The following is a 102,653-nucleotide window of genomic DNA, read 5'->3' on the forward strand; positions in this document are numbered from 1 at the left end:
GAATAAGTTTTTTTTTTTTTTTTTTTTTTTTTTTTTTTTTTTTTTAAAACCTACAAAGCAAAACCCTGGCAGGCCTGGCTGGGAAATGCATTTCAGAGGGAGAAAAAAAAAAAAAAAACACACCAAAAAACCATTTTTAATCCCAGCAAAACAGCCTGAATCGAAATCTGAGAAGGACAAGAAAAAAAATAAATCGGTATTTATAATTAGCCCCGCTACTTAACAGCGACAACTGACACGCTGTAAACAGTAGCCAGAAATATTTTAGCATCAAGAAGGACTAATAGCCTTGAAATAGTCTGATCGATTGCCTGCAGGGCTGCGCTGGCTGCAGGGAGGTGCCTGTCTGGGTTTTAGCAGCGGCGGGGGGGGCATAAATCACGCAGCCCCTCGCAAAGTCCCGGTGGTGTTTGCTGCGTGGGCACGCCACCGGCGGTGGCAAAGCCCTGTGAGGCTGCGTTGGCCCCCAGCTTGGGGCTGAGGGGATGGTGGGGACCAGCTGGGGGGTTTTTGTTTTTTTTTTTTTTTTTTTTTTCTTAATTTATTTTTCTGCACTTGTGTTGGTAACATTGGTGCTGCAGCCCCCAGGTCCCATTAAGCCAGCGGCAGGAGTAGCAGTGATTGAAATACCTGTTATTGCCAGAAAGCAATTCTGAAAGTGAATACAGGAATTATAACTAATCACCTCCTCGCCGCGCCGGGAGCAGGGCACGCTCAGCGTGCTCCACCAGCAGCCCACGCCGGCCGGTGCAGGGGCGGCCGCAGCATCGCTCTGTGCCCGAAAGCTCTGCAGCCCGGCGCTCGCTCTGCCTTCGCCTCCCGTCGCGCTGCTGGGCAAAGCCTGTGGAGAAAAAGCCGCTGCCACCCCTGCCAAAGCCGCCCTCGAAGAGGGGTCTGCAGGGAACCTGCTGGAAGCCGCCCAAGCCGGTGGCCGGGACCTGGCCGCCGCCGAATTTCAGCCCTGTGCCAGCGTCCCACTGTAGGAAAACAGCAGCTGCAGGGTGGGAGCGAGACGAGCACGTCCCCCCCAAACCACCACGCTGCTTGCTCTGTTTCTGCAGACCCCAACTCCTGGTGGGGTTGACCTCTGCTGCCGGCTGCCCCGAGGACCCAGAGCGTGGGGGCTTCCCCCCCCCGCAGCAGAACAGCACCACTGGGGACAGTCCCCACGCAGGGCTCCGGTCACCCCAGCTGTGTCAGCCAAGAGAAGATAAAAGCCTGGTGTGAAAATGTTGTCTGTGTCCCCCGCCACAGCACCAGGAGAGGACAGCATGGTGGAGCTCTTCTCTTCCTCTCCTTCCTCTCCTCTGCTCTCAAATCAGTGGCCACCACTGAGCCTTTAATGCCCACTTCTCCATGATGCCAAAGCCCCAGCGCTGGCCCGGGTGAGCCTGTCCTTGCCGAGGGGACAGCCCCAGCACGGGGCAGCACCGTGGAGCTCGCTGGGCTCACTGCAGCGTCCCACTCGGCATGTTTCTCACAGGGGGACTCGTGGGAAACAGAATTGATTTCTTTATTTAAAAACCCCTCAAATCCTCCCCAAAAAGGGTTCGGAACAAGGAGGGGGTAATTAATGAAACAGGCAAAATAATGAATAAAGTTATTTTTTATAATCTTCTTTGCTGATGGCAGGAGGTGGCAGTCATCTCCAGGCCAGGGGCTGGGTAGCCAGAGCCTTGAGCAAGACTTTGGTTTCTTCCTCACCTGTGGAAGGACGATGTGGGGAGAGAGAATCAGCCCGACAAGGAGAGGGCAGAACATCTTTCCCAACGGACCATCTGGCATGAGGAGGACCTCAGAAGAGGTTCATGGGGGAAGGGGACCTGAGCCTAGAGGAGAGAGAGGAGAAGCTGCAATGGGAAGAGGTGTGTGAAGGGAGAGGCCCCAGCCCAGCTCAGCAAGGAGAACGTGCTGTACATCATGGACAAAAACTCCTTGGCTGGCCAGCCTCACTCCCTGGAGATCATCTTGGAAGCCACCTCCCAAGACAGAAAAGCAGAAAAACTCAATGGTTTGTTGTAGGGCAAAGCGTGCCTTGCTTCACCAGCTGGTTTGCCCCTATGATGGCAGGAGCAGTTCCATGGCTTAGATAGATGTTTTGACACCCAGCCCAGGAGGACGTGGCTGGCCTCCAAGCAGAGAGGGGCTGCAGGAGAGCTGCCACAGTGGAGCTACGTGACCTACACAGAGGGGGTGGTGGAGCTGGGCTTCTTCGAGCTGCTCACGGCCACACTGACTTGACCGAGGGATAGTCCTGCTCCGAGCGAAGGCTGGATTAGAGACCTGCAGGAAGCCCCTCCAACCAACGTTTCAAGGAAATGACGCTCCATCCTCCCATACAAGCGCAAAATAATCCAAAGGCAAACGGTGCTGTCTGAGTGCTGAGATGCATCCTACAGAAGCAAATAAAAGATCACAGACACCGCAGGTCATTGCCAGGCAAGAATAAAGGCAGATCAGAGCTGTGGGAACAAACGCTTCCCTTTGTGCAGCAGAACTGCCTAACAAGGACAGTCCCACATCCCTCAGTCCTGCCCACCCCAAATAAGCCTGCAGACACACTGAGAACACTCATAATGTACCATGGTTGGAGGCAACGTAAGCTGAGAGTCTACCTCATTCCCTCTAAAGTATATACCTCTATTTTTCCAGCAGTACCCCATGCAAAAAAAGCCATGCCCCCAAACACGTATGTTTTAATAATGAAGCTGTTGGCACATTTGCCCAGTGGTGGGATCTCATTTAGTCCAGCAGTTTATTCAAAAGTGCATTTACACTGGTGCCATCAAAATTCACGCTGTTGCCCTGAATTATCTGGAATTGAACTGAATCTACAGCTATTTTCATCTTAATTCCTGAATGATGGTATTTACAGAGCCAAGGAGTTCCTTGAAATAGCCCTCTTTGTCACCTTCCCTCTGCTCCTCTGCTGCCAGCTCCTCGTACTCGCTGCGCAGGAGGCCGAGGGTGGTGCTGAGGGCCTGGTCCCCCCGGTAGCGCTCCTTGCAGAAGGCCATCAGCACGCTGACCATCTTAAGGACCTTCTCCCGTGTGTCGTGCTCCGGCATGGCCAGCAGGTTGGAAACAACCACGCACCAGTCCTGCTCCACCACCGCCGGGACCAGCTTGACTTGCCGGTACTGCTGGATTTTCTCTTCCATTTGATCTCCGTGCTGCGAGTCCTCAAGCAGCATCTGTCGGAAGTGGTGGAACACAGATTAATATCCCTGTCAGAAAGCAACTGCTCCCAGGAGGTGACACATCATGGGAGAGGAGAACGCACACCCCCTACCACCTGCCTTGGAAAATGACTTGCAACAGAAAACCAAGACGAGGTTGTGTCCCGGTTCCCTGTTGCCCATGCATGAAGCTGGTTGCCCACCCTGGAAAACTCTCAGTGACCAGGGGTTTCAGTACCACATGGCCCTGAAAGGGGACTCAAGGGGAAAGACGTTCAGCAGAAGACCTGTAAAGACTCTGGGTCTGCTGCTTTGGGCTGCTGGACAGGCTCCTTCAGCACCTAACAAACCACCGCCTGGCTTCATGCTGCTCTTGCAAAAAAGATGGAGATCTCAGTCTCCTTCAGCCACAGCCAGACCTTCCCCTCCCAGCCTGGTCCAGAAAACCCCAAATACTGAAATTCTGCAGGGATGGTGCCGAGAGCAGAACGGTGCCCGCAGGGACCGGGGCAGGCAGGGCTGCCGGCTCCCTTCCCAGCGACAGACCTGCCCTGAGCAGCACCAGGGCCAGGAGGAGGAAGGAAAACCTCCCACCACCACCCTGACACCCTCTGGGGCTTGGGTGGTGGAGTGGCTATTGATAGCGTGAAATTCCCTAAACAGGCTCCACTCCCCCAGTGGATCCTCCCAGTTTGGTTGGTGGCCCCTGTGATAATTATTCTGTCTGTGCTTCACTAATTAGTTCTGTGTAACACAGAGCTGCTCGCTGCTCGCCCCGGACTGCTGAAGGCAGGTGAGGGCTTCTGCGAGGCTGGTGAGCAGAAATCCTGTCCCCGGGGGCCGCTTGGGTCCCTGAGGGCACCCATAACATTTTCTCTGACATCTTCATCAGCTTGGCAATAGACTGCTGTCGTCCCCTGGGCGGCTGCTGCAGGGAGCTTGGTTGTACTGATTTACAGGACACAGTGTGGACAAGGAGGGACAACACCGAGGAGATGTCCCCACTCCCAGTCCCCTGAGAAGGCTGCCTGCTAAATCCCCACTGGTCAGGCAGGATTTGGGGTGAAAAGGAAAGAAGGCAGCAGAAAAAGCCGTTCAGAGCCCTGGCAATTTGTGCTTCAGCGCAGAGAGCTGCCGATGGCAGTTTACGATTTTCAAACCAATCTGACTGTTGCCCAGCCCACCCCAAATCTGCGACCACCACTCAGACAGCCCTCCTCCCCACCAGGCACCGAGGGCTCTCCCGTCTCCTCCGTGAAGCGGCTGGAATTGATAGACGGCATTCCCAGTCCGAAAGGCAGCAAAAAATCATTGTTTTAACATAAACCTGAGAATTTGCCGAGCCTGCAGACTGCCCCCAGCCACAGCGGAGCTGGGAACAGATGGGGCTGCTGGAGGGGCGGCCGTAAAACGTGCAGCAGGAGTGAACAGGAACGGTTCAGGTAAAATGCCCGCGTACACTCCCTTTCCATGCGAGCAGACAGACAGGACTGCTGCGTGTTAAAGCCAGCACCTGATAAGATTTCAGACCTGCTAAAATAATTTGCACCTTTACAAAGTCTCCTGGAAAACAACTGTTTTAAAACACAGACATTGCTCTGTGGTGCCTGAAACCCAAGTATTACAGCAGTAATAATCTGCAGGGCAAATTGGCTATAAACTGAGTGAAAGTGGATTTAATTTCCATTCTCTGGAGTAAGAGAAACGCACAGACTAAACAACGAGCGATGGCAAGGAAAGACGGGTTTTAAACTGACATTTACAGCAGTAATCCAAGGTATTTGAAAATAAAACACTTAACGTTGCGGGTTTGGCTCCAGCGAGGGACGTGCAGGCAGGCAAGGGCCTCTCCAGCAGGCAGGGGCACAGCAGCGGCGGCTGGTCCCCGGGCACTTGGCTGGCAGCCGGCGGCTGGATGCCGCAGCCAAGCTCACTGCAGTCCGGTGCCTGTTTTCCCTAGTCAGGTCCTTGCCATTTTGTTATTTAAACACCCTCAGGTGGAAACGGCGATGGCGATTTAATGAAAAAATAAAGATTTAAGCATGCTCTGGGCTCTCCCGGGCACTCGTCCCCCACAGCAGTGGCCTGTGGGCTGGAGGGAACTCATTCCAACAGCACGGAGATGCTGGATCAGCCCCTCCTCACCCTCGTCCCGTGAGGATGCTCGACAGCCCCTTTGGCTCGGTGAGGGGGTGAAGGTGGGGAGTGCCTGGCCGGGTCCCATCCCCTCCCTCCTGGATCCTCACCTTCTCCACGATGAGGTCATAGAGGAGCGTGACCACCCGGATGTGGAGGGTCTCCATCCCCTTCTGCCTGAAGAGGCTCCTGAGGACCTGGAGGCCACCCAGCTTGAGGAACTGCTGCTGGGCGTAGGGGAAGTGTCTCAGCATGGAGGACAGCGCGAAGAGAGCCTGGTGGGGAGAGAGGTCCGTCAGCACAGTGGCCACAGTCGCTGCATTTGGTGCAGTCTCTCTTCATGGCATCCCACGGGGATGGGAGAAACGCTCCAAACCATTTTTGCAGAGCTCCCTGGCAGATGCATTCAAACCTCTCCTTGCTGAGGAGCATCTCCAAGAGCCCCCTTTTCTCCTGATCCCAACCCTCCCCGGCGCTGTGAGGCTGCCTGAACTTGGGTGACTTCCACCCAGACTCCAACTCGGACTGTCACCGCATTTGCTAGAACGATAACCCAGAGGGACCTGTGACCAGCACCTGAACAGACCCAATGCCATCGCTTCTCCTCACAGTTTGCCCCCACCGGTCCTCGGCACAGAGCCCAGCTACGGGCTAAGGACAGGGCAAAGGGGGGTCCAGCACCGCTCAGCGGAGCCTGATCCCCTCAAGACGATTAGGACACCTCTGCCTCACACCCACATGGATGGAGGACAAGATCATGATGTTTCCGAGGACACAGTCCCAAAACAGGGTCTGTCACAGTGCAGCATCATGCACCGCCAGTGAAACACCAGCACTCCCGCACTTGCCTTGAGCGGCATGGGGTTAACACCGAGGAGGCAATTAGGGGCCAACCGACTGAATCTTACACTCCTCTGGTTTTGACAACCGCGGTTTGCAGAGGGGATGGGCTGACGCTGCCCGGGGCAGAGCTGCTGCCTGAGCGGGGATGGGGGTGCTCATCTGGGTGCCTGCCAGCGATTAGAGCCGGCTCCTCCGCGCACCGAGGTGGACTGTGCATCCCCGCTCTCCTCGGACAGATCCGAGCTGACAGCCATGTCTTCCCCAGTCCCACTTGTTTCTATTTTCCATCTTCCGAGCTGCCACTGGTGAATTGGAGGATGTTTCCGTCTCCTTTTTTAACCATAGGCCAAAGGACAGGGGAGGGAAGAAATGCACTTTTGGCCTCGCTGCTGCACACTGCAGTGAGTGCCGGGGCAGAAAACCCACTGGAGTGGGAGCTGTGGGCTGCTGCTCAGTGTGGGAAGGGGCTGGGGCACCGACCTGTCCTTGGGATCCTGGCCTGGAGACGGGAGACCATACACAGCATAGGAACTGGAAATTAAAAACCTCTGCCCTCCTGGAAAAGGGGGTTCAACCCTCAGAGACTCTTGTAAGGTCACACGTGAATGTGGATGATACTGAGCTCATCCCTTTCACTCTTCTGCAGGTGCTGTCACTGGGACGCGTTCAGGCTCACTGGAAAGAATCGCCCTGTACCCAACCACCCAGGGGTTGAAATGATGCTGGTCAGGGCCTCTGCATGCCCAGCCATCCCTCCCCACCCCAAAACAAGCTCCGGCTTGAGTCATGGGCACTCCAGCGAGGAGTTTCTGAGCATGGAGCATCCTGTGGTGCACTTCTCTGGCTGGGTCCTCCTTACACGTGTGGCCAAAAGCAAAGGAGTTCCCCAAACTCTCCCGTGCCTTTCACTAGCGGGAGGACCCTTACCATGGACTAAAGGAGAATGTGTTTGTAGGAGCTTATTAAAACACGGGCAGTGTGCCACTGTTTGCATAACAGCAGGTGCATTAAAGATGAATGAAGGAGCTGGTGGTTCCCTTGCCCCACCGAACCCCCTCTCACAGGAGGTCACCGTGTTAAACGATGGGGCTGGGTTTTCAGGAGCAGCCAGATAATTTTATGGCCCGTAAACAGAGGGAGCATCACACGCTAAAGCAAGGGTAATGAGATCTCATGCTCCAGGGATTACAGCGAGGAGGGAGGGAGGGAGGCAGTGAGGAAGCCCCCATCCCGACAGACAGCACTGCACATTTGGCTGGGGGCTCTCGGTGCTGCTCGGCTTGCTCCAAAGCCACCGCCAAAGACAGGACACGGGGCTGGCTCCAGCAATTAGCTCCTTCCAAATGTCAGCTCCCATGTTTGTTAGACTCTGATGGTTATGCCTGCCACGGGGACCCTCGCCTTTCCTCCCAGAGGAGCCGCAGCACTGAGCCCTGTCCCCCACGGGGCTGGAAGAGCTGCTGTTCATGCCGCTGCTGGCAACGGGGGCAAGACCAACAGTGCTGGGAGGCCAGCATGCACCGGCCAGCCGGGGCTGCTGGGGGCGGTCCTGCACCCATGGGGAGCAAAGCCCACCCAGCATGGGGACCAGCGCAGGGTCCCACACTCTCACGATGGCAGTGATGTCCTGAGGAGCACTTGCATTGAGTTCAGCACAAAAGCAGCTTTACCCAGAGGTGCATCCCCACTTGCTCACCTTCTTCTTGACAGCCAGGGGTTGTTCTGTAGCCAGAATAACCAGGAGCTTCTGCAGTGCACCCCCTTCGATTGCTTCTATCTGGACTTTGGGGTTGCTACAGGGAAAAAAGCAAAGGGCAGGTCACCAACAGAGTGGGGCATGGCAGGGTGGGACAGACTCCAGGTCTGTCTAGGGCAGCACCCCGCAGTGGACACGAACAAGTGTCAATCCAGCCCAACCCCAGAGCAAACCCCTCCAGCTGCCACCGACCACAGTTTGCAGTTATGGAGAAGGTGCAAAGCCATGCAGGCCATCTCAAACACAGCACGTGACTGATGCAGCCTGAAGCAATGGCAACACGGATGGGGAAGGGCCCGCTGGGCTGTCCACATCACCCCATCACATGCCCATGTCCTCCCCTGGCAAGGAGCCTTCCCCTGGGTTTCCCTTGCAGCTATTAATCCTCTCGCTTTGCATCCCATTTATTCCTTAACAGCCTTTTATTTCGGCTCTCATTTTTCCCCTCTCTCCCACTCCTCTCTTGCTGTTAACATGCTGATTTATTTAAACGCTTCTGTGCTGCAGGACCAGCCCTCCAGCTCACCTGGAGGAAGGTCCTGCTTGTTCCCAGCACCTCTGAATCACAAATTATGCCTCGTCTCACCACCCACACACCTCTTGCTTGAAGTGCTTTTCTCCAAGGGCTATATAAATGGCTAAATGCATCCTTCTGTCTGCAAGAACCAGGCTAAAATTTCAGGTCTGGATGTGAAGAGCTGGCCCGGGTACAGGCAGACGAAGACAAACCTTGCCTGCTGTCCATGCTGCCCCTGGGTACTGGCTGCCCGGGCAGGGGCAACTCAGCCATGCAGACACTTTGCAAATCCACTTCCAGTACATCTTTGAAGGTGGCGGAGAGGTTAGATGCTACAGGCCCCTTCTTTGGCAGGGCCTTCACAGTCAGAGCATAACGTACTGGCTGTCTACATCCCTGATCCCAGGTCTCGTGCTCCGAGAAAGAGCTCCAGCACTTCAGCCTTTGCTCGACTTTGAAGCAGCAGTTGCACTGAGGCCAGACAAAGGTCACGCATCCCTGCCACAGCAAAACACACAGCTCTTACTGCAGCCAGAAAGCTGCTGGAGCAGCCAGTGCCAAGCATCATCCAAGAAATAAGAGAGACAGAGGCAGACAGGGTCATAAAAAAAACAAAAACAGAAGACAAATGGATGTGGGCAGGGAGCAGCTTTGAATTAAACTCATGGCTCCCAGAAATACAGCAAAACACTAAGCTCATCTATGTCAACCAAGGTGCCGGGCAATGTCTCCAACCCTCCCTGCTCCATCCAGGCTTTGCTTCTCGCACCATTAGGAGTCATCCACAGCTCAGAGGTGGCAGATCTGGTGTGCGGGTTCCCAACTGCAATTACCAGGCTGACATCAAGGCAGGAAAATGGGGGTTCTTGAAAGCCACCTTTGATTTCTCCTTCGTCACCCGCTTGCTGTGGCAGGCACCCTGCTGAGGAGGGGGACATCTGCGACCTGCCCAGAGAGGGCAGGAAGGAGAAAGTACAAACCCAGGAGCTTCAGGATCCTCCTGCAGAAGAGATTTTCACAGCATGGTCCACACGTGCATGCGAAGACCCCCGTGTGCTGGCACTGCGGTAGCCCCAGCACCCCTGGGAGCAAACCAGCTTCTGGTAGTGCCTGGGTCCAGGTGGGACCTGATGCATGTACCAAGATGTGTTTATCCCCCATCCTCACCATGTCAACAGGTGCAGCAGAGTCTCCTCCTGCAGCAACAGGATGTTATTTTCCCCCTCAATATGGTGGGAAATGACCCACCTGGCCAACCCCCTCTTCCTGCAGAGCAGCGATGGCATCTCTGGTGGCCTGGCCTGGGCTTTGATTTTGGAGAGTCAGGAGTCAATGCAGGCAAACAGCATCAGTCCCAAAACCGTCAGCTGCTCCCAGGCAACCCCTGGACCCAAGGTGATTTTCCTCCAGATGACAACCACTGCTCTCATCTCCAGCCATACCTGCACTCACATGGACAGCCATGGCCCCTCCAGCACAGGGACAGCCCAGGGACAGTGCTGCAGCCCCGCAGCATCACAGCACCCCATCCAGCCTCAACAGCTTCTCCCAGGGCAAAGATAGGAAGAGTACAACGGTGGAACTGAGGACAAACAGCTCCCAGAGCACTCGGGAGTTGGCTGAAGACCCGTCTAACATACCCCAGCAGGCGGAAAGGTGCTAAGTGTGACCGTCGCCTCAAAAGAGCCAGAGATAAGGAACAACTACCCTACAGAAGTACACAAATCCTGCACCTCCTTTCGGTCCAGATGGATGTATAAGCCAGATATATCCAGGGCTTGTGATAAGACTCCTTCGGGAGTCCAGAGACGCAACACCCAGAAGGCAGCAAGGAAATGCAGCAGTGAGAAGCAATACATGTCCCAAGGTCACTGAAGGTGCCCTTGGCAGTGAGCTGGGCACAGCTGGTGCTTGAGCTGGGATGGCTGAGCACAGCCGTGCTCACCACAACAGCATGAAACCTTCTCCTGCAGAGGCCAGGCAACACGAGCAGAGCCGCTGGGGCCGTGATAACAGCCCTGCGCATCTCCGAAACCCACCCAGCCGCTACAGGAGATGCACAGACATAGCCCTCCTGCTGTGACAAGCTCTGCTGCAAACCAGGTAGGAGGGGGAAAAGGAGGGTTTTTTCCAGCTTTGTTTTTCCAGCGATGACAGCTTTGGTCTCTGCCTTTGTCTGTGTATGGTAGGGTTGTGCTTGTTTCTGCTTTGAGCTTTTCTAGGGGAAGTCACGGCACAGAGGTTTGGCTTTGCCTGGCACACCATCAGCCATGCTGTCACGCACATTTTCAACGGAGCCGGGGCTCCGTGACCAGTGTGAATGAGAGGGGGAGAAACCCCAGCTGCATTTCCAGATCCCAAGGAGGAGCTGGCAACTCTTGACACTCAGAAAATACAACTTTTGATCCAAAAACCTGACCAAATTTCACATGCAACTCACTCTGGGCAAGGGAGACCAGAGTAAGTACAGAGCAAGCTTGTAGGCAGGCACTTTTCTGAGTATAACTGCACTGAAAGGAGAATCTCCTATGCCAGAAACCTCTTTAGTGCCATTCAAGGAAAACGTTAAGTTTGGGATATCCAAGTTCCTTTGTCACATCTATCTAAAATAAATAATAAAAACTCTACAGCAAGGGAGGCAACTGAAAAATTGGTATGCCTTTTAATGCTTGGTTGGTCACCTGGAGGATTAGATCTAATTAAAATCTCTGAACCATGGAGCTTTTGCCAAGGAGCACCTCTAGAGGTTAGAAAGCCTTCCTGGATGGTAGGCGTGTTGCTCACTTCTCAATGTTTCTGTTGTTTAATGTCTCTACTATCAATAGTTCGGGCTTCACGCTAACAAACAAGCTCATTTGAAGGTTTGGAAAACTCAGCACAGATCTGTACAAATTACACTGTCAAGCCCAGGGAAAAGCAGCCTGAACAAAATAAATACAATGAGACAGACTGTGGAGCACTCACATGGGAAATTCAACCTGTGCTAATCTGCTAATATGTAAGGGGATGGCGGTACCAGCAATGAAATTCACCGAAATGAAACTCTGAGGCTGGGACAGGAGTGCAATACAGCCTACAATGACATCGCGTGAAACTACAGTGATGGCAGAGATTTGGGTGTGCTCAATGGATTAGATAAACCAGCCTCAAACCTGGGTGAGGAACAGCCATAAGGCTACAGGGACTCAACACAAGCATTGTGCTGGGGTTCAAGCAGCTTCCCAAGAGAAACCCCCATGTGCTAAACAGCCCCAGTTTGCCCTGGGAGGACCCACCCCAATTGCAGGGTCATACCACATCCCCTCCAGACGTGGCCCTCACCGCACGTCTGAGGTCCTTGTGCCTCCCAGCCATGTTGCCCACATCCATCACATCCATCTCTCCCTCATTCTGTTCCTGAAGAGTAGAAAACAAGGCTGGGTACAGGCTCATCATGCTTGATCAATGCAAGAAACCACCTGGGCACTAGGACAGGCTAGGGTTAATGGGCACGCTGTCGGTGTTCACGCTGCCCAAGATGCATTGAGCAGGGGTGAAGACCTTGGGGAGACCAGCAGGAATCTCTACTGCCCACAGGTGCCCACACCACAGTGTCTGAGCAGCTCCTGAGAAAGCTCTGTCCCTTGCAAGGTGCACTTTGTTCCTCGGCAGAAGTTCCTGAAGTTCTTGAGACGTGGGCCATCCATCCCAGATTGTGAGAGAACCTCTGAGCAGCTCTGGGCATGGGCCACCAGATCCTATCTATATGGATCCTGCAGATAATACTCTCTTTCCCACAGTGTAGACTACGGTCTACTCTGTGTTTTCAAATCCCAATACAGGCTGGTCCTCCATCCAACTCAAGATGTCCCAGCTGCCTGCAGACCTCCTTGCTTCTCCCCACCTCTCCCAGGGACCTCTGCAGACAGGCTCACCCAGCAGTGATGGGGCTGCCACAAGCAGACTGCAGCACTTAAGACGCACCATTTTGACCACAAGACAAACAACATTTATGTTTCCCACTGCTACATCCTTACGAAGCTCCTGGAGTTGTGACTTTGCCAAGCACAAATCTAATGTGCCATTTCGTCAGCCCAGCACATTTGCCTCTTGGTGGCTGGAGGAGGATGACCGTGCCCTTCAACGGAGAGGGGAAAAAACAAGAGCAGGGGAGGGAAAGCCAACAGAAATCTCCATTTGAGCCTGCCTGCTGCAGCTTGCAACGGCAGAAGGAAACACTCCATTTTCTGCCAGTTTATATTTCACTGCATTGGAGTTACAACCTCCCACGAGAGGCCAGAAATTATTACAGTCAAGGCTTGTTTGCCAGGACACCACAAGCCTCAACAGCTCACGGAGAGGGGAGCAAAAGCAATAAAAACAAGAGCTGATGTGCTGTGATCAGCGCTATCAGAGTAAAATTGAAATGAAGTTGCTGCAATGCCCCAGTGACCAGTGGCAGGTCCTGCCTTGGGTGGGTGGTGAAGGCAGAGATGGCACCCAGCACCTTCCACAAGCTGCCGGGTCAGGATGTTTGCACCCTTCTTCCTTTTTTCTTACAGTAAAGCTCTTTGTGGAAGCAAAGCTAGGACCCGTTAGGATGAGGATGACCAGCCAGAGGACCCACCAGCACGATGGAGGCTTCCTGGAAGAGACATGGTCTCACAAGCTGGGATCAAAGCCCTCCAAAACAGCCTCCCCACACGCTGTAGCTTGCAATTCCCCCCCACCTTGCTGTTGGGCTGTTAGGGACCTGCTTGTGGGATGGCTGCCATGTCTCCCTGGACATTGTTTTGGGCGTGCTAAGGAGCAGCACCAGCACAGGGGACACAGCTGTTGCTCCTGAAAAATCCAGCACAGGCTTCTCCTTTACCATTTTCACTGGCAAACTCATTACATGGAGGCAGCTCCCGTTTTGCTGAAGAAAGGATTTTTTAAGAGTACTATCCGTCGAGAGACACCCTTATCCTATTCCTTGTAGAATGACCCCAAGTACACGTGCACAAATTTAGGAGACTTTTCAAAGTTTTTCCAGGCCACACGTGAGGGGCATGGGAAGACTGAAAAGCAGCAACACAGCCCTGAGGCAACAGTGGCTCTTGAGTTAGGTGGGAACTTGCAATACGGCAGCAAAATTAGATTTAAATTAAAAAAAAAAAAAAAAAAAAAAAGCCAAGCGGTACGGAGGGACCTGGGGACTCAGAAGCACAGATCAGGGCAGGCAGGCAAATGCCCTCGTCTCTAATGCTCCAGCAAGGACATACACAGAATACTTATTTCTTGGCCTGCTGCTTGTGCAAACCTCAGGAGACCCTAGGAAAAAAAGGGTCATCTCCTAACTCTGAGCATCCTGCTGAAGCCAGGTAGAGAAAGACGAAAAAGAGGTGCAAATTGGGGAGTGCAATGGAGGGGATGCTCCTGCTCAGCAGGAGCAGGGTGCTGAGCACAGCACTTCTCCTGCCCTGGCTGGAGCATGTCCTGCTGCGGCAGCAGCTGCACACCCGCTCTCATGGTCACCGGCTGCTGAGCTACACCAGCATCCTCCCCAGGGCACAGGGAGGTAAGTCTGGAGAGGTCGTGCTTTGATGAAAGCCTGACGTGATGGTGAAAAGGCATGATAATCACCGGGCTAGACAGGACTTAATGGGTCTCTTCTCTCATCAGAACCAGCGGTCTGCGATGCCGCGTGGGAAATCAAAGCCAGGGATCAAAGTCTGCAAGTCTGTGAAACAGCCTAAAAAATTTAGTATAGTCTATTTAGCTTGTGCTGTAACCTGAGGATCAGAAACAGGCAGCAAGGCAGCATGGCTTACCTTGCCCGCCCCCTCCTTCCATCCCCCTCCCCACTTTTCAGTCCAAAATCTGTTAACAAAGAAAATGAGAGCACACCAACGCTCTGCTCGCAGGAGGGTGAAGTGGCTCGGACTGAAATGTGCCTACGATGGCATTACAGCTCCAAACCTTGCCTGGCTTCTTGTGCCTCTCAAACTGTCACACCTGGGTAAGAATTTGAAAGGCAATGGAAAAGGTCATTTTTGTGAGTCCTGGAAACCAAAAGCAATACAAGCAGGGTCACACATGAAAAGGCCAACGACTTTTTCAGAGGCCTCTGTATTTGGAGGATTTCTGACAGCTCTTGTAATTATATTCATGCTAAAACTACCTGACAAATAATAGATAGAGAGATAAAACTGATCATTAGGATGTCAACATTTAAATGTTTGACTGGAATTCAGTAATTCCAGCCCAAACTATAGCTGTAAATCTGAGAGTCTGAATAAGGGCAGAAAAAAGAGGCAGGATGATCAGCAGCTCATTAATACTTGCACAACTGAATTTTAGATTGCAGGTTTAAGGAAAAAAAAAGGTGTTAAAATAGTCCAAGTGAGAAGTGACGCATGCGGAGAATATGCTTTCCTATTGCATTGAAAGCCCTGGCTATGGCATGAACTATCCTCATTGGAAATGACTGCGGAGCAGCTGCAGCGAGCCCAGCCAGCTCCAAATCCACGAATTCCCAGCTACGCACCGAGTGGCTACACCTCCTTCCGAACTTTGTTCTTCAGAGGAGGATACCCGGGACAACTCAAGGCGAACAGTTCTGTGGCCCCCTCATCCTTTGAAACAACCACCCTGGCTCTGCCGTGGGATGCCAGCAAACGATGCTGAAGTGCAGGATTGGTGAATCTCTTACAAAAATACATACTTAACACAGAGGCTTTCCATTATTGCAGAGTCCCATCCTATTGAAAAGCACATTTGCACATGCAACATGAGATGTACAGGGTAATAATAAAATAACCCCAACAAGCCTGCCTGCGACTATCCGGAGTTAGAAGGAGGAGGGATGAAGCACAGACACCCCCAAAGCCCCCACCGAGGTCCGCATGCAGCAGAACTGGCCTAGAAAGCCTCTTCTCTGAGCATCAGCTCAAACCTGAGTTTATCACAGACAAAGGCCTTCAGAGCTTTGACTTAAGGAGATTAAAATCCACTCAGAAAAATGGAGCCCTAAGTAGTTGTGCCGATCAAAATACAGCGAAGAAGAAAGTGGGGGCGAGGGGGGAAAACCTGACAAAAGGAAAACTAGGTTTCAATAGGCAACACAATACAACAATTTCATACGAAAGATGTGAAGCATAAAAGAGATGTTAGATGTTCAAAAGCACAGAATATAGGAGAGACATAAAAAAAAACCCCAAGAAGATGAAAATCTCCATTTCAATGCAATGCTGCCTTCTCACTTTCTACCAAGCCAGGCGCTCATCACATTAGTGGGGGAGCAGCAGCATCCCCGTGAGAGCAACACGTCTCAACGTGACATAACGGATTACATAGATGCAAGTATGGTTTTTAATGAGCAATTAGGTTATTGAGTATTTGGTACTAAGAGGAGGAATAGAACCGCAGAGAATAAGTGCGAGCTGAGTATGTGATTCTGTGATTTTGATGGGCTAATATGATACTTAAACTGAGGGAGCATGAGTCACCCCAGAGATGCAGAAATAGCATCGAAGACTGCCTGGGAAAAGCTGGGGGAACCTTGGCTTGCTATTGACCCTCTATCTGCGTCCCAGACACCAGCAAGAGATAGTTGAGCTTCTTATGAGCGCTGCAACGACCCTGCTCAAAGCAGGAGGGCTATAATGTCCCATTATGGAGAAGCCCTGAGCTCCCTAGGGACTCAGTGACATCGGGTTTAAGCAGGGCAAGCTCTGCTCTCAGATACACGATGTAAGTGGGAATCACCTAGTGTGAGTTTCTGGCCCTCTGCAGACACAACAATTTCGAGCTGGAAGCGTAGAGCAGAGCTACTTCGTGCGGTGTGGCCAGTGTCGAGAGCCACAGGGAGCCCCAGAGGGAGGGGACCTGGCTCGCTGAAGCCCAGAGAGGACAAGGCTAAGGAAGCTAATATTTTGGAACAGGAGAAAAATCAGACAAGCTGCAGTGCCATAATGTAGCATAACAGATGGATAATTAAATTTATATGAAGAGCTGTAAAAGTAAGTAATTAAACAAAAATACAGAATAGCGAATCTGCTGCATCGAGACACCTCACAGGGGTGCAGAAAGCCCCCGCAGCCAGGACCCAGCGTCCCAGCTGCAGGGGAGTGGGTGGCCCAGCCAGGGCACTCGTTTGGGTCAACTGAAATGAGTTGTCACCCAAAGCACGACTGCTCTGGAGAGGAGTGATGTGAACAGAGGGCCGAGTCAAGTTGCAGCAAAACCCCTCCTACTCCTCACCTCTCCACGGAGCAGAGTAGAAGAGTGAATACCAGCTCTGGACAATAAAATCTTAGGTGCCATAACAATATCAACCACGCCAGATTGTTCTGCTGAATGCACACAAACAACAAACCGACAGGCTGTATTTATAACCATAGAAAAAAAGGTACCATGAAAACAGGCTGGAGATCACACATGGCAACAAAGCGAGCCCAGGCAGGAATCCCACTGTCCCAGCATGCATGAGGCTCCCAAGGACACCCTCAGACCCCTTCTCATCTCCTGACCCTCAACTTTGCCAGCTCTGAGCTTTATTTTGGTGCCAGCACATACTCCCCAGCTTCGCGAACATCAGTGCTGATGGCCGAATGATTTGCTGGTCTGCTGTGGAGGGGATTGTGCACCTGAAGCTCCCACCGACACCAGGGCAAGTGGAGGGGTGCAGCTTTCAAGAGCCTCAGATGCCAGCTCAGCTTCCACAAGTTTAATCAAAGACCCACCAACTATTTTATGATTAAAAACCAAAGTTTTTTGGATTCTCAGGGCTATTGCCATCACCCTGTCAGCATGGAGCCGGAGGAGCCAGCAGAGGAAAGAGTACGAAACAGCACCGTCAAGGCTAGCCCCTCTTCTCTGTTCTCCTGATGGTGAAGGATGGGCCCATGCAGTCCACTCTGGAGGGTTTGTCAACCTGCTGTGATTTAAGGGCTGGACTGGGTGACTCATACCCCATCTGCAATGATCAAGGGAACTGTGTGAGCTGTCTTCCAGCACAACGTGTTGAATGACTGATCCTTCCAGGTAGGTACAAGCAAGTGCTCCACCATGCATGGAGAAGGACATCACAGGAACTTCCCCTGGTGCTCAATCACCCAAACCAATGCTTTATTTTGAGGCATAAATCAGCCTTAAGGCTGTATGTGCCATGCTTACAAACACTTTCTATGCATTTCTGAAAGCCTGTTATTTTACCATAGGTCAAACGCATATTGGTGCCTAAGGATGGGGTCTGTTTCATCAAAGACTGCATTAATAAAAAGCAAGCGATTCTCTACAAGTGCAAGCAGAACTCATTTATTTCCATGCCATTTTAGCCATAGCCCAAAAACACTGTGTAGATTTCTTTTCAAAAATCACAACACAGCAAGGAACAAGAACAATATTGTAGGATTAATACCATGTCCTTGAGCTCATCCAGTGTTTTTCATCACAGAGACTTCAAAGCAGCCCCTGATTTATAGGTAGGAAACAAGCACTCCCAGGAGCGTCAGCAGTAGCACCAGGGTGCAAACATGAGTGCTGGACTCCTGCCTCCCCGCTCCTCCCCTTCTTCACATGCCTTTTCTCTGCATGTCTCCAGCCTGCTGGCTCCAAAACTCAACTGGCCCAGGATGGTGGCAAACGCAGGAGCACCCAAGGTCCTACCTAGCTCTTTGCTGCTGCTGTGGGACCCCTGAACAAGACCCTTCTGCGACAGTAACTCACAGCGGGGCAGCTTTGCACAGAAGCATCCCTGCAAGATCTACCATATCGCACTAAGCATAACTCAAGGCATGCAACATTACTCAAATATTCCAACAAAACCTATTCACGTGCCTTAGGTAACATGAAAATACTGCAAAAAGCTGTCTGAAAGCACCACAGCAAGAAAGCTTCAGTGCTAACTGCCTGGCTCCTAACACTTTGGCTTATATTCTCCAGCAGCAGCAAGTGCCTATCTAACGCATCCCACTAATAATCTTGAGAGACGTTAAAAGGTGGCCTGAGGCTAAGACCTTCAATTGTTATTTGCCTTATTTGTTTGCTTGCTCATTTGAGCTGATTTTTCTTTAAGACAAGTGCTAATAATATTAAAAAAAAAAAAAAAAAGAAAAAAAAAAGAAAGAAAGCCTTTGCCTGGCATGTCCCTGTTGGGAATGCCAGCAGAGCGCAGGCACTCTCCAGCTCTTCCATGAGACACAAAGCGAAGTGTGAGAACAGGCACTTCACTTCGCTCCCTTCCAGCAGCATCTCTGCGATGCTCTCTCCTATTTTAACCCTGCCATCTGTTTCGCAACTCTCTGCATTCCTCCTTGCAACCAAGGAAGGCAGTGCATTACATCAAGCAAATCTTTCTATCATCTCCCACCCGTTTAGCTTATGGACATGCCCTGGAGCACCCCCAGGCACCACAACAGAAGGTATTGCTCTTAAACAACTGATCCGCTCGCCACTTACGAGCCTTATCTCAATCCACCTCACTTCTCTACAGGCAAGGGAAGATGCTGGATCACAGGGAAAATCACACCCACTGCAATGTCATGTTTTAAACTCTGGCTGTTCCTAGTCCCACCAGGTTTAACAGTGCTATTAGAATCATTTTAGACTAGAAAAGTAGATTTGTTTCACTGAGTCATGATTCAAAAATGAGACTTTGCTCCATTTACAAAAGCAAATCACCATCTTGCAAATGCCAAGCACAGACTTCAGCTCCAAAAGTGAAGCCTGGGGAACAGTTCCAGCCAGAGAGAGAATGGAAAAGCTGCATCTGCAAAAGCTGGGAAACCTTTTTTTATTTATCTGGTTTTGATAAACAGAAAGCATGACCTGGGGAACACCAGCTCCTGGAGAAATCTAATGAACTCATTCTGTATCAAGCAACATAATCACGCATTAATAGAGGAGAGAGTGACAGCAGGAGTGCCACCACAGGACCAGGGACTACGAAGCTGCAATGCAACCCACAGACAATTCAAGCCAGTTCTTGGCTGGGAAGCCCTCGAGGAAAACTTGGGAGTCACAGAAAGCACCAGCAATTCTTTCTGCTTTCTGATTCATCCCTACTCAAACACCCACATGCCACGGCAGAGGAGGCTGGAACTGCTACATTTAGGATGACATTTAAAAATCAAGGTTGTGCTGCTGATGGTCATTAAAAATCCAACAGCATTTTTCAGAAACAAGTGGGTACTCGCATCGGTGTCCTTGCCAAATATCAGCAGAGCAGTAATTTTTCTAGCAGCTTCAGTTAAAAGATAAAGGAAAATCGCACCCACCTATAATTACTGTTATTACTGTTGTTGTTTTTTTAAACGTTCACTATATACCCTTATATTTTCTAAATACAAAATAAGATGGAAACATTTCCCCAAACCTTTCTAAAGTGTCAGATTCAACTCACTTAACATTAGACACCTAAAATTAAGACATCTAGCTCAGATGAGCTGCCTGGGCTCCCTTGGTGAGGTGTTCCAACCTGTGCTCTGCACATCCCTGGAGACCCAACCACTGTTTCTGTATTTGCACGGGACTTGCCCAGGCTAATCCAGAAAGGCAAGTCTACAGTCCAAGGCTTTAGATTCGCTCTGAAGCAGGCTGCGTCTATTTTGAAAAGCGTCTAGGGAATTCACAGTCACCAGCAGTGAGCAGAAACAATGGTTTGCCCTGTTGGAGACGGGGCTGTCTCTATGACTCCTGTCTTATGATGGGATGATTTGTCTTTTGGAGGCTCTCTTTGTGTCTTTGGAGGTCTTTTTGTCTCTCTTGGCTGGTTGGAGATGAAGCCTGGACAGTTAGCTCAGGTGGACACTCGTGAAGGAAGACTGCAGCTAGGTGATGTGAATCCCATCTTCAGAGAAAGGGTGAAGGAAACACCTATGAATGCCTGAATCAAGCTGTCAAGGAGTTAAAATGGCCAAGCTAGCTAATAAAATATGGTAATAACGCAATGAATTCATGTGCATATGTAGGAAACAAAGCTGTGGCAGGTACCACAGTTAAACTGGATGCTCAGAAAGGGCTGAAGCAAGGAGAGGAAGCATGTTCAGAAGGGAACATTTTGCATAAAAGATGCAGTGGAATAAGATAATTATGCAAGAAGAAAGGAATTTCAGCAGCGTGTCCTACATCACTGACGGATGGAGAGAACAGATACCTTGACAAAGAAAGCCAACGTACCAATTAAGTTTTAATGACCCTAAAGGCAAAGAGAAAAAGGCCTCATCTGCTACTGTGGAGGAGGGAGCCAACGGACAGACTTAGCCTGGCAATGAAATGGTTAGGAAAAGCCAGAAAGATCTTGAGATGAACACTGTCTCTGTAACAGAGAGCAGTGATACAGGCATCAGAGGTAGGTTCTGCGAGGCAGCAGATAAAGGGCTTAATCACCAGGGCAGAAGAAAGCTCTGAGAGCTGAGTGGTTGTGGAAGATGAGATGCCTGGATTCAGAAACAGCTTGAACATGAAGGGTGAAGGAGGAAGTGGGGTTCAATTTATTCAACGCTCTGGAACTGTGGAAAGACATACGCTACGCAAATGTTAGTTGTGATGATCACTTCCCACTGCTAGACTTTGTTAAGAGAGGATGGGAAGGTGACACAACCAGAAGTTCACACATGTGCTGCGAAGGCGCAGGAGGAGAGAAGACTTCCCAGTAATTGCTGGGATGTAAAACCCCAGTCGATCGTAGCCTAGTAAACAAATCTGGGTCTGCGTTCCCATCTGCCTTATACCGAGGAGAGAGAGAAGCCACTGCCCAGTGTGTCTGCTGAGGGCACAGTGCATGCCACCAGGTGGTCTGCCTGCCCTGGGGGTGTCAGGGTGCTGTGTCTGCCTTTGGAAGCTGTAGATGCTTAAGGACATCACCTCAAAAACCGATGGTCCTAAACCAATGCTTCCTGCCCGGATGGATGCTTGTGAACCCACATGGGAGCACCGTGCGCTGAGCCCATGTAGAGCGTCTCCTTGCCAACGTCCACCAGCTCAGCACACAGCAGTCAGACTGACTTCGGGCCATTTACGCAAAGGAGGTTGCCACGACCTCCAGCTGAGTACACAAACGCTACGAGATGAGAAGCCGCCTGCTCTGTGCTAATGACTAACGACACGAGCGCATCATCCTCCCTTGGCCATCCCCCAGAGTGTGAAACACTGGCCTCCTTCCCAAGCGGAGCTGCTATTACCTCCCGCAGACAATATCCACTACTGATTTGTGACGATGAGCTCAGCGTCCACACACATCCTGCCTTCTTCTGTCCTTACTCACATCCTTCCCCTTCTGCTCCCCCCAGCAGCAAGGACACCAGCTTGCCACCAGTCCAAGGAGGATCAGTACAGCTCTTCATTCTCCCTCACCGTATGGGTTGGCTCTTCACCTTACCCCACAGCTGATGGCATTGAGTGGTACCAGCACAGCAAGGTGAGACGCTCCCCAGGTTGGGCAATGCACAGTCCAGGTCAACAGGTACTGTGGCTGACATGACCTGTCCAAGCAGCTGTCTAGAAATATTACCCCATGGAGACATCAGTCATCACACTGACCTACCTCCTTCCCACTCTTCTTCTGCCTATCATGCAAAAGCAAGAAAAAATTCTCAGTTTGATCTCAGTTGATCAATCTGAAATTCAGCAATGGATGTCATCTATTCTTCTCCCCCAGGAGGGCTCAGTGGACAGTAGGAGTTGGAGACAAACTGATTATCGTGTTGGAAAATAGAACTTGGACAGGCTTTAAGTCCATCTTTCAGAATCATTATGTTTAGTTCAAATTCTCTCTCTTCTGTGTGCATTCTCTGTAAATTCCCCAAATGCAGCACGAACCTTCTAGCATGCTTGCCATGGGATGAATCTGGGCAAGTTCCCGGTCCTCAAATGCTCATCCATGTTTATGTCCTTCACGCTGTGCCGTGACAGCACGTGTCGCATAATGCCTTGGATAATCTGGGTCCACGTATTCATGGCAATGGACCTCTGTGTTTCACAGCACAAACCCGGGGACCTACAGCTGACTGTGGACACATTACTCGTTCTTGAAATGTAGGCCACAAAGCTACTTTAGTTCTGCTTTTGCTTGTAAATCAGGGGCTTACATATGTAATTGGCCTAACCATAAGAGCAAACAACAGCATTGGTAGCACAGTGCCAGCAATTATTCATGCCTATAATAAACGCCTGTAAAATTGAAAGCCAGCCTTTGGAAATCTGGCTCCTTACTGCACATATGAAAAAACAACAACTCATTTGCAGGGCTTGGCCAGTGGAGTTTTTCATTTTGGGGGAGAGAGTGAGGGGGGTAAGGATTTCTTTTTTCATTCTATAAAAATGCTACTCATGCCTACGTTCAGGTCACGGATTATTTTGGCTATGTTTCAGAGGTTTGGAATAAACCCAGTGACAGGCACGGAGGACAAATCTGCCCTGCGTATTCAGAGAGTAGGTCTCTGGGAACAAGCACAGCTGATCCCCATCCCTTGGCATGTGGGAAACAGAGTAAATTGTTTACAATTCCCTGCCTCTGTGCTGAGCCAGCAGTGAGCCTGCAGATGAGCTGTCATCCCTGGAGATGACATACAACCGCTGGCCCTACCACTTCTGGGCAAACAACCATGCGGTGCTATTCTGTGCGAGAGCAGAGGTGCTGACCCGGTGTCTTGGACAGGTCCTATCAGTTAACGATGGCAACCTCGCTGATAAATCACTCCTTTGGGTCAAGCCGCAAACAGCACACTGCTTCTCTTTGCCCTCTTCAACCAACCGTGGCTACATCTCACCGCAACAGGGCAACAACACATCTGCTCTAGGACTCGCAGGACGAAAGGTGTGATGAGATCATTCTTTCTGCTATACACACTTCTCCCATACCACCAGAGCAACCCCTATAAAACTCTTCTAGCACACTGCTGAAAATCAACATGGTCTTCCTTGATGGCGAAGACCCCACTGGCAACAGAAGTCTGCCCACTGGGTAGTCCTCACAAGCCCAGTAGACAACACCCTGCTGAGATACTATCAATTTTAGTCCTTGAATTGCTTTAACAATTAGCAAGGTTGAAAGGTGTTAACACAGTGAGCAAACAGTGTGAAAATGGAGTGACTGTCAGGGAGCAGACCTGCAGCCTGACGTGCTGGAAGGCACCATGCAGGTGTGGGTGACTACCAGCACCCCTTCACACAGCAAATGGGCATGTCACCCATAGCAGTGCCCTGAAAAGCAATGCATCAAGTCTTCTCCTTGGTCCCTGCTGAGTGAAACACACAGTTACCTATCACAAGATCCTGCAGATGCCCTTCCATGCACACCTCCTCATACACCTGTTGGCCAAGAGCTTCATGGTCCGTGGCCCAGCAGCTTTGCTGGTGTCACGTTCCTCCAGCATCACCTCAGCCCTTTGCTTCCTCAACGCTCACCAGGTAGCAGCAGATTTCTCTCATTCCAGCAGCAACTTGGAGCATGACAGTAGCAGGGACCTTTGACATGCTTTGGACCTCCAAGGTTAGAAAGTCTGAGGTACTGACAGACCTCCTTAACCACGAATCAACTGTTTTATATTCTCCTTTGGCATTTCTGGTTGTTTTTCTCCTGCTTTAAGTGGTGGTTGAGCATGAATGGGAAGAGCTCTGTAAGGACAGCTCTCCCTCTCTTTGCTATGTAAAGCTTCCCCCTTCAGAAATTTTCTGTAACTACCAAGTTTTAGTATCTTCTGAAGGAAACTGCATTCATCACAGTTCAGAAGGGACCTTTTGGCCTAATCCCCACTAGAAAAACTGCCAAACTGATCCTCCCATCTCACAATTAACAGTGACAGAGACTTCGCTATACCGGGCAACGCGGTGCTGCTATGACAACAGGAACGGGAGACTCGTCAAGGGTCTCATCGAGAGGGATAACGAGCAATCATGGCTCACAGAGAAAGCAGAAATCAATGAGAGCTGTTGATATCACAACATTTTGCTGGATTGGGCCAGGTATTCAGTGAGCTTTGAAAGGTTGACTTACATTGTTATGGCATGGTCGCCGTGAGTACAACTTCTGAGGACAGGCAGATTCCTGGGGAGTAGAGATGAATATTCATGAAGGAACTCAGTTTGGGAGAGGAAATGAATCAAGTGTGACAAATGCCGCCTATTAGGAAAAAAGGGTGGCGTCTATTTTTAGTGGAGTTAAGCAAACATTAAAGCTCACTCTCTAAGAACTCCAAATAATACCACTCACTGGCTCTGCCTCTCCATCGCCAGATAAGAATTCAGCAGCACGTTGTCACCAGCCAAAACCTGCTCGCCTGAACAGAAGTTTTCCGATTTAGCCCCCGTATGTGTTTTATAAAAATAAAAGTTTTAATCTCTAATCTGCATAGGAAGATGTGACAGTTTCCACCAGGATTTTTTTTTTCCCCCCTCTCCAGAATCATAAGGCTTGAAGGAACCTTTTTAAGACGGAAGAAAATGCTGCATTCAAATCTCCTAAAAGAGCACTCACGCGGAGCTGTAATCACTTCAGATGCACAGAATTATCAGGAGGAGAAAATTCATCTCACTTAGAATCAAGACCCAATTTGAAGCAGAAAGGAAGAGGCTTGGTTTGCTGCCGTGCCAAGCACTCAGACTTTTCACTGAAGTCAAAGAAGCTACAGCTGCTCTGAGCCATTGAAAATCATGCCCAGAATCTCTAGTGAAACTTGTTTGCAGAGATGGCAGCAGGCTGATAAGGATGTTGACTATTCCAAATAGGCCCACGTTATTTTATATTTTTAGAGATACTTAGCCTGCCTATTATTATTATTATTATTAAGCAGAGGTGGAGTATTTACTGCCTTCTTCTCAGAAATCTGTAAAAATGCTGCCTTTCAGCAGGCTCCACTTTTCTTCTGGTGAACATTAAAGAGTTTCCTTCTTTTACTTTTCAGGCTTATAAAACGTCCAATTAAATAAGACAACAGAGAGAGAATATTGCCTAATAAAAATAACATGATCCCCACAAAGCTATTTGAAAGACCTTGATCCCATAACCTAAGGTGCTCTCAAGCCAAGATCAAGACCAGAGCATTTGGAGGGGTCTTTCCAGGGTTGTCCTATCAGTGAGCACTCAGAAGACCCCTGAGCAAGGGGAGAGCACGAGCCAGGGATGAAGGACCCTTGCAGCAAACTCTCTTCAGGCTCAGTCCAGGCGCTGCTGGCTCAGCTGGTTCCTGCGCTCTCCCCTGCCACGCACCAAGGGCCAACTCTTCAAGTCAAATGCCCCATTTCTTACCAACTCCTCAACCTGCAACACCACGCAGCTTCTGTCACCTCTCCCGTAGAGCTTCAAACATGGTCTTAAAGATGGCTTACAAAGAAGCAGCTCTGAAATTAGACATGACAAGTATTTATCATCAATACCTGTCTCTGGCACCAATCAGGCTGAGTGAAGATCAACGGCAGAAAGACAGAGTCTTTCCCAGAGCAGCCAAACCCTGGGAAATAATCTGTGACTTTGGGATCAGAGGTAGTGTCTCCCCCTGAGGTTCCCACCCTGGCCCTTCCCTCCTGATCAAGTGCCCCCATGGTTCCCCCTCGGCTTTCAGGTTATGAGCTCCCCTTTCATCTACAGAGGAAGACACCCACCATTAATGAAGCATGACTCGTTACTGGGTGCACTGGGGTAACCTGCATCCCCAGCACAGCACACATGCCTGGGTCCCCACCAGGACAACAGCCAGCATGCGGAGCTCACCGTACATCACCTCCCTGGTGCTTTACAGTGTCATTTGTTAGTAAAGCTGGGCCCATTGTCCTTTAGCGAGCACATCTCCGTCCCTCATTGCACCGGCCCTCAGCAACTGTTGCCATGGTTATTCCATTTGAGAGCTTTTCATCAAGATGATGCTGCAACTGCTGAATTGTCTCTTGCAAGAGTTATTTAGGAATAACTAGTTAGTAAGTAGGAATAACGGGTTCAGACTGCCCACAGAAGCCAGCGATCCCAATTATTTTTACTTTGATCCTGCCTTCTTTCTGGTCTCTGCCAGGTTCAGGTTTAAAGTGGGAGTTAGAGATAAGCAAAAGAGAAGGAACGCTTCCTGAAGGGAAACGCACTTGGCTCTGCCAGGAGATTAAAGGTCTCTCTTCATACAAAGCCTCTGCTCTTCAATCAATCGTAAATAGGCCATAACAAGGCACAGCAATCAACCAGGAAACATATATCCTTACCTGTCGGGTTCAGGGGGAGAAAGGAGACGTATTTTCCAGTTCCATCGTGTTAATTGTTAATCAAGATGTTATGGGCACAGCCCAAAATCCGTTCACCAGTCAAGGGGAGTAACTGATGTCCCAGCGCTTTCCTCCTGCAAGGCACGGGGCTGTGCCTGCCCCAGCCGCGAGAGCGGCTCTCCCGGCAGGCTCCAGCCCACAGCTCTGCTGGGGCTGCCAGCAGTTCATGTCGAGAGGCGGCCGCATTTCAGACCCACTTTGAGCATCACAAAGCGAATGAATAAAGCCTGCTCCGGAAAGCCAAGGCCGTTTTGTTTAGCTCTCATTTCAAGTTCTGAAGAGTGACTGGGTAATGATGGAGCTGGTTTCCCCCTGCAGATCAGGTCCCACAGCGCAGTCCGTTAGGTTTTTAACAACATAAATGCCTTTTCCTGCTCTGTGTTATCCCTGGCACAGGTTTTGGGTAGGGAGGTGCATACCGCAGGACCTGAAGAACAGTTCAGCTAAAGAAGAGGCACGTGGAGCCTGCTGCAGCCTGTGCATCCACCGGCACCAGTCCTTCCCAAATCCCAGCCCGTTACGGCAGAGGAGGCTGCCCAAGGCACCGGAACCTTCCCCACAGAGGGATCCAAAAGAGGAAAGAAGACCTCAGCTTCATTCACAGGAATGAACCCAAGGGCAAGAAAAACGTATTAGATGTAAGCAAAGCAACTCTCACACCTGGAGCCCAGCAAACATGCCGTGCTGTGCCATGGAAACACTCAGCAGAGCCGCAGCACTAGGTTTTAAAAGGGTGTTTGCCCACTAGCAACTGGTAGGGACACCTGAGTCCCTACCAGGAGACTCAGGCACCGAAACTGGAGCCACCAGCCTGGTGCAAGCTCTGCTCCCCCAGGGCTGAGTTCACCTCCTTGTACTGACAAGGCAATACGTGGCCAGCAGAGAGCTGCAGCCCTCCACAGCGCTCCAACGAGCACGCCACCGCACTGCTTGGCGACCACCCACGAGAAATTAGCTCTTTCTTGTAAATAGACTCTACTTTCCTAACAGCCACACGCCGAAGACAAAGAACTGAATTTGGATGATGTGATGCCCAGAGAGATCACGATTCAGCCTTTCCCGAGTTACCAAAAGAGACTGAAGATGACTTCACTTATTCTAGCTGAAGTAGCTGGATTTGAAGAAATTAAATTTGTCAGTTCATTAGTGTGTAACATAAGAATGAAAAATGCATTTCTAATTCCTGATCCGCTAATCCACAATCCGCTGATCTGCAATCCCCAGAGTCCCCAGGGAAAGAAAAGAAAATCCACAGCAGCCTTACAGTATTTCTCCCAAGATTTCCTGGGCAGGTCCTGCAGAAAGAGCTCACACTATGGAGCCTTCCTCCCTTTACAAAACACACCTCAGCAAATTTGCTGCCATGCTAGGGGGTATCAGAAATAACAAAAATCAAATTACACTTGTCAGAATAAGCGAACAAGAGATGTTTTGTGAGGTGCTGGGCACGATGCTTCACGTGTTTGCTCAGCTCCCCATTGATCTGCAGTATCAGCTCATTTGTAGCAGCCCTCTCACTCATTAGGACAATTAGCAAGATCCAAGTCATGTTCTTAACTCAGAAGTGCTGCTACTGCACTGCAGGAAGGGGTGCTGGTGCTTGTGAAAAGACTGTCCTGGCTGGACCTAGGAGATACGTCCCTCTGTACCTTCTTACCAGCTGATGGGCACCTGTGGACGCTGCTCCTCATCCATTTTGCCCCAGGAAGATGGGTTCAACATACCCCTGCTCTCAGGGTATGGCAAGGGTGCAGGGAGTGCAGACCTGCCAAGCACATTCACAGTCATGGGCCTCTGGGCCACTTTGCATACCTTAAACCATGATGTCCATAGGCAACATCAACTTTCTACACCAAATCCTTCTTAAAATTATTTTAGACCCCTCTGCCTCATTCAGCTAGCTAAGGTGGAGGCATCCACAATCCTCTCTTTGGCAAGCATGCCCCATGTCAGCATAATCCCGTGCACAGAAGGAAGATCAGCTGTGAGCACTGAGCCAGTGGGGTGGGAAACTGGGCCACTTCCTGGGGATACCACCATTGCACTTAACCCTTTGTACCCTGTCCAAACACACATGCTGACATAACTCCGTAACTGACCTGTATTTGCCTTTGCAAAGCAACTTTGCCTTCACTTGTTGCTTCTCCCCAACTCGACAGGTGCTCAGAACTTGCAGACCATGCAAGTGCGGTCATGGTCTGAGATGTAAAGCCAGTTTGCATGGGAAGGACTTGCTCCCAAAGCATGATGGAGAGATGTCCTTTCTGCAACATCTTTTCTTTCTCCTTTCTAGCACATACGTTAGAAATGCCATGAAGGTCTGTGGCTACAGACTCCAGAAACATCCAGTAATCACAGAATCACAGAATGGTTTGGGTTGGAAAAGACCTTAAAGATCATCTAGTTCCAAGCCCCCTGCCACAGGCAGGGACACCTTCCACTAGACCAGGTTGCTCAAAGCCCCATCCAACCTGGCCTTGAACACTGCCAGGGATGGGGCATCCACAACCTCTCTGGGCAAGATGTTCCAGTGCCTCGCCACCCTCACAGTAAACAACTTCTTCCTTACATCTAACCTAAATCTACCTGCTTTCAGTTTAAAGCCATTACCTCCTGTTCTGTCACTACATGCCCTTGTACAAAGTCCCTCCCCAGCTTTCTTGTAGGCCCCCCCCTTTAGGTTCTGAAGGCTGCTATAAGGTCTCCCCAGAGCCTTCTCTTCTCCAGGCTGAACAACCTCAACTCTCAGCCTGTCTTCATAGGAGAGGTGCTCCAGCCCTCTGATCATCTTCATGGCCCTCCTCTGGACTTGCTCCAACAGGTCCATGTCCTTCTTATGCTGGAGCCCCCAGAGCTGAACGCAGTACTGCAGGTGGGGTCTCATGAGAGTGGAGTAGAGGGGCAGAATCACCTCCCTCGACCTGCTGGTTATGCTTCTTTTGATGCAGCCCGGGATACAGTTGGCTTTCTGGGCTGCAAATGCACATTGCCGGGTCATGTTGAGCTTCTCATCAACCAACATCCCCAAGTCCTTCTCCTCAGGGCTGCTCTCAATGACAAAGCCAGTGCAGATAACACCACCTAGTATTTCTCCACTACTCCTGTTCGAGGGGCAGGTCTGCCCCTCACATCTCACAGGCAAGGATGTGAAACCACAGCCCCCAAGGGAATTGCTCAGGTCACACGTGGAACAGGAGCCTGAACTCACTACCCACACCCACCACTTCCACACCTCCACATGCCCATTCCCAAGTTTTTTGGAGCATGCCTCAAAACATTCCCCTCCTCCCAGCTCTGCTTTCCATCGTGGCAGTCACAAGAGCCATCGTGCACAGCTGCGGGAAGCTCGAGGCCAGAAATAGCAGCTCATTACTAAAGCACGTCATCACATGCCAAGGACCCCGATACACCCTTCGATCATCTCCCTGTCACCCCGACCTACACACCCCTTTCACTGCTCCACCAGCCGGTCCTCCCCGTGCCCTCCTCCAGCAACAGGTCCCACCTGGAAGGGAACAACCCAGGGCTGACTGTACCAAGTGACACCTGTATTTCTCCTGCTGAGCTCCTCAGCCTGCGCTTATGGAGGTTCACGCCAGCTGAATTGATCTCCAGATGCTGACAGGGTAGGACCAAGTCCTGACTCCATTCCACTCTTGAAGGTTTCAATTAATCATACAGCCAATTCCATTTTGGGCTCCATCTGTCTTTATTCCTTCAGGGACTAATAATGCCTCACCGTGTGTTTTCACACACTAGCTGAACTGAAATTAAGACAGATTTCAATATGAAGTGCCTGAGAAGAAAATGCATTTTTTTAAAAAGAAAATTTCAGTCGTTACCATTCTCAGCTTAGAAAAAGATCTTGTTAAGTAAAAGCAGCAGGGTATTAATTTGGAAAACAACTCAGGTGAATTCTTGCTCATTGCAAGACATGCAAACACACTAAAATCATATTTATGGGCTTTTATGGCAGAATATGTATGGAAATGTAACACAATCTGCCTCTAAAGGGAGGTGAGGAACATGCAGAGGGAGATTGGAAACGCTCATGTGTGCAGCTGCCAACCAAAGGGGTTCTGGCAGTAGACACCTTGCTGCACCAGGCACGGACCAGGATCCAGAACCCCCTTTCAACCCTCTCCATTGCACTAATATATAAAAAAACCAAGAACCCTTGCGGTTCATCACGTATGGCAGGTTTTAGCTGCTTAAGGCTTAGGGAAACCTCATTTGCATGTTACCATACCGTTACCACCCTGGGCTTTTTGTTCCTACCTCTGCAAAATCCAGCCACAGGGGCTTTTCAACCAGCCAGGCCTGCACGTCCACTTTAATAAGGCAATTCCCGTGTTGATCTGGTGGTTTATACAAAGCAACAGCCCTAATTATTGATCTCGGCAGATGGACCTGAGGATTAATGCCCTGTCCCTTGAAACAGCCACCGGAAAGCTGTGCCCATCGTCTCCTGGCTGTCAGTCCAGCAGCACCAACGCATTCACTCACTCCTCACCCACGCAAAGACATGGTCCCACTTGGGTGACAGCCAGGACTGTCGCAGGCAGGGAGGCTCAAAGCATAGGCCAGCTCCAGGATGATTAACAGAAGGGAACAGGTACGGCTGGGCGACAAGAGAGAATAACTGAGAGTCATGAATGTGGAGAGAAGCATGACAGGACTTTTACCATGACCCATATATCGCTTGGGCTCCAGCTAACACCATCTGACTGCAGGAAGAGTCCTTCTTCTTTTCCATCCCCTGTTTTCAGGGCATTCAGAAAAAAAAAGGAGAGACTGTCTGGAAAGGATGGTTACAAGAAATTATACGATGAACTGCACGTTAAATTCATAAGAGACAAAAACAGAGAGAATCTGTGAGAACTGAAGTGCGCTGGAGGGACAGCTAGACGCTTCTGATGGAAGCAAAGACGCAATCCTTTGATGGTTGCCTTCTGGAACTGGCTACAGTACCTTGGAAACTCATTAAATGCAGCAGAAAGGACAAGTGACACGCATCTCTTGATGCTCTGAGCAGCAAATTAGTTTTCAAATCTATTCAGAGCTCATGCAGTGGCGTCAAGGGGCTAAGACTCAGTGGGAAGTAGCTGCGATAGTGTTTCTCCAACTTGTGTGATGACTCCAAGCCACCCCGCAGGGAGGGGGCTGCCCACTGGTCCAGCTCCCTGGAGACGTCTTGTGGCCACAGACAGCTGCCCTGACCAGCAGGGCTCAGAGGTCTGCATGGCTTCTCCGACAGCCAAGCCAGTGAGTCATCCCTTTCCAAAACATGCCAGGCAGCTCTGAGGGCCTCTGATGGACCTCTCCTTTTAAGCAGAAATAGGATCATCTAAAATAAAGAGATCAAAATCCAGCTCACAAGAAGACACAGAATGTCAGCACCTGAGGGAAGGGCAAGTAGTCAACAGTGATGATGAGTTTCTTCAGAAAGAGCTAATTTCCAGTAAGCTGTTGTTTTCCCTCTCTGCAGAACATCACCCATTTCAAACACTTGGAGAGCCTTAAAGGGGCTGAGGTTGGCAGCAGTCTGGTGGAAGACCTGAGGAACTGTCTTTGTGGATGAATAATCAACTGTTTCAATGAACCTTAAAGCACATGAATAGACAGATGAGAAAAAACTTAGCAAAACACTGCATCGGGAAAACAGGTAGGCTGGAAGATGCCAACCTGGGAACAAGGTCCCTTGCTGGGACTTGATCCCTCTCCAATCAGGACAGGCAAAGGCCAGTCTTAGATGCCATGAAAGCCTGCGGGTGCTGGCTCATGTTATTTTGCCTCCTATGCGAGCTCTGGGCCCAGGAGCTCTGCCTGCCTCTCCTCAGCACAAGGGGAAGAGAGGTGGAGCAACAGAGGGCCGATAAGTAAATATGGCTAAATTCAGAAAACCCACGAGAGCTAAGGGCAGCCCCCAAGACTCCTCCAAAAGCCCAATTCTGCCACTACCATTCAGACTGCAAACCTGGCTGGATCTGCCTTTGCATGCTCACTGCGTACAGCCTGCCAGCAATTAAATACAACAAAAGCTGCAATCAGGAAAGGGGTAGGAGGGCGCACACAGCAGGACCTACAAAGGAAGAGATGGGATCTGTATCCTTCTATACAAGCTCAGACAATACCCGTAATGGTAATCGCTGGGTCAGTTCTGTCCACCCCAAACCCTGCTGGGAGCAGGTACGTAATTGAGGCTGGATCCTGCATTTCCTGCTCTCATTGTTCGTCTTCCTCCCATTCTTCACTTCTTTGTTCTATTCAATGCACTTTTTCAACCTCCCTTCTGAAACACATTAACAACGGGCTGCTACAGCCTCCTGTACACCGTGATTAAAGAGTAGACACAGATGCCTCTTCTTTGTGGAGCGTTTTGCACCTATTACTTGGAGGGAATGCGAAGAACACGCAACATGGGAAAGTCACAGCAGGTCAGGAAAATAATGTAGGTGGTTAGGCAGGCAAATCTTTGAAGCTTGTGAAGCCATTAGCTGAGTGCACAGGCTACACTAAAAAGGATAAACAGAGAACGTGGATGATGAATAAATAGTGGCTGAAGAGACAGAAGAATACACATTGCGTCCAGTGACAAAACCAGGTCTACACTGAGAAACAGCAAGTTTGGGCTGGGTTTTTTTGCAGGAAGTGATTAGATAACCAGTCCGAATGCATATTTTAAATGGAAACCACCACAAAACCTCAAATGTTTTAATGGAGAGTATTTACTAAATGAGAAGAGGCAGAAACAACATGTTTTATGTAATGCATGACCTGGCTGCAGGTTGTGTCACCAATCTCCCTGCTAAAGAGAAGGTGCTGCTGAGCACCCCCCGGAGCGGCTTCCCAGTGCTCCTGATCCCTGCCACGTCCCCTGGCAGCACCAGCTCTTCTGCAGGGCTGTGTTTTCAGGGCAGGCCACCTCATGCAGGTCTTAGAACAGCGAGCAGCAGGGGACTGGCGAGACCCTGCACAGCTCTGGGAGCGCTCATCTCCATGTGAAGGACATGCGAGGGAGAGACCACCTGCATCGGCAAGACTGAGCCCTGTGATAACTGATAAAATGCAACAGTATCTGGTGCTGGGGGGAAGCCATGCAGGTTTGCTCGCTGCTGAAGTACGATGTGAGGCCAAACACTCCAATTTCAGCAATCTGCATCCTCACTGCTTAACCTCTTTGTCCTCCTCTCTCACACCACCAGCCCAACCCAGACTCCCTGGATGGGGTAACTCACTCCAGAATTCCCACATTTGACAGAAGTGACAACGTCCTCAGCCTAAAACCAGTCCCACAGGGTGAGGCTAAGATGTCCATCCCACCTTGTCAACTATCCAGCAGTTGCAGGCACCTAAGGAAAACATACCTGACACGGGATGAGCACCCGACCCTGAGCTGCAGCACCCTGCCAGCTTCCAGATGCCAGAATCTCCCCAGCATTTGAATTACCAAAGCAGTTATGAAAACAAAAACAGAAGCAAACCTTGGATTCTAGATTTTTCTTGCGGGGTCTGCTCTCCCTGACTTCCTGAAAGCACAGGGATGGCAGTTTACTATTTAATTGTTCATTACACTTTCTTGTTAGATTTCAGATGCTGAAAAATGTTTAGGGATTTATTCTTCTGTGTAATTAACCATAACGATGAAACACAGTTTTATACCGCACTGCAGTTTTTGTTAAGGTTATTCATAATGGGGAAAGGCTAAATAGGTTGAGTTCATTATTGTTACAGAAAAAAAATGAGGTGACCCAATCAAATTAATTTGAAATTAAGTGCAGTGAGGCTGATAACTCCACACAAGTCAGGAGTTCAAATAAAAATAGAAGAGACAATCTACAAAGCAAGAAATTACAAGCGGGCAGGGAGTCAAGCTGGAATTACTGCAACTGGGAGGTGGCAAACAGGGCCACTGAAAAAAAATGGTGAAAATGGATGAAAAGATGGGCAAAGATTGTAAGATGTAAAAGGAGAAGCTGGAGGAGGAAGGGATGAACATGAAGATGGATTTGAAATAAATGGGTAGGGACAGTGCTTGTTAAGCTAACTAGATTTATTTCTCTGCCCAGAAATTCTTATGTCCTTACAAGACAGCATTGAAGCAAGGTCTTTAATTTTACTTTTCCTGGGTTTATTACTTGGGCCTTAATGTTATTTAACAGCAGTGAGCATCAACCAGTTTCATTGCAAAGCTGGACTTAATTCAAAATCGTTAAATCTGGTGGAAGCATTTTCCTCTTGACAAAGACATCCTGAAGAAGCTGGTGCTTCTCTGACAAAACATGGAAGTCGTGCACCCTAGGAGAATGGACACCACTGAAATACTGATGGATAGAGCAGGGACGGGGAGACAGCATTCCTCCATCCCTCCTCCTGATGAGAAGAAGAGGAGAAAGCAGAACCGAAAACAGCCAAACATCATGACGCTGAGCACTATTCGGACTCCCCAGCACAGCACTGTGCAGGGAGGCAAGGGAGCCCATCGCTCTGGGATTTTCTTTTAGGCTTATCTTGAAAAGCAGATACATGTTTTACTGCGCTCTGCTTTGCCAAAATGGTGCAAGCTCTAAACAAGCCTCAGAGCTGGGTAACATGAATAATGGTGATTGGGATGTTCATGATGCACACTGTCATAGTTTAAGGGGTTTAATCTCATGGGAAGTGGTTAAGACAAGCAATACCCTGGTGCAAGCCATTTCTAGGAAACTCTTGAGTGCTGCTACAAGATGATGCTTGAGTTATTACCTGTGATGAGTTTACTCCCAAGTCTTTACCAAGACCTGTAACATTTGTTTTATCACTCAGGGCCAAAAGAGGGAACAGCGAGATCCCAGTAGTGCTGGGCTTGTTGGAAGAGGCTGTTCTGAGGACTGCCCTGTGTCCTGCTAGGACACGTGGCAAATGCAAGCTTGGACCATCAGTTTGAAATCCTGTCCCCGGCTACCCAGTTTGAACAGCACATGGGTTTTTAAAGGACTGGCCAAAACACCACAAACGTCTCAATGCAGCTGCACAAGCGACTTTCCTTCTGGCTCCCCAATTTGGCCATGCCAAAATCTCACCTTTTGTGCTTTCTGCCCTCTCCCCATGAAATACAAACTGCTTCCCTTTGTCTTGAAGGTCCCACGGCTTAGTTTCTCTCCATCCTCACCTCTAATTCACCCCTAAGCATACAGGGAGCATTTGGGATAAAGCTTCAAGAATACGTTCAACATAAATTATTATTCCCCTTCTAAACGGATTACAAAAGTCCTTTTATTACAAAATATTAAAATGTTCTAATTATTGGTGTGGAAAAACGTTTCCTGGAGGTAAAGTTTTTAAAAATTGAGGTTTTAATCACAAGCATAATCCTTTCTGGCTAACGTTTCCAGTCTTGTGAAACATCTAGATACAAATTGCACAGAGGCCTGGCTGCGCTACGAACAAAGGAAGATGCTGCCTGTAAATAGCTCAGAGGACATCAGAAGACACTTCTCTCATCAGCAATCTTTTTTAGCTTAATATAGCTCCTCTTTGCATAAAACATTGACATTTTTGCAATGTTTGGACCCAATGGTGCGAATGCTGATTGTCATCTGAAGATACTGGAGTGTACCTTCAAAAATATGCAAGAACATTTTACAGACAGTAGTTTTACTTGCCTCCAAAATGCTGTATCTTAATATTTCATACTTATATATATTTAAATGTTAGTACCACTGGATAAACCCTAACATGCTTTTATGCTAATGCAATCACTGAAAATCCAGATAATGTTGTGTATTGGCATATACTGTTAGTGAATTATGGATACCTAAATGTACAATCCCACATGCCTAGCAATTATTTTTGTTAGTGAATTTAACTTTTATTTGCAATCAGAGCACTTGAGAATTGTTCAAATGAAGTTTACTTTTGCAAACTGCTGAATAGAAAACATTTTGTTAAAGGTTTAAAAACAGTAAGACTGTGATGAGATTTTAGAGTTGCAATAAGGGCACTGCTCAGAAAACTCTACCAGATGGAATGATGTTTGATTTGGTCACAGACTCGGTGATTAAAACCCAAATGCCTAAAATGAAGGACACATAAGAGAAACAAGAGTTGAAATCTTGATTTCTTCCATAACATGTCATCCTCTTCTATGGTAGAGGCTCACAGATAGGGGCAGATGGATGCCGGGAGGACAGCATCCATGCAGGCAGCACCCTGGCAGCTAGACCCTGGGACCCTTTGCCTTGAGGACCAAACTCTGCTGTGCTAAGGCTGCTTCTCAAGTCCAGTTTAACTCAAATAAACAGGAGCAGTACCAGAAGGGAGAAATCCTGAGCTGCCCCTGCTGTGCCTTCTCCTCCTCCTCTTTCTCCTCCTACTGCCTTTGCTGATCCAATGTCTTGGCCAGCCACCTGGCCCATTGGCTCAAGATGTAGATCCACTTGAAAACTCTTTTATCCCAAACCAGATTTCAGCACAGCCAGACCTCTGAGACGGGTTCCAGCTGGACTGTGTGCAGGCAAGACCTGGGTGATGCAGCTGGTTGCTCTATCCCTTACCTGCTTCACTACCTGATTGGTGTTAAGAACAACAAAAATCTGGAGGAGACCTGGGTAATTTTAAGAGTTGAAGAAGTTCTGGATGTGACCCAAGCACGTCTGAGACTGCTCTGTGTCCAGTGGTTTTCTCCTGCATAAAACAACTTGCCTACAGACAACACCAAACTCCCTCTTCCAGATTCAGCTGTGTCAGGAGTTAATGACCTCCCGGGCTGGGCCAAGGAACTGCTATGATCATGCCCCGATTTTCCTCTGGGAAGGTTTGCCTGGCTTGAAACCGCTGGTCTAAGCCAACCTGGCTGAAGAGACCTGGGAGGTGGCCACAGACCCATTTGGTGAGCAGCGGACCATCGCCTCTTGCCCAGGCACGGCTCAGCATCCAGCGTACAATCCAATACCAGCCCCAGGCACACAAGTACACATCAGATTGTGCCCCTACAGCACAGTGAGCTGTGGCACCTCTGGGCATTTACTGGAAAGTCCTACCACCTAACTGAGGCCCCTAGAAACAACATGAGTGAAGGAAATAAAAAACAACCCCTCAGAAAAACACAGACATCAGAAAATGCTTAGTGTGAAGTACTTGAAATGCCTGCAGCAGTTTAAATGGAGCACGGAGTAAGCTGAGAAAATGTACGAACAAACAAATTAAGCAGATAGCACAAAGCAGACGAGTTGGCATGTAGATGTCTATTGAGAAAGCTTAAGCATAGCAAGGAAAAAAAAAGCAAACCCAACATCCAGGCATAATACTCCTCGCATTTTGGAACTGAGCTCTCAGACAATACATCATCCAAACCACTCAAAATTACCATCTGTCAGAACGTTGTTTAAACAAAAAAAGGTCTAAAAGTTTCCAAAGCAGTGTTTTAATATTGTCATATTAGAAAAGAGATTGTTTCTGTCCAAAGAAAGGCATTTGCAATTAATTGAGGAATAGTAAATAAAACCACTAGTTTCGTGGCCATTGCTACACACTCATGAGACAATTAATTTCTTGAGTCTTGATCATGTCACATTAGCTAAATCAGGAAAGAGGCAATTTAATAGCCCTGGTCATTTTGCAGGTTACCTGCAAATGTTCCCAAAGCCTCTACATGATTTTCTCTTTATGAAACGTATCATTAAGAGTCTACATGCTATTAAAGAACCTGAGGAAACAATTGCAATATTGCTTCAAACATTAAGATACACCAGAATATGAAGAGTGGGTCTGTGTTTCTGATGTGAAAGAGCACATCTTCTTGTGATCAATAAGTCAAACTCTGTTTCAAAATATAAGCTGGACCCTTTCCTGGTGTAAATCTGGGTACGTGCTGCTGTCCACAAGGCCATATTACTTCACATGTACTGAGGACCAGTTGCATCGCACACAAGATTGCAAAAGAAATGCAGATTTGTAGACAATATATTAGACTAAGTGATAAATAATTTATAATGGTGGAGAAGATGACTGTATTTTTAGGCATAGAAATATGCAGATATAACAGTCCTGACTTTCAGTCTTCACCCTGCACTTCTGACCTTGAAGTTTGGGTCCATCCAATGCATTTCTAAAGTCTCTGCACATGTGAACATGCAACACACACACCCTAAAGCCCCAAAACCCGTAAACCAAAAAGGGCACTGATAAAACACATTGAGCCCACGCGGTACCACCTGTAGCACTACATGCTATGCCCTAGCATGAGGCCAACTGGGCTCCTTTGGGCAACAGCCACCTTCCAATGAATCACAAACATCCTTCAGACCAGTCTCTTCTTGATTCCGTCTGCTGACCCCATTCCTAACCCCATGTCTAAGTGACAGCCCTTTGATTATGCCTGTGGGTCAGAGGCACATGCCCATGGGGCTAAAAACCCCCTCCAAAGACCACACTTGTATTTCTGAAATCAGCATCTCGTTATCCTAAAGCAGCCTGGGAGCAAGGAGAAGGAGGAAGAAAGGTTCTCCCTGGGGTGCTCTCAATCGCACCATCCTTGAGATCTCCCCCCTGAGAGGGCTGCCAAGGGGAGAGGAGGGGAGGCAGAATTATTCCCCTTGGACTTTGTAAAAACAAGGAGCCCAGGGAAATCAAGAAACAACCAGAGCTTCCACACCAAATTAGCTCTAGCTAAGCCTAACAAGCAGGATGAGGACGCAGTGAGGAGAAGACCAGGGTAGGTGATGTTGCAAGGAAAAGGCTAGGCAGCAGAGAAGGCAATTTGGTGTGTTGCAGGACAAGAGAAGCTTTCAGCTCCTGCTATTAGGAATAAATCAAGAGAGATGAAGAGAAGCACAGAGCCTGTCTGGTCTCCCGAGGTTTTCACCCTCCCACTCAAGGTGGGACAGAGCTCACCTGGACAGCGCAGCTCCCAGGACGAAGGCAGCATGCTCCTTCAGTGTGGCCTCGGTGCTGTTCAGCCCATCGATCACAAGCTGGAGTCCACCCATGGAGAGGAAGTCCTTAGCATTGTCCACCTGGGAGAAAGCAGGTCCCCATCAGTACAAAACCCCCAGCCAGATTCCACTCAACAACTCTTCAAGCACACCTTGCTTCAGAAAGCACAGCATCTCCTCCCTCCCAGTCTAACCAGCACCGAATTTTAAAAGCAATTAAAAATTAAGAGGGAATAACTGTGGCTCAAATTGTGTACAATACTGCCTGCGAGCAGTGGATGTCCTGGTTGCAGAAGCAGTCTACTGACACGTGGCTATTACTACATGCAGAAGGCATCACTGAAAACTCATATACTTTGATTAGCTATCAAAACTATTCTTCATGCATATTTCAGTAATTCAGGTGATGTTAAAAATTCGGTAAATCCAATGATGTAAAAAAACCCAGTTCTTTGCTCTCTCACCTAAGCAGGCCTTTACTGGAAACCCAGGGAATTGTATGTTCTGCAAATGCAATTAATTAATTGATGCTCTAATTGTAGCACCAGGAGTTAGGAACGTTTAAGAACCTGTCAGCAGCAGGTACATGGGCAGCATCACCTCTACTCGCAGTAAGGCACATGGGGAGGTCTGGGTATTCTTCATGAGTACCGTCAACAATTTCATGCAGACATGAAAAAAAAAAAAAGCCAGTCCCTGCTTGGAAGGGTCAGACAGGACCTTCCCCTTGGGGCAGCCTGAGCAATGATTTTTCTAAAGCGGACAATATTGGACTAACTGCCAGTAGGGAAAAGTTTAAACATTAGTAGGGATTCATCCATCTTTGACTTTAACCAGACTTGGGGCTAACCAGGCACAAATCACAGTGGGCATCTGTTCTTGGAGAGGAGATTAGAAAAGGGCTCTGAGTGGCTCACAAGCAAAATTTAGAGAAACAGTGCAAAGTGCTTCAAGTACAAAATTCGGTCCAAAGTCAAATTAATGCATTTTGGTTTTCAAGGATTTTTTTTGCAGTTTAAAAGAGAATCTGATGAATGCTCAGAACTGTGTGTGCAAAAAAATTCAGTTTTAGAATTTCAACATTTCTCCTCCCTGAAAGACAGGGAGACAACAGTATCTGTTGGCAGATGGAAATAGAACATAAAAACGAGTTATCAGCCAGGCAAACCGACCTCCCCAGCTTTAGCAAGCAGACCCCACCAATGGGGTGGGACAGGACAAACACCGCAAGGTATGCAGGGTATGTCAGGCTCAGGCACCGTGCTCCAGCCTGAATGCTCTTTTAGTCGACAGTGACTTCATGCTCAGTGTTATTTTTATCTCAACTGTGTACCTCCACCAAAATTGGCCATAAGTCAGATATTTTAGGTACCCAGGAGAATGAAGAAGCTACTTAGCTTTATGTCCCACGGGTATGTCTTTACTAAAGTAGGATCTGGGGAGCTACAGCTTGTCTCTTCTCCCCAGCGGGACAATACCCACTGCTTGCTGTCCCTCTGCAAAGCCGGTGACAGAAAGCCGATCTCTGCAGGTCTGCTGGGGCTGATTCAGGATTTGCAGCAGCTTTTGTATCCTTTCAGATCCTATTCTCTTCACTGTCCCCATAAACTGGACCTGCCAGACCTCTTACTTTTCTGCAGGACCATCTTTGTCTACAAAGAAATCTATGCAGCAACCCAATTTCAGCTACCAGTGGGTCCTTTTATTGCTCAGCCTCTGTAAAAACTCTGAGGCTGTTTTAACGCTGGAATTGGACATTGACTTCTGCTCAAGAGGGAATGCATAGACAGGCAGGAGTTTGCATCCAGCGTCAGTCGTGGTAAAACCAACCATCGTTGTAACCTCATCAGCACCGGAGTCCTTCAGGCCAGCACTAAGCGAGACACCTCAACCGCAGAATACAGATTGTGCTGTAAAGCTTATTTTGAACAAGTATTTATTTTTTTTAACTGGAGTCTGTTGTGAGAGCTCCTTCTCTCACTCACTGTTTTAAAACCAACAAAACCCCCAAACTCAACAACTTGAAGGTATTAACCTCTCTGGGGAGTGGAGGATGCTGCGAGGCAGCAGCTCGCGCCTTGTTTCAGTCCACTGAAATCGGCACAGAAGAAAGCCAAAGATCAAAAGAGCTCTTGAGTAAAGTACACAGGCAAGGTGGGCGAGGAGAGGGATGGGAGAAGAGCAAATATGACAGCAGTTATTCAGGGAGCGGCTTTGAATCGAAGGAGAAAGAAAACAGGGAGGGAAGGCGAGAAGAGAAAATGTTAGAAAACGAGAGCAAGGAAAAGCAGCATGTCAACCGTACGCAACGGAGTGGAAATTAGCAGTGAGAAATGGTGTAGCATGTCAGAGGAGGGGAGAGAGAAAGATAAGGAGAGTAAATAATTGAGAGAAAGAGCCTGCAACGCATGAGAACGGGTCTTGGCTCCGCACACTGCTGTGCAAGCACCGTGAATTCTGTTTATAAATGAGTTATGCTCTGGCCTCTTCACATTTGCATTTGGTTTCTATGCATTACAGATAACCTAGCAAGCCAGACCTTCCTGCTCTTTCTCCAAGATGGGCTCCCAAACATGCCAAGTTGAATCCTGACTGATGAGAAGCAAACCAGAGCTGGCAACAAAAAGCTGAGCAAACACAGAGCCCTTGGGCTGACTCTTCAAGAGCAGGAGAGAGCATCTCTCCCCCGGCTCAGCACCAGCCATGGCTTCCCTTCCGCTCCCTCGCAGCAAGTTCGGAGGCACGTGCTGCTTCACATCCCAGCGCTCCAGGATGCTCATGACCACGCCACAGAGCGGAGAGCATCCTTTGCTTGCAAACCCTACAGGGCATGGTATTTTCCATTCGACAGAGCATTTGGTGCCCCGGAGGCAGCAGCAGGATGTCTGGAAGCTGAATGATTATCAAAAGCCATGGCACGTTACCATTCAGATGGAGTCTGGGGGAAGAGGGAGTAGCAGAGCCATCACTGGTCCCACATGTGGGTGCACGCTGCCCCGGGCCACCCACACCTGCAAGGATCCCTATCCTCCAGTGGCACTGCTGTGGCTCGCCACGGAGGACTCCTGACAAGTTCAGCCCTTGCAGGGTTATGCGGCACAAGCGTATTTGGCTGCTATTCAGTAATTACATTAAGCCAGTGCTGCTAAAGTCAGTACCAAGCAGAGATAATGCTCTGGACGCATTCAACTGGCTGGAAGAAGAAAGAGGAGGAAAAGCCATGCTGGCTTAGAGACAAGTCATATTTCTTATCAGCTTCCTGCCTGATGAGAAGGTGCTGCCCAGCCATCTGCCCCGACAGCGCGGGCACAGAGCAACGTTGTGATCGATGCACAAAGGAGTCCTCTGTGCTCCCTGCCAGCCTCCCTGCCATTTCCCTCTTTCTGACCCCTTTGATGCTGGATGTGGTTCCCTTTGATGCTCCAGTCCCCGCACAGGGAGCGGGGATTGCTTCCTTGCTCCTCTCGCCTTTTTGAAATTGTTTGCCCTATCCCATGCTGCAAGCAGGTGGGATTTTATGCTGGAATAGTCCAGACTGTTATGCTGGAATCCAAAGCATCCCAAGGTGTTTGGGGGTTGCTTTTTAGCATGCTGGCCTGATACTCTGGCACCCATAACCAGACAGAATTAGCCCTGAGTATAAATATGAAGCTCTTTGGGCACCCATTGTTCACACTTATTCTCTGAGTCAGACAAATGCCGTCAGTGAAACAAAAGCATTGAGAACAAACAGCAAGGAAGCCTCTGCATGCGTATGACAGAGATTTAGTGTGGAAATTCAAGACAAAGAGCCCTGGAAATAACACTTCTATTAGATGGTACATGGATTCACTCTCTCAGCAGCACATTCCTTCAGCTACCTCCCTCCAAAATACCATGTTTGGTTTTAAGTGCCATTCCAGTGAAAGGTCTTGCACTGGCATCTCCCAAGAGTTGTCCCATTCACCCTCTGAAATGATAGTCACTGAGAGCGACACTGGAAACTCTCCCAGTCCACTCCAGACTCTCCCAGCCACTGGGGAGGGAGAAGCCCAGTCCTTTCCCATGAGGCAGAACACAGCCTTGATGCCCAGACACCCACCGAAGCAGCTGCAGCATGGGAAGGCACTAAGCACAAAGGAGGAGAGCAGCGTCCCTGCAGCCTACAACCAACAGGAGGTAAAAATGTGCAAGCTGAAAGGAGAGCAAGAGAGATCAGAGGGAGGGGGGAAAAAGTGTGAGCATAAACCTGAGGAAGTGAGATTTCAGGAAATATATTCAACCTCACACAGAGCTGATGAGCATGGCTCAGCTGATGCTCAGCAACTTGCCATTCACCTGAGCCTTCAGTCATTGTCACCACCAGCACAGCTGTGAGAGAGGCTCTACATGCCATTTCTTACTCACACCAAGACAAAATACAGGGGTTTGGGTGGCTGTTGTCTTCCCTAGTACAAAGACATTCTCTGCAAATTGATGCAAGGGCACCTACCTGCAACCACAGAGGCTTTCCATGGAAGGAACGAGAAAATAATTATTTTTCTTAGCAACCACCACTCTACTTACCAAAAAATGGCAGATAAAAACCCCTTTTTGTAACATTAAGCATATAAAAGAAGAAAAAGAGAGGGCAAGAAAAAAAGCCTGAGAACAGACAACAAACCAGGCAATGCTAACCCCCAGGAAACTGCTCGCTACTGGCACAAGCAATGATTTATTCAAACTTGGATATAAAATAAGCCTGCAGTAGCCCTCTGCCGTCTGTTATTGTCCCAGGATTATGATAATTAAGCAATTTGTATTACCTGATACTGATAAGAAAAATAAAACCACGTTTATGACACCGTATCCCCTGGATTTTACACGGTAGTTACTAATGCATTTTTGTTACCTGGTGAACATAATATTCAAGATCATAAAGCGCCGCTACTTTTTCATCCAGCGTGGAGGCAGAGCTGTTGAATTTGCTGATTAATTTAACCATAATTTCATAGTCTGTTTCCATCTTCATGTTCAGCTTTTCAAACTCCTCCTTCAGCTGCTCTATGGGCCGAAACTTCTTCCTCACCTCTTCCTCATGGGCCTTGAAAGCAGAAGGAGGAAATCAGATACAAAGGCAGGTGATAAAGAGAGCCAAGAAAGACATAGAAAGAAACCCCAGTCTCAGATTTACAAGGGGAACCCTGGCTGTCTATGCAAATGGATTTACCACTGTGCATCAGAGATGCAGGGGCAGCATTGGAGGGTCCTTCTGAGAAGCCCAGGAACCCGTTATCTGTAAGATACCCACCTTGGGTACCAGTAAGCACTCCCCAAGGAGCTGAGCTTGTACCTCGGGCTTTGTACACCATTTCTACGTCCTATGTGCCTTCCAAAACACCATCAAGCCCAGAGGCAGGTAGCACTGCTGTCCTCCGTTTGCCTGCAAGTGGAAGTTCTCAAGGCCTGACTGCAAGAAGTCCCGAGCAACCTCCCCAAATCTCACAGCTGACCCTGCTTGGAGCTGGAGATGGGGCTGGAGACCTCCTGAGGTCCTGTCCAGCCTGAACTGCCCAGTGACTCCAGGCCAGTGACATCAAGGAGATCTCCTTGGACATGTAGGAAGATGCTTTCATCATCCCAATCACTTAACATGTTTCAGGATGGCTTTATCTCTCGGGGAAATGTATGCACTCACTGTTGGGGACAGAAGCTGTCAGAAAGCAAAGCGGGAGGACCAGCTATAAGATGGGGGTAGCTGAAGTGCTGTGCCATGGGGCTTGGCCAGGAGATAGCTCGTCCCACAGCACGGACGGTCTTCCTCATACAAACAGCACCCCAAGGGCTGCAATGAACCAAGAGCTGCGGAAAAGCATGTGGTGAGAAGGAAAAGGTTCTGCCAGAGATCTGAGAAAGCCCCAGAGCCAGCAGGGACCCATTCTCCAGCATCAGCACTGGTGGCACTGGGACAGGCAGGGACAGAGCCTGCTGCTGCAGGGGACGGCGGCTGTGCTGAAGATGGGCTGCCCCAAAAGCAGGAGAAAGCAAGAAAGCCCCTTTTGAAAGGGATTCTGTCATGAACACAAATACCAAAACACATTTTTATACAGGAATGACCCCCAACTAGAGGGTTTACATGTGCAGTGCTCCCCCCAGCAAGCACTGCCCCACTCCCCTGCGTGTGAACAGAAGCCGAGGTCTCGAGCCGTTGGAGGAAAAAAAAAAGATCGATCGAAGTGAAAGCACTGTCAACCTAACGGCAGTTGTACAACCGGTGCTAATGACTGCCTAATTACTATAGATACCATGCAGTAACGCAGAACGCCATCCTCATCCCAACCACACAGAACTGCTTTTGCAAGAGCGTAGATGGGAACACGCTTGACGTAACTCAGTTTACTTTGACACAGTTACTTTGAGGATGAATTTGCTCCCTGCAGGAGTGATTTTAAATGGAGTACTTTAGGTCCATTAGATGTAGCTGGTTTTAGCCCAGTTGCTGGGACAATAGCTATTCTAACAGGGTTTTTTAAAATATGGTTTATTTTCACACAATAGAGTGCCACTAATTTTTGCATTTAAATGACACTCATTTCAAGAAGTCCTGCTATCAGTAACGCTGGCTGTTACACAAATAATCTTACAGAAAATGAAATAATGCCCTGGTGCCAGATAGGGGAAAAAAAAAGACTTTATGCGTCTCCAAGACTTTAGAGACTTGACTCCTACCTCAGTTTTCCTTTGACTGAGACAACGTCAAGGCAGCAGGAGGAGCTAGGGCCTAAGGAAATACTGATGAGTGGAAGAGGAAAAAAAAGCCTGTGGTCCACCTGATGAGTCACATATCATCGCACCAGTGTCATGCCAGTGACTGGGGACCAGCTCCAAGCCTGGAGAGGGCTGAAAGCAGCAGTTATATTCAATTTTACTTTGGTTGTGGACTATTTATAACTAAATGGGAAACTTACAGCTTATATAAGGAAATTTCAGCCTATGCTTCACCACAGCCACTTGGTTTTTACTACCCAAGGCATGAGATTGGAAACTTAAACCACAAGATCACTTCTCGATCCAGCTGTGCCAGTGGCAGAGGATGTTATGTCCAGTGACTTGTCACCATCACTGAACGCAGAAAAGAAATGCCTCAGCTACACAACACTTCTTGTACTTACTCACACTTAGGAGTACAGAGAACAGCAAAATAACTTCCTTTACAAACACCATCATGCTGCAATCCAGTCCACTTTGGGGGTCTGGAGACATTTTTGTGAACCAAGCAACAGTCGAACAAATAAATCAAAACAATGGATAAAAATAACAATGGAAAGGAAATCGGCCCGTGGGTGCACACAAGAGTTTGCAAGTTACTTTTCTGCATTATTACTTCAGGTCTAATCACATTGGTATCAGAAAACTTAGGGGAGCAGCATCACATCGGAGAGCTTACTGATCATACCTGCTTTGGGTTCAGGAAAGATCCCATAGCCTCACTTTAGCTTTGGTACACCAAGAACAGCAGCAAGAAATTCAGTGTCTGAATGGCTCATGAGGATGGTTATGTGGACATTGTGTGTCTGGTTTGCTAGTTGAGATCCCACTCACTTGAGTAAAGACCAGAAAACAGCAGCATCTGATGGCTGATCTGTCGTTAAACTGCTGATCCCAGCCCACTCCACCGCTGCAGCCCCTCTCCCTTGACAGCCCACGGGATAATTATTACCAAGAAACACCCTGAACTGTGCAGATATACTTAAGTACTTATAAGCAGCTTGCAACACAAGGCCTTTAAGTTTGAAATGAATAAGACGGACCTGAACAAGAGTTCTCAATTTTTACAGCAAACCCAGGATCAGTACAAGAAGAGGTGAGTTTCCCAGGGAACTATATTACTAACAGGCTAGCAAAGGTATTTTAGGTCCATATTCCCCAGAAGATTAGTCTGCACAATATTTTCCCAAGCAATTACTTTAACGATCATATTTCTGAGGCATGCAATGCAGGGTGTTTGCACCTGTGTAGTGTGCATTGTTTTAGAAACAAGGAACTCCCCTTACCTTTCTTTCTGCCTTTTCATTCTCCTTCATTTTAGCCAACGCTTTTTTCAGCTCCTGGGCCGTGAATGAATTTGAGTCAACATCCACCTTGCCGAGCCTTGCAGAAGAAACAAACCAAAACATTTTATGAGTGAACAATTGTACCTGTAATGTTTTCATTGTGATACACAAGAATGGATAACGTTAGGAGAAAAGGAGTTAAAAGTGCTGGATTTCCATGCATCTCACTTATAACACACAGAAAAACTCCACACTCAAGAAAAGATTAGTCCAAGTGCTACCTTTTGTATGTGGTTTGCAGACACTTTACCCTGACAAAAAAGGCTCTGTAATCTGCATGCCAGCTCAAAATCTCAAATCCTAACACAACAGAAAGAGCTGCTTAATTTATGCCTCTGAATTTCACGTAGCAATATAGAAAAGCAGGAAATGTTTCAGAGGAAAAACAAAAAAGCACCATTGTGCCATTAGATCATTGGTAGGGACTTGCAAGCTTTAACAGGGAGATCTACAGCTGAAGTGCTGATGATCATCACACACACAGTTAGGGCAAGGGTAAATCCAAGCAGAAATTACACAGAAATGCTTAAACCCATGTTGTGTTGCTCTTTACATTGTTCTCATTGGTTCAGGGAACTTATCTGGGCCTTAAACACTCTTGCACAGAAAAAAAGAAAGCCAGCCTTTGAGACATCATGAAACTAAAGAGCTTCTCCATGCTCCGAACAGGAGTAACTAGGGAAGCGAGGGAAGCAGTGGTAAATCCCATGCACTTTAGGAAAGAAAGTTCCCCATAGTAACTAAACCTGTCTTTGTTAGGAGGGTGCCAAGGGCAAAGTCAGCACCAGTGAAACTTTTAAAACAAATTAAAAAATGTAGGTGCAGGGAAGGCTGTGATCTAAGGAGAACGTCAGTAGTAACTGATGTGTAAATGAATGCTGCAATCCTACTGACTGCACCCAGCTGAAAATAATGTTATCTGGCTCAGGTCAACACAAAGCAAGCCCCTCACAACTGCTCTGATGGTTCAAGCTCAGAAAGTAGTTTCAGACCAATTGCTGCAGACATTACTAAGGAATAAATATCGTTCGAAGAAGCCACATTGCAAATTTAGTTTCAGTGTCGTGGCATGAGAAGCCATGAAGGTGTCTCTGAATATACACTCAGGGCACTTCTACTGCCACCCCGAAGGGATCACAAAGGACGGGGCTTAGTTCTCAGCACTGCTGAACTCTTAAACCAGCAATTAAGTCTCAGGAAGAGACAGCAATTGAGTGCATCAGGGAACCCGGCCCCTAATAAAAGACATGAAACCAGCAGCCCACCCACTCCTGGTGCTTTGCATCACTGTACCTTTTTCTTCTTCTCTCTTCTCTTGTGTCACTCCTTCCGTTTTTGCTATCTGGGAGCTTGGCTTCCCTGTCTCCGGTCTGCAGATTTAATCGTACGTGTGACCCTGCAGGAACAGCTTGACCTACAAACAAAGGTCAGATTATTTTAGGGCATGTGCATTATTTCACCTTTGCGCATGAAGGACGAGCTGAAGGCGCACACTCCTACCCAAGAGAGCCTGGCCCTGCACAGTGAACAGGAGTGGGCTATCCACCGCCAACCACTCTCCCCTCCAGCAGCGCCCCTTTGACCCAAGTGCCCACTCAACCTCACGCAGATGCCACCCTGACCCACTGATTGCGTCCCCGGGGAGCTGGGCTGGCTCCATGCCACAGGGAAGGAGCGACCCCGAGCCCAGCAGACCACCGGCTCCCTCCTCCCTCCTGGGCCAGTTCTTAAGAGAGCACTAAAACTCTACATCAGGAGCGGATTTGGAGACTATTTGGAGAAAGGGGAATTGGTTGCTGATTGGGGTAGAGTATAAAATACAGCTGCCAAAGTGAAATCAAAGCATACCGCAGAGTACAGCCAGGTACGCTGAATATCAAGTGTACCGAGGTGAGGCTGTGTTGGTTTGGAAATATTGTATTAAAAGGAATATATGATCACTACTATCCACCAACAAAAACACAAGGAATACATTAAGCTTTGGTTTTAAATGCAGAAAAGAGGAGAAATTCAGACTGTTTTTTCTTGGTCACGATTCACCACGAACACGTCACAACAGCCAGCCATCACACTGGGATGGAGGGATGGCAATAATTGGGTACTTCTTGATGTTGCTTCATCTTCTTTTAATGCAAAAAATCTGTCTGCTTAGGAGAGCGGGGTCACAGCTGAATGAATACAGAGGTCTTAGCTGCACACAGATGGACAAACAGACACACAGCTGCTCATGCTCCTCTCTCTCTTTGTTTCCTTTTACCTAAGAAGATGCCTAGGATAAAATAACACAGCATGCAGGAGACAGGTAGCATCTCCTGCAAAAGGGAAGCGAAGACAAGGATAATTAATTTGTACAATAAATACGTGTTCTCAAAGACAAAATCCTCTAGTCTCGGGAACAACCGGATTGATCCCTCCCTGTTCAAGACCAAAGAGACATTTCACTGATCAAAGGACCTGGTACTTCCTACATAAGACTGGAATGTTTGTCACAATTCAGACAAAAACATTTCAAAGCCTAAAGCCATCCAGCAGGTATAAATGCATTTAGAAAAAACAAAAATCCATTTTGGAGGATTTTCTATTAGAACAGGGTGCATTTCTGATAGGTCTTCTTTCTCTCTACCATATCCTGTCCATAGGAAGTTGCACTGGTTGGATAAGCAAGGGGATAGACATGATTATCTTCCCATCTTAAACTATGCAAGGACAGGCTAGAGGTACCTCCTCCACACTTGTTACACTTTCCACCAACGGACAAAAACCTCCTCCTGCTCCTTTACTTGTGATACGTGGGAGCTTTAATCTATATGTCTAGATAGAGGAGCATCTTCCCACTGGCACTGCGTGCCAAACATACAGATACATGAGGATGTCTTCCTCCTCCACGGGCATGAACACCACTTAGGGGAGAAAGCGAGGGGCGAGCCGGGTCCTTCCCTTCCCAAAGCCAGCGGCTTTCCTTGCCGGGTCACAAGCGCTGGGACAGCCCAGTTTACAACCACAGTACTCGCTGAAGCAACTCCTGAATTGTCAGACACAGGCAGAAATAAATGTCCCCATTAGAAGAGTACAGTATATTCTGGCTGTTGTGATCCCGGTGCATCTGGCCACATCAGTTCACTCGGTTGCCAGGGGAGAGGAACGAGGCTGATGGGCTTTGCTTAAAAGAAACATCAAAAGGGAAAGCAATGGACCAGCCTCCAGAAGGGCTGAGCAACTCCAGTGTGACCGGTCCTCCCAGTTTCTATTTTCAGCAAGCAGTAAATGAAATGCGAACCCCGGCGTGCATGAGCTCACAAACCCAGCACAACTGAATTAAGGAGATTGCAATCAGAAAAGACACAAACCTTTCCTGCTTCTACTTCTTCACACTTTCCTAAACGAGATTTGACTGAGACCATCCAAACCCCAGAGCAGAAATCTCAGCCTTGAGGTATTTAAGCAGTTTTCGTTGCTACAGGGATTTCTTCTCGCCACTGTACACAGCAGCACAGGTTCATGCCACAGCAGGACAAACATACTGCTTTATTAAATAAACCAAGAAAGATGTCTCTGTTTTCAGCAAAAAGACTGGCATAGTCAGTTTAAAATATTCCAGACGTTTGAGACAGGATGAGGTCTTCAGTCTTGTTTAGTTTGGGGTATTTTGAAGTATTATTCATAAAGTGTGTTTGAGGGTGGGTTGACTTGAATAATGTGATTAAAATTGCTGATTTAAATGAGCAAGCTGGAAATCCTGAATTTTAATCATGTTTCAATATGTAGTTTCTAGACACTTCCTTTAAAAATAGTTGATTCTCTTTGATTCCTATAATTTGATACTATTCAACAACTGGGAGCACGCACCGGAGCAATACATATGTAAGCAATTATGCAGCTTCACATGCTGTTAATATAGAATCATATTCTTAATAGCTTTTTTCCTAGAGGAATTAATTTTTTACTTATTGTTTGTATTAAGTTGAATTTGGGAAATGAAACTCAATTAAAAAATATAAAAACAAGTTTATATTTAAGCAATTTTCTGACCTTTTTTCTCCTTGACACCTTAGAAAAATAAAAGACCTTTATCCAAACAGGTATGCATTGCATATATGTGTTACTGAATGAAGCCGAATGGTATCACTTTCCAGAGATCTCCAAATCCTACAGCCGCTAGATATCATCCTGTCCTACTCTCTCACTCCTTATAAACAGAGCGAAGAGTTTCTATTCTAATTGATTTCCCACCTTCAAATCAACTACCCAGTGAGTAGAAATAGCTGCGAAAACCCCTCCGCAAACCTGCAGAAAAGGCTGTAGCTGCTGGAGGAGGAAGCTGGCAAACTCCTTCCCCCACAACTGGTTTGTATTCTTTACTACTTAAAAAATATCCCATACTTGGAATTTTTTAAACCACAACTGAACTGATTTGAATATACGTTACTGCATCAGCTTGGGTTGATGGATCTAAGAGAAAGCCACGGGGTTTAGGCATACCACCCAGTGTCCCCGATGGGGACGTGCCACCCGCCTGCCCCTCAATCACTCAGCTCTTCGCCTCGCAGCCAAAAAGATAGCGTCCAACAGCTAAAATACTTCCAGAGGATAAAAAAACCACTTGCCACTGCACGAATGACAAGGTATTTATTGGGAATAAATGTCAAAGCAAAGTGACAGCATTTATTTTCCAAGCAGGAGACACCAATCCTGTGGCAATGCACTGCTAGGACGGTGCTATTCCCATTCTCAATTTAATCCCTTTATCGGCTGCAGAGACATCAGACAGGCTTTGCTCTCCCACACGAGCTGGAGCACAACTGCTTTGACTTACACTGCTCTCTGGACAAACCATCCCGACGTCTGGGTGCTGCTATGGGTCTGAGCATCCACAGCCTAAAAACACCTGGTCTTTTGGAGGTCCTTCTAGTGCATTAGCATTCATCTTACTTGGACATGTTCTGTCTGTCCTGAAAGTTGCTTAAAGTGATGCCAAGGAAGAATTTAATTTATAGCCCTATTCCTTTAATCTTGGTCAGCCAGATTTTTTCAGACATACTTTTATTTCTTCTTATAATATATTAGACGGAGTAACAGCACCGAAGTCGGCTTCAAGGCAGCAACTTACTCGCAGGGGTTCTGCTGACATTTATAAACTGATGCTATTTCTCTCTTGTGTTTTATGTTATCAGCTAAACCTGTCGACTTAAATTATTGCCTTGTAACCAAATCACAGTTATCTGTTATTCTGTTATGTGTACATTTCTGAAGCTCTATACCTATATCAAGCTTTGCAGAGCTTGAAAACAAGACGATAAATAAATAAACAAATGGAAAACAGAACACGCTTCCACCACGCTCACAACTAAGGCAAGAATCAGGCACGTTATATACAGGATAACTAAAAGCAGAGGGCTGCTGTGCTGCATATGCATCACGTAGTAATACCCAAGTAACCCCATCTCTCTTTTTCTAGACCAAGCAAATGATCAACTGTGTTTCCTCACTAAATGAGAAGGGTCTCATCCTGCCCGGCTCCTTTCCAGCACATTATTCCATTTAGTGCTGGCCACAAGTGGTTTTGCTTTTCTGCATGGGGACAGGGCTGAGCCCCAACTCACTACACAGAAACAGGCAGGCATTAAAAATAACAAGGTAAGTTTTACATCATACATAGACATGCAAATCTCATACCAAGATCATGCAATAACTCACTACGCTCCTGGCAGGGGCATCCCCATGCCCTATACACCCCTTGGGCCCACGAGCTGCCACCCATCGACCTGCTCAGCAAGAGAAGCCCAGGAGGGACATGAGACTCTCCCCCTCCAGAAACACCTTCTGGCATCACTTTGTCCCCTGCAGCAGAGAAATGTCCCCCTGGGAAGGCTTCCGCAAGCGGAAAAAAGGGTGATCCAGCTCACAAAGGCAGATCCCCTGGTTTCTTCCCAAGTGAGTGTCCTTGGTTGCCATTGCAAAAAAAAAAAAAGTCTATTAACAGTGTGAAAACAAACCACAGTTATGAGTCAGTAACTAGCTCTGCAGTTCTCAGAATCACCTTGGTATCTGAGCAAGCGTCAGATAATATCTACCTTTCTTTTTGTTTCTCTCGGCGCAGGGGAGTGAGGGGAAAGGGACTTTCTTTCTAATACAGGCAAGAAAAGAATCCATGAATCAATACGTGAATGTTCCCAGCAAAACAAACCAGCAGTGCTGCGATATTAAAAACAATAAAGCTGTGCTAGATTGACAGAGCATCCGCAAAAAGTTATCTGATGGCACCGTACCTCCACAAAAAGTTATCTGATGGCACCATACCTACTCCTTTAATAAAGTAATGATTAAAAAAAATACACAAGGAGACAAATCCCAGGAAACAGCAGAGCTCCCCTCTGCCGTATCGCTGGCATTGCTTGCTCATGCTGCCTGCTCCTGCTACGGGCTCTGCCTGGGGAGAGGATGGGATTTCACATGAGCACAGTGCTCTGGCTGCATGAAGATGCTGCCTGTTTCTCACGCTGAATGCTGGGCTCAGAGGAAACAGAGGAACCAGCCCTAGTCTGACGGGGCTCGGTGCGTGCTCTGACTCCAGACTCTCCCGTTAGTGCTGTCGAGCAAGAAAGCAGCAAAGCCTGGCTTTTTTTTTTTTTTCCTATAAGGGTGAGTCATACCACTCCTTGGATTGCCTGTTATTTCAAAACAGAACATTTTTACATACAAAAGGAAGGGAAGATGTGTAGAAGACACAGGTCAAGAAGAGATGGATTACTGATGGGAAGAGGAAGCCCAGAGCCTGAATCTCATTTTGCTACTTCCTGCCCCTTTTTCACTCATCTACAGCCTTTTGTATTAGTTTGTTTTCTGGCACTCACTGCTCCTCCCAATTAAGTGCCACCGGAAAAGATCATTAATATGCTATATATCACCTCTTCCAGATAGCTGGCAGAGAGGTTTAACAAGCATCAGGCCTGGAAGCTCCCCCCAGAAGCCGCCCCAGCATCCCCCGGCCTTTCCCACTGTACCTCGCCTGCAGTGCAGACAGTGAGGAAGCTCAAATATCTGTGTCCACATTTCAAGTAGAAACTCCTATGACGCTGGATGAAATGCTTTACAAAGGCACTTCATGTGCATCTCTTGCTTCCATTAGTTCTGTACTTCTGCTGGGAAACCACAGCTGCCTGTTGAGCACAGCATCGTCCTGGTCACTGCCCAGCACTCCTGGATTTCTCAGGTCCGCACCATCAGTGAGAGCAGGGGCTCTAATTACCTACTGTAATTAATTATTGAGAAAACTCTTTTATAATCACTACGTTTGCCATGCTCATGAACTGTTCCTTAGGCATGTGCTTGCAGCATCTGTAGGGGATGGGATGCTGGATGAACCCTGGCTGTGACCCACCGTGGCCATTCCCATTGTGCCACTTCTCCCAGGGGTTGCCTGCCTCGAGGCTGAAGGCAGCCACGCTGCTTCTTCCTGCAAATGAAAAGTCCTGCTGCTGTCAGGCCGGTTTTATCACCATTATTTTGCCTTATCATTGCCCCTTGATATGGACAAAGATTCTGCTGCTGTGCAGAGGGCCGACAAGGATAAGGAGATGTCCTTCCCTTCCTGGGATTACGAAGGAAATCACAAGAGAGGAGTTTCGTCCTTACAGCACAAGCAAACAACTCAAACTGCTGTCTTCTTCTGCCTCCCAGAGCACGCAGACAAATACTAAGCAGGAAGGGCCTGATCCCCAAGTCACAGGTATTTAGCTTTCAGCAGCAACTTGTACCACTGTCTTCCAGAAATGCCTGAATGTGATGAATTGTTGAGAGACTGAATGAACAGTTAAAAAAACCTCAACAAAGTCAAGGATGTTTCACATAAGACGTTTTAGTTGGTTAGTTTATCTGACAAATGTTTTATCTTAGCATCATAGAATGGTTTGGGTTGCAAGGGACCTTAGAGATCATCCAGTTCCAACCCCCCGCAGGGTTGCAGAGACACCTTCCACCAGACCAGGTTGCTCAAAGCCCCATCCAACCTGACCTTGAACACTGCCAGGGATGGGGCATCCACAGCTCCTCTGGGCAACCTGTTCCAGTGCCTCACCACCCTCACAGTAAAGAATTTTTTCCTAATATCTAATCTTAATTATATAGTACTCCAAGCTACGCTAACAAATACCTTGCAATTCAACCTGTCAAAATGGTGATGTCTAAATACACCATCTTCTCCAATACCGATTCTGCTCCACGCTGCAGCAGAGCCAAGACATCTGAAACATTTTCAAGCTCACTGAGGGTGAATCCCTTCCCCAGGAAAAACCCAAACTCACTGCACTGATACATCCCAACACAAAGTGCCACTGTCTCTGCTCTTGCCCAGGGTCCTTATGTGTCTCACAGAAGCAAGCACTACTTTCCGCAGGACTTGAACCCTGCTCAAATAAGGTGCAAAGAAAGGGCCGTTCCCATTCCAGTTTCTTATTTAGCAAGAGAGAAGCTACTTACTGGTGCTTGCTGGGCTACTGTTTTCCCATGGCTAATGCCACATCACCATGTGGACTCAGGGTGCTAAGGGCTCCTCACAACCAGGATTACAGAGAAACATGCCCACGGTAACCTTGGGAGAACTTACTTTCTTGCATCCTATGATTTTTAATGTCAACCGCTTGCTTGCTGCAGTAATAATCACGTCTTTAAGCACCATCCATCAGGCCTACAGCTCAAACATTTGTTTATCTGAAAAGGGTTTTAGAGCCACTCTTTTGTCCTAGTGCTGAGAGGTCTTCTCTGTAATTTGTTTCCCTCGGCAGATATAATGAAAACGTTTTTAAAATGATGCCAGAATCAAATCCCTCCTTCTGCAATTTGATCCGCAGCTAGCGGAGAACAAAGCATCGCAAGGAAGGGGCTTTCCAGTAAGTAATACTTGGTTAGACACGCAAAAGCATCAGTTAGATTTGGACACTCGGCTGGACAACTACTTACAACTGCCAATTTAAACCGATCCAGTGCTCTCCCACAGCACCGGTATTTATGTTCTCTCAATCGATCAGCAAGTGCCAGGGGCCACGAGCCCAGTTATTCAAACTGGCGGTACCCCGTGAGCACCGGGCTCTGGCTCCCAATGCCTCTTGCCAAATCCACCCGCTGCCTGCACTTGGCTTCGCCTCTGGCTCCGGCAGCGGGAGAGCGGAAGGGGAGGGAGAAGCAGGCGAACCTGGCGGTGACAGGCGAGGGATCCTGGTTGACGCTGTCAGAGCAGGTCCGTTCAACTCACGCCTACCATCACCGGCGGCCAAAAAGATTATTCTGCATGTAGCCTGGCCTCATGCAGGGGCATGCACAGAGCCGAGCTAGCTGCCTGCCTAAAAACCCATCAAACCTCGACCCTCTCGTGGCAAGGTAACCACTGAGGATGAGAGTGCTGGCTGTCACGTGCAGGGCAGAGCATGTACCTCCCGTGAGCTGTCTGCCGCTTTCCGGTATGCTCTAAGATAGTAAGCAATGGAAACGAAGGCGGATGCTAGCCAGGTGCCTGGGGAGAAAGATTCTTACGGAAGAAGCGACGGGAAGGCTTGGGAGAGGACATATGGTGCCTCTCTGATGGGAGTCACTGCTGTGGCATCTGTTGATGCATCTTATGCTGCTGCCAATATAGAAAAGCTTCATACGGCAAAGAGCTCCAGCTCCTCGCAACAAGTGCTTCTGCCCTTCCACCTCCCTCTCTGCAAAGGCTTCTCTCTCATTTGCACTGCAACAGCAGAAAATACACCAGGAAAAAAATAATAGCACGGAAGGAAGAGGAAGGGTTGCCCTTTTGTAAAATTGGCAAAAACACGTGTTTTCACTTCATAAGCAAATGCTTATCTCCAGCTTTGAGCCAGTCATTTCTTATGCATTACCACACACCCTCGGTTACAGCATGATGCATGTGCTTAGCGATTCAATACAAAGCACTTAATTTATTTTCTCTTCTGATATTGGGCTCGATTCTGTGAACTGTAGCAGTTTAGAGTTTAATCCCACAAAGGTCTGGGCAGCAGAAGAAAGTGGAGATCAAAGCTGTCTAGCCACACTCCGATTATTTCAGCTATCAAACGGCATGCCGGGCTGCACGGACACTGCAGTGACCTTTGTCTCACCATGTCGCCAACTCAACGTCCAAGAGAAACATTATTTACAAAAGCCAGTTTTAATCCCTCTCCAACTCACTAAGTTATTTATCCCCAAGCCTACACGACTTCATAATGTCACTTGCAACCTATTCAATAATTGTCATCCCACAGGTGTATTTGTTATACTAGAAAGCCCATCTGGGATGCTGAAGGCTTATCTACGTTCAGAGAAGATCAATGCAGAATGTAGGCAGAGAAGGACGAGGGGGATGACGAGGAAAATTGAGAACCTGACAAAAGGAGCTAAGGATGATATTTGTCCTGCCAAATTTTAGGCATCTAATACTTTTTTGAGCCAGGCGCCACTGGCTTCTTTACTATGACAGAGATTAGCACCTCTAGAACATCATCAACCACAGCTGTCTTCCACATCTGTCGCTCGCAGAGAGTCTCTCTTCCTCTCTCCAGTGGCTGTTGAGATGGCCACCACAGATGAACAAAAGGGCAGAGAAAACCATCCCCAAAGAACCTGGCAACACGGAGGCATGGAAAGGACACAACTGCTCTCTAGGGAGGGATAAACCATCAGGACCAAAACCAATATGAGAACCAAGAGGTCTAAGCTGGCCATGGTTAATCCATGATTGGAAACGAGGAGCTGAAGCCTAAGATTGTGCAACAGGAGGAAAAAAGGGGCAAAAAGGGAAACTATTTTCAAGGGGAAGGCTGGGAAGCCCAAGAAGACGTCTTCATGACCAGGTCTTAGCGATCCTTGTTCCTGTCCTCAGCTTCTCTGTTTATAACTCAGTCAAGGCTGAAACTGAAAAGATAAGACACGTACAACAGAGGAAAACCAAACTCCCTGCTCCCAGCTCCAGCTATCACCGGGAGCGTTTCAGGACACACTGTACTGCTGGCAAGGCATGCAGCTTATTGACTCAAATTGCATCTCTACTCAATGCGTGTCAGCTGGCTCATCTCATGTTTTCACACCAGCGGCCACAGTAACATCCCGGCACCAACATTTCCCTGAGCCTAGAGCATCCCTCCAGAGCCAAGAGACCCCAGGTCCGCAGACAGCTGGACAACATTTCCCCTGCTCAACACTGAAAGGTGCCTGATCCAAACCACCTGGCTGTGAGACTAGCAGAATGTATTGCAGAAACCCGTCTGCCAGCTACGCTGCCATGCTATAGCAAGAATAAATTTGAATAATAAAAACTGGAATAAGAAGATGCCTTGGAGAGAGTGTTGGTATAGTGCTTTCCAAAGCTTCGGTTTAAAGCCTTGTTTCTACAGCTAATGCAGTTGGTAAGGGACATTAGCCTAATTTTTGTCAAGAGAACTTGTCAACACTGCAGTATTTAAGATAGACACTAAGGACCTATTTTATCTCACAGATAGATCACTAGGAAAGAAAGTAGTTGTGCCACACTTGGTTCACAGGAAAATAAATTGACATTCTCCCTGGGCCTAATCAGGGGATGATGTTTTATAACACTGTGTGTGTGAGCAGCCTCACATTTTATCAGTGTGCATGCTGCAGCTGAGATCAGATCCAAATCCACCATGAAGTTAGATCCAGGAACCCACACGGAGGTGCTTTAGACAGGCCATTGCTGGAGATGGGCAGCCAGGGACACAGAGCCTGTCATTTTGCTTCCACATATAGTAGGTAAAACATTTGGCCCAATTCTGAAAGGTCAGGTCCTCCTACTGATGGTGCCCACCAGCTGAGCCACAACCAGTGGACTGTGATTTCAGGGCTAAGGGGAGAAAAATGGTGGTAGAAGTAGAGAATTGGCTTTGCCTCCTCAGGATTACAAGCAGAAGACTGAAATTGAACTTGCCTGGCCTGATTTTTAGAGATGATCCACAGGCGAGTCAGCAGAAAGCAAAGAAAAGAGAGGCTGTACCCTGCATCTTTAGGAAAAAAACGTTTGCACGATCCTGCTCCCATCATACCCCGCTTTAAGGAATTAAAACATTCCCAGGAGCCCAAGTGCATTAATGCCAGCACAGCTTCACGGTTCCCATGTGCCAGCCTCAGAGTTGCGTTTGCAACAAGTCCAAGATAACAATGCTGGTGCCGTGGCATAAAGGCTAGTCTGAGACTTGCAGCTTCCTCAGTGAAAAGTTGAAAATGCCCTTTTATTTGCAGTTTTCACTCAGAAGGAACAGCAGTATTACCTTGTCCCAGCTTTGGAATAGAAATCAGCTTGTGGAGGAAGCCTGCAAGAGCACGACCCTGGGCTGCAGACTTGAGGGGAGGAGGGTGGCTCTGCTCTGCTCTGGATTCTGCACTCGCAGAAGAACTAAATCATTACAACGGTCAGAAATGTCCCTCGGGAAGGAAATCCTCTCAAAGATAAATCAATAACTCAGTGTAATTTTAGCATGCAGCCAGGAGAATTTACATTGCCAGGAAGTCTGAGAGCTCTGCCATGGAGACAGAGCCACAGCATCATCAAACGGCCCTGCAGTGGTCCCCTGCACAAGAGCTCACACTCTGGGTATTTACTGCAAAGCCAGGAGCATGGGCTCTGCCATGTCAGGACCTCTATGGACCCAAAACAAAACAGCAGCTGCAGGGATGTGGTACGGCAAAATTCCCTTGCGACAAACCTACCTTTCCCCGGCTGCGTCCCAGCTGCCCTCCTCCGCAGCAGCGTGGCTGCTCTCCGCAGTCATGGCAGCACTGGCAAATGCTCCTGGATCTTACAGAGTAAGAGGCATCCAAATATGAAGCGTGAGCTAAAACAAGCACAGGGGGAGTGCTACAGCCACAGCCTTCACCCCCTGGCCAGGGTTACAGGGGCTCCCACCAGCCAAACCATCCGCAAAATAAGGCGAGACAGTGATATGCTGCAGCACGCTGTGATTAATGAGACTGCAATTTACGCAATTATATTAATGCAAAGTACACTTGGACCAATAAGTTCAAGGAAACTAATGACACTTTACAGCACAGTTCAACACTGAGCAGTAACTCTAGCAAAAAGAAAAAAAAAAAAGGCCCCTAATTATTCAGTAGTTGTTCTCCTCCCAGATTTTCAGGGTCAGCTTGGAGGAGGAAGGTGGCCTGAATTATATTTTCGTTTCCAGAACATCAACAGAATCACTAACTAAAGTTCCAGCGGCAAGGTCGAAGCCTGCCTATAGTTATGCATGCCAACCCCCTCCCGACTGCCGGCTCCAGCAAACGGCGGCACCGCTGGACCCAAGAAGATCTCAGGCTGCCTGTCCCCTCTGTGAGCGTGTTTAAAACACCCGCACTCTGTGCTGCTCCTCCAGAGACATGGTGCCAGCGCCTCTGCCATCTTTTTGCTCTGGTCCCCAGCATGGATGGATAAACTACAACAACCAATTCCTTAAAAGCTAAAACTGGCCTCCTTGAAGTGCAGCATGTTTTACGTGTCTAGGAGTTGAACTTTATTGAAGATAAGCCTGACAAGCGAACACCCCAATCCACCTGGCAGCAATTTACTGTATATCCAGACCACCTATATATTGCGTATTGTTGCAACCAAAGCAGCCAGTAGACACGGAGCTTGTGCTGCCAATGCACAGAGGGCTTGGAAGCAGCCTGCCCACAGGCAGGTCAAGCAACAAACACGTCCATACCTGCCTGGAGAGCCCTGGAGCGGGACTGCTCACCACCCTGCTTCACATGAGCTTGAGGCACATGCAAACCCTCCCTACACAGAAAACTTCTTTGGCTGCTCTTTCTCCTTTGTGCTTTTAGGACTTGCCATGTGCATACACACGCATGGTCCTCTGTCCTCTTCAGTATGCACTTTTCCCCCACTGCAGCCCGCCTGGAGTAATGGATGCATTTTGGAGCACCTGTGCTGGCCACAGTCATGTCACCCCTCACACCCTCCTCTAGTCCCAACAAGCTCTCAAACAGATGTGCCCATGCTCCACCAATGCTGATGTGCTCTGAGAGCCTATCTGCAAATGCAACTTTACAGCAGCTATAGATGTGGTCTGTGTTTCCATATTATTTCGAGACTTGGACTTTGCACCTCTGAAATGCCAAGATCTGCTAGCAGAGCTGATCCAAGGGGCAATTTCAGAGCTCGTGCCAGCACTGATCCAAAGAGCTGAAGATGCATTATGACCTCCCCAAACAAAACCAGGACAACCTGTTACTCTCCTATGATGCAGAACACGTTCTGCCCTGGTTTGGGCAGCTTCAACTCCATGAAGACAACACAAAAAAGGAGACCTCACAAGCACACCTCCGTGACCGATATAAAACCAAATTCAAAACCAAAATTAAATGAGTGGTCACAAGTTCAGTGTCTCAAGATTGCACTCACGGGCTACAAGCTAGCAAAGCTCTCCTGGTATCTTCCAGGCTCAGCAGCAGCATCCTGCAAGAGGGAACATGCAAAAAGCCAACCCAGTGATGATTGGGAAGACACATATAAAGTAATCCATCACATGGCAATCTGCGTGCACCCAAACGTCCTGCAACACAATTTGAAATCAATAGCAAGACTTCGAAACCTTCAACCACACAGTGAAATATAAAGAACACTTGTAATATTGATTTTAAAAGAGCCTTAGAGAAGACAGTTGCAAAGGAGCCTGAGAAAGCAAAGCAAAATGCCTGAATTGAAGCCTTTTTTTCCTCAAAAAGACATTAATAATGGATTTTCAATGCAAGAAGAAAAACTGAAACCCACACCAGATTCTCCTGGTAATAACAGCTTTCTGCAAAGCCCAACTATTAATGTAACAGGGACGTCCATCAATCAAGTGCGCAGAAAGTACTCTGAGAGCTAAAAAAGGAGCAAGCAAACATCTGCTTTTGGCAACTTAAATTTTGCCCTTAAGCACAAAGAACATAATAAATTATCAGAAGGTTGGACTTTTTTCTTCCATCCTGGAGAGCTAAATGCTGAGGACGGGGGTAAAGGTACACAAACACGCTGCCACTGTGATTTGTGCTTGACAAAAAACGGGAGAAACAGGCATAATTTCATTTGTAGACTGAGGAACTCTCGAAGAAAGCCAGTGCTGTTCTCAGCTCCAACAAGGCAGCCAGCTCCCAACAGCAAACAAGTAGCAACACCCGCAGCAAGGTGACAGTGAACTATTCTTTGAGCTCACGGCTTTAGCAACCACCTTTCTGTAGTGAAGGAAGTTCTTGTGAACCCTTCTCCATCCTCAGCCTGTCCAAGACTATCCACACGCTGGAGCGGTACCAGGGTGGGATGACGAGACATGCAAACTTGCTCCAAGATGACAGTCGCATCCCTCCTCGCTGCGGCTCTTCTCTTCCCATTGCTGCACACTGCCCGCAGGAGGCTGCGGTGATCAAGGCAGGTCACCGGTGCCTGCATTTCTCAGTGCTCTCATCAAGCAACGCTTCACATTTTGGGTCTGTCCATCCACCCAGAAAAGCACTGACTGGGGTGTCAGCAGCAAACCTGAGAAAATCTGGATTTAAACCAAAAAACCCAGCTGCCAAAGAAAGTAATTGGGGTGCCCCTATGCCTCCAATATTTCCTCTTTTCTAAAACACAGTAGGTCAAAACAAGTGCTGGAGATAATGAACAGAATTTACCAATTCAACCAGAAGAAGCTGCAGGCATCACTGTAACCAAGTCTTAATAAATTCTGAAGAGTGACACTATAAAATGACATTACGGAAGTCTGTATTTATTGTCTCCCCCTGCTTTCTGTATCCAAGGTGCTGCGTTACACTTGGTGACAGTTTTTCTCCCCAGCTACCAGTGTTGCAAATCCTGCCTGACACCTGACAAGCTACCCATTGGGGTTAACCCACACCAAATACACGCATCTCCACCCAATGTAAAGCTTTGGTGGTGTGAACAGGGATAAATGATTAAACCAGTACTGCCCAGGCAATGCACAGGAGAGTACAGACCATCTCCTCGTCTCTCAGGTGTGCTGGTTCCACAGGGCTCACTGCGATGCAGCAGGAGGGTGTTTTTGTCCCTGCTCCGCCAACAGAAGCGATGCAGAGAAGGAGCAGCCATTGTAGGAAGGCACCTTCATGCACAGCGATGTTTCAGAGCAGAAGCACGCCGAGAGCGGCCAAGGATCACTGCCGCACAGTCCCCAGGAACGCTGCCGGGCTGCACCACAGAGCAACCCCATCAGCAAGGTTCTGCCCAGCGTCACGGCAAGCCCTGTGCGAGGCATTGGGAGGTCCTCTCGTTCCTTGTGCCAGAACTGTGGGAAACCTCCCCGTTCAGGGTTCCCAGCTCCGCTACCACTGTGACACGCACTTCAGTGACCCTGTATCTGGCTTTTAGACAGCAGATATAGTCTTTCTCCAGCGTGATCTTCATCGAGTGTCTTGCTTTACCTGTTTGTATAGTATTCCTAAGCCTGCAAGATCACCTTTGCACTCAGGCTGTACATCGGCAGTGCCTTGGGTTGTGGATGGATACCTGACAAGTATAAAGATGCTATCGCCCCAGCCCTGTCTGCATCATCTGCACTGCAGAGGACACAAAAGAAATCATGTGAACCATCTATAGTCCTCCTCAGGAAAAAAAAAAAAAAAAGTCAACAAAAAAAACCCCCACACAAATCAGTTCAAGTATAGCAGAGACCAAACAGTAAAAATAGTCAGTGTAGGTGGTTTGATCTAACCTGAGGACATTTGTTGGAGTGGATGAAGGAAAGCATATACATTTCCTCCTCATAAAGTGGTCACATTAACACCTTTGACTGACACAGCTTGATTTGGAAGACCCTTGGCTCTTCCTACTCTCCTGTTTGCCAGCAGACTGGGCTTTCCCCGCAGGCAGCAGGGTGAGGTACGAGCTCTCCTCTGTCTGCAGCCTCACTCTGCTCCTCCTTCAGGACATGTCCTTTCCACTTCAGGATGTAATCCAAAGGTTTTGAGAGCATCTGGAGAGATCAAAGTGGGTAGAAAGATGATTAAAACAGGGGTCAACTGAAAAGCACCCTGGCTTATCTTCCAGCAAAGGCTCTGGCCCCTGGGGTGCCTTCACTCCAGCTTCTGGCTCCTGGCTCCAGCTGGTCTCAGACATTACTTTCTGCTGCCTCTCTCCAGAGAATTCTTCAGCAACTCTTCCCACGTTTGCTCCGTTCAGATTTCAGCTGATGTTAGCAAGGGGGAACAGTCAGCATTACCACCAGGATTCGCAGTTCCCTCACCAAGAGATCTTCTGTCTTTAAAAAGGCACTGCCATACAGAGTCACAGATCAGTTGAGGTTGCAAGACACCTCTGGAGATCATCCCATCCAACCCCTGCTCAAGCAGGGTCACCTCAAGCAGGGTGTCCAGGACTGTGTCCACTTGGGTTTTGAACGTCTCCTAGGATGGAGACTCCACGACCTCTCTGGTGGAGTTGACCTGCTTCAGTGTTCAATCGCCCTACAGTAAAACAGATTTTTCTATGTTTAAACAGGATTTCTTCTATTTCAGTTTTTGCTGTCAAGGCCGCTCTGAAGGGCAGCACACTCAACAGGTGCAGTAGCCACTCCTCCCAGCTTTATATCATATAGTCTGTAGACCCCTTCACAATACCTGTAAAACCCTTCACAATTTGCTACCTCGTTACAGCTCTAGCTAATCGAGATACAGAGAGGTCTAACCATTTTTGCATATTATCAGCTGCAAAACAGTGAGATAACTGTAATTAGTAGCAACCTGGTTAGCAGGTTAAATGACAGTATAATTAATGAAGCACAGGTGGGCTTTGTTTCAAATAGGAAAAGCAGCAGATTATATCAAAATGTAAATGCATCTTAAAATACAGTCTCGGTGATAACTTAAAGGTGCTTTTAGAAACACCACCAGACAGAAACAGAAAGGTTTCGCTTGGGCTGAACGACAAATCCTAAAAATAAAACCTGGTCTGAGGTTAAAATGTAAATTGTTGATTAGATCTATTTATTCACACCCTGCAGTGATGGGAGAGACATGCAGCTTAATGTTTCTTCTTTTACTTTGCAGGATCATAGGCACATTCCTGTTATTGCCATTGCCGCTTGCAAGGTCTTTGCAACCCTGGGAGATCTCCAGCAGAAGAACAGAAGAAACACCAAGTGACAGACTGCATACATTAATTCAGTATTCAGATAACATCCTGTTGCAAGTGAATGACCCAAGCAAAACTTCCTGCGGTCTTAAGGAGCAGGCAGAAAATCAGGAAAGAGGAAAAAGAATCTCCGGACTGAAGAAAGATCTTTTGAATCAGAAATGTTATCCTTAATTAGAATTTCCAACACCACCACACTTACCCCTTCCAAAATGTAAACACATAATAAAAATTTAAACTTGAATATAGTGTTGTAAGAGTTCTTGCAATAAATGGGAATTAGTTCTACAAAACATCAAGACAGACCCAAGGAGATTACATTTCATTCCCAAGCTTATGCTGGTAAAGCAGAGCTGGAAAAACAGAGATATATTTATTTTTTAACTCAGAAGCTTCCCTGAGATGCTAAGGAAGCTGTTTCAGTAAAGCAGAGACATTTGTTTCAGTGTGCGTTCAAGTAAGAAAAAATGCAAAACAAGCTTCTAGACCTCGAGAAACATCAAGTAGCTTTTTTAATTTACCTCCCAAATTCATTGTAGATTCTAAAATGAACAGAGGGCACAGATCAGAGAAAATGTCTCACTAAATCAGGACAGCATGATGGATATTCAGAGTTTTCCTCAGAAGAGCAAGGTGCTTTTAAGACAGAACGGAGGAGGCAAGGCACATGGCTCTGAAAAGCGTTTGTGGAAAAAGAAGATCTGTTGCTAGTGTGACCCTATACATAAACATATGGAAAAAATTTAAAAAAAAAAAAAAAAAGCCGCACATGCAGCCCCATCTGAGTAAGAGCACTAATTTGCAGGCGTGAACTGTGAAGGACCAGGACGAAATATTCCTCGCAGAGGCCATTTGACTGTGTGCTGACTGCCTGAAAAAAAAAAAATCTGACTTTGTGCTCACCCACCTAGAATCAGTTTTGTAGAAATTTTAGTAAGCAGGGTCTTAGCCCACGGGGGAGACTGAAGGAAGGAACAGCCAGAGCAAGACCATGGGGGAAAATAATTTCTTCCTAATTATGAAAAAGATAATGCTGTGAAACTGTGTTTTAGTGATGTACATGATCTACACTGAACACCAAAGAAAAGGAGGGTTTAGCTCCCAGAGCCAGGTGTTTTTGTAACAACTGTCAAACACACACCAGGGACCAAACCCACAAGCTCCCAGAGCATATGGCCACATATGTGTCTTGGGAAAAGGGTTCAGAAATGGTCATTCTGGCCACAGGCTGTATGGTACTATAGTTCTGCGTGGGCTAAACAGCACTTCTGCTCCAAGAAACGTTGAGTCAAGGCAGGTAGTCTGGATGCAGAACCAGTGACATTAAAGGGATGGATGTGGAAGGAACTGGAAAGATGGTGCATCCTTTCAGCGATGGGGCAGACCACCTGCCTCCATCATGGCCAACCTCAGCCAGCAAATGAGATAAAACACAGGAGAGCAGTCTGAAAATACAATGTCTGCATTATATCAATAGGTCAAGGATTAATTTGAGATTGCATAATAAAATTGCAAATTTAGGGGAAAAAAAAAAAAATCAACTCTGCAGGAAGGCCTGATCTCCAGAGCTGCCAACCTCTCCAAGAGTGTGTGGTCAAAATATGTACGACAGCAAACCCAGCCCCATGCTCCAGGAGCAGTGCTGCTCTGCTGTCATGCCACAGGCCAGGAAATAATTTCCAAACCAGGAAAATAATTGCTCTTGGAGGCCTCTGTCACCAAAGAAGAGAGAAGGACGGCTTCGGGTAATCAGGAGGTGCTGAGCTCTGCTGGCACAAGGAGCCTTACCCTGCAGCTCAGAGCTCACAGTGTGCAGCAGCAGCTGGATGGCTCACCTGATCTCCAGCATCTGTGATAGTGCTTTGGTGGGAATTCAACGCTTTCCTGGCCACAGGAGCACCCTCCAGGGTTTCGTGTGGGTGGAGGTCCAACCCGTGGCTAAGCAAGCACACATTGCAACGCCTGGAATGCTTGTCCCACAAAAAAAGATCATGCATTTGAAGTGTGAGAGGGTTGCTCTGATTATATTTGGTCAAACCTTCAGAACCATTTAAATGGCTCTGGAACCCAAGCTACACTTTTTGAAAAACACTTTCCCATAATACCCAATGAAAATGTTGGAGCCAAGGTCCTGGTATGGCTTGCTTGCTCTGGAAGGAGGAGGGAAGATACTCAAATTGGAAATTCAAAATAACCAAGGCTGGATCCTCTCCCAAAACATCTTCCAGGAGGAAAAACATTTTTCTTCCAAAGCACTGTTACAAGCTTGAAATAAATGTGCAGACTGTTAGATAAAGACAGAGATAAAAATAGGCCTGTTATTAAATACCTCTTCTTTAATGAGGTTCATCCTTCTAAACAGTCACATGAAGGTTATTAAAGTTATTGCAGAAAATATAGCATGCTTGCACATAAAAATCATAGCAAGATATTCCTCATCACCCAGCGAACATTTAAGCATCTCTCAGCAGCTCACATGCTCACAGCATCCCTGGCTTGGCAGAAAGAAGATAAAAGAGAGGAATAAGAGATGTCTTCTCTGGGAAACAGTCTCTCTTCTTTCAAAGCACTTTTTCCCCTCCAAACAATGTAAATTTAACCATGTAAATGATTCCCACTGCTTATGTCTACTGCTACACAGCTGATACACTTATTCCCTTCGCTAATGCTACAACTATAGTAACACCAGTCAGAGCATCATTAAAGCTAAGTTTGAAAATATTTTGAAAAATGCAGCCTAACTTCCTCCTGTTGCACGAAAAAAGCCAATTGACTCTCAAACACCTCCATCACCTGGTTTATAACCACTTTAAATTAACCCGTAACACACTGCGGAGCATGAAGTCATACATGCAGCTAGCAGGAGCCACGGTTTGTCTCGTGAAAATACATCATTACACCCTTGTTTCAGTTATGCCCAACATCCAAGCCCATGTCTATGTGTTAAAGAAGCTGCAAACTTTTATCTCAGCTGCTCAGAAGTGTAATTAATTTTTGTCAGTACGTGCATCACTGCAGAAGACTTTTATAACCAGCTTGTTTAATGAAACCAGTAACACCATGGCCAGTAAGGGAAAGTATTCACCCTGACAAACTGAAAACCCATCTCAGCCCCACTCTGCTCCTAAACCTGAGCAATCTGGGTCGTAAATTTAGAGTTTTTTCTCATGAACACTGGTGCTGCCAGGATACCGGCAGTTCTTGAAATGACAGAAGACAACAGAAGTTTTCTCTGCATTTGGGGGGAAAAAAAAAAATTGGCTTCCAGTTCATTTTACAAATACTGAACCCAATACCCTCACGGATGTTCTGGGAAAACAATGGCTGCAAAACCTCCCAGGTCACGAAGAAGCAGATAGAAAACACAGGGAACAACCCTGAGTCAGACCAGCACCTGGCCACACTGAACATGTCCCACTGAGTGGCACCTGGCCGCCTATCCCGCTACTCCGAGAAGTGCTGCGCTGGGGCTGGGCACAGCCACCAACCCCTGCAGTTCCACATAATTAAAACCTGCAAGTTAAGTGTAGTGACATGCAACAGTCCATTTCTGCCCAGTTCCCAGGAATGATTTAGTACCAGGAGCTATACAGTTCTGAGGTCTTACATTATCAAAATTTAAATATCTATATACTGCATATACAACATGCTACAAAATATATAATCAAAATCGCATTACTACACTCAAATTAGAGGTGCAGAGTGTTTTTTATAAAGTGGGAGGGGTTTTTTTATTATTTTAATGTGCACGTTCAGTTACTGGCCTATAAATTTCTGTTATTTGCTACCGTTTCCCATTTCTTAGTGTGAACGACAAAGGCTCTGCAGGTCTGACCTCTCCTGGAAAAAGTCAGCTTTGTGCCCAAGGACCCAGTCCACTAACATTCATGATTTGTTTCATGAGTGTTTCAACTACACAGGTCCGAGGCTACAACGCTCCCAGCATCACCTACACCAGCATCTCATCAGGATGCTGGCAGCAGCTCCTGGCAGCTCACCATGCTGGGGACAGCCAGCCCACACCTGCCTCACAGCCAGGACGCCGGACTGCTCACTGTGCAGCGCTGCAAGCCGTTGTCTGCACATTGAAGAGACGGCTTGACAAGGACCAGGTGTGCATCCCTGGTGGGTGCCCTCCAACTCCCCAGCTCAGGGAACCTGCCAGTAAAGAAAATCCAAGTGGATAATGCAGAGCAAGGCTGGAGACAGGTAACTGCACTGCCCTCATCTGCATAGCTGAGCCAGAGGGAAAGATGCTCGTACAGACAATATCTCCATGTCCAAGAGTTGGCATCCTTCAAACACACCCTACTCAAATAGCTGTTTGAGATGCCGCCTGTCTGCACGCTGTCCGAGCGTCTCTTGAGCAGTCCCAATCCTGCCCTCTTACCAACAACAAGCAGGGACACTGTTATCCCTCTTACACAGAGAGGACTAAGGCACAGAGACTCTGCTTTACTTGACATGCCTGCCCTCCAGTGCCCCACACCAGAGCCAGAAGTGGCACATGGAGCTTCAGCCCTGGCACTTTTGCCAGAGAAGGCTTTCAGTGTAAGGAGGAATTAAGCACAAGCCAGCGTTAGAGAGACGATGCATCCTGTGATGTGAAAGTGAGAAGTCAAGGAAACCCCACAAGGATGGGGAAGCTGAGAGAGGAGACCATGAAGGCATGTGGTAATAAAAAGAAGGACAGGCACAAGATACATTTAAGATATCAAAAGCCTCGTATGCAAGAGGTCAGATGGAAAACAAGCAGAGGAAGAGCTACTACTGGCCATAATTCTACCTCCAAGCACTGAACATTTGCAATTGCTCTTGAGACTGCCTGGGCTTTCCTACCTGCTGTAATCACCCTGCAGCTCTCCCTGTTGCTGGCCAGAGAAAATTATAACAACTCCACAGTCGAGATTTTCCCCCTCTGCACATCAGTAACAAGTTATTTTATAAAAAGACCTGGAAAAGAAGCATTTCATCTAGTATAAATGAGGTTTTTAAATCCCATTTGCCTTCCCTCTTCATGCAAAGCTGTGCTGATCTTATGAGGCTCCTATTTCCTGGATTACACGTGTCAAGCTTTGCAAAAACGAGCATACCCTGGTGGTTTAACGCCATATTTCACAGCCCTCTCTCAACCATGCTGACATAAATATTTCAGAGACCTGCACACAACTGTTTGAGTTAGGTCTAGGTCACCAAGAAGCCAATGGTTCGGACAGATTCATTAATTCAGCAAAACACTTAGCAGGAGCCAGTGTAGCTCAGGAGATCCCAGTGAACAGCAGGAGCAAGATACCCACCAACAAGGTGTAAGGAAATCCTCGCCAGTCACCACGTCACCCACACGGGCTGTGGGACAGGCCCTGGCATGGGACTCTTGAGCCAAAGGGATCCTTCCTGCCACTACCTTCTCCTCCCCGCTTTAAAAACCTCTTCTTAGCTTATCGCAGTGCTGGCTCATTCAGCCACTGAAATCTCCTGAAAGACAAAGACTGGCAATGAAACTGGACTGAATTATTCCCCATTCTGAGTCCTATTCTTTCCAAAACCACAGCAAGTCCTTCAAAGCAGCTTCTGAAATTACCTCCCCAGCGTGAACACTTTCTTTGAGAAGAAAAAACACGTGTTTTCATATGTGTAAAACCTTGTTTGTGCAGTAAATGAGACAGGGAAGACCTGAGACAAGTATGAACAGCAAAGACAGCTACTGACAGAGAAAGCAGCCTGAGGATTCTTGGAAGTTACAGCCATGGATATTTAAATGCTAAGCAATGTATCATCAGCTCCCTGCTGAATGTAAGATGGTTTCATCTTTGCAGAAGCAGCAACAAGAGCATGCTCACGTCAACTTTGCTCTGGCAGTTTGATCAACAGCAGCAGTCATGTCTTCTTATTTTTTAACTGCAATATAATTAGGCACTTAGGAAAATTACTCTGAACAGTACAAATGCTATAGAGTAACTGCAGGTATCAGCACAGAGCTCTGCAAGCAAGAAGTTTAACCACAGCTAAAGGTACAGGCCAGCCGAGCTCCTGTAACACATGCTCTGCCTCACTAGGTACTGAGACATGCTATCCAAACCTGAGAGGAGATCCAATGGTGCAACATTTCAATTGCCAATGCAAGATTTTGCTCCATTTCTCCAGTCTGCAGGGAGCTGCTCTGGACCAAAGGAAACCTTTCTGTGCCCCACTGTTGCCTCCTCTCAAGTGGAAAGCATGCAGAGTAGACTGTAAATATTTTGATATTTTGGGCAGATGAGGTTCTCACTTGGTCCATCTGGATTTGGAAACTGGACACGTTAATTGCCAACTTCAAACTGTCAGCTGAGAAACCTGCCAGCAAGTTTCTGCCACATCAGGAACTAGGTAAATGCTGCTGCCACAGAGGTGGACAGAGCCCATCTGCAGAGCAGCATGGGCTCCCTGCAGTGCTGGTCACTGCTGAGGAGATAATTAACACCCTTTTTTTTTCCCAGTTAAACCCTTGCCTCTTATATCCTTTTTCTTAATCTTCACAGCAATGTCTTCCCAGAGGAGCTACTTCTGACCATAATGTCAGGTGGAAAATCTGCTGGTCAGTGATATGACTAGCTGGTCAGAGCAATCAAACTTTCAATCATCATCAGGAATGCTAAACAAAATAGTAACAAAAGTTACAACAAATAACAAAAGTAGGTAATTCCCAGGAAATGAAGCATTCATGTGCTCTAGGATGTTGTGTGGCAGATTTGAGGTCACCTGAAAACATGGAAGAAATGCTTTTATATAAAGAACCCCCAAGAAAACTGTCAAACTGGTGGAGAAGACCATCAGCACCATTCAATCTTTCCATTCATCTCTGCCATCCCAAAGACTAAGGATCAGCCTTTGGTTGCCATAACCATCTGGCGAGATCACCTTGAAAAGTGGTAGGGTGTTTCTGTGTGCTGACAGACTCACCTCCATGCACTTGACAGAGCAGCAACAAAAGCAAGTCACCACCTCTGCTACATTTCTCTGAGATCTTCCAACTCACAAGAGTACTATCACCTGGTAAAAGTGCATTCATAAAGGAAAAAGACATCAGAGGAAGCACAACTTCAGAAAAATTCTGTGTCTGTGGTGGAACAGTTACCTGACCACAATAAGTGATCTGACCACGGGTGTGAACATCCATTTTGAGGACATTGCAATCCTACTCATTAAAACCCACACAGCCTGCAAGTTCCTATGGATGCTAACCAAGAACAGAACAAAAAGCCCCAGAGATGTCTTCACCGTTTCCTCAGACAACACCAAAAGAAGTAAAATAATAGAGGTGCTGGACAGCTTTCCAAGGCGCACGTGTCCTTTCTGTCTAACCCAGCTGCGCCTGGTGCATTATTTAGTGCCAAGTGAGAAAGAAGCAATACCTAACAAAGTGTTAAAGGACTTTGTGAAGTTTCACCAACCTTTCCACAGCCCATCAGCTTCCCAGCTAGCTGGCAGAAGAGACAACTGATCTCCTTGCTTCCAGATTACAGGCAGCAGAGCTCTTAGGGTAACTGTCTCTCTGTGTTTGCATCCAGCTACCTCCAGCAGCTTGAAGCGTGCTCAAAGTGCAAGAAAGCACTTGATCAAAATCCAGCTCACATTGTAGGCAGCGAGGGAACAACCGCACAAAGCAGTGTTACATATACAATAACAATTGAATTTGGTGGAGGGATTTGACAGGTTACAGGTTGATGACACTGCTGCAGTCTCGACGGAAACATGGTTTGATGCAATTAGCAATAGAGCAAAACTGGAAATACATGCATAAAAGATGAGCAACTGCAGAACTGGACAGAAGCATAAAAATCCCGTGTTGAGCTCAGAACAGGAACAAGATGAAACAGGAGCACGACGGGGAGAAACGCAACTCTGAGCTCCCTTCCACTATTCAAAATTGAAGATCCAGACTTTAAATCAAAACATTTGCTTCCTCCGGAGAGACTGGCCCCTTTGCTGCAGGAATACAACAGAAGACAGCGTGGGGGCATCCTGGAGAGGCAGGCAGCAGAAAGTAAACTTCTGAGCACTGTGCTGCGGTTCACTTTGGCCTGTGCTGAGCACACACCAGCCAGGACTCTGCTTGGCTACAAGCGAGTGAAATCACATCAGAGAACATTGGAAGATGCAGAACCACCAGATTAGACATACTGCCAATGTGTGTGCCTCTGCTAAAGGACTGAAAGACACATCCCTCGTGCAGCCATGCTGGCTGCTTCCCTTGTCCTGTGGGTCAATTCCCTTCCCAGCACAGACCTGTGCTAGCAAGGGGGAAACCCTCGAGCTCAGAGGACACAGGAACGGGTTCGTGGTGGTAGCAGGTTCCCCAGCCTTGCTTCAGGTAATACACATGCTAAAAGTGCGAGTCACAGTCTACACACAAGGTTTCGCTACAGAGAAACCCACAGGGGACAAAAACCCAGGCTGACAGGGGGAGACCAAAGATGACTCCTCTTTCTGACATGTCTCTACCCAAATCTGCACGTACACCTGAAATGAGAATCCGTACTGGCTAGACGATGAGGCAGGCCACCACTTAAGCCTTTTACAAGAGTAATTTAAATTCTTCTCCTCTGCGAATGCTAACAAGCTCCCTACTTCCACAAGCCCTTCACTGCACAGGCCCAGCCTGGAACTGCTACAAAAATAAAGCAGAACAAAACACCTGAGCAATAGAGAAGGTGCTTCTGAACAAAACTGGCAACGACGTTTATAGTGACTGCAAGCATATACATATTCTGCTTCAACAAGGGTGGTGGGGATGCACCAGTCTGAATACTGAACAGGGACAGCACATGCCTTCCATACATAATGGTACCAAAATGGAATACAAGTATATACTGGGGCTTTTGCTAGACATTCATGTTATACAAAGATTTACATTTGGAACAGTTGTTCTGCTATATCTGGCAGAAATTTCAAGACAAATGGATCCCATATTTATTCATTCAATGATAACTGAGCACAGGATAAAGCTCTTTTAAATTCAAAGCACTTTATAAAAATTAATTACTACTTAGTTCACCCTTGTGAGGTGGGAAGGTATTACACCTGCATATACATGAGGACACCAAAGCACAAGTGGATTAAATACCTTGTTCAAGACCTCAGAGGCAGGCTTACTGATCATCCTAATTGCTGAAATAAGTGTGCATACATGCATCTGTGTGTGTGTTTAAATGGGCTTATCCTCTCCAGAGCCATTCCCAGCGCATGGGTTTTTGCAGTGAAGCCAGCCTACTCAGTTGGTGTCTTCTCACCATACGTGTCCCATACATGTCTAATAAAAGATACCAGCCCAAAAACAAGGGAAGAGGTTTTTTTTGTGGCATGTATAGATAGGGATAAGAGCTGGATTTCAAACACCCAAGGAACAGAAAACCTATTGTTAAAAAGCTGTGTAGTGTTACATTGATGGTTCTTAATCAGATTGCCACTGAGCAGCATTTCACCAGCCCACACTGGAGCACAGCAGACCTGGGATACCACATGCCAACAAACGTTATAAAATCTGTCCCTTGACAAGCGTACAAAGAGAGAAAGGGCTTCTGAGCTAGTGAGAGAGACACATCACCACCTACAACGTGAATGGCAGCCCACTCGACCTGCTCCAGTGAACTGAGAACACTTTAGCAACCGCTCCCATTGCCAGCCAGTTCTGTGATGGTCTCTTGTCCCTGTATTGGGTCATTGGGTCCATACCTCTTTGTCTGAACACCAGCAAAAGAATACATCGTCATGGGAACAAACAGGTATTTTGAGTTTCTGCAAGGTTTCTGTCAGTGCTGTCAGGTGGGGTTTCAGAGGGATGCTATAATTAGTCATCAGCATGTTACCTGGACGGATGGTTTGCCACTGATGTGTGGGGTAAAACACTTCCAGGTCTTCAGGATCAGCATCATCTTCTGTTATCGGCTCTTTCCCACTGTCATCTTTTATGTCGCTCTCTTCTATTTTTGTAAGGGCAAACTCCTTTCGGATAGAAAAGATTCAGCTCATTAGCAATTGCATCTGAGTAATTTAGTGCCGGCTGAGAATACAAAATTTTTTCCCGCGCCAGCAGATTTTTTTTTTGACATCCAAGATTCTTTCCACATGGTTAAATTTAGATTTAAAGTATATTAAAGGTTAAACATGCATAAGTAGCATGACATTTGTGCTGAACAAAGCAACGCAGCTTATTTCCTATTCCAATGCAGGCTGCAGGTTTAAAACAAGCTTTCACAGAGCCTCACCTATATTACAGTCAGAACCAGGAGCCCTGACTATTACTAGGGTTGTGTAACATTGTAAGACCCCGTTTTCCCTTTTCTAAAAATATGTCAAACTTTTAACTTTTTCAGCTGAAATTTTCCACGCAAGTGGAATGCCTCAAGCGTTGGGGTTTTTTTTTTTCTTAAATGCACTTATTTCAGGCTTGGAGAAGATTTCAGCTAAAATAGTTCAGCTATTTCCAAAATAGGACACAGGGAAAACACACCGAATTGCCCACATGATAAAAAAGCGAGCATCCTTTTCTCCACCCGTTCCCAGTGTCCTCCAAGTCTTTTAAAACAATGAGGCAGCAATTTAATCACCACCTACGTTGTAAGTGCAGCACGTGAATGGCAGAGGTGTGGTAGATCAGCTAGCACGAGTGGTATGACGTTACGCAAAGGAAAAAACAAGGATGAAAAGCAGGAAAAAAAACCCTTGCTGTGAGGGAAACCTCACTGTTCAGTGGAAAGTCTCCCTAGGGAGCTGGTGGGAGTCATGTAAAACTGCAACAGATAAAATTATTGAGAGCGCATAGTAAGTAACGACCTCATACTATCTTACACCCGGCTATTAACTGCTCGGGAAGCAGGTCTTTGCTACTCTGGTTTTCACAGGAACAGATAAGCTAGTCCAGGCTAATCATCCAGACAGCTCAGTTTCTGTTGCAGGGAGTATTATCAGCTTCTGATATCGCCAAGAACGCCACCACTGAATCATTTCAAATAACCAGCCTATAGTGAAAGATTGTTCCTCATTGTTGGCAATTAGAATAAGAGTTACAGCTCACTTCATGAAGTGTGTTGATATTAATCCTTAGAATGTTTTCATAGGGAAAAAGAAGTCGTCAATTAAGAGGTTAATGAGAAATTTTAGGCCATGTTCTGCCTTCACTGCTTCCACTTCTTGGAAAAAATGCATGCATATTTCCTGGCAGAATCTGGGTGCTTTCCATATAAATATCCGTTACCCAGCCTAGGAGAGTGTTTTCTGAGCAAGAGAAATGTCAGCCTGAGCAAAACACGTACAATTAGCAACGACAGTGGCAACACATGAAGATAGTTGACAAACCTATAGAATGTTTTTATTTTATCTGTCAAAAGGGACTGAAATTTCGGAAATACACTGGAAAGCAGAGCTTAACTCCTGCTTTCGTGTAGTGCATCAGAGGCTTGAAATTGTTAAAATTATGACAAATGGTTAAAGCCCAGTAACAATCATAAACATAAAAAGCCAGGTTCTGCAGATGAAAATCAATGTTAACATTTTCTGAGCCAAGACTCAACAGGACTAAAATAAATGAGTCAGAGCAGTTATTACTTAGCTTATTTACGCTGCTATATTATTATCCAAGAGGGACTTAACGATACAGGCTATTGTAAATTTACCAACAGGCCTCTGAGTGTTGTATCTGTTGAAACACATAATGGAGACAGCTGATGTTTACTGGCTCTGCTTAAGAGAAGTGTCTAAATGTTCAGTAAGGGTAAAAGGATGTGACTTGGTTCACTTAAATGTTAATGCCACTGCTTGGCCTGCAGTTGCTTTGCAATACCCCATTTTCATTAGTATTTCTGGCAAAAACGGGCAACAACACACAAGCAATTCTTCATTTATGCAGAAATTAGGTAGAAACCTTTTCAGTTTGTTTTCATAATTAAGACAGTAGAAAGAACGAACAATGGAAATTTCCTTAAAGGCAAAAAGCCTCCTTGCTTTATCAGTCTGAAATCAACTGCAATAAGCTGAAAAGCCTCAGCAGGGAGGCTTTGAGACAATCTGCAGTCTGTTTGCAATAAAGGAGGGGCATGGCCACCATGGAGCGCTGTAGCGGGAGTGCAGGAAAAGGTGATGGGAGAGTTAACCACACATTGCATCAATCCTGTCTGAACTTCGGTGTCAGGCTGCCTGTCAATTCAGGCAGGTATCACTGGGTGGCTGTCCCAGTGCTCGTTCTTCAGCTGGGATGACTGTGCTCTATCTCCAGCCTCTTCCCCTCCCTCCCTGAAATAAAGACAAATTATTTCACTGTTACATGACTCCAGGTGGGCCCAAGGCACTGGTCTACAGTGCTTATATTGTCACCTGTCCCTTGTATTTGCTCTGGGTAATAGCACAGTCCCCAGACAGTTGCATCACACAACCAACAGAGCAGCAAGCTGCAATGCAAAGGCAGGAGCGAGTGCCCAGGGACGTGGCATCCAGTGATCCCCTACTCCAGTTTTGCTGGGGGACCCCCTGTTTTAAGCCACAGCATTAAGTAAACTAAAAAACCACCACTCTTTACCGCTCAAGCTTTCTCAAGGAAGCTTTCCAGATCTGCTAATTTAGGGGGGCCTAGCACCTGGGGCTTAGCAGCAGAATCCAATCCAGGGGAGTTTTGCACACCTGTACAGTGCAAAGGGACAGACAGCAACCACTCACCTCAACTGCAGCTTCAGAACAACACTGCAAGTACCAAAATCCATGCACATGCAAGGACCTGAGAGGGTGCTCTTCCAAGCCTGACTCACTTGCGGTGACTCAAGAGAGGCACAGTTAGGAACATAACTGAGGCCACCTCTTCCCATCTTCTTGCCACTAGACCGCATAATTAGCTTTGCCTCTTGCCACAGTGGGAACGTGTGACAACTCCAAATAGAAAAAGTGACATCTGGCAAACAAGAGAGCTGCCCAAATTGCACTGTGCCTGTTGCAAACCCTCTGGATTGAGCATATACTGGATTTCCTGGGGTGAGGCAAGCGGTCTCAAGAAAGAAGCCCTTCTGAAATGTTATTGAAGGCCCACTGTCAAGGAGAGGTGATTCACCAACTGCTGCTACATTCTACTTGGTCCTACAGAGGGATCAGGTAAGGCTGTCGCCCCACCAGAGACTCCGGTGGCTGGACAGCCCTTTGCGAGTGAAGCTTTCAGCCAGAGCAGCCAACACTTACAGGAGCTCTGTTGCTTAGGCTTGACTGGGAAAACACCACAGAAACCACCAAGACCAGCAGGTTGACTTTGGCAGCAGTGGAGAGGAGACTGGCCCAGTGAGACATTGCCATCAGCCTGAAATGCAAAGGAAAACAAAACGAACAATATTTTAGTCCACGTTTTCACAGGTTTCAGCATTCTTTACACGACATTTTGCAACGCAGCACGGGTTCAGGGGTGCGACACCACAGGAAACAGAACACCTCGAGGTGTTAGTGCATGGGTCTCATCAGGGGCAGCCAATAGCAAGAGGTACCGATTTTACTGCTAATGGAGTTTATGACAAGGAATGACAAAAGTAGCTTATATTGACCCCACAGGAGCTTATATCTCTCCTGGAAAATACAGAGAGACCAGCAAGTCTTGTTTAAAATCACTGTGTTAGTGCCATGGATGACAGCTACAGGGAAAAATAAAAATCAGTGCAATCCTGCAAAGGCTTTTTATGCCTTTGCCTCATTTTAAGCACAGAAGTAGCTGCATTAATTCAAATTAAACAAAACTACCAGCCATCAAAGGATCAGGAGTTTATCTAAACCCATATGTAGGTTTTTCTTGAGGAAAACAACATTTTGCAGAGGTCAACAAGGTGTACTTGGTGGTTCCTACAGCACAAGGCTTTCCCTGCTGCTCAAAGTGCCAGCTCACTCAAACTGTGAGCCCAGGAGCCGGCTCTGCCTATGCTTGCAGTGGACCATGAAGCAGTCCCGTGGCATACAGCTGCCCTGACTGACTACAGACCACGTATTGAACTCGAGAAGGGCGGGGTGGGGGAAAGAAGGGTTCTCCTCTTGTGGCTGCCAGTCACCCTGGTACAGAGCTCATGTCCTCACCGCTACATGTGTAACCATGCTCACGCACACGCATGGCCCCACTGCCTCGCAACACGAGGCTTTAAATCCACCTACAGCATTCGGCTCACTACTACTTCTCATACTGGGGTAGGGAACAGAGCAGCCTGCCAGCACACAGGCTGAAGAAGTATTTCCTTTGATTGGCTCTAAATTTACACGCTGCTAAATTAAACTAAATGAGGTCTTTTGAAAGAAGATGGGACTGATTAGTTCCGTTCTAACACTCCTTCATTACTCATCCCTCCATCAAGTCTGTTCCTACTCCTATCCAGGTTTTAAAGAATCTCCTCCCATACATGCAGTCCTAAATATCTTTCTGTCTCTGTCGTCCATCAGGATTGCACATCAAACGCAGACTTCCTTCCTTCCTTGAAGCAACCATCTCCTATTCCACGAAGCAGAAAATATGCTCACAGGCGCACCCCACCACCAACTCCTGCCACCAAAGGACCTCTCCCCACAAAAAACTTCAGGGACATGGAGGGAGTGGAGTCGTCTCCTTCCCCTCCTTTACTGCTATCTTGTCTCCCCACTCCATTACATTACTTCTTCCTCTTCCTGCTTGGTTTTTGTTTTAGCCAAAAAAAGAAAAGGTAAAACACTGCATCATGCTGGTCAGTGGTGGACATCTATGAAAAAGCAGCAGAGCAGGGAGCACAAATAGTAATACATCTGATGCACTTCTGCATCTTCCAGAAGCTCCTGACCCAGGGTCTTCCTGAACAGCAGCCTCTATATTTGAACTCAAATCCAGATCAACCGGATTTTTGTTTTTCCCATTAATTGCTTTTGGAGCAGATCTGGACTTCTGACACCCACAGCAACTCAGCAATGAGTTCCACCATTTAATTCACACCATGCATGAAAGTACCACCTTGTGTTTCTGACCTGATGCTTGATATCCTCCTTCGATGTCCTCCTCTTTTCTAAAGGGTCAAAGGACCACCTCAAGGACCCACGAGCCCTTACTAAACTACAAACAGAGTAGAAGCAAAGCTCTCCATTTTCAGAAAACAGGCAAAGACAGCCTGTGACCAAAGCTTCCATCTCTGTCTTGGGTCACTGCCAAGTGCAACCAGGCTACAACTAACACCCACGTTCCTGAGCTGGAAAACCCAGAGCAGAGTTCATGGGCTCAAACTCCACCTGCTCCCAGAAGATCAGCGTATCCTTCTGGCCAGTGCCACAGTCAGGACCTCAATCTGAGACTGACCAAGACATACAGACCTCCCCTCAACTCACCTTGGAATAAACTGCTGCTTTTTACAGCAGAAACAGTTTTTTGGGTTTTGGTTTGGTTTTTTTTTTAGTTATAAAACAAGCGACAAAACTGGGATAATGAAAAATAGATGTATCCCTAAAACTCTACCTGCAAGCCTGGAAATAAAAAGAGAAAAGAAGAAAAAGAAATTCAACAAAGCAGTGGCTGAAAGAAAATGCACACTCCCGTAAAAATAGAGCTCACGTGTACCAAGAAGGCTGGTAGCAAATGACAGTACAGCCTCTTTAAAGCCTACAAACTCATGCCTGCCTGGAAGATGACATCTGCACAACAATTAGCAGTTTGCTTAGGTCCCAGGTAGGCAGGAGGAACTAACATGTGAAACACGGGGGTTTGAAGCTCCTGGAGAGAAGTCTGCACAGGCTGACATCTCATTACAAGACAGACGCACGCAGAGGGCATGAGAGGATTTCCAAACCAAATGTTATGTGGATACAATGCATTTTTAGAACTGACCCTTGCAGCTCACAAAGCAGAAAGGGTGGTAGCTGTGATCCCACCTGTATGGGGAGCATTTGCTCTTATTTAGGAACATTATTTTGGATCCAGCAGCACCCATGTACAGCTGCAGCCAGTCAGCACCAGAACCACTACAGGAGGACCACAAACTCCCCTTACGTGGAGCAGGGTGTTGGTTTTTTTCCCAATAATCCTCTTATGTCAAAGAAAATCAGGTACTAGGGAATGAGCAAAGGGTCACACTCAAAGAAGCCTCTGTTCCTGGGGCAGTCCTCCTGTCAGAGCAGGCAATGTTCTGGGCTTCGCAGTGCAGGGAGGTTCTGCTCCGCAGCTCCAGGAAATCCTGTCTGCACCAGTAGCCACAGAAACAATAGCATTGCCATTACACTCTCTATTAGCAGGGACATTTTTACTGATTTTACTAGCTGCGCATCAATAAATGCTGCACAGCCCTGTGAATAAGTTTGCTGTAGTCATAGGTGACAGTTCAAAGCAAGTCAGTATGAGGAACATATTTCATTAATGCCTTCCACTGCTGGGAACACACCACTCTTTCATGTCCTAACTCAAAGCCCACGCTGCGTATACTATGCCACTCCAATAAATCCATCTGAAGCCTCATCTGAATTCTGATCTGCTGCTTGAGGAGAGCACATGGACATCCCAGAGAGCTCCCCGGCCCCCTTGCCAGGCTCTGTTTTTACAGCCAACTGGAAGCAATAACAATAAGCTAATCCTTGTTCTCATCTAGGGATCGAGGGAGAAGTATGGGAATTATAAGTCTTGCAAAATTGTCTGCAAATTTATTAGTTCAGGCCAGGTATCTGTCCAGCCACCCTTTGTTGAGATGGCTGGTGGTAACAAAAGCATCAACAGCACACTATGTGTCTACGAGCACAAATAATTCACAGACCTCCCCTCCCTGAGCACAGGTCAGCACTGGAGAACAATCAAACAGGGAAAGACATCAAGGAACACAGCCCAAGCATCCTTCAGCTGAACTGGTGGCACGAAGACCTCCAAGCACTCACAGCTTCTTAGGCTGAAGCCAAAGTTTGATGGGCAATAACAGTTAAGGAAACTATTTTAAAGACAGACGTGTAAACTAGGATGTCTGATTGAAGAGGTGCACTCAGGACACATCCTGCAATCAGTGTCGAGATCCCTGTTCAAACACAATGTCATTTTAATGACGCTGGCATCTATGGCTGAGACCGGCATGACATGCTAAGTGATGTGCCATACAACGGAGAAAGAGAAGGAAATTTAGTTGACTGACCTGAAATTTTCTTCCTCTGAGCAATAGGGTCCCCAGGTCTGTAATGAGCACCTGTTTTTGCTGACTTGCTACTGAAGAGCAGACCAGTGTCAGTCAGACAACTTGGGAATGTCCCATAGCCAGCAGTCCCTCCTCCTCCCATGACTGTGCAGCTACACCAACAGGAGAAAGAAGAGGTTTTAATCTGAAATTCAGCCTGTGTGTAAGAGAAGAAACAGCTGGTGGACAAACAGAGGATCACTAGGAGGCCACAGGACACTCTGCCCTTCCCAGTTTCATTACAGTTGGGTCTTCACAACCCTCTGCTTTCAAACAGATGAGCAAGACCAAACTGCAAATAAAATTATCCTCTCTTCTTCCCAGAGGCACAGGGACGCAAAGGCTCCTGTTAAGTACAAACCAAGCTAAGAGAAGCCAGCCTGGAAATACTCATGTTTTGGTGGACACAGGCCCAGATGACCATGTGTCTGCTTAGCAGGTCTCAATCCTGAAGACTTGCCTCAGCTCTCCCTGCCCTCACCGTATGCGGACATTGCACTGTGGCTTCTGGCATGAAGCACAGGATTTCTTGGATTTCCCCTGGAAATGGGAACCATAAGAAGACAACTTGCCCATATTAAAAACCCAATGGCTCTCATAAGAGAGAACACAGGTCTTGTCCTTCCAAACAGGTTTACCTGGAAATGGTTACCTGCAGCACGTTTTAATGTGCAGGATCCAGCAGAAAGATGTGAGCTGATGGGCAAGATGCTGCAAGAACCACAATGAGCTACCAAACCTTGTACAATGTGAGCATTCCCTACTGCCTTCACTAAGAGCAGGACTTGTGAGACTCTGATATCACTTTTCCCCCTTAAAAGACATCTTCATCTTCTTTTCACGCTTTTTCTTCCCCAAGACAAGGCCCAGCAATTAATTGCACTTGCCCTAGGTGCAGTGCCCAGGTAAACTGCTGTGGCTCTGCACAGCTGGCACAGCTGGCAGTGGCTCTGCTCGACAGGCACCTGGGAGACCTCCTGCTCCATACATCTGTCTGAGCTCACTCCTGCCACGGACAGGTCCTGATCAGCAACATTTCCAAAAGGAGGCAGAAGTGAATCTTCCCCTTCATTAAAGCCAATGTTAAAACTACAAAGATCCTGGAAGAGATCTGAATGCACTTGACTGATCAAAGAACTGGATCTGAATAAAAATTAATAATAAAACCAGAATAAAATAATAATAACGAACCTATCTATCACCTTATGCAAAGCAGGAGAAGAGCCCTGAATGGCAAAACCAAACATAACAAGGAGCTTCCTTCAGGGACGCACGTAGTGTTCCTGATGGAGCCCCAATTTGTTTGTCCTCAATTCTCCCAGGACAAACCAGGCAGGAACAGACTTCTCTGGGTACGGACCCGCCACATTCAGCTGGCACAGGCTCTGCACAGCTTCGAGGTGTGACGTTGCATCTGCTTCTGCTGCGCTCAGGATGCTCTCAGCAGCTCTGCTCCTCCTGGTGTCCTGCCATTGGGAAAGCATGCTCATGCCTCCAGCGAGTATCCCCAGCTCCACACAGGAGCTCACTGCACCAAGAGCCCCCAACCCCTGCCGGAGGGTCCCACCTGGGCATGAAGCCCTACGTGTATGGGTGAAAGACAGGACAGTGAGCACCACTTGTTTGCAAACACCCTCAACCCTACCAAGATTTCAGCAGAGAAGGCGCAGCTGCAATACAGACCGTCTCATTGATCCCGCTTATGAAATTGCTTAAAAATCGTTTATTCTTCTTGCTTGCTCCTCATCATTTACTCCTACCAGGACTCTTCTCTGGTGTGTTAAAAACACTCCTACACAAGGGAAAAGTTGTGGGAACACCTTCCCGTATTTGGCTGCCTACAGAGAACCCACGCAGCAGGAGGCCACGCTTTTAGGTTTACAGGAATAAATCATGGCTCGAGCTCTGCTGGTGAGGCACAGCCTGCCCCCAAGCAACAGGCCCTGCTCTGACCTACAGCAGAAGCACCGCTCTGAATTGGGACCAGCATACAGGAAATTCTGACGTGGGACAGTAAGGATGGGGAGGGAGGAGAATAACCATGGCAGAAACGTGTGCTTACAGAGCCTGGCATCTACCGTACAATGATGCAACTTTTATAACCTCCACTAACAAATAATAAAAATAAATATTAATAACCCCTACAGGCTACCTGCTTAGCTAACATCAGTCCCTCTAACAGCAGCTCAGCTACAATACCACCTAACGCTGGTCTTTCCTACAAGCACTGCCAGGTGCCGATGCAAGCGAGAGCAGAGCATGGATGTCTCCAGCGACAGAAGACAGCACAGCAGCACCCGGGCACGGTGAGGGCAGCTCTCAGCACCCGGCAGCTTCACCGGCACCGGCCACGGCTCCGCACAGGGACAGAGGATTGGGTTGTTGAAGGTCATTTACAGACAAACCTGGCATCGCTCCTTCTACCCGACCACAGCAACTCCGACTGTGTTGTTTATACAACCTCACACAGTTTAACATTAAGCATCACTTAGTCTATTAATTAAATTTACTTAATTAATTCCTTCAGAAACCAGTGTTCACAGAAAACACTGCTCTCCAGAGGGCCAGAGCACAGCTTTATACTTTGGTGGTTTGAAATCTGAGCAAGGCTGCCGTCATCCTCTCCACCCACTCATTAGCGGTGATGGCAGAAGGGGCCACTCTCTGCCGTGGCTCAGCAAGATCCCCGATCCCAGGCGCTGCAGCCAGTGTGTCTCCAACAGTCCTCCACGCCAGAGAGCCCTGGGTCCAGCATGGGGGGATCTTCTGCTCCACTCAGGATGGAGCGTACAAAAGCAGAGCATGCCTCAGAGGTCAGAGGACCAAATTTATCATTTATTATTTATAAAAAATGCACCTATCTGAATTTCTGGCAGCTGCTCTCGCAGCACTCTGCGACAGCCTGCACACGCACGCAACATCCTCACTCTGCAGAGCTTTGGGGCTAGCAAGCACGTTCAAGTCCGTACCAGAGCGTGGGCGATGATTTGCACCAGTTTAGGACTCGCCTGGAGATAAGAGATGCACAGGGACCTTCAAGACAAACGTCTTTCTGAAAGCTGCCACACTGCCTGACCTCAACCACGTGAAACAGCTTTCTCCTTCCTCATTGCCTCCCCATCACCCCAAATGCCAGCTGAAAACACGTCTCCTCCTGCCCTGCTCCTATTCCTTTCTCCTGCTCCTTGCTGCAATTTCCCATGTACAGCACATACAATTGAGTGATATTTCCCCCCCCACAAGTATCTATCATTTCCATCAGCCCCTATTTGCAAGGTGATGCCTTGCCTCGGACTAACCTGGGAGTCTGCCAGTGTTCAGTATATTTTTTTTACCCCTTCTGCTTTCCCAAGCTTGGAGAATCTAACAGGAAAGAAAGCACACACCACACTAGCCAGGTCACCGGGCACCCTGATGTCCCACTGCAGTTGGGCCCACAAAGAGCCAAAGATTTAATTGGCATACTCCCAGCCTCTCTGGAAACAGCTTTTTGTATTTTCCAAGTTCCTGCTGTTCACTCATGGCTCTTGCATCAAATAACAACCTCCTTCCCCTGTCAGGTGCCAGCTTCCCTATAAAGAGATTCAATTAAGAGGTTAAAAAACACATGCAAAATTCAAGCTCAGTATTAGAGAAATCCAATGCTGATGTACCAGGCACACAACTCACAGCAGTACCCACACCACGCCGCCTGCCCCAGTACAAGCATCTATCCCCTCTGTCTGTATCTCAGCCTGTCCCCGCCAAGACCCTCGCTGCCAGCTCCAGCTCAGCCCAGAGGTTTCCCGTCGGGATCACCATCTCTCCAAAGCTAAGGACACCCGCTGCCACAGCCCTGCAGAGCAGCTGGTGCAGAGGTGCCCCGACAGCAGGCAAGCAAAGGGCTTCTACAGCAGCCCTATCAATCTGCCAGAAACAGTGAGCTGTGAAGTTTATGAAAAATGCATTTCCTCACCTCTACGGTGCACCGGGTGGCAGTGACAGCTCTTACTCGACGTGACGACCCGCGGGTACAGGTCACAGCAGGGAGCAGGACAGCACGCAGGCAGCAAACGTGTGGCTCGCCTGTCGCGTGCTCTGGCTATGTGGCCAGGATTAATGTGGCGTGGCAGCTCATGGGATTAATTGCACGGGATGCCTGGCTGGACGCCCAGCTCAGAACCTCCCTTGCAAGCGAGTTGGGCTCCCCCACACTTCCAGTTTTATGGCAAGTTCCCAGTTGAAAAGGTGGAGGGCCACTGGGATCCGCCTCATGGGCCAAACACCCCCAGAAGCTGCCAGATCAGCCACTGGCACCAAAACCCAGAATAAAGCCCTAACAAGCCAATTTTAAACCCTCCCCTGAAGGGGAATAAGGAGCTCTCTGGGGATGAATATAACCTATGGCCAAGCAGGTTCCCTCGGGATCACTCCTGGCTTTGCCCTGAATCTCTGCATGAATATGGGCAAGTCGCTCCCCATGCTGGGGCTCAGTTGTTCCACTCTTAACACAGACGCCACAGCTATAACCAAGGCAATCGCGGGGCTCCTTCCACTAATGTCTGCAGTGATATCTTCACGTGCTTGGATGAAAGGCATTATCCAAGTTTGCTTATTCTTTTCACTGCATTAGTACTTTTAAAGTGGTCTCAGTGGTCTTAAGCAATTAAATAAGCCCTGGGACAGTAAGGAGCACAAAGAGACATCCGAGAGACTACTAGTACCATCATCTAGAAATGACTCTCATGATGATTTCCATTCTTCTACCCAGGCATTTCCCACCAAGACTAAAAAGAGAGTCTTGCTCCCCGAGCGTAAGAGCCTCCCCAGTCTGAAACCAAAGCAGAACAGCCAGCCAGCAGCAGGCAGCATTCGTTCAGCAGTTTTTTTCCTAAGGAAATTTAAAATAGCAAAGAGCTCCAAGGGCTGCAATTGCAGAAGTAAATGCAGAGACATGGGGAGCTGAAAGAGAACATAATTCCTTCCCTCTCCTGTTCTTCATCATCTGCCACCTCTACTTTGGGGAATGTTTTTTTGCCTTTTAGAGCTATTTTAGATGTTACTTGTAGCAACATATGGAAAAAACAGTTTGAAATGTGACAGTGCAGCCTCCCTTTAATTAAACAATCCCTCAGGGACCCCATAATTGCTCTGGCCAAGCACAGGTGCTGGACGCTGCATGTCTGCTTCCTCGGGCATGGATGCAGGCCCAAGTCCTCCAGCAGAGGAGGAGGTTTCACAGACCCCTCTGGAGGCCTGACTGCCATTATTAGATGGCCCAGATCATCCACAGGGGCTGTGACCTTCCTGCTGTCGTCCTGCCTTTTGCCTCATCAGCCTCTGCTAAGCAGAGCTTTGATCACCCAAGTGACTCCCAGTTCAGAGATCTTCTTTCCTTTTGCTGCCTAGACATGAAGGATGCTGAGCTGGAGTTCCTTAGCATCTCGGCTTCGGAGGGGCAGACTTTGATGTTGCACAGAGTGCCCGTCACTGCGATTCGTCTGGTCTCTTCAAACAGCAGCAGAGCCACAGCTTGTGATCTGTGCAAAACAGCGTTTTCCTTGGGGAAGAAAAGTCACACTGGCGCTCATCTCCACCTTGTCATGGCAAAACAGGCTGTATTGGTGCTTCAAAGAGTTCTTCAACCTTAAATCCTTACGACATAGTGACAAATCAGGGAACCTGCCTCTACATCTCACGAATCCCAGCAGAGGTTATGAAAAAGCATTTCTGCAAACGTCTTAGCCACCACAGGACCCTGCATGTGCCATCAGAGTCGCACCAGCCTCCACGCTTGAGGGCTGCAAGGTCCGCAGGGCTACTCTCTGCAGGGAAGGCTCAAACAACCACTTCACTACCGACATTTGAACTGTGCCATAAAGTGTGCACAATGAAGGGTCATGGATAGACTCAAAGAATTAGTAAACCTTCCAAGCAGTAGGACTGCTCCTAGTCCACAGGTGCCTCCTGAGCTCCATGACCACGCTCATTGCTCTTCAGAGCCATGGGGTTCACTCAGGAGCAGTACCTTAGCTCCATCCCACTGCCCCTCAGCCACAGGAAAGGCAGGCTCCAGCAGCCCAAAACCTAGGCTGGGGAAGGAGGGGATGCAAACAGACATGCGACCAGGAGTGGTTTTCCTCCACAATTTTCCCTTCCAAGGGACAATGACTGTGTTTGTAACCTCAGCACCTTCCTGTCCAGAATGACAAGACCCACTGTTTCTCATCTGGAGCTTGGACCAACAGCAGGAGACCCAGCCACTTAAAAGGAACATCTTTTTGTTAGAGAATACCCTACAAAGAGCCATTTTGTGGACTGGTATATCTCAGTAGCCGAGCAGCACCAGTCCACAAAGGGTCCTTTCTTTGGCAGTCCTGGCTGTCACTGCATCTGCTGCCTCTGCCACACACCCACAGGCAGTGGGAAGCAGCAGCCAAAGGATACAGTGATTTTCGCTCTCCGTTTCTTGGCCTTGGCTGTACTTGCAAAGCCAAGGAGGACTCTCAAAATCTCCCTGCCTGCTGTAAGAGCTAACAGCAGGCTGTTAGCCACTCATACTCTTTAAGCTCTGATGAAAAAATGCATCTGCAGCACCTTTCTCTCTGCTGTGAGACAGCAGAACATCCTGAGCAGCTTCCTCTACATGCTGGTGGTGCTACAGCCTCATCTTGCCACATCTGGTGGGGAGATGGCAAATCCATCACAGGACTGCCAGGCCACATTTGTACAGAGGGAGCTTCTCCCATAAAGACCAGAGACTTCAGCTGCTCCCTCCTGCAAGCAGATTTTATCACATGATGGACAAACTATTCTGCAGAGCTTCTGCATCAGCTGCCATCTAAATAAAGCTGTGATGTGAATCAAGGCTGTTTCAATGACAGCCTCTACAGTGACTTCCAGTGACCACAGACGTCACACGTCGAGACAAGTTTTGGCACCGACCCTGATCCAGGGAGTGAGAAATCTCAGTGCACCCAGAACCAGGCAGGGACAGTTACTCACATGTAGAAGGGTTTGCAGCATCAGGGTCAGACCACATATTTTTTCTGAGGCAAGGACCCTGTCATTTATGCATTAAATGGCACATTTATTCTGCTAGTCATGAAGGAATAATAATTACAGTGGCCTCCAGTCTCCAGCTCTTTCAGTCTGTACTTAAAGAAAGAGCAAAAAAGGACCAAAGCAAACAGCACTTCCACAAAAACTCTCTGAACTGGCTTTTAGTTGCTGGACAAAAGAGTGGCAGCTGATGAACCACTTCGCTTATTGTCCCATCTAATTTCTATTTCATAACAGCAACCCGGCACTGCAGGCAAAGCACTTCAGGAGGCAAAGCACCACTCGGGTGGTTGAGCAGATCTGACCTTCAGCCTCCTGCCTCATCGCAGTGCTCCAGGTGTGCCACGACTGCCCAGAACCGTGCTGCCTGCAGTGCTTTCTTCTTTAACCGCAGGGTAAGCAGCACTGAGCCAGCCCGGGCATCTGGCGGGCTCTATGTGGCTAAGTGCTTTTGAACGGCACTGGAGGAGCCAGCACATGCCGGTGGGTCTGTCCACGTGCAGAGCTACGAGATGCTCTCTCACAAACACATTTCTAGTGCACATAACTCTCATTCTAATCATGGAGTCAGTCCTGTTTCAGTGGAGATTTACAGAGAGGGGTTTTTTCTCAGAAGTAATAATAGATGGACAGCAGGAAAGAGAAGAAATTAATGAACACCATAATTATTCCCAAAGTTGCAAATAGGAGTGATTCCTCACCCTGAGACAACTCTGGAAAACAAGATTAAAATGCTTAGGGGACATATTCTCAAAACTGTAGGTAATAGAACAGATAAAATGTATTTACAGTAACTCACAGGGGACATGTACTTTCTATTCTGCTGAGGAATGTAATATTCCACTCCTCATTACATAGTTAAAAGGGTGCCCTAAAAAAAGCAACTTAACAAAGCATCTTTAATGGCAACTGGGTCCGGTTCCAGAAACACAAGCTCTCTTCTGCCCCGCACACCAAGGTGCAACAAGAAACACAACAACCATCTGCAGGAACACCCAGCACATAAGCGACATTAATAATCTATGCAAACAGCACAATTTAACAACCGGCAAAAAGAAGGCTGGAATGGGAGGTGGGCTACAACAACGTTCCCTCCACTGACACTTTCTAAGAGGAGGAGGACGGCAGGCTTGCCTTCCCCAACTTCCCCGGTGCCCGCAAAGCTATGGCTGCCAGCTAACAGACTGTGCCTGAAGTACCCACCAGCAGAAACAATTTGTCATGTGTCAGATCAAATAAACTCTTATGAGACCACTGTACTCCCTGAAGCAGACGGCTGCCAAACTCCAAAGGAGAAATCCAAGAAACCTAGCTGGCCAGTGTCAGACCCAAGTGCTTACGAAGACCAGCACACTTTTCATTTTTAAAACACATCAGTACAACGCAATCTGTTCCTGTGCAGCGCTCCCATGCGAGGCAGCCATCAACAATATCCATTACTAAAAAGAATTCGGTGTTTAAATTATCACACTGGAATGAAGCTCCTCATAGCCCAGAAACTTCACGTTCCACATCCAGCGGCACAGCATCTCGCTCATCGTAGGGAGGCATTAAGAGGGCTAATGTTTGTCAAAGTGCCTTGGCGTGGTAAGGTGCTGCAATGGATTACCATCCATCTGAGCAAGCACTCCTCCTCTCCCAGCCAGGCTCGCGCTCTCTCACTAGAAGTTAATTCCCCCAAAACTGAATTACAGATTACTTTTTTTTCTTTTAAATAGTCCTAGAGCCTTTTATTTTTGTTCACTCCTAAGCGCTATCATAGCTTCCCACGCCCTGGGCTTGTGTCATTCCAGACATTGTGTCGAGGCCCCTTGCAGGTCCCCCATTTGCAGCACAGTCCTGCAAGAACCATTAAAGCACAGGCTCTGGACTCCCAGCACTGGCCCTGCTGCAGGGCACATCATTCTCTCTCTGTTATCCTGCTGGACAGGAGAATGAGCCCCTAAACCTGTTCTGGGCACATCTGCAAGATTTAATCATGCCAGCCAGTACTGTGGGGAACCAAAATCACTCACCTGCTCCTGCAAAGATGAAGCTTATGCACGTACTGGTCCGCAGAGGGCAAATCCCTCAGCGCAGGGCTCAGCCACCTGCTCCAGATGTTACAGATGCCAGCGTGTTTCATATGGGGTCGGCCACCCGAGCCCCAGCATGGCCAGGAAAACCTTTCCTTCCATAGAAGATAAATAATGGCCTCAGAAAAGTTTATCTGCAAGAGGCCTGAGGTCCTTGGATAGGAAGCTTGACCAGCCCACAGAGGAGGTTAGCTTAGCACAATGTGAGAGCGATCAGAAAAAAGGCAGGAGATCCACAGGAAGGACATGAGAAGTAGGAGATGCTACATTGAGTCATCAAAAAGCAACTGCCTGCCCCAAAACCCAGCAATGGAGCCTCGAGTGACACTACATATCAACAAAAAGAAGTGAGAAAAGGAAAAAAATGGCAGCCTAAAGCAAGGAACAAGGGAAGAACAAGGTGGCAGGCACAGGGCATTCCCCTTGGTATTGGCAGTACCAGCGCAAACCTCAGCTGCATGGTTTTTTTTCCAGAATTTATTTAAAGAGCATCTGATGCCTCATGACAAGTTATATTTAGACACTGGTTTATCTGTACCAGGACTCGTCTCCAGCCATAGGGACTGGCATCAAGCACAGGACATCGTCTTGCCAGCCTTACTTGGACAGGATTGTTGTTTCCTACAAGCATCTCATCCAGCACAGAAAACACCATCAGCCGGTACGTGCACCAGGAGAGCTGTAAAGTACTTGTGGGACTGCTTTCCAGCAAGGAGAAAACATAGGCTGTTACTGTAATACAGAAAGTGTTAAACCAAGATCTCATGAAGGAGGAGGTTAGCAGACAGAAGTCTGTCATTTACAGCAATGCTTTTCAGGCACTTAACAGCTGCAGAGATGCCAGTCAAGCACCAGGTTTCCACAGCCTCTCCCAGGCTTTACATGCTCCAATTTCGACCCAACAGCTCTTTGGACAGTGACCCACCCCGGGTCAGCCAGCAGTGAGCAGAGCCAGCACCAGGCATAGCCAGCCCTTGCCCGCAGCCACCCCACTGCCCTGGCCCAGGATCCATTTGCAGGCAGGTTAAGTAGGCAAAGCTTTAGGCATCAATCCAGGACACGGCTTGAACTCAAATCTCTGAGCAGAGGATGGGGGGTCCGCCTCTGAAGAATTTACCTTTTTTTCAGCTCTCTGACTTGGACAGATTTCAGAGAGAAATGAAAGGGCTATAGTGTGCTGCAGGAGTCCAGGGCACCTGCACTGATTTCCTCAGCAAATTCTGCTTATGTTTCTAAACAATGGAAAATTTCCCAAACACTAAGAGACGACAAAACCCATGCTAGCCACCAGAAAACAGCCAGAATTCAACAATGCTCCAGCTAGCAATCTCATTCTGCTCCTCAAGCGATCCTCCGCACAAACCCAAAGGAGCCCATTTACATCATCACCAATGAATTTCTTTACCAGTAGAAAACTTGTACAAGTGCCACGCTTGTGAGTGCCATTATGATTTCTAACAGCTTCCTGCTGACATTGAACAGACTTTCCAAGCTTCTCTGCATACATTTTGTACTTGATTACCCCACACTTGCTGGAAGAAAAGGAACAAAATGCACTCAAGAGCCATTTGCTTATTCCCGATTTGGGTACAACAATGTCGGATGCAACAACATCATTTTTACCTCCCGGCAACCTCATTCAAAGGAATGAGCACCTCTGTCCTGGCTTCGCTGGGATAATTTTCTTTCTAGTAGCTGGTATAGTGTTGTTTTGGATTCCATATGAGAAGAATGTTGATAACACACTGATGTTTTCAGTTGTTGCTAAGTAGTGTTTATACCAAGTCAAGGATTTTTCAGCTTCTCAGGCCCAGCCAGCAAGAAGGCTGGAGGGGCACAAGAAGTTGGGAGGGGACACAGCCAGGGCAGCTGACCCAAACTGGCCCAAGGGATATTCCATATCATGCAACGTCATGCCTAGAATATAAACTGGGGGCAGTTGGCCTGGGGAGGGGATCACCACTCAGGAACTAACTGGGCATCGGTCAGCAAGTGGTGAGCAATTGCATTGTGCATCACTTGCTTTGTATATTCCAATTCTTTTATTATTATTATTGTCATTTTGTTATTATCATTATTAGTTTCCTCCTTTCTGTCCTATTACACTGTCTTTATCCCAACCCATGAATTTTACTTTTTTTCCTGATTCTCTCCCCCATCCCACTGGGTCGGGGGGAAGCGAGTGAATGGCTGCATGGTACCTAGTTGCTGGCTGGGGTTAAACCACAAAAAACTCATACCCAGCCCTTTGGTTCTGTAACCCTGATGAGGACCCATCTCCACAAGCCATAATGCATTAAGCAACAATGCAGTATTCAAAACTAAGTCCAGAGCTTGCAGCAGAACTTAGATCACCCAAAGCTCCTGCTGGAAATTTTCCATAGTGTAACAGTTTATTTTGTGGGCACAAAGAGATCAAGAAAATTAAGTCAGAGTAAGAAGAAAAAAAGTCCCCCTAAAGTGAGTAACTGCACTAAAGCAGCACTTGTGAACAGGCCAAGTACATTTTAAGGGCTGTACATTTTCACTTCCACCGTCTTGGAAAAGAAAATGGAGTGACTTTGTTCTGTATGTATATTGTCCACCATTTGTTATTGTCTGTCTGTTGATGCTTACTTGAAAAACAAAATTTAATTAAACCCCACAGTACTGCATAGCCTGCCTTTGAAATATGCCCGCATTAGTGGATCATTACAGTAAATGAAATACAGCTTCATACCGTATTTTTCAAATAACGTCCCAAAACATTTACAAATTAAATAATACTCTTGCAGAGAGAAATTAAGAGACACAGTGTTTAGCAAGGGCAAAGAGATGCTTACAGATGAAGTCTGAAATGAGACATGGAGCCAGTGAGGCAGAGACATGCCAGAGGGCTCTTCTAGACCTTGTCGAGGCGGTTCTCTGTCTACCGGAAACTAGACAAAGAAAGAGTGTGCCGGTGCCAGGCAAGCAGAAAGGGCGGCATCCCCAAACTCCCAAGGAGGTTTCAGCATGAGCTCATTCAGGGTCTGGGGTGTGCTGGCATGGTCTGCCAAGCCAGAGAAGTGCCTGCACTCCTCTGCATGCAGGAGAGCTCAATGCACCTACACACCCTTTGCATCCTTTGGAAACTCAGCCAGAGCTGTACTGGTCATAGGGAAGTAAACCTTTGCAACTGACTCAGAGCAGTGAAAATCTGGACTCTGAATGGGCTGAAAAAAGGGATGCAGAAAGGTGCTCTGGGACAGGATGAGAAATACACTGCTAACATTTACAGGGAGGAGAAAAATAAAGGGAGCTTTGGTTTCTCGGGCTAAGTAAAAGCACAAGCAGGTTAGTGAGTCAGCGTTGGTCATAGCAGCAATGCCTGATGTGGAACAAAGCAAAGCAGCACATTAAAAAGCAAGTGAGTATTACATGAACCTTACAGCTCGGGCTTGGGCTTGAAGAGACCCAAGATTTGTCTCTTCCTTAATAGCATCTGGGGCGATAACAAGTATTCTTTGACAAATTATGTACTCTGAGAAATCATTTTCCCTAAACAAGTGTAGTTCATTACCGCACCCTTCTTCACATGAGCCTGGATAAGGCTGTGCCCTGCAGCTTCTACAGCCCCATCTCCATGGCGATGCACCAATGGAGGTACTGACTCTGGCAAGAAGGCAAACCTCCCCAAAGAAAAGGCTGAAGATGACAGAGCTCTCACCGTTGTGAGCCCCAGGGAAAGGTGGGCTGTATGCGCTGAACGCACGCAGCACTGGCAGGCAGGGCTTTTGTGAGAAGCAGAGCATGCCAGCCTATGGGCAGGCTGGAAATGAAGAAGAAAACCTTGCAAGGGCACCCCTGGATCCATTTTACAGGAAGACAGTAACTAAGATCCACAGCTGCTGCCCATGTCGGGGATCAGCAAGCAGCAGCCGAATTCCCGTAGGTCCTGCTGAGTTCTCATCAGCATGCTGAATCTATTATTTAAAGGGAAAACGTTCAGCCTGGCACATAATCATTAAAAGCTGTCAACTTCCAGCCTATGCAGGGCTTCCTCTGCAGAAAGGATCCTTCCCTGTGAATCAGGGACTCCTCACCAACTTCACGTCACAAAATTAAAATGAACAGCTGCGGCAGGGGGGTGATCCATTATGCATCGCCTTATCAGTCCTACAACAACAATGAGCACTGGGACCCCAAGACACTACATAGCAAGGTTAGGCAAAAACCGACAGAATATAGAAAATGTAGCCCAGGAGCCTTCCTAAAGGAAAAATACGGTGGTAGGGGGGCATTGGGAGTGACGTAACAGAGCTGGTACACAGAGCATCCTTTCTGAACTGGGGAAGGAGACTCCGACAAGGCCATGGGGGTCCCAAACTGTCGAAAGCAAAGCAAGTGCAGCACTCGTGCACCAGCAAGGTGGCTGGCTCCCATATGCTGACATACCCTCCTCGCCTCCCACACCAAAGCCTCCATCGGTATCAACAACTTGTGTCCGCTTGCCCATACACCCCCACACCCGCTCTCCCATCAGCAGACAGAGTGAACGCTGCCCGGCAGCACTCAGGCAGATTCAGGTTGGCTTTGCGATTTCCAGGCTGTGGCAAAGCCTCCCTGACACTTAAAAGCAGCACAACCGGCTTGCATAGAAGATGAAGATTGCTGAGCCTCCTGCAGCCTTCCTGAGGTGAGAGCAATCTGTGAACGCTGTAATCATCAGGCAGCAGGAGTGTGCCGAAACCGGGGTGGCTAGACTGCAGCGTGAGAATAAAAATGATGGGGGCTTCACATTCACAGGTATTTCAAGAAACATGCTCATCTACAGCTCTCCAGCACTCTTCTCCACCTCTGAACATACCGAGAATGAGGTTTGAACATTTAAACAGACCAGACAGCTACTCCCAGTCTGCTGGAGGAAATAAAGGGAATGGGATGTCCGACAGGGAGGAGGGGGCGCAGGCCAGACATCTCTGAAAGTGCCTTGCTTCTGCAGTTCAAGGTTAAACATCTCCTTTGCACTAATTTCCAAGTCTGCCTCTCTCAAAAGCCGCGCCAGGTAATTAGAATCATTATAACTATTATTAGACCATAATATTATTATAGCATTTTTGCTACACTTGACATCTGTTGGCTGATAGACTTAACTGGTACATAAGAAATAATTGTGCATAGATTTCTTGCAAATGAGCACCAACACGGAAGACATTAAAGCGTTCTGCGTTGAAAAAGTTAATTTTATGGAAGCATGCTTGAAATAAAAATTCTAAAATTAACAGCTAAACCTTTAAAAACTCTCATTAAAGAAACTATTTGGGTTTAAAGTAGGCAGCCATTGAAAAAAATACTGACTTTTCTTTAGATGCTTAAAGGCATATACCTGGCTCGGTATATCCTTCAGATCAACATATGCATCTTCTTCCCACCTATTTCAGTGACCCAGAGGCTTCTAAATCATCCTTCCACCTTCCCTTCCCTCTCTCTGAAGCAGGCTTTTCAATTATTTGGGCAAAGAGTCTCACTGCACAGAGAACAAGTATAATCAGGACTCTTACAACCTGCTCACTGAAAATCTTATAGAATTATCAGCAAACACACATGTAGAATAAAATACAGCTTCTTGCATCCCACGAAGCCCAAAGGGCTTTGCAAACTGGACTTAGGATGCAATTTATCCACCACCGAGATTCAGCCATAATCCAGAGTGGAACACAATATTTCTACCAGTATTTAACTACAGCATGCAGTCCCCTGGAGAGAAGAAAGGAAGAATCCAACAGAAACCACAGGAATGTTTTAGGGAGGCTGATTTTCTCCCCTGAAACTGAAATTTGGTCAGGGCACCCACCATCAGCTGTGGACCAATAAAGGAGAACACACAGGGCATGGCTTCTCCATCCCGTTGATGATGAAGCAGAGCCTGAGCGAACAGCTGTGGCCAGGTACCTCAAGTTACCAGCCTTGAGAGGTAGAAGAGATGAAAACCACAGAGGAACCCTGTATTGTCCTTGAATTCAGTGGGGCCCAAATTTCACCCCACAGTTACACCGATGCAAAGAAAGATGGTATAGTGGGTGGAAGTGCACTTCAGAAATAGGCCAACCTCTTAAAATTCAAAAAGCTGAGCACAGCAGCTCAGTACTTACAGAACTCAGGGTGGTTAGAGGTGGTTCTCTTTGGACAGTGACGTTTTCGCCAGTTAAATGTATTTCAGTTAAAGTAACTCCTCTTCATTAAGCTGAGTTGCGCTGAGAAGGTGACCAGCAGAACCCTGGTAGAATGAGGTGTCCTGCAACCGCTCCCACAGCAACACACTATTCAGGGATAAAAATGAGTGTAATTAAATTTTCCAGAGCACGTAATTTTTTTTTCCAGAGCAGAGCAATCACACAAGAAACTTCAAATTGCTTGAGGAGAAAAATGTATTTTTACTGCCTTAGTCACATACAGACAAGCCTAACTCTCACTGAGGACTGGCCTACAGAAAAACAAAGGGGAGCAGGACACTACGGATGCAAATTGCCCCCATGCATACCCCTCTGCTACCAAAGCAGAGAAAGCTGGGGAGCTCTCGGTGCAAAGCAGGGCTGAGCGACCAGAGGATTGCCTCTGAGCAATCCCAGCGAATACCAGCGAGAAGCCCCAGTTAAGTGAGATTCATGAAAGCTCTTGAAAATTATCCACGTCTTCAGAAATGGGGCACAAGTCCCCCTCTACAGAGATCTGCCCACCACACCTCTGATCAGCACAACAGCATTAAAGCGGGCTTTTCACTCTATCAATCCACCACTTTCAGGCAAACCAGGGGAACTCGGACTAAGCAAGTTCACCTTAACGAGGCACAGTGCTCATTACTAACTAAGAAAAAAAAAAAAACAACAAAGCAACTCACACACACACACACTTTGGGGGTAGCCATCAACAATTCCCTGTCACAGAGGGAGAAAACCTCACGTATGGGCCCTCAGAGCTCAGTCCAGGTCTGCTTCTATTCATCTTTTTCATTAATGGCCTGAACAATGGAAGAGAAAGTACTTTTATAAAACCTGAAAGGATGCCCAGCAGTTAAGAGCTAGAAGCACTCCAAAGGTCATGATCAGAATTGATAAACTGAAGAAAAGTTCCAAAAACACCCAGGAATCCATAAAAAGAAAAGCAAGGAAAACAATGCAAAGAACTGCACTTGGAAACAGCAAAAACAAAGATCAAGCACACCAATACAACACGGGGGAAATCCCTCTGGACAGAGATAACGCTGAGGAAAATCGGGGACTGGACTAAAAATACGACATGTGTCAGTGTTGTGACACCACAGCGCCAGCTGCAAAGCTAAACATCATTCTGTGATTTAAGAGCATAAAATTCCTAATTTCGGGCTGGAAGGCCATGCTCAGTGCTGGGTATCGCACCTAAGAAAGTTGCAGACAAACCAGAGGGTCTGGACAACAAGCAGAGCAGTCAGTGGTGTAAAACGCAGCCGCATAGCAGCTGTTGAAGGGTTTCTCCATCCCTGCTCCCATCCAGGGTCCTTATCAGCTCTCAGCATTTAACAGCTGTTTACAAGGACAACCATCCATTGTGGTCCCCATTCTATGAAGGCAAGAGACAAAGTGGCCTGCCTAATTTGCTGCAAGGGCAAGTTAGATGAGGTATCAGGCCCTCCGAGACTGTGATTTCATCAAGTCCCAGAGGGAACTTGCTCCCATCCAGATCTGCACTAACATCCACCGCTGTCCAGTCTGGAGCCGAGTATCTCTCACCTGGCCTCAGGACAGGGGCACTGACAAGGAGGCTTTTCCAGCCCAGCATTTCATTTTAGCATCCTCCACCTAGCCAGTCCTATACCACTACAGCAGTGATATCTTACAGCTAAATTAACAGTCTTCTCTTCCCCAAAATACAATAGGGCTCCTCATCCTGCTGAAAGGGCACCCACACAGTAATGCAGAAGAAGCATAGCTGTAACTGTTTCAATCCACGTCTTCATTACCTTTCATAAACGAAGCTCTTCAGCTCAATTTGCCACCATGCTACTTTGGTGGTGAAGACGGCCTTCCCACACGCCATAGGGTGAGGGATGCTGACCTGGGCTGCCCATGGGGAAGGGCAAGGCTTCCCTCCTCCCCTCTTACCCCCAAACAGCCCCACTGACCAGTGCAATGGGCTGTAGCCACCACCCAATCGAGCAGGCAAGCCCTCCCTACCCCAGACAGAATAATTTGAGGCAGTAATTGCTGAAAGCAATTGAAATCACTGAAACAAGGTGCTTCAAATTGGGCGACAGCAGCTGTGCCTGCGCAGCTGATGCCATACACACACAGCTGCACCAAACCCCGACCGCAGGCTCTGCAAGAAATATGGCAAGGGGGCAAGACCTACAAATCTTATGCAAAAGCAGGGCTTAACTTCCAGGAACATTTAAGATTTCCCAGTGACTCAAGAGGATTTGGGGGTTTGTTTTTTTCTTTGACTCACAGCTTTAGAAGCAAGCTGCCTCATGAATCGCAGCCAGAAGTGATTTGACAAAGTCTTTGTTAGCACACGCGGTCTCCTTTCACGGGGCTATTTCCCAGAAGATCCCCAGTGTTGTGTCATTTTTCACTTCAGATGCTAAGAATATCTGTGTGTTAATAAAAAATAGTAACTAGCTTTATAGGGAACTTATCAACAAAGGGCTCAACAAATCTTCATTAAAGCTGATTCACCTACTTCACGAGTGCAAGTTGAACATTATTCCTCAGAGGGGAAAGCTGAGTGGTAAGAGAGCTGAGGTGGGTTATAAAAGCCACAGAGGGAGCCAGTTGCAGAGAGGATTAGCACATAGAAAGGCTAACTATTATACCTAAATTTATCCCAATAATCCACTGCCTTGCAAATTCTCAGGGTATAGCTGACATGCTTTCAACCACACCTGCCCAGCTTGACCACATCTGTATTTAAGCAGTCTTCCATTTCCTTGCCAAGACCAGACAGAGAGATGGTTTGGGAGTGCTGGAGAGTTTTTCAGGTGTTTTATTGCTCAGGCTAAAGAAATTCTCAACTGTAAAAAAGGAGAAAGTGGCAGTGGTAGCACCAGCACTGGTCTTGTGTTGCTTTAGGGTGCAGCATTGTGGATTCAAGGGCTGTTCTGACAACGCATTAGGAATTGCCAGTTTCCAGCTTATTTCTTTAAAAGGAACATATTTGTATCCCTTCAAATTCAGTAAATACATGGTCACAGATGGCAGACCCTGGGAACTTGCAGACACTGCTCTCACCTCTGTTAGCTGCACTTCCACATTAAAGTTTCTGTGGCAAGATTGCAGATGCTTCCACTATAGAAATGCCTTGGAGGCTGCTAAAAAATACCAACATGGTCCAGGCTGGTCATTTTCAGGCAGGGTTGGGGGAAAGAAAAGAGAGGAGAAAAAAGTAGTCCATCCCTTAACAATTCTACTCCCAGAGCGCAAATGAATTCAAAAGGATCGCACAGAGCAAAAACACTGCAGTAGCATGTTCAGTAAATGACAGGGTGTGTCATCGGCTTCCAACACCGTAGAGACTTATCTGCACTTAAAAGGTTTCCTACCACGGCTGTATGCCGGAGCAGCCTCCTCGCGCAGACAGCTCTACCAACAGAAGTGCCTGTGCAGATTATACTCCTTTGGCAAGCAAATTAAACAGTATCAGTGAAGTCATACTTTCTGCCTCTAAGCCATATTTGTACTAGGTTAGTTCTATCAGCAAAACACTGTAAAATAAATAACTTGCCCCTAAGAAATTGCGTCTACAGAACTTGTTAGTGTAAACCCAGGCCATCTTGAGAGGCGGGTAGTGTTGATTATTTGTCAAAGATTACTTCTAATGCGAGTGTTAGTCAACCACTGAAGTTAAACATTTTAAGGCAATATTCCAAATAGTGTTTATATACAAAATCCCATTTGCTCAGTTTTCACTGCCTGGCTTTGTGCAACATGTAATTTCACTAGCTCTCCAGCAAGAGCCATACGCAAGCTTGTACCAAAATAATTAAACAGTTTTAAAATTCAGGCCTCATATTACCGAGTGCATACCCTGAAGCAAAATCCATTTTAATGGCCCAAAGCTACACCGGCAGTACCAGGACACTTTTATTCCACAACTGCCCAGGTGCAAAGGGGCCCTGAGGTCACCCAGCCTGTCCTCATGTTCAAAGCAGAGCCCAAACTGCTCCCGTTTCGCTGAATTTGTAATTAAAGCCCTTCAGCGTAAGGGATCCTTGCCAGCCCAGGCCTCCTGCCCTGCACTTTGCGGGCAGGTGCCCGCCACAGGGCCCTGATTTTCGGTCACTTCTAGAACACGACAGCCCAGGCAGCTGCCCTCACTCCCCAGCCCTGCCCAAGGCCGGCCGAACCTCCCCGGGTTTAGGACAAACGCCGTTACTGCACCCCAGAGGCAGCTCTCCGGGCCCTGCGCCCTCACAGCCTGGGCGGCGGACGCGGGGAGAGGGGGTGTCCCTCGGCGGGAAACCAGGGCGGCGGGCAACCCCCCGCCCCGGCAAGGCCTCGCCACCGGCTCCCCTCGAACGAAGGCACCGGCAGGACACGCTCCGGCGCGGAAGGCGGCGGCGCAGGACCCGCAGGGCCCGTGTACGACCCGGTGCCCCAGCACCCAGCAGCGGCCCGGGCCGGGGGGTGCC

General features: G+C 47.6%; 1 protein-coding gene across 2 annotated transcripts; it reads right to left on the minus strand.

The window, feature by feature from the left end:
- Nucleotides 1-2,698: 2,698 nt before the first annotated feature.
- Nucleotides 2,699-98,305, minus strand: SIL1 (SIL1 nucleotide exchange factor). Of its 2 annotated transcripts, none has more exons than XM_010579162.1 (10): nt 98,143-98,305; nt 78,961-79,075; nt 75,609-75,744; nt 48,918-49,038; nt 47,565-47,661; nt 44,423-44,614; nt 39,512-39,633; nt 7,855-7,951; nt 5,426-5,590; nt 2,699-3,194 (listed from the first exon to the last, which is right to left on the minus strand). In XM_010579162.1, exons 2-10 carry the CDS (start codon nt 79,069-79,071, stop codon nt 2,844-2,846), a joined length of 1,392 nt encoding a protein of 463 aa, XP_010577464.1. In that variant the 5' UTR covers nt 79,072-79,075; nt 98,143-98,305; the 3' UTR covers nt 2,699-2,843. The 2 variants fall into 2 exon arrangements, with proteins under 2 accessions (XP_010577464.1, XP_010577465.1); XM_010579163.1 differs by lacking the exon at nt 98,143-98,305 and adding an exon at nt 82,875-83,008.
- Between the last annotated feature and the right edge of the window lie 4,348 nt (nt 98,306-102,653).

Source organism: Haliaeetus leucocephalus, unplaced genomic scaffold, assembly GCF_000737465.1.
Source record: "Haliaeetus leucocephalus isolate CR32 unplaced genomic scaffold, Haliaeetus_leucocephalus-4.0 Scaffold656, whole genome shotgun sequence".
Lineage (NCBI taxonomy): Eukaryota > Metazoa > Chordata > Aves > Accipitriformes > Accipitridae > Haliaeetus > Haliaeetus leucocephalus.

Bases quoted from the DNA above. Each gene is read 5' to 3' on its own strand.
- SIL1 (XM_010579162.1), bottom strand. From the start codon at position 79,071: ATGGCAATGTCTCACTGGGCCAGTCTCCTCTCCACTGCTGCCAAAGTC. The intron at 44,615-47,564 runs GTAAGGGGAGTT...TCTGCTTTCAAG, and splicing joins ATGAAAAGGCAGAAAGAAAG to GCCCATGAGGAAGAGGTGAG. The intron at 5,591-7,854 runs GTGAGCAAGTGG...TCTCCCCACCAG, and splicing joins CCCTGGCTGTCAAGAAGAAG to GCTCTCTTCGCGCTGTCCTC.